Source organism: Pristiophorus japonicus, chromosome 5, assembly GCF_044704955.1.
Source record: "Pristiophorus japonicus isolate sPriJap1 chromosome 5, sPriJap1.hap1, whole genome shotgun sequence".
NCBI classification, from domain to species: Eukaryota; Metazoa; Chordata; class Chondrichthyes; family Pristiophoridae; genus Pristiophorus; species Pristiophorus japonicus.
The window spans coordinates 98,971,852-99,116,030 of record NC_091981.1 but is presented as its reverse complement, the minus strand read 5'-3'; the positions used below and the strand labels follow the sequence as shown (position 1 = coordinate 99,116,030).

General features: G+C 45.6%; 1 protein-coding gene across 1 annotated transcript; it reads left to right on the top strand.

The window, feature by feature from the left end:
• The first annotated feature begins 50,257 nt into the window (after nt 1-50,257).
• Nucleotides 50,258-141,894, top strand: LOC139263855 (sperm-associated microtubule inner protein 4). The gene is made up of 9 exons (XM_070879911.1): nt 50,258-50,403; nt 59,792-59,971; nt 63,751-63,822; nt 65,564-65,593; nt 82,966-83,156; nt 119,598-119,680; nt 125,621-125,795; nt 126,134-126,225; nt 140,944-141,894. Exons 1-9 carry the CDS (start codon nt 50,258-50,260, stop codon nt 141,892-141,894), a joined length of 1,920 nt encoding a protein of 639 aa, XP_070736012.1.
• The last annotated feature ends 2,285 nt before the right edge of the window (nt 141,895-144,179 follow it).

Genomic DNA, 144,179 nt, shown 5'->3' with positions numbered 1-144,179 from the left:
GATGGGGAAGAGAGCTGTGCCAAACATGGAGAGATCCTCTTCACCGTCTGTGGGGCACCAACATATGGCCTCATGAAGAATCTGCTCACTCCAGCGAAACCCACGGAGAAATGATACGAAGATTTGTGCACACTGGTCCGAGAGCATTTGATCCCGAAGAAAAGCGTTCTGATGGCGAGGTACCGCTTCTGCACCTACAAAAGGTCTGAAGGCCAGGAAGTGGCGAGTTATGTCGCCAAGCTAAGATGCCTTGCAGGACATTGCGAATTTGAAGGACATTTGGAGCACATGCTCAGCGACTTTTTCGTACTTGGCATTGGCCACGAAACCATACTTCGCAAACTTTTGATTGTAGAGACCACAACCTTGAGTAGGTCCATAGCGATAGCCCAGGCATTCATTGCCACCAGTGACAATACGAAGCAAATCTCTCAGCACACAAGTGCTGCTACAATTACTGTGAACAAAGTGATATTGTTTCCGAATTGTAACGTACAGGGCAGGTCACACATACCTGCAGCTATACGTCCGCAGATGTCTCAGAGTCCACCATCAAGGGTGATGAATGCTCGGCCATTAACACCTTGTTGGTGCTGCGGGGGTGATCATTGTTTCCATTCATGCCGATTCAAAGAGTACATTTGCAAGTGCTGTGGAACAATAGGACACCTCCAACGAGTATGCAGGCAAGCTGCTAAGCCTGTTAAACCTGCAAACCACCATGTTGCAGAGGAGGACAGATCCACAAAGGATCACAATGAACCAGAGACTCAGATCGAGGAGGCAGAGGTACATGGGGTGCACACATTCACGACGAATTGTCCCCCCATAATGCTGAATGTTGAACTAAATGGATTCCCGGTGTCAATGGAGCTGGGTACGGGCACGAGCCAGTCCATCATGGGCAAAAAGACTTTCAAAAGATTGTGGTGCAACAAGGCCTCAAGGGCAGTCTTAACTCCAGTTCGAAACGAAGAACTTACACTAAAAAACTGATTCCTGTAATCGGCAGTGCTACCGTAAAGGTCTCCTACGATAGAGCGGTGCACAAACTACCACTCTTGGTGGTACAGGGTGATGGTCCCACGCTGCTCGGCAGGAGCCGGCTGGGAAAGATATGCTGGAACTGGGACGACATCCGAGCGCTATCGCCCGCTGATGACACTTTGTGTGCCCAGGTCTTAAACAAATTTCCTTCGCTGTTCGAACCAGGAATCTGGAAATTCCAAGGAGCAAAAGTGCAGATCCACTTAATTCCGAAGGCGCGACCCATCCATCACAAGGCGAGAGCACTACCGTACATGATGAGAGAAAGAGTAGAGATCGAGCTAGACCGGCTGCAAAGAGAGGGCATCATTTCCCCGATCGAGTTCAACGAGCGGGCCAGTCCTATCATCCCAGTTCTCAAGGGAGGCTGCACCATCACAACCTGTGGCGATTACAAAGTAACTATCAATCATTTCTCCCTGCAGGACCAATACCCACTACCAAAAGCCGACGACCTCTTTGCCAAGCTGGCGGGAGGAAAGACGTTCACAAAGCTGGATCTGACTTCAGCCTACATCATGCAGCAACTGGAGGAATCATCGAAGGCCCTCACCTGCATCAACACACACAAAGGTCTTTTTGTTTATAACAGATACCCGTTTGGAATCCGATCGGCAGCGACGATATTCCAGAGAAACATGGAAAGCTTACTGAAGTCGGTCCCGCACACCGTGGCCTTCCAGGATGACATCTTGATCACAGATCGGAACACAGTTGAGCATCTGCAGAACCTGGAGAGGTTCGTGGTCGACTCAACCATGTGGGGCTCAGGTTAAAACACTCGAAGTGCGTTTTCCTGGCACCTGAAGTGGAGTTCCTGTGAAGGAGGATTGCGGCGGATGGCATCAGGCCCACCAACGCGAAGACGGAGGCAATTGAGAATGCACCGAGGCCACAGAACATGATGGAGCTGCGGTCGTTTCTGGGACACCTGAACTACTTTCGTAACTTCTTACCGGGTCTCAGCACACTATTAGAACCACTGCATGTCTTACTACAAAAAGGGGACGAATGGATTTGGAGCAAAAGCCAAAAAATTGCCTTTGTAAAAGCGAGAAGATTTGTTATGCTCAAACAAATTGCTTGTGTTGTATGATCCATGTAAGCGTTTGGTGCTAGCATGTGATGCGTCGTCATATGGCGTCAGGTGTATATTGCAACAAGCTAATGATTTTGGGAAACTGCAACCGGTTGCTTATGCATCCAGGAGTCTGTCTAAGGCTGAGAGAGCCTACAGCATGATTGAGAAAGAAGCATTAGCGTGTGTCTATGGAGTAAAGAAAATGCATCAATACCTGTTTGGGCTAAAATTCGAATTGGAAACTGACCATAAGCCACTTATATCCCTGTTCTCCGAGAGTAAAGGAATAAATAGCAACGCATCGGCCCACATCCAGAGTTGGGCGCTCACGTTGTCTGCATACAACTACACCATCCGCCACAGGCCAGGCACACAAATCTGCGCCGATGCTCTCAGTAGGCTGCCATTGCCCATCACGGGGTGGAAATGGCACAGCCCACAGATCTAGCCATGGTTATGGAAGCATTTGAGAGTGAGCAATCACCCATCACTGCCTGGCAGATTGAAACCTGGACAAGCCAGAACCCCTTATTATCTCAAGTCAAAAGCTGTGTGCTTCACGGGAGCTGGTCCAGTGTTCCAGTGGAAATGCAGGAAGAGATAAAGCCGTTCCAGTGGTGCAAAGATGAAATGTCTATACAGGCAGACTGCCTTCTGTGGGGCAATCGAGTAGTGGTCCCCAAGAAGGGCAGAGACACCTTCATCAATGACCTCCACAGTACCCACCCAGGCATCGTAATGATGAAAATGATAGCCAGATCCCATGTGTGGTGGCCTGGTATCAATGCGGACTTGGAGTCTTGCGTTCACAGATGTAATACATGCTCGCAGTTAATCAATGCACCCAGGGAGGCGCCGCTAAGTTTATGGTCTTGGCCCTCCAAACTGTGGTCTAGGGTACACGTCGACTATGCAGGCCTGTTCCTGGGTAAAATTTTCTTTGTGGTTGTAGACGCGTACTCTAAGTGGATTGAATGTGAGATAATGTCCGCTAGCACGTCCGCTGCCACAACTGAAAGCCTGCGGGCCATGTTTGCGACACACGGCCTACCCGATGTCCTGGTGAGTGACAACGGGCCATGTTTTACCAGTGCTGAGTTCAAAGAATTCATGACCTGTAACAGGATCAAACATGTCACATCTGCCCCGTTTAAACCAGCGTACAATGGTCAGGCAGAGAGAGCAGTGCAAACCATCAAGCAAGGATTGAAGAGGGTAACTGAAGTCTCACTGCAGACTCGCCTATCCCGAGTCCTGCTTAGCTACCGCAGGAGACCCCACTCACTCACTGGGATCCCCCCTGCTGAACTGCTCATGAAAAGAGCACTTAAGACAAGGCTCTCGTTAGTTCACCCTGATCTACATGAACAAGTAGAGAGCAGGCGGCTTCAACAAAGTACGTACCATGAAAGCGCAAATGTGTCATGTGAGATTGAAATCAATGATCTTGTATTTGTATTAAATTATGGACAAGGTCCCAAGTGGCTTCTCGGCACTGTCGTGGCCAAAGACGAGAGCAGGGTGTTTCGGGTCAAACTTTCAAATGCACTAATTCACCGGAAACACTTGTACCAAATCAAACTGAGATTCACAGACTATCCTGAGCAACCCACCTTGGACCCTACCTTTTTTGATCCCCCAACATACACACCAGTGGCAACCGGCACCACAGTTGACTACGAAGCAGAACCCATCATCCACAGCGGCCCAGCAAGGCCCAACACACCAGGCAGCCCAGCAAGGCCAGCTGCACAGCAGCCCAACGAGAGCCCAACAACTGATTCAACAACACCAGCTTTCACACTGAGACGATCATCCAGGGCAAGAAGGGCCCCAGATCGACTCACATCGTAAATAGTTACACTATTGTTGTTGTTATATATGTATACTTGTATTTACTCTGTATAGCCACCAGAGGGCTCATCCCCTGGAGTCCCAAGGGATCCCATAATCCCTTGGGAGCACAGATATTTAAGGAGGCTTCACAGGTTGGAGACACACTCTGGAGACCTGCAATAAAAGACTAAGGTCAACTTTACTTTGAACTCACAGTGTTCAGTCTGACTCTTTCTCCATACACAACATCCACCTTGTTCCTTGAGCTGGCCTTCCCCTGCCCGTCGGGTCTCGCTTAGGGCGGCGATGTCAATATCAAAGCGTCTAAGTTCCCGAGCAACTACGGTGGTATGGCGTTCCGGCCTGTCACTGTTGGGGCTGTCCATGAGGGTCCTGACGTTCCAGGTCCCGAACTTCATGTTAACGAGTGGAAAATGCCTGTGCGTGAGGTGGGTGGTCGTTGCACACCAGCTACCACACGGGCTTAGCTGAGCGAGGTCTTGATCCAGTGGCAAGGGGCTCCAAGATGACTGGCGACCAGGCACTGCTATATGGGCCTAGTTGCCTACGGCGAGATGTTGGCCGCAGGCTCGGCGCTGGGTAGCGCCCTTGGTGGTAGGTGATCCGAGGCCTGGTTAGGGGCAGGCATTGGGAGGGTCAGTGGTCCACTGGGGTTCAGGATGAAGGGTAGGGGTGTCACAGCCATGGAATTCACCACGTGTTGGAGGTGGAGAAGAGGCAAGATCGCCGATGGGGAAGTCGTCGCTGAAGGAGGGGAGGCCAGTCGCTGACGTGTGAGAGGGGGACCTGGTCGTCATTGAGGAGGAGGTCGTCTGTCGCCATGGGAGGTCCAGCCATCATCGAGGAGGCCCAGACTCTGTCGTGGAGGAGAGGCCTATCTGCCGCCACTGGAGGTGTTCCGATCACCGCTGGAGTCAGTGGGTGGGGGGGGGGGGGAGGGGCCGTTGGAGGCCCAATAGCCACGTCCAGGATGAGGGCAGCGCCTCCAGAGTTCATCGGGGGACGCCGGAGGTCATCGGAGGTCGCTGGAGGTCGTCGTGGGTCGCCGGGGGACGTCGCTGGTCGTTGGAGATTGCCGGAGGTCGTCGGGGGTTGGCTGCGAGTCCCACGATTTTCCAAAGCAGGCCACTGGTTTCTACAGCAAAAACTGAAGTTTCATTTTCATTTCTGTTTTCAATTTAGAGTAAAATGGCACATAATGCCAGAGAGCGTGCCATGATCGGCGGTGGTGTTGTCACTCCGATGGAATTATTGGAGCTTAAGGAAAGGGTCACGTACTTGCTTGGAATCAGTGGTGGCAGTTCAGTGTCTGGTGCCCAATCAGATATTGGTGTAAGGAAAGCTGAGTTGGTCTATCCAACTGTATGTTTAAAAGTGTAAGATGTGCATCAAATATCAGCTTCTGTGATGTGGCAGATCGTGCTTCACCTTTATGAATATTTACTGTTTCCTTCCCACAGGTTGACAGCTGTCTTCTCGCACACGGGATGAACAGTGCAGGGAGTCTGCAGCTACAGAGGGCATTGAGGAAGGGGTTACAGATGCAGTGCGTGCAATAAGTGAGGAGGAATTTGTGAAGTGTCAACTAGTAGAAGGGGAGGGGAGGGTATGGACCAAGGATGACTGCACACTATCTCACCATCTCCTGACCCATCTGGCCTCCCACCTCGTTTTGACTCTGAAAACCCTCTGACAAATTCACAGCATTTACTATTTTATATAATTTGAGCAGAAGGTTGGTTTAGAAAGGTCACGGGTTGCCCAGCGCCTGCTCAGTGATGTCATCGGGTGGCCTGGTACATGCTCAGTGATATTATTGGGTGACCCGGCGCATGTTCAGTGATGTCATCGGGTGACCTATCGCATGCTCAGTGATATCATCGGGTGACCCAGCCATGCTCAGTGATGCAATCGGGTGACCTGGTGCATGTGCAGAAGGATGACATCATGGGTCAATCGAAAACTGGAAGTACCCACACTGTCGCTAATCACTCCGTCAAACTAAACAACACTGGGATGCGGCATTGTGTGTGGGTTATAGATAGTTTTCAGGTTTAATGGGCAGAAAGTGGGAGTGGGGGGCACCTTTTACATTATGAAGTGAATAGTGATACTGTCATGACTTCCAGAATTCTTCTGGTCAAATGACATCACTTGCTGTGCATGCACCAGGCATGCCTTCCGAGAAATCAACTCATTGCAGTTTATGGTCAAGAACATGATCCCATGCTAACGGGGGGAGAAGAGAGAGAACGTGATCCCAGGCTAACGGGGAGGACGAGAGAGAACGTGATCCCAGGCTAACAGGGGGAGAAGAGAGTGAACGTGAGCCCAGTGTAAAGTGGGGTGAGATGGTAGAACGTGATCCAGTCTAAGGTGGTGAGGCATGGTAGAACGTGATCCAGTGGTAAAGGTGTGGCAGGAGGAAAAGGGAGACATAATCCAGGTCGAACAGAGATGGGAGATGAAGATCCCACTTTAGCCCTGGATCACGCTCTCCACTCCTCTCTGGGCTCTTGCCATCTCCTCCGCCACCCCCCTCCCCTCCAGCTCCTGCCTTCCCATCGCCCCAAGTTCCTATCTCCCACCACCCCCCTGAGCTCCAGCCTTCTCCTCCCCCCCCCACCCCGAGCTCCAGCCTTGACCTCCTCTCCCCCACCCCGAGCTCCAGCCTTGACCTCCTCCCCCCCACCCCGGGCTCCAGCCTTCTCCTCCCCCCCCACCCCGAGCTCCAGCCTTGACCTCCCCCCCCCCCACCCCGAGCTCCAGCCTTGACCTCCCCCCCCACCCCGAGCTCCAGCCTTGACCTCCTCCCCCCCCACTCCGAGCTCCAGTCTTCTCCTCCCTCCCCCACCCCGAGCTCCAGTCTTCCCCTCCCTCCCCCACCCCGAGCTCCAGCCTTCTCCTCCCCCCCCCACACCCCGAGCTCCAGCCTTCTCCTCCCCCCCCACCCCGAGCTCCAGCCTTCTCCTCCCCCCCCCACCCCGAGCTCCAGCCTTGACCTCCCCCCCCCACCCCGAGCTCCAGCCTTGACCTCCCCCCCCCACCCCGAGCTTCAGCCTTGACCTCCTCCCCCCCCCACCCCGAGCTCCAGTCTTCCCCTCCCTCCCCCACCCCGAGCTCCAGCCTTGACCTCCCCCTCCCACCCCGAGCTCCAGCCTTCTCCTCCCCCCCCCACCCCGAGCTCCAGCCTTCTCCTCCCTCCCCCACCCCGAGCTCCAGCCTTGACCTCCTCCCCCCCACCTCGAGCTCCAGCCTTCTCCTCCCCCCCCACCCAGAGCTCCAGCCTTCACCACCTCCCCCCCACCCCGAGCTCCAGTCTTCCCCTCCCTCCCCCACCCCGAGCTCCAGCCTTCTCCTCCCCCCCCCACCCCGAGCTCCAGCCTTCCCCTCCCTCCCCCACCCCGAGCTCCAGCCTTCTCCTCCCCCCCCCACCCCGAGCTCCAGCCTTCTCCTCCCCCCCCCACCCCGAGCTCCAGTCTTCCCCTCCCTCCCCCACCCCGAGCTCCAGCCTTCTCCTCCCCCCCCCACCCCGAGCTCCAGCCTTCTCCTCCCCCCCCCACCCCGAGCTCCAGTCTTCCCCTCCCTCCCCCACCCCGAGCTCCAGTCTTCCCCTCCCATCCTCCACCCCGAGCTCCAGTCTTCTCCTCCCTCCCCCACCCCGAGCTCCAGCCTTCTCCTCCCCCCCCCACCTCGAGCTCCAGCCTTCTCCTCCCCCCCCCACCCCGAGCTCCAGTCTTCCCCTCCCTCCCCCACCCCGAGCTCCAGTCTTCCCCTCCCTCCCCCACCCCGAGCTCCAGCCTTCTCCTCTCCCCCCCCCACCCCGAGCTCCAGCCTTGTCCTCACTCACCCCCCCACACCCCGAGCTCCACCAGCTTTCTTCTCTCCCCCCACTACCAGCCTTCTCCTCCCCCACCCCCCCGAGCTCCTGTCTTCTCCCCCCAGCACCCCACCCCGAGCTCCAGCCTTCTCTCCCCTCCCCGAGCTCCTGCCTTCTCCCTTCCGAACTCTTGCCTGTGCTCACCTCAGCTTCCATGCGTCTCCCTACGCGTAACCCAGATAGAAGCTGACCATCAATACAACATGTCGCACATTGCGACGCACAGCATCATTGAGAGGACCATTGGCATATTGAAACACTGTTTCTGATGCCTGGACCATTCCAGAGGCTACTTGCTTTACTCCCCTGAGATTGTCGGTCAGTTCACTGTTGTGTGCTGCATGCTGCATAACTTAGCCATCATGAGGCACCAGCACCCGATAGTGGAAGACCCACCTGCGGTGAGAGTGGCTGATGATAATGATGTGGAAGATGCAGGTGACAAGCAGGAGGAGGAGGAGGATGATGAGAATGAGGAAGCTATGCACGTGCCTGAGGCCAGAGCACAACAGAGGAGGGTGGGCCATCATAGCACTTTACTGATTGCTGAGGGCTCAGCGACAACTATTCCACATGGACATGTTTGTTGTTTGGAGCTGTTCTGTTGTGTTGTGTTAATGGAACATGATTCAGTTGAAATATAAAATATATTTTATTCAAAAGTTTACAATGTACTTAACTTTAATAAAATTATTCTTGTATCAAACTTTACTTTAATATCACTCTTTAAGATCACTTAAAAACTTTAAGATCACTTATACACTTGTAAATGTACATAACTTACAAAAACTTTTAATTTGAGAACAGTTGCAACAGTAACAATAATAACAACAATGCTCTCACACAGCACTTCTTCTTACACACAACTGGTACTATAAAAATGGCCGATTGCCAATTCCGAGCTGTACTGAGCATTGGAACAACGTCAAAAACGTAACTTTTTTTTACGCGCATGCGCAGAAGGTGCAGCTTCATTTTTCGCCGCAGACAGCAGGCTCCAGCCCCCAAGGCGACTGGACATACTGAGCGACGCCAAATTCAAATTATACATCGGGGAAAACTTTGGCAAAATATTTCTGCCGCATTTCTAGCCAAGAAAAATGGGCATAACTCTGACAATGTGCCAGAAAATGAGCTTGGAGAAAATTGAGCCCATAGTTCCACCTAGTGGACAACTGTGGTAATGCAACTAATGCTGTATATAATAAAGAAGTCAGGTCACCTGACAAGTTCCTGAGTTAACAGCCATCTTTGGAGTCTGTGTGTGTTGTGAGGTCATGAGGAATATATCACATTGGCGATGAAGGATAGGATTTCTGGGTTCCCTTGCTGAAATTTTTGTTGGTGGATGATTCCAGCCAAACAACAGAGAGACCAAAGAGGTCCTTTTTTTGGAGAATAGCTAACATTCCAAGGTAAATTACAAGCACACTTGGTTGAACTGCCAGAGTCCAGATGGCTGCGCCTATGGGAATAATAGGGCGCTTGGTGAATTCCATCGTGACCATGAGACTTTCGGAGCATATGTGGAGTGGCTAGAAATGTTTGTCACCATGAATAGTATCATCAAAGTCCCCAATGATGAAAACCGTAACCGGGTGGTGTTGGAAAGAAAATGGGCTATTTTCCTGGCTGAAGCAGGCCCCGAGGTGTATGAAACCCTGAAAAATGTGCTTGCTCTCATCAGCCAAAGGATACATCACTTACTGAGATTCTAAGGAAGTTAGAACAGCACTACAATCCTGAGCCCCTGGAAATTGCTGAAAGTTATCGTTTTGGAACACGAGATCAGTTAATTGACTGTGAGTACATTGTAGCATTAAAAAAACTATCTATTCACTGTCAATTCGGAAACTTTCAGGACCGAGCATTGCGTGACCGCTTTGTTTGTCGGATGAAAAATGAAGCGATCAGAAGAAAGTTGTTGACAACTCCTAACTTGACTTTGGATTTAGCTTGTCAGACAGTTATGTTGATGGACATGGCCAACCAATATTCCTGAGAATTTTGTACCATTTCCAGTCATCAGACACCCGAGGTGAATCGCCTGCAGGTTAACAGTAAAAGGCAGTTGGCCCCCAAGGTCTCAGCAACTAGCAATGGTAACAGAGCATTGAAGTCATGCTATCAGTGTCTGGGACGATACATTGTTCAAAGTTGTCCATACATGAAGGCAGAGTGTTTCTTGCACATGAAAACTGGGCATCTTGCGAAGGCATGCCAACTGAAGACTAAACCAACTTTCAAGGCTATAAGTAGAAATCCCCAGCGAGTACATAGCATGGAAGAAAAGCAACAGGATGAAGAGATATATGTCATCAGGAGCATAAGGGTATCTAACAGTGATTCAAAAAGTATCATCATTCAAGTAGATGTTGCAGGAACCAAGATACCCATGGAAATCGACACTGGTGCATCCGTGAACGTAGTACCGGAATCGCTATATTTCGACAGATTGTGTGATTTCCCATTGGAGAAATCCAAGATAGAGCTGCGAGGGTATTCAGGAGAGAACATTCCTGTGGTAGGTCGTATCTTCTCTTCTTCTTAGGTAGTCCCTCGGAGTCAAGGATGACTTGTTTCCACACTAAAAATGAGTCCTCAGGTGACTGAAGAATCCAATGTGGGATCTACAGTTTCTGTCACAGGTGGGGCAGATGGTGGTTGAAGGAACGGGTGGGTGGGGTGCCTGCGTTGCCGCATGCTCCTTCCGCTGTCTATGCTTTGTTTCTGTTTGCTCCGCACCTTCCCAGATGCTCTTCCTCCACTTTGGGTGGTCTTGGGCCAGGGATTCCCAGGTGTCAGTGGGGATGTTGTACTTTATCGAGGAAGCTTTGAGGGAGTCCTTGAAGCATTTCCTTTGCCCACCTGGGGCTTTCTTGCTGTGTCGAAGCTCCAAGTAGAGCATTTGCTTTGGGAGTTGGGTGAAATACAAGAATCAATTTCAGGGCTTGCCTCTCTTAGTAGTGGCAGGAGACAAGCCTGCCTTACTCGGAAGAAATTGGTTGGGATGGCTGTAGCTGGATTGGACTGAGATTTTTTGTGTTGAAATGAGATTTGCATCGAAGGATGATGTCATCATGAAGCCTCCGAAGGTGTTCTGTGAAACGGGCGGTCCGATCCAAGGTTTCAAGGTGAGAGTCAGGGTACAGAAGGACGCCAGACCAGTTTACTGCAAGCCACATCCCATACCATATGCACTCAAGGAGAAAGTTGAGCAAGAACTCAAAAGACTAGAGACTGAGAACATTATCTCTAAGATAGATCTATGTAATTGGGCTACACCCATTGTTGTTGTGCCTAAGTTAGATGGTAAGATAGGGTTTTGTGGTGATTATAAAATAACCGTAAACCAAGTTCTAGAGGGGAATCTCCCCAATACATTGCCAAATGTCGAAGATTTGTTCACAACACTGACAGGTGGTCAGATTTTTTCAAAGTTGGATCTTACAAATGCCTACTTACAACTTGAACTCGATAAGGAGTCCAAGTCATGCTTGACTATAAATACTCAACTCGGCCTATATCAATTTAATATGATACCATTTGGAGTGTCTTCCGCCTTCGCCATATTCCAAGAGGTGATGAACCAGATTTTGTAAGGCACTGAAGGGATAGTATGTTATTTAGATGACATACTAATTTCAGTACTAAACAGGCAAATCCATAATAACATATTGAATGAAGTGCTCAAACGGCTAGAGAAGCAGAGACTACGAGTGTCTGATCGCAAGTGTGAGTTATTTCAAAACTCAGTGGAGTACTGAGGGCACAGAGTAAACAAATATGGTATACATCCAACCAAGGGAAAGCTGGATGCAATTAGAAATACACCTTCTCCCAAGAATGTCACTGAACTTCGATCATTTTTGGGTCTTTTAACTATTATGGGAAGTTCCTACCAAATTTGGCCACAGTGTTACATCCACTGAATGAGCTGTTGAAAAAACAGGTCCATTGGAAGTGGTCAGAAGAATGCGACGCAGCATTCAAGGAGTGTAAAAGCCAATTCGTCGAGAGCACCGTGTTAGTTCACTATGAAGTATCTAAGGAGATCAAGCTAGCATGTGACGCCTCTCCATATGGAGTTAGGGCAGTAATCTCTCATGTATGACATAGTGGGGAGGAGAGACCAATTGCTTTTGCTTTACGCACTCTGTGCCAGTGAGTGTAATTATGCGCAAATCAAAAGGGAAGCTTCCGCATTAATTTTTGGGGTGAAGAAGTTCCACAAATATATGTATGGTCATAGGTTTACCATCGTTACAGATCATAAGCCCCTGACAGCAATCCTCCATCCAAAGTCCCCAGTTCCAACATTATTTGCAGCCCGAATGCCAGAGATGGGCTTTAATTTTGTCAGCATATGCTTATGACACTGAGTACAGATGATCAGCTGATCACAGTAATGCTGATGCTATTTCGAGATTGCTTTCCCCATCACAAGTTACACCCAATAGGGAAGACGTGTTCTATTTTTCATACAACTATTTTGTAGTAATCAGAATATCAAATGCCCCCTGATTAAAGGGGGAGGCACACTCCAAAACATTTTTCAAGTGCCCCCTTGTTTTTTTTTTGAGGGCACTAAAACACAAATTATACAAGTGCCCCCTGGCTAAAAGGGAGGGGCAGTAAAACCGACACAATAAACAAATTAAGTTTTAGACATAAAAATCATACATTGATGAACTGCTGAAGAGATTGGTCGAGCAACCAAATGTGACTCAGTTATGTCAAAGGTGTATGATTACATTGCAAATGGCTGGTCAAACCAGGTAAGAGAGAAAGATATTCATCCATACTTCTTTCGTAGGAATGATTTATCAGTGGATAAAGACTGTATCACGAGAGGTGCAAGAGTCGTTATACCAAATAAATTCAGGTCCAAATTATTCGGAGATCTTCATGACCAGCACCTGGGAATGTGCTTGACCAAGGGTTTTGCATGCAGTTACTTTTAGTGGCCAGGTCTAGATTAAGATATGGGGCTAGAACCTCCACTTTTTTTGTCTGCTTAACGCCCACCTAACACCCATTTAGCCGCTGAAATGACATACAACGCCCAGATATCACCCATTTTGGGAACTGACAGGCTTTTTAGGAGACTTGTCGCCCAGCGTTATTTTCCCAATGGGCTTAACGGCGAGAAAAATATTACCGCCCGCCCACTTTTTTTGGGTGGAATCCGCAGAATGGGCTATTTCAACGCCCATAATATCGGCCAGCGTTACTTTTCTCACGGACTTAACGCCGAGATTCAATAATAACGCTGGCGACTGTTTTTTGTCGTAAAGAACATATTTCCCCAAACTAGCGGCCATGGAGATCGCCCACCGTCAATTTCACCACCTCACACACATATCGCCCACAATATCGCCTGCTCAAAAAACCGCCCACAAAAAGTGGAACTAACCAGGATGTTCGCCAGCGGTGTGGCTGGTATTTGTTAAGTCCCACTCTTACGTGAAGAGCTGATATCGGAAAGATTTGTCTGAAACAGCGCTGATGTGAGTGACAACGCTGACACACTGCAGTGTGTGTGCAGCTCAGATATCAATGGTGCCCATCACCTTGGTGCCAGTTAAAGTTTACATTGATTGATGTTAATTTGTATTTAACCCTTTCACGGTATGGAATCAACGTGTGTAACGGTTCAGCTATCTGAGACAATGCGCAACAAGGTTATGTTCAATAACAAAAGTTTAATACCAACATTGGTCTGAAATCATAAGTAATACAGCCAATAACACCCAACCCCCTCCCACATCCCACTTTTTCCACCATTGACATAAATCACATGTTCAACAAGTCCAGCAACACAGGAAGAAAGGCAAAGGAGGAGCGTGGTCCCCAGCCCCCATACATTGCAACAAATTGCATAGACCCAGATGGAGATATAACACAGCCATAACCTGCGCACATGCACTTCACTTTCCTTTCCCCCTCTCTTTCTTCTCCCCACCTCTATCCCTTCCCCTCCTCGCTTCATGGCACCTGGCTGAGGAGCTCCTCAGGCGGTGCCTCGTTGGGGGGGATGAAGGCAGATGCATTGGTTGGACGGGTACAGGAGCAGGGGGTGCCGAGGGGGCAACATTCTCTGATGCAGAAGCAGGATCTTGGTCCTTGCTCGCATCTGTCGTTCGCAGTGGTGGTACCAAACCTAGGGGTGGAGTGCTGCGTTTGGATCCACTGGGAGGGCAGTGGCTGCAGTGTTCCTGGCTATCACATCCAGGGACACCGCCATGCGCGGAATGTACTCTGACATGGTGGCCAAGTGTCGGGATATGCACCCCAAAGCTTCGATGAGCTGGTCACCAATGTCTACAGTTCTCCTGGACAACTGAACCATCTCTCCGCTGTCATGCTGCGCTCGTGGAACAGACCTGCCATGTCCATGAGGCCTCCGCGGGGTCGGTGCCGTCTTGGAGCCAAATGGGGTGCCCTGTGGAGAAGTGCTTGGGGCCGGCAACTCCAGAGTGGAAGCGGAAATGACCGGAGGACCAATAGACGGCCTTGGGGTGGAATGGGTTCTGGAGCGTGGCGTTACAGGTTCTTTGAAGTCCGTGCTCTCATCCGTGGAGAACAGACCCAGCGGATTGACGGGCGACAATCGGATCTCCTCAGCACCAGATATAGTAGGATCGTCCGCCGACTCCTGCCCCGCGCCCCCACCTTCTGGCCTCTGTGGCCTTGCCTGGGGCCACGCTGCTGGCTGAGCTGTAAGACACAAATGAGGTTGTTAGAGGAGAGTGGGGTGCTAGGGTCACAAGGTGAGTCCAGCGCTACGCACAGCATATGCATGACAAAAGCACCACCGCTCTCAAAATCATCGCAGACATCACATTTCATGACCATCAACACATTGTGGATTGCAATGATTTTCATTCGGCAAGCATTATTTCTATGACACTTTTAGAAATCATCTATCATACATGATTGGTCGGGTATGAGCTGGTGTAGCATCTATTGACTTTACATCACGCAATGATGTAAGCTTTACTCACGTGGCATCACTTCAGGGTCTGCAGATGCATCTGTGGCTGTCCGGGGGTGCTTCCCACGAGTGCTAACACTCGCTCCTCCATGTCAGTGATGTCGCTGGGGACTGATGGCCCCCCACCCGTTCATCTCTGCAGGGACCTCATCGTCGATAGCTTCTTCTGTAAAAGGTGACAGGACGACATGGCATGATATCATTGCGTGATATCATTGCTAGGTACTGTCACAGTCACTGATACAACACATAACCGACAGATGTAATCATGATTATTATGATTATTATCATTCTTTACCTAAAGACGTACACAGTGACCGCAGGCTTTGAGTAAAACATTCCCGGTCAAAGTGCAAGACCTCACATCTGCTGATAGTCACTCATGACTGTTACAAATCAAATTATATAAATACATAAGTACATGTAAATCAATGTAATACTTACTCTTGCGGATCCCACAAGGTCGTTCCATTGTTTGCCCTCACGCACCTCATTGGTCGTTGACGAGACCACCTCGGCTATCAAGGTCCATATCCTCTGGTAGGCCTTTAGGGTGGGCTTCCCATGCCCTCTCTAAGTCAAACTCCAGCGTGACTCGACCTCCTGCAGGAGGGAGACATTTGCCTCGTCCGAGAACCTCCTGGCTCTTTTGCGGCCTCCAATGTGCTCCTCTCCCACCTCACTGCTCTCTCCAGCTTCAATCTCCACAGCGTGCTGTGATGCCTCCTCCTCTCCCTCCATTATAGGGCAAATTTGGTCAAATATGTGGTTGTTAACAGTTACTTTTCGTTTGCCTACTTGCTGTGAAGTTCTAAAGTCTCCCTCCTTCCTCCCAAAGCAGCCACACCATACCCAGCCATGCCTTCAGTCCCTCTGAGCCCCCTCTCTCTCTCTCTGTCTCCTCTTCTGCGCATGTCATGGTGACCCTTGACCTCCTGAATCGTGGGAATTGAGCATTGCCATGCCGTTGCTAAGGACGCCCACACTTTACGGCAGGAGGTCAAAAAAATTTTACGCTACCGCCCATTTGATATCGCTTACGGTAATGACCATTTTCAAAAATGTAAACGAGGTGTTTTGAGAATGGGCGAGAAGCCAGCGATCTGAAAATCCTTTCTTACCACCCACACCAGAAATAATGCCCATTTGTGGGCGATAAGCTCAAAAGTGGAGGTTCTAGCCCAAAGAATCATCATCATCATAGGCAGTCCCTCAGAATCGAGGAAGATTTGCTTCCACTCTCAACATGAGTTCTTAGGTGGCTGTACTGTCCAATATGAGAACCACAGTCTCTGTCACAGGTGGGACAAATAGTCGTTGAGGGAAGGGGTGTTTGCCACACGCTCTTTCCGCTTGATTTCTACATGCTCTCGGCGACGAAACTCGAGGAGCTCAGCGCCCTCCCCAGATGCACTTCCTCCATTTAGGGCAGTCTTTGGCCAGGGACTCCCAGGTGTCAGTGGGGATGTTGTACTTTATCAGGAAGGCTTTGAGGGTGTCCTTGCAATGTTTCCGCTGCCCACCTTTGGCTCATTTGCCATGAAGGAGTTCCGAGTAGAGTACATAGTTAGTCGGTGTATAATCTGTCAATCGGTAAAGAAACCACCATCAGTACCGTTACAGCCATGGAAATGGCCTCGCAGGGTGTGGCAAAGGTTACATATTGATTTTACTGAGTGAGAAGGACAACAATTGTTCATTGTGATTGATAGCCATTCAAAGTGGGTGGAGGTGTTTCCAATGTGGAAAATAACAATAAGACATTAGACATTTTGCAAAGATTATTTTCTTCATATGGCCTCCCAGAAGAAATTGTGTCTGATAATGGACCACAATTTTGTTCAGAAGAATTTGCACAGTTCACAAGCAAAAATGGTGTGAAATATACCAAGGTTCCAGCATACCACCCTGCTTCAAATGGTACAGCAGAGCACACAGTACAAATTGTAAAACATGTCCTCATCAAACAAATGTTGGATACAAATCCAAAGAAACAATAGTTGTCATTGGACCACAAATTGACTAATTTTCTAATTATGTATCACAATACTCCTTATACAACTACTGCTAGAAAACCAGCAGAGTTGTTTTTCAAATGACAGCCACAAACCAGATTCTCATTATTAAAACCAAATTTGGCACAATCGTCGAAGAGAAATAATTAAGATAAAAAGAGCATCATGATAGACGTAGCCTAAAAGAGAGAAGTGTCAAATTAAATCAGAAGGTGAAAGTGAAGAATCATCGCCATAAATGGTTAAAGTGGTTACCAGGAAGAGTGGTGAAAATATGTGGTCCTCACACATATTTGGTCAAGATGTTTGATCATGGAAAGGTTAGGTTTGTTCACATTGATGATATTTTGCCTTCAGATGTGGAAGTTGAAGGTTGGAATGATTCAATTATTTCTGACTCATCAGATAGTTTTATTACAAGTACCGTACCAGTAGCATATCCTACATCAAATGTATTAGAAACAAGACCAAGAGGAAGTCAGAATTTAAGTCTGAGTCCGAGTCAGGCAGACAAACAGTCTGATGTTGAAGAGAGTTCAAATATAGATCAAGGATATCCCTTGAATGAAAACTTTCCTCAGGATCAGCCTAGAATGAGTCTAAGTTCAACACCATGTTTGGAAGATTCTGTTTGAGAGCAAAGGTATCCTCTTCGAAACAGAAAACTAGTGGTTAAATTTCATTTGTAAATATGGCAAAATAAGTCCATATCTTTTGTTATGTATAACCATGCAAGTTATGTATAATGATTGTTTGTTATAATTTCTTCTTCATTAAGGAGCGAGAAGTGTAATATAGTGGACTACTGCTCCAGCTAATGGACTACTGTGGTAATGCAACTAATGCTGTATATAATAAAGAAGTACGGTCATCTGACAAGTAGTTCCTGAGTTAACAGCCATCTTTGGAGCCTGTGTGTGTTGTTAGGTCCTGGCGAATATATCACAGAAGGTCATGCTACTTTGTACATTAATCAAAGTTACTTTTAATGATTTAACATTTCACACAGAATTAAAACAGTTTACACAAACATAAAGATAGCCTCAAGCAATACATACGACCTTTAACTCCAATGATCTCAGCATCGAGGCAGAAGAATTATCAGCTCCCTCGTAACTCTTGAAGTTTCTTCTTCTTGTGCTTGAATGTCCTTCCACTAGTCAAAGTTTCTTGGGCTCCTCCACCTCCAGTGCCAGACCTGCACGTTGTCTTTTTACGTCGTTTCTGCCAGTTAAGTAAAAGTTAGAGGAAGATTCGTTTTTCCCCAATCACCCACCATTGCTAGGCATTAATGATGGATGGTTGACTGTTTGTTGTGTGTCACTCAACTTCCTTAAAAGATAATCCAGGTGCAGCCCTTTACCCGCAGCCTGTCCTTCTAGCTCACTTGTTCAAGACTATGGAATGTGCCGCTCTCATCAGTGTCTAAACTTTCTCAAAGTCTTGCTTCAGTCAGACATGTCCTGTGCTTCCCAACAATTTCTAATGGCAGTGACCTTTAAATCAGGGATTCTTTAAGTTTACTCACTTCATTGCTATCAGTTGTTTTGGGGTTTTTGCAGCGATTTCTGCACCATCTGTCTTTTTGATTTAAATTCATAATGACGCAGTAATTTTAATGTACAATGTCCGAGGGATAAATGTTCGAGTGGAGCATAAACACGGCATGGACTGGTTGGGCCGAATGGCCTGTTTCTGTGCTGTATATCCTATGCAATCTTATTTAATGTTAATCCTTTTTAACCCTTCAGTCTGATAAAGATTAAATATTCACAAAGTGAATCTGTCATTTACTTTTTGGAGCTCCAAATGGATGGGACATCAAACGATACCCACGCACCCAATCTACCTCCTGAAGAACCCAACATCGCAGTTGTCCTGTCATTGCATGATACAGTTCGCCAGTTTAAAAATAATAATTTTGTTTCATTATTCTATATTGTCAAATGTCAATATCTAAGTCAGATATCCAGGCCAAAGCTTGTGGTGTAACAATGTGGATGTCTTGTAAGCTGCCTGTGAATTTTCTCGGAGGGCAGAGCTCAATTATGTGCTCCATGGTCCAATTAGGAGCTCCACAGTCGCATGATGGGGATGCTTTAATCTTCCATCTATGGAGAAGGTGGCAGCATCTACCATGACCAGTTCTGAGATGGTTGATGGTTGTCCACTGTTTGCGAGGAAGGTTTGATCCTTCAGGTTGTACAGTTAGGTCCTCTATAAGGAAATCATTCCATATGTCACAGTTCTTCCAAGCATTTCGCCATCGGTCATCAAGGCTGAGGGGAGATCGCTGAAGAGCTTCAGCGACGGTCCAAAATGGCCTTCTATATTTGAGCCGGGTTGGTGGTAGGTTGGTCAAGTCGGCCTCGATTGGCATATCGTTGCTGGTGTAGCGGATGTATTCTCTGGGGACCAAGTATTCGCGGCATAGATGTGATGGTACAATGTTTGCAAGCACAGGCAGCCAAGGTGTTGCTGTGCTATGATATTATTTGTGTGCGTTTTTCCTATATGTTGTGTAAATTCCAGGGGTTTCAAAATATCGGAAATCGGAGCCTGGGAACAACTGTGGAGAATTATCTTCAAAGTATCAGGGCCCTCAAACAGCCAGATGTTGAGCTATGCCAACTTTTGCTAGGACACCAGCATTACCATGCAGTATGGGGGTTGACACTGCCTGTGACAGTACCTAGTCAGCTGCAGCCTTAAATCTGCCTCCAGCTCCTCTTAGACATGCTTTAATGCTGATTTAAGGGAATGGAACCATAGATTGGCAAGGAATATCATCTTCTTTGTAAACATCAATATCATAGGCAGTCCCTCGAAATCGAGGAAACATAGAAACATAGAAACATAGAAAATAGGTGCAGGAGTAGGCCATTCGGCCCTTCGAGCCTGCACCATCATTCAATATGATCATGGCTGATCATGCAACTTCAGTACCCCATTCCTGTTTTCTCTCCATATCCCTTGATCCCTTTAGCCGTAAGGGCGACATTTAACTCCCTTTTGAATATATCTAACGAATTGACCGCAACAATTTTCTGTGGTAGAGAATTCCACAGGTTCACAATTCTCTGAGTGAAGAAGTTTCTCCTCATCTCGGTCCTAAATGGCGTACCCCTTATCCTTAGACTGCGATCCCTGGTTCTGGACTTCTCCAACATCGGAAACATTCATCCTGCATCAAACTTGTCCAATTCCGTCAGAATTTTATATGTTTCTATGAGATCCCCTCTCATTTTTCTAAATTCCAGTGAATATAAGTCTAGTTGATCCAGTCTTTCTTCATATGTCAGTCCTGCCATCCCGGGAATCAGTCTGATGAACCTTTGCTGCATTCTTTCAATAGCAAGAATGTCCTTCCTCAGATTAGAAGACCAAAACTATACACAATATTCAAGGTGTGGCCTCACCAAGGCCCTGTACAATTGCAATAAGACCTCCCTGCTCCTATATTCAAATCCTCTTGCTATGAAGGCCAGCATACCATTTGCCTTCACCCCTGCTGTACCTGCATGCCAACTTTCAATGACTGATGTACCATGACACCCAGGTCTCGTTGCGTCTCTCCTTTTCCTAATCTGTCACCATTCATATAATATTCTACCTTCCTGTTTTTGCCACCAAAGTGGATAACCTCACATTTATCTACATTATACTGCATCTACCAAGCATTTGCCCACTCACCTAACCTGTCCAAGTCACCCTGCAGCCTCTTAGCATCCTCCTCAGAGCTCACACTGCCACCCAGCTTAGTGTCATCTGCAAACTTGGAGATATTACATTCAATTCCTTCATCTAAATCATTAATGTATATTGTAAATAGCTGGGGACCCAGCACTGAACCTTGCGGTACCTCACTAGTCACTGCCTGCCATTCTGAAAAGGACCTGTTTTTTCCTACACTTTGCTTCCTGTCTGCCAACCCGTTCTCTATCCATGTCAATACATTACCCCCAATATCATGTGCCTTAATTTTGCACACTAATCTCTTGTGTGGGACCTTGTCAAAAGACTTTTGAAAGTCTAAATACACCACATCCATTGGTTTTCCCTTGTCCACTCTACTAGTTACATCCTCAAAATATTCTAGAAGATTTGTCAAGCATGATTTCCCTTTCATAAATCCATGCTGACTTGGAACAATCCTGTCACTGCTTTCCAAATGCGCTGCTATTACATCTTTAATAATTGATTCAAACATTTTCCCCACTACCGATCTCAGGCTAAGCGATCTATAATTCCTTGTTTTCTCTCTCCCTCTCCTTTGTTAAAAAGTGGGGTTACATTAGCTATCCTCCAATCCATAGGAACTGGTCCAGAGTCTATAGAATGTTGGAAAATGACCACCAATGCATCTACTATTTTTAGGACCACTTCCTTAAGTACTCTGGGATGCAGACTATCAGGCCCTGGGGATTTATCGACCTTCAATCCCATCAATTTCCCGAACACAATTTCCTGACTAATAATAATTTCCTTCAGTTCCTCATCCTCGCTAGACCCTCGATCCCCTAGTATTTCCGGAAGGTTATTTGTTTCTTCCTTAGTGAAAACAGAACCAAAGTATTTGTTCAATTGGTCTGCCATTTCTTTGTTCCCCATTATATATTCACCTGATTCAGACTGCAAGGCACCTACATTAATCTTTTCTCTTCACCTATCTATAGACGCTTTTGCAGTCAGTTTTTATGTTCCCTGCAAGCTTACTCTCATACTCTATTTTCCCCTCCTAAATAAACCCTTTGTCCTCCTCTGCTGAATTCTAAGTTTCTCCCAGTCCTCAGGTTTGCTGCTTTTTCTGGCCAATGTATATGCCTCTTCCTTGGATTTAACACTATTCCTAATTTCTGTTCTTAGCCACGGTTGAGCCACCTTCCCCGTTTTATTTTTACGCCAGACAGGGATGTACAATTGTTGAAGTTCATATATGATATCTTTAAACGTCTGCCATTGCCTATCCACCGTCAACCCTTTAAGTATCATTTGTCCGTCTAGCCTAGCCAATTCACGTCTCATACCATCGAAGTTACCTTTCTTTAATTCAGGACCCTCGTCTCTGAATTAACTGTGTCACTTTCCATCTTAATCAAGAATTCTACCATATAATGGTCACTCTTTCCCAAGGGGCCTCTCACAACAAGATTGCTATTAATCCTCTCTCATTACACAACACCCAGTCTAGGATGGCCAGCTCTCTAGTTGGTTCCTCGTCATATTGGTCTAGAAAACCATCTCTTATACACTCCAGGAAATCCTCCTCCACCATATTGCTACCAGTTTGTTTAGCCCAATCTATATGTTGATTAAAGTCACCCATGATAACTGCTGTATTTTTATTGCATGCATCCCTAATTTCCTGTTTGATGCCAGCCCCAACCTCATTACTACTGTTTGGTGGTCTGTACTCAACTCCCAAAAGCGTTTTCTGCCCTTTGGTGTTCCGCAGCTCTACCCATACAGATTCCACTTCATCCAAGCTAATGTCCTTCCTTACTATTGCGTTAATCTCCTGTTTAACGAGCAATGCTACCCTTATTGCGAATGCTCCTTGCATTGAGACACAGAGCCTTCAGGCTTGTTTTTTTAACACTCTTTGTCCTTTTAGAATTATGTTGTAATGTGGCCCTTTTTGATTTTTCCTTTGATTTCTTTGCCCTCCACTTTTCCTTAGCTCCTTTCTACCTTTTGCTTCTGCCCCCCATTTTACTTCCCTCTGTCTCCCTGCATAGATTCCCATCACCCTGCCATATTAGTTTAAACCCTCCCCTACAGCACTAGCAAACACTCCCCCGAGGACATTGGTTCCGGTCCTGCCCAGGTGGTTCTGGTAGCAATCCTCAGATTACTACCTTTGAAGTCCTACTTTTTAATTTAACTGCTAGCTCCCTAAATTCAGCTTTTAGGACCTCATCCCATTTGTTTTAATCTATATCGTTGGTACCTATATGCACCACGACAACTGGCTGTTCACCCTCCCTGTCCAGAATGCTCTGTAGCTGCTCCGAGACATCCTTGACCCTTGCACCAGGGAGGCAACATACCATCCTGGAGTTTCAATTGCGGCCACAGAAACGCCTATCTATTCCCCTTACAATAGAGTCCCCTACCACTATAGCTCTCCTGCTCTTTTTCCTGCCCTCCTGTGCAGCAGAGCCACTCATGGTGCATGAACTTGGCTGCTGCTGCCTTCCCCTGATGAGCCATCTCCCCCAACAGTATCAAAAGCGGCATATCTGTTTTAGAGGGAAATGACTGCAGGGAACCCCTGCACGACCTTCCTACTCCTGCTCTGCCTGATGGTCACCCATTCCCTATCTGTCTTTGTAACCTTTACCTGCGGTGTGACCAACTCACTAAACATGCTATTCACGACATCCTCAGCATCGCGGATGCTCCAGAGTGAATCCATGCGTAGCTCCAGTGCCATCATGCGGTCTGACAGGAGCTGCAGCTCGATACACTTCCCGCACACAAATTAGTCAGGGACGCTTTGTCCCTGATTTCCCACATAGCACAAGCATTACATGGGTCTGGGCTCTCCTGCCATGACTTAACCCTTAAATTAACTTAATTTGGCAACAATGCCAAAGATTTCTCCCTGATAAGAAAAAGAAAAAAGATAAAGAAAAAAGCAAAACTGCTCACCACTCAACCAGCCAATCACTTACCTGCTTGGCTGTGACATCACACTTCGATTTCTTTTTACTTCTTTGTTTTACTTTCAGCCTCGATCTCCCGCCGTGTGTTGCTCCTCTGACGCCCCGCTCCCTTTTATCAGGGCCTTGATCTCCCGGCGTGTGTTGCTCCTCCAACTCCCTGCACCCTTTTATCAGGAAGACTTGCTTCCACTCTAAAAGTGAGTTCTCAGGTGACTGTACAGTCCAATATGGGAATTATAGTCTCTGTCACAGGTGGGACAGACAGTCATTGAAGGAAAGGGTGGGTGGATAGTCTGTTCTTTCCGCACACTCCTTCCGCTGTCTGCATTTGGTTTCTGCATGCTCTCAGCGATGAGACTCGAGGTGCTCAGCGCCCTCCCAGATGCTCAGCGCCCTCCCAGATGCTCTTCCTCCAATTAGGGCTGTCCTGGGCTAGGGATTTCCAGGTGTCAGTGGGATGTTGCATTTTATCAAGGAGCCTTTGAGGGTGTCCTTGAAATTTTTCCTCTGCCCACCTTTGGCTTGCTTGCCGTGTAGAGGAGTTCCAAGTAGAGTGCTTGCTTTGGGAGTCTCGTGTCGGGCATGCGGACGATGTGACCTGCCCAGCGGAGCTGGTCAAGTGTGGTCAGTGCTTCAATACTGGGGATGTTGACCTGATCGAGAACACTGACGTTGGTGGGTCTATCCTCCCGGTGGATTTGCAGGATCTTGCGGAGGGAGCACTATTGGTACTTCTTCAGCTCTTTGAGGTGCCTACTGTATATGGTTCACATCTCTGAGTCATATAGGAGGGCGGGTATCACGACTGCCCTGTAGACCATAAGCTTGGTGCCAAATTTGAGGTCCTGATCTTCAAACACTCTCTCCTCAGGTGACCGAAGGCTGCGCTGGCACCTCGTCATCGATGTCTGCCCTTGCTGATAGTAGGATCCCGAGGTATGGAAAATGGCCCACAAGGGAATGGAACCTTACATTGGCAAGGAGTAGCATCTTCTTTGCAAACACTTCAAGTAGCACCACCTCTATTTCAGCAGCCATCCATCAGGAGGGTTGAATGCTGGGCTTCACTGTCACTTGTCTGCAGTCTCATGCTTGCACTTTGGGTTTCCTTTCCCTTTATTTTTGCCTGTCACTTCTTAGTCTTTTTCCCTTCAGACTTGTCAATGAGTTGAACCTTCGTAACCTTTTCTAAATTGGGAAGACGTTTGTGCCCCTCATCTGACACTACGCTTTAATTGTTTATATCCTTTAAATTTCACCCATGTGTAATTTTTTATACCCACTATTAGTTTGTCCCTGAAGATGTCTAAATGTGTACCTCAAGCTGTAGATAATTATTACAATGAGCCGACCACGGAAAATTGCGTGTAAACAACACATTGGGCTGCGGGTCAGCCTGTTTCAAACTATTCTGGTCTAACTGGCAACCATAATGGAAAATATAGATGACAGTGGCTTCTGCCTCACTAGGCACTTTCTGCAATCTGCGGCAGCATATACCTTTATTCTGATTTAGTCCAACATTACTGTTCTGTTAATTTTGCTACTTTTGTTTAAAAAGCCAGTTTGTTTGTGCCACTCCTCCCTAGTTTTTAATGGTGTCATCCCATTCATGGAATGCACTCAATGGGCTAGACTTTCCACTTTGTTGCCTATCGTCAAAAAAATGGGCGATGTTCCAGCCTTGGTGATGTGTCAGCCTTCATGATCGCTGGCAAATCGGCCATTTTTTGGATCACGATTTTCGCCTTGGCGATAGGCCAGTGAAGTGAAATGGGTGAACCGATTGGCCAGCGATGTTACGATGGCCCAGCGATAGGCCAGCGATGTGGAAGGCAAAAGCTTCCCTAGCAATGGCCTTCTGCGCATGCAATTTTTTTTTGGTGGACAGCTTTTCTCACGTTTCGGGAGGTCAGAGGTCATCCACACATGCTCAGAAGGCCGTTGTGGAGAGGGCAGGAGGGAGGAGAGAGAGAATGTGGAGAGAGAAAGAGGAAAAAGAGTTAAAGGAAAGAGATTAGAAGAGATTTTTAGAGATTTAAAAAAGATAAATAAAACAGATAAAAAGAGGAGAGATTTAAAAGATAAATAAAAGCTATTTGAACATCATGTCCTCATTGGACAGTGTAGAGGGGATTCGGAAGAGGGCAAGGCCTTTTTCCGACGAGGCCAGTGAGGCACTCGTCCAGCAGGTGCACACGCGGTGGGCCGAATTAACCTGGGGTGGCAGTGGGAAACCTCCAGCCCAGACCTACAGAAAGATTTGGGCCCAAATATCGGACGTCGTCTCCTCAGCATCCCATGAGGCGAGGGGGCCTGACCAGTGCAGAAAATGCTGGAACAGCCTGCTGTTGTCAGCAAGAGTAAGTACAGATTTTATATTGTATTGATGAAGATTGAAATTATAATTATAATAGTAAATCTCCTGGATTTAATTCATTATTGTAAATTATTTACATACATACATACATAAATGCATATATTCCCTGCTAGTATCTGGACAGGGCTATGAACCTGTGCCCTTTTTAAGTCTCTCTGGCTGCTGCAGTATAGAGAGATGCATGTGTCAAGCTGTAGCTCCTAAACACACTGAGCTTTGTTACAACCGTGCATCAATTGTTGATCCTATTTGCATGTAACATTTCAAACTGTTGTGTTTCCGTGATACTACCTAGTCAATTAGCTTATGCCATGCTCTTTTCATGTTTGCAGAAGAAGATATCTATAATCGCAGCGAGCAGAGGTGCACCGGAGAGGTCACTGCTCAGCTGCAACCCCTCACTGACCTTGAGGAGCATGCAGCCATGCTTATAGGCCAGCAAAGTCGGTTGGCCACCACCCATGGTGTTGCGGAACCCCGTTATGCGTCTCGTGAGTAATGTATCAAACAGTTTTAAAGTAATGTAACGTCCTGTAATTATAATGCAATATACGAATGATGTCATGTCATGTCATGCATGCAGCCTTTGTGCTACTCTCAGGTTGACAACATAAGAAGCAATAAGAGCAGGGGATGATCAGCTGGCCATCTGTACCCTTCTCTGTTCACTCCCCATAAACCCTCACTCCCTTATTCTGTCCATCTTCGACTGATGCAGCCGCGACAGCTTTCTGTGATCGTGAAAACCACATGATGCATTAATATCTAACATCTCTCGGTAATGTGTACCCTTATGTTCTAATAAGCTCAATAAGCTCAAATGTGCTTTGAAGGTCAACCAGAGACACCAGTGGAGGTCGCACCTGAAGAACAGGAAGAGGACGAGGAGGCCACAGAACCAGAGGAGGAGGAGGAACATTTAGATCCCATAGAGGGGGATGAACCTGCAGCCAGCTTGGAGGTCTCTATTGAGACAGAAGAGGCACCGGGACCAAGCGGCGTGAAGCCGGCAATGCCAAGGCACATTATAGTGCGCATGCCGACCCCTCGGAGGTCGGGCCAGCGAGTTCAGCACTCGCCTCCTAAAGACGATCAGTTGGAGGGCTTGATCTCCCTGTGCGAGGAGACAGTCGCGATAAGTCGCGAGTATCTCCAGGCTTTTAACTAGTTCACGCGGGACTTTTCCCAGATATCTGCTGAGCATACAGAGGTAGCGAGGCAGACATTTGTAGAGTTGCGTGAACAGACCGCTGCCACCAATACATTGTGGCGTGTGCTGTTAGCTGCGCATGGCACTGCACCCCAAAGTGTCGTGCTCGGTCCAAGTACCAGCCCAAGCACTCAAACGAATCAGGAGGAAGAACTTCCTTCTTACTCAGAAGACGATCCCCCCACTTCGTCTTCCCCTCCAATACCTCCCCAACAACCGATCGTGCCACCATCACCCCCACCACGGCAGGAAGTCTTTCTGTTGCCCGCTGCACGTCGTCTCAGTATCCGGGGATTAAAATGGACGGATGGGCCTAAGATCGAGGGGGAAAAAGAATCTGGAGGGAAACATGGCTGCAGGTAGGGAGGGGGGGTGTTATTTTTATTGTTTTTTGTTATTACTGTTATTGTTATTTTTAATCTTATTGTTACTGTTGATTTATAGTTGGGAGTGGGTGGGGTGGTTGTTAAAAATTAAAAAGTGTTGTTACACTAATAAAATTTTTAATTGAATTTAGCAATTGTTGTGCATTGTCTTATAATAACGTAAGTTAAGTTAAGCTAAACATTAATGCAACTGTTGTACAATAATGGCCAGGCCAGAACAGGCAAGGCTAAAATGTAACTCAATGCAAATGCAACTGTTGTCTTACCATAACTGTAACTTTGACTGTCCTCAATGCAAGTTCATGCAAAGCATTCATTTATGAACTGCTGATGCAACAGCTTTGCAACCGCGTAACTCCCATGTGGTTTCTCCGGTCTTCTGGGGGAGGGGAGCAATGGTGGGACCATGGATTAATTGCCAGGCTGATTGTCCTCCCCAAGGTCCTCACCATCCTCCTCCTCCTCCTCCTCCTCCTCCTCGTCTGCCTCTTCTGCCTCCACTCCTTCTAGAGATGGAGCTGCAATCCCATCTGGCATTTGTTGTCCTCTCCTTATAGCTAGGTTATGCAACATGCAACACACCACAATAAACTCAGCGACCTGGTCAGGGTGGTACTGTAGGCTGCCACCAGAGTGGTGCAGGCATCTGAAGCGCTGCCTGAGCACTCCAATTGTCTTTTTGCCAATGTTGCATGTAGCTATATGGCTTTCATTGTAACGCTTCTCGGCTTCCGTTAGGGGATTACGCAGGGGCCAACTGGCAAGGCCATATCCTTTATCCCCCAGCATCCAACCATGACCTTCTGACTGATTGACAAACAGGTCAGGGATAGCACTCTCACACAGGATGTGCGCATCATGGATGGTGCCTGGAAATGTAGCATTTACTGCCATGATAATTTGGTTGTAGAAACATAGAAAATAGGTGCAGGAGTAGGCCATTAGGCCCTTCAAGCCTGCACCACCATTCAATGAGTTCATGGCTGAACATGCAACTTCAGTACCCCATTCCTCGCCATACCCTTGATCCCCCTAGTAGTAAGGACTACATCTAACTCCTTTTTGAATATTCAACTTTCTGTGGTAGAGAATTCCACAGGTTCACCACTCTCTGGGTGAAGAAATTTCTCCTTATCTCGGTCCTAAATGACTTACCCCTTATCCTTAGACTGTGGTCGACATTCAGGGAGTGAAATCCCTTTCGGTTATGAAATACCTCCGGGTTCTGTTAAGGGGCTTTCAGGGTGATGTGTGTGTAGTCTATTGTTTCCTGCACCTTGGGGAAGTTTGCTATTCTTGAGAAACCTAAAGCCCTCACGGTTTGTGTCTCTCTGGTCATAGGGAAGCTTATAAAGTCCATCCTTCGAGCATAAAGGGATTCAGTTACCTGTCAAATGAAGCAGTGTGTGACGTGCTGAGAGATACCACAGATGTCGCCAGCCGAAGCCTGAAAGGATTCAGATGCATAGAAGGATAGTTCCACAGTAACCTTTACCTCAATGGGCAGTGCGGTCCTGATGGTGCTGGTAGGCTGCAGATCCCTCTTGATGAGCTGGCATATCTCATCGATGACCTCCTTCTGGCAGCGCAGCCTCTTAAGACACATGTTTTCAGACAAGTTGAGGCAAGATTGCTTTTCCCTGTACGTTCGCCGGCCGTATGTTCACCTCCTCTGCCTCCGCATTACTCTGCCACCTCTTTGATTGGTCCTTTCAGATGCCAGCGTGTGAGCAGTTACAAGTAATGGCAGAGAAGCTATAGGCCCCATCACTAATATTATCACTTGATATAAATGCCCTTTCTAGTAATAAAATGCCAAATCTACTAAAATAAAAGCTATTGTTATAATTATTAAATATAAGTATTAATGCGATTGGATCTATCAGTAAAAGACCCTAATAACTCACAAATATAAGCCCCTTTGTTTAAGCAGCCTCCTCCCTTCCTCTGATATTCAAAATGGCGCCCGTAGGGCTGAGTTCTGTGAGGAAGACCCAGGAAAAGCAACTATTCTCCGACAATGTTTTCGGTGAGCAATCAGCCCAGCAATGTGCCGAAAGTTGCGCTGGGCGATCACCTTGGCGATGTGAGCCAAAGTTGAGGGGACAATTTTCTGGTGATGTTCCAGCCTAACTTTCCACTTTTCAGTCAAAATGGGTGATAGCAGGCCATTTTGGGCGATATATGGACACTAGACCAGCAATGTGAAGTGGAAAGTCTAGCCCAATGCATCATTGTAGGGTTGGAGTTTTTCAAATTCACTATATGAACATTCCATGGGGACAAAATTCGATAGCCCCAAAAACAGGCATGGGGATCATGATTAACCTGCACCAGTTGCTTCTGATGCAGGCAGCAAGCCAACTTCATGCTGCCTGCTAATGACCATGATTGCTGCGTGCAGTCAGCACCAATCATACTGTTAACTGGCTGCCGCCTAAGCAAGGAGCCCAAGATTGTACGAGGCCTGCACTATTTAAAGCTAGCCTTTGCAGCTTAAAGCCAACTAGCACCTTTTAAAGGGAAGGTGCATTCTGGCTGGAGCAGGTGCTGGAACTGCTTGTGGAAGAGAGTCTGAGCAGGAAGAAGAGGGAATTATGGACCAACAAAGGAGAAAGCTTGCTCCAAGATTCTCTGACGCTGCACTAGAGGCCTTGCTGGAGGAGGTGGAGAGGAGGAGAGAGGACCTCTATTTATAGGGGGCCAGGAGGCCGTCCAGTCAAGTGTTGTGAAGGCAGTGGGAGCAGATAGCCGTGGAGGTCAATGCCAGGAGTCAAGCTCCGAGGACCTGGATCCAGTGCCGCAAGAAGTTCAGTGACCTCACATGAGTGGTCAAGGTGAGTGAATACATCTTCAAATGCCATATCCCCATCAACTGCACCACAAGCTTCACACACTGGTCTATGTACCACACCCCCATCACTCACCTAACAAGACTGCTTATCAATCAAAACTCATGCTTCACATTCATAACTTCAGCTCACCCTCACACACATAGCACTGCTACAAGCCTCATACCCACATCTCACAACTTGCATACACTGCCAGCTATTCAACCATGACAGCCACATCACCCAAACACATTGCACCACACTCACTGCCATACTTCCCTTCTCTTACAGGTGCATAACCGGAGGCAGCAGGAGCCAACCAGTGGGAGATGTCCTTACCTCGATGGAGGAGACAGTGGTTGTCATCATTGGAGTGGCCATCGCTAAGGCCATGTCCAGTGGCGGGGCTGAAACCATCGAAGATAACAGTATTCTCATAACTAGTACTCCTTCTTACATCCCACTTCCCCCACATCATGAAAATCTCTTCCGATTTACAAGCTGCACATGGTATAAGCATGCATCTCTTGCTTTCCTCAATGCCCTTCACCTCTCTACAACCCTACCCTTGTACTTTTCTCCTTTCAGATATCCAAGAACTGCAACTTGGTTAGGCAGTGGTAGAAGAGCAACAGGTGGAAGAGCAGGGAGACGATGATGAAGAAGAAACATCGTCACTCGATTTCACACTTGCAGCCACCAGCTCAGATACTGACAGTGCACTTAATTTTGAAAACAGAACAGTATATAAATAGTATTAAATCAAACACCACGATTGTAAGATTAGGATCACAGGTCACACACAGATACCCAAAGGGTCTTAGGATTTGTAAGATATTTTATTGAAGAGCTATAGTTTTAAAGCATAATCAGATACTACATACGGATAAGATAGGTATAGACATACCACCCATGACAGTTGAGAGCGGTCTACATGGAGCGAAACGACCGACGGATGCACGGTGAGGCAGAGTGGTGGTCTTTGATTGGTGGATCCCTGCAGCCTGCAGCAGCGGTCACCTCTGTTAGGTTGTTCCTTGAACTGTAGGAGGTGTTAGGCTATTAGCTAACATTGATCCACCTCAGAGGTTAAGACTTAACCAAGGTGTTAGACTATTCATCCTGAGAAAGCCTCTACCCCTGACTGCCTGCTCTCTTCTCTCAGTCATTCATTTTTATATTTTATTTCGATGGGCTGGTGGATGCCTGGTGTCAATCATCTTTTACCCCTCCTATAATCCAATTACCAGGGAGAGAGTATCATTGACAGTCCCTTCCCATCTAGTTGACAGCGTTTTTTTTCTTATCTCTGTGCTGAATGTCTCGTTAATATTTCTTAAGGCCACTATTGCTTCACTGGCCCTATGCTGTCTGTCTTTGGGTCTCTCTAGGAGTACTTTGTTTATTCTACTGCTCTGTACTGCTCCTCCCTTACCAATTTAGTATCCAGGGAGGTTCATCCTTGTTTTAGCCATCCTTGTGTTAGCTGATTGCTCTCTATGCGGTGTCTAATGTGGCTGCATTCCTATAGCCATTTCCTAGATGCTGGGCTGTGAAACCTTTTTCTTTAGTTTTATTATCCCTTTTTGTAATTTGCAAATCCTTTGGATTTAAACCCTTACTTTTAGATTTAGCTTTTTCTTACACGATGTAAGTAGATGTCACATCAGGATGCAAAGAACTTCCAACACAGGCAGCTATGATCACAATAACTAACTACAGCAGCAACTCACAAACATCTGAAACAGCCTAACAACCTTACTGCAAAACCTTCCTGCCAATAATGTGGCTGTAGAGGGGAAAAAGCTATAATTTTATAGTTATCTTGCTAGCAAGATGTTCCAATCTAGCAATTTTGCTGAGTAAGGATGCTTGTCTAGCCTCAAATGTGTTGCTCTGCTTCTGGGTAAAGCAAACCTTCTGATCCCAGCATCACCTCCGGCATTTATATAATGCCTCCCCAAAGTGCCTCACATCCAATGAAGTACTTTTGAAGTGTAGTCACTGTTGTAATGTAGGGAAATGTCAATTTATACACAACATGATCCCATAATTAGCAATGCAATAAATGCTCAGATAATCAGTTTGTGGTGTTGATCAGGGAATAAATGTTGGCTAGCGCAGCATAAGAATTCCCCTGCTCTTCTTCAGTAGTGCCATGGGATATTTTACTTCCACCTAAGAGATCAGACCAGGCTTCAGTTTAACATCTCATCAAAAAGGCAGCACCTCCAACAATGCAGCAGTCCCTCAGTACTGCATTGAAGTGTCAGCCTGGATTATTGTCTGCAATAGTGGGTCCATTGTCTTATTTCAACTTAGTGTAAAATAATAGAATCTATTATTAGGAGTAAACGTGAGAATTATCTGTACAACAACAACCTAGTAAACACATGACGAAGATCCTGCCTAACCAAGCTCCTTGATTTCTTTGAGGAAGTGACAACCCACATCAACTACTGCTAAACCCTACATCATTCTGTGTTTGGATTTTCAAAAGGCATTTGATAAAGTTCCACATGCAAGGCTACTAATAGACTCAAAACTGTGGGGATTCAGGATAAAACTTCAGAATGGATAAAAAAAATGGCTGACAGATAGAAAACAATAGGTACTGGTTAGAGGAGTAATGTCAAGGTGAGGGTGGGGCACTCCAGGGCTCAGTGTTGGGACCACTACTGCTTCTAATTTACATTAACAACTTTGATTCTGAAACTCAATTCAATCACAAAGGTTCTGCTTATAATACCTTAAGCTCACTGGCTAATTCTATAAACGTTTTGGACCTCATTAAAGTGTGATTAACTACTGTTAATTATTTACCTGAGGAGCTGAGTACCTCTGAGCATTGTCCATCCCTCTTATCTGTTTTAATGCCGCAGGAACAGCTGAATGAAGCTGTCCGGAGTCTCCACTATCCGACTGCCATAGTTACATCAAATCTACAGCACAGAGACAGGCCATTTGGCTCAACATGCCGATATTTATGCTCAACATAAGCCTCCTCCCACCCCTCTCATCTCAGCCGATCGACATATCCTTCTATTGATTTCTCCCTCATGTGTTTATCTAGCTTCTCCTTACAGTTTGATACAGAATTAGTGATCAGTATGTATTAGTTTGATGGATTTGGAGGAAGTTCTAAACTCAAGAGAAAACTGAGCAGTTTATACTCCTCAACTGAACCCCAATACTAGATTAAGCTCATTTACAGGATCCATTATTACATAGGCACCTTGTCACCAAGGGATTCATTGTTAGACTGAAGATTCTGAAATGAGTTCATTCAAGTTCCCATTCATAATTATCAGCAGTCCAGCAGTAGATTCAAAGAGCCAAACTATGATAGAAATGATGTGTTAAGGAGGCTTTGTCCCAGCATTTCTTATAAATATGGCATTAATTGAATGTTCTATTCAGTGTCATCCAGTGGTAAACCATCAACACTACATTAAATTAGACTTTTTGCCCCAGAATTCGCAGTCAGCAGTGAAGTGAAGGCGTTGCTGCTGGCCCCAAATTACACTCCGCACAAGGATTTCACAATCTGTGTGTTGAGAACTACGGGCTAGATTTTCCACTTTTATGCAGATCGCCCAAAAGTGGGTGTTATTTCCGGAATGGACGGTAAATATGGGTTTTCAGATCGCCGGATTATTGCCCATTTTCAAACCCCATTTTTAAAAATGGGCGTTACCGCAAGCGATCTGAAATGGGCGTTAGCATTAAATCTCCCTGGCCTTCTGCCGTAAAGTGTCGCCATCCTTAGCAAGGCATGGCAATGCTCGTTTCCTGTGAATCAGGAGGTCAGGGGTCATCATTACATGCGCAGAAGAGGAGACAGAGAGAGGGAGCAGAGAGGGACTGAAAGCATGTGTGGGTGTGGTGTGTGCTTGTTTGGCTGTTGTGGGAGGCAGGAGGGAGATTCACCAGCAGCAAAAAGCCTACTAAGAACCAAGAACGTAGTTGGCACTGAGTTTTTGTTCAAAAAATAATATATAGCATGGAAGGGATGGAGGAGACCCTGGAGCTGTTAGCCAGGAACACTGGTGGCAGAGGACTCCCAATGATTCCGGAGCACGGCACTTCACCCCAAGGTGCCGCACCCCCATTGCCAATGACACATGAGAGCCAGGAGGAAGATCTTGCTTCTGGCTCGGAGCACGTTCCCACCTCGGGACTGCCCTCTCCCGTATCCGTCCAAGCAGCGGTTCTGCCGTCATCCCCCCCAATGAAGCATCGCCTGCGGAGCTCCTTGGCCAGGCAGCTTGAGTCAGAAGGGGAAGGGCTAGAGGTGGAGAGGAGAAGCAGGCGGGGGGGAGGGGGGAAGGAAAGTGAGGTGCATGGCCGCAGCTGTTGTCTGGGGCATATCTTTAGGTTGCTGATGCTATTTTGGTGGGAGGGTCGGGGCAAAGGGCGAGGGGGCTATCTTGTTGGTTTGCATTTGTGTTCTGTTTTATGGGAAATGGGGATCATTGCAATGATGTAAATATGATAAATTTGTTGTGGAGTGGGGAGGGGTGTTTTTTACAGATATACTTATTTCACACAAATGGTTGGATTAAATGTTTTTTATTTAACATAACCTTGTGTGTATTGTCTCAGATAGCTGCACCGTTACACACTGGTGATTCCTTAACATGAAAGGGTATAATTACACTTAACTTGAATCAACTTAAACTTTAACTGTCACCAAGGTGATGCACACCATTGATGTATGACCTGCACATCCAGCAGTGTTGCAGCTTTGTAAATACCACCAACGTTCTTCCAAGCAAAGCGCTCATTTATGAGCTGCTAACGCAAGAGTCTTGCAACGATGTAGCCACCACGGCTCTTTCCTGCGGTATGGAGGGGGGTGCGGGGGCGGGGGCATTGTTTCAGCGTCAGCCTGATTGTCTGGCCCGAGGTCAGCATCCACCTCCTCTTCCTCTCTCTGCTGAGGTGGACCGTCAGACCCTTCTGGCAATTCTTGTCCCCTCCTGATAGCCAAGTTGTGTAGCATGGAGCACACCACCACAAATTGAGCTACCTGCTCAGGGTGGTATTGGAGCTCGCCTCCCGAGTGGTCCAGGCATCTAAAGCACTGCTTAAGCACTCCAATGGTTTTCTCGACGATTTTGCGAGTGGATCTGTGGCTCTCATTGTATCGCTTATCGGCTTCGGTGTGGGTGTCACGCAGGGGTGTCATCAGCCAAGTGACAAGGCCACATCCATTGTCACCAAGGATCCAGCATTGATCTTGTGGCTGACTGGCAAACATGTCAGATACAGTGTTCTCATGCAGGATATGAGCATCATGGATGCTGCCCAGAAATTTAGCATTCACTGCCATAATAATTTGCTGATGGTCGACAACGAGTTGCACATCCAGGGAGTGGAATCCCTTGTGGTTCCTGAAAAGGTGCCCGCATTACGATGTGCATACAGTCCATTGCTCCCTGCACCTTGGGGAAGTTAGCAATTTGGTAGAATCCTAAAGCCCTCAGTCTGAGCCTCCCTGGTCATAGGGAAGCTGATAAAGTCCATCCTGCATGTGTAAAGGGCTTCAGTGACCTGTCTAATACAGCAATGTGTGGCATGCTGAGATATAGCACAAATGTCGCTAGCTGAGGCCTGAAAGGAACCCGATGCGTAGAACAAAAGTGCGACGGTGACCTTGACCTCAACAGACAGTGCAGTCCTGATGGTGCTGGCAGGCTGCAGATGTCTCCTGATGAGCTGGCATATCTCACTGATAACCTCCTTGTGGAAGCGCAGTCTTCTAAGACAGGTGGTGTCGGACAAGTTGAGGTAAGACTGCTTCTCCCTGCAAGTGCAGGGGGTGTAATATCTGGTCTTCCTCATCAGTTTTACATTGAGCACATAATGCTGTCGAATGTACCTTCTGCCATCTCGAGTCTGCAGCATGTGCATGGGCATCAATAGAGGCTGAGAAATGACAGGCCCCATTCCAATAGCTATCAGTATTAGACTGATTGTTCACAAGCAATAAATGTCCCCATTAAGACACCTAAAATAAATTCCAATCGTCCACAGTATGATAAGATGTTTGTTCAGATGTTCACATCACCTCCAAAGACTTCCAGAGTACATCCAAACTCCCCCGAAGTTGAAGCAGTGCAGCCTTTTAAATGATGCGACCTGCGATTTAGAAAACGGTGTCCATACCGCTGTGAGTAGTTCCGGTCAGTTCAACTTTTTCACAGCGTTTTTTTCGGCGCGCGATATGGTCAGCGAGATGTGTGCGAGGTGCCGAAAGTAACGCTGGGTGATTTTCTGGGTGTTAGTTTCGGCAAATGTGATCTTTACTACAAAAAACAGTGGCCGGGCGCTATTATTAAATCTCGGCGTTAATTACGTGCCGAAAGTAACGCTGGGCAATATTATGGGCGTTGGTGTCGCCCATTCTGATCTTTCCGCCCCAAAAAAGTGAGCGGGCGGTATTATTTTTTATCGGCGCTACGTACATGCCAAAAGTAACGCTTGCCGATAAGTGACCAAGAAATGGCCGTTACTTTCCATTTTGTGGCTAAATGGGTGATATATGGGCGTTAACATCAATTTTAAGGCTGAAATGAATTGTAAGTGGGTGGTATGCATGCAAAAATAATGGAAAATCTAGCCCAATTGGTTTTCCGACCTTGAATTCAATTCAACAGAACTTAATGGGGATCCCCTTGTTCGAACTGTTGTGATGTCAATCGGCCGTTTAAGCAGCCAATCAAAAGGCAGAATTTTCATAGACAGCAAACAAGGAAGTGAGTAAGCCATTAAAATTCTAATTTTTTAAAATAGAGAGAGCAAAAGAAAGATTGAGGTTCTCACATGGGGAAAAGGCAAACCTGAAATAAAGATGGACAAAGTTACTGGACGATGAGAGTGGGGGAAAGTGATTTGTTTTTCTCATCTCATTCACCAATGTAACCTTCTTGCATTTCTGCACTAATAAACACCTCAGACACACTCTACAATAAAACCAAAGTCAAAGCCCAATCAACGTGGTTATTCTTTGTTTCTGTCGATGAACAAAATGAACCGGATCTTATTGGAAAGATAACAGTGAGTTCATGGCACATGCCATTAATAATGTGAAAATCGGCTAGCAAGTTTAGCGGATGAAGAGCTATGCCATGAATTGTGAATCTTCAGAACTTACTGGTCAATTTACACCGCTCCATCATTTGCTTCGTACAAATTTTGAAGAACTTGCTGGATTTGCACATTAATTGCCCATTAAACTTTCAACAGAATGTTAAGTCTGGTAATTAAGAGCTTATGAGCTAGAATTTCGAGTTTTAGCGATTTCGCCCGTTTTTGGGCACTAATCGCAGCAGAATTTTTTTTTAGCACTAGGGTACCATTACCGCCAGAGCTCTCAAAATTCACCAAACGGTGAAGAGCAATAGCGATAAATTCGGCATTGCACAACTGAATTTGTGCACCGGAGCCGAAATTTGCGACTGAAAATAAAATCGGAACTTCTGCACATGCGCGATTTTTTTTGCCATTTTTTTCTTCTTCCTGCACTTCTGGTCAGCTGTCAGGGAGCGCCCGCAGCTCAATCAGCAATTTTTAGATTGCATTCACAATGGAAGGAGATGGGAGCAGGCAGCGAGCCAGAAGGTTTAGCAATGAGGCCACGGAGGCCCTTGTCATTGCTGTGAAAAGGAGATGGGCGGAATTAAACAGGAGGGGTGCAAGTAAATCCCACCCAGCGGTTTTCATCGCATTTGGACCAGCATCACTGAGGAGGTGTCTGATATCGGCGACATCCGAAGGACCCACACAGTGCCGCGAGAGGTTCAATGACCATTGCAGGGTCTTTAGAGTAAGTAATATTTTTACTGATGCACTCCTTCATTACTTAAATTATAAATCTGACACATGTTGGTATAGGTAGGCTTAGTGTTGCACCTTATTTGCCATGAATGATCTTTACACATTATTAAGATTGCTTTCTGAGATCTTAAAAGATGTTCTGCACTTTGATGTCATCCTCATGAACCACGTGCAACTTCCAGGAGCATTAAACAGAGGACTGTATTAAACGCACACAGTACAGTATAAGTGTTTTGGTGGCTATCTGTGTGTGCCACAAGAGCAGATGGGCCCTTTGGTAACCATTCCCATTGTCATCTTTGCAGGGAAAGATGTCCCACAACCACCAGGAGCAGCGACGGACAGCAGCGGTCCAGCCAGAACCATGCCTCTGACAGACCTGGAGGAAAGAGTAACTGGTCTGATCGGTGCCTCAGGGAGGACAACTGCCCGTGGGGGTGCTGAACCCCCCCCCCCCCATTCAAAAATGAGGATAAGTCTTGCAAAATCCCTGAGCTGGGTTGAGGCAATGTGATGCAGTGTCTCTGGACTAGGGTTACATAAGAAATAGGAGCAGGAGTAACCCGCTCCGCCATTTAATATGATCATGGCTGATCCGATCATGGACTCAGGTCCACTTTCCTGCCCGTTCCCCATAACCCCTTATCGGTTAAGAAACTGTCTATCTCTGTCTTAAATTTATTCAATGACCCAGCTTCCACAGCTCTCTGAGACAGCAAATTCCACAGATTTACAACCCTCAGAGAAGAAGTTCCTCCTTAACTCAGTTTTAAATGGGCTGCCCCTTATTCTAAGATTATGCCCCCTAGTTCTAGTCTCTCCCATCAGTGGAAACATTCTCTCTGCGTCCATCTTGTCAAGCCCTCTTATAATCTTATACGTTTTGATAAGATCATCTCTCATTTTTCTGAATTCCAATGAGTAGAGGCCCAACCTACTCAACCTTTCCTCATAAGTCAACCCTCTCATCTCTGGAATCAACCTCATGAACCTTCTCTGAACCGCCAATAAAGCAAGTATAACCTTTCTTAAATATGGAACCAAAACTGCACGCAGTATTCCAGGTGTGGCCTCACCAATACCCTGTATAACTGCAGCAAGACTTCCCTGCTCTTATACTCCATCCCTTTTGCAATAAAGGCCAAGATTCCATTGGCCTTCCTGATCACTTGCTGTACCTGCAAACTAACCTCTTGTGTTTCATGCACCAGGACCCCCAGGTCCCGCTGTACTGCAACACTTTGCAATTTTTCTTCATTTAAATAATAACTTGCTCTTCGATTTTTTTCTGCCAAAGTGCATAACCTCATACTTTGCAACATTATACTCCATCTGCCAAATGTTTGTGAACTCACTTAACCTGTCTATGTCCTTTTGCAGGTTTTTTGTGTCCTCCTCATACATTGCTTTTCCTCCCATCTTTGTATCATCAGCAAACTTGGCTACATTACACTCAGTCCCTTCTTCCAAGTCATTAATATAGATTGTAAATAGTTGGGGTCCCAGCACTGATCCCTGTGGCACCCCACTAGTTACTGATTACCAACCCGAGAATTAACCATTTAACCCGACTCTCTGTTTTTTGTTAGTTAGCCAATTCTCTATCCATGCTAATATATTACCCCCAACCCCGTGAACCTTTATCTTGTGCAGTAACATTTATGTGGCACCTTGTCAAATGCCTTCTGGAAGTCCAAATACACTACATCCACTGGTTCCCCTTATTCTACCCTGTTCTTTACATCCTCAAAGAAGGTTGGGGCAATGTGATTCAGTGTCTCTGGACTACATATAATGGAATAGCAGCAGTCTTTCAAATGAGCCTGTGCTATGTGACCTTACTCATGGCACCCTGCCCCCTCCCCTGCCACTAACCACTCGTCTGTTGTTTTCTATTTCCAGGTGAGGAGTTGTATGCGCCACATCCTCCAATGGAATCCCCCACCTCAGGTTATCAGGAGGAGGGGGATGAGGGCGAGGAACTTCAAGGAGAGGACCAGACCGAGCAGCCTATTGGGGGGGGGGGGGGGGTGGTGATGCACTTGACATCTCTTTTTCCTTTGGACAGCACTTCGTCAGAGGAAGAAATATTCTCGGACTTTGAGCCATCCGAGATCCCAAGTACAAGTGGCATGCAGCAATGCACTACCAGGGTTGAATCCCGTATGTCATCTGTCCGGAGGGTAAGTCGACAAAGCCGGTCTGCTGACAGACAGGCAGATGCACACCTGGACATGGTGGGACTGTCCAAGGAGAGCGTCCAGTTCACCCGACAACTCCTGGAGGTATTGGTTAGGATTCCCGCAAGCATCGCGGCACTATCTGTGAACGTGACGGAGGTGGGGGTCACAGATTGTCCGTGAGGGCAGCGAAACCTGCGAGGCTGTTAATGCCCATGCGCAACTGATGGCCTCCATCTTTGACACTGCAGTCCCCAGTGTCACACCCAGACCGACATCACCTGTGTGTGGCGAGGCCGAGCAAGAGGTTTGCCACTCAGAAGCCGGGCCTTACATACCTTGACCTTCTCAAGTGGATCCACACATTGCGTCTCCATTGTCACTCCCTCCAACAGAGCAGGACTCTGGCTGCCTTGCTGCACGAATTGTCGGTGCCAACTTGGGTATGGTCATGACACGAGGGAGGGGGATTGCAAGGGAGGGGGGGGGTTAGGGTGAGGGGGAGGGGGGAGGAGCCCGAGGTAAAAGACGTTTGGTACAGGGGTTGTTGTTTTCGTTATTGTTTTGTTGTTATTGCTATTTTATAAAAGTTGTAAAAGTTTCCCAATTCTGTTAAGTTATAAAAGTTCACAATAATGTTTAATAAATATTATTAAAGTTTCACAATTACGTTTAGAAAGTTTAAAAAGTTTAAATTCTTTTGGAACGAGAGAGGTATTCTGTGGGAATATCCGAATAACTAGGGAGGTAGACAGGGCTTTAAACTAAATGGGGTGGTGGGGGCGGGGGGGAGCACGGAGAGGATGGTTGCAGTGGAGAGAAATCTAGAATGCTAAAGAGAAAAGAAAAGGAAGCAATGCAGCAAAGTGATTGTGGTAAGGATAACCAGATTATATCAGGAAGGGACAGAGCATACAAACAAAAGAGTGCACTAACAAATAGGGTCCAGGTAAGAAAAAATAGCGCTAAGACAAATAGGGCTATAGTACAAAATAATGTTAAGATGTCTAATAATGTTAAAAGGACAAATCTAAAAGCATTGTATCTAAATGCACGAAGCATCTGTAATAAGGTAGACGAATTAACAGCGCAAATAGATGTAAACGGATACAATATAGTTACAATTACGGAGACATGGTTGCAGGGTGACCAGGGTTGGGAACTGAATATCCAAGGATATTCGATATTTAGGAAGAACAGGCAAAAAGGAAGAGGGGGTGGTGTGGCGTTGTTAGTAAAGGATGAAATCAGAGCAATAGTGAGAAAGGATATTGGCTCAGAAAATCAAGACGTAAATCAGTCTGGGTGGAGCTAAGGAGCACCAAGGGGCAGAAAACATTGGTGGGAGTTGTCTATAGACCTCAAACAGTAGTGGTAGTGTAGGGGATGGCATCAAGCAGGAAATTAGAGATGCATGTAACAAGGGTACTACAGTAATCGAAGGTGACTTTAATCTACATATAGACTGACCAAACCAAATTAGTAATAATACTGTGGAAGATGAATTTCTGGATGGTTTTTTCGACCAATATGTTGAGGAGCCTATTAGGGAACAGGCTATCCTAGATTGGGTATTGTGTAATGAGAAGGGGTTAATTAACAGTCTTGTTGTGCGGGGTCCTTTTGGAAAGGGTGACTATAACATGATTGAATTCTTGATTAAGATGGAAAGTGAAGTAGTCCAATCCGAAACTACGATGCTAAATCTAAACAAAGGAAACTAAGAAGGTATGAGGAATGAATTGGCTATGATTGGGAAGATTCATTAAAAGGCACGACAGTGGATAGGCAATGGCTAACATTTAAGGAACGAATGTATGAATTGCAACAGTTATACATTCCTTTCTGGCGTAAAGACACAAAAGGAAAAGTGGCCCAACCATGGCTAACAAGAGAAATTAAGGATAGTATTAGATCCAAAGAGGAGTTATACAAAGTTGCCAGAAAAAGTAACAAGCCTAAGGAATGGAAGCAGTTTAGAATCGAGCAAAAATGGACCAAGGGATTGATTAAGAGAGGGAAAATAGAGTATGAGAGTAAACTTTAAAGGAACATAAAAAGTTTCTACAAGTAAGTAAAAAGAAAAAGATTAGTGAAGACAAATGTAGGTCCTTTACAGACAGAAATAGGAGAATTTATAATGGGGAACAAGGAAATGGCAGAACAATTAAATAAATACAGAAATGCTAGGGAACCAAGGGTCTAGTGAGCAACAGGAATTAAAGGAAATGATTATTAGTAAGAAAATAGTGCTGGAGAAACTAATGGGACTGAAGGCCAATAAATCCCCAGGGCCTGATGATCTGCATCTCAGAGTTCTAAACGGGATAGCCATGGAAATAGTGGATGCATTGGTTGTCATCTTCCAAAATTCTATCGATGATGGAATAGTTCCTGCAGATTGGAGGGTGGCAAATGTAACCCAACTATTTAAAAAAGGAGGGGGAGAGAAAACAGGGAACTACAGACCAGTTAGCCTAACATCAGTAGTAGAGAAAATGCTAGAGTCTATTATAAAGGATGTGATAACGGAACACTTAAAAACTAAAAACTAAAACAGGATTAGACAATGTCAACATGGATTTATGAAAAGAAAATCATGTTTAACAAACCTACTGGAGTTTTTTGAGGATGTAACTGATAGAATAGATAAGGGAGAACCAATGGATGTAGTGTATTTGGATTTTCAGAAGGCCTTTGATAAAGTCCCACATAAGAGGTTAGTGTGTAAAATTAAAGCACATAGGATTGTGGGTAATGTACTGACATGAACTGACAGGTAACAGAGAATAGGAATAAACGGGTCTTTTTCGGAATGGCCGGCAGTGACTAGTGGGGTACCACAGGAATCAGTGCTTGGGCCCCAGCTATTCATGATGAGGGAACCAAATGTAATATTTCCAAGTTTGCTGATGACACAAAATTGGTGAGATTGTGAGTTGTGAGAAGGATGCAAAGACGCTGCAAGGCAATTTAGATAGGTTGAGTGAGAAGGCAAATACATGGCAGATGCAGTATAATGTGGATAAATTGAAATTGTCCACTTTGGTAGGAAAAACATAAAGACAAAGTATTATTTAAATGGTGCTAGCTTGGGAAATGTTGATGTACAAAAGGAACCTGGGTGTCCTTGTACACCAGCCATTGAAAGCAAACATGCAGGTGCAGCAAGCAGTTAGGAAGGCAAATGGTATGTTGGCCTTCATTGCAAGAGGATTTGAGTACAGTAACAAGGATGTCTTACTACAGTTATACAGGGCCTTAGTGAGACCACACCTGGAGTATTGTGTGCAATTTTGGTCTCCTTACCTAAGAAAGGATATACTTGCCATAGAGGGAGTGCAGCGAAGGTTCACTAGACTGATTCCTGGGATGGCAGGATTGTTGTATGAGGAGAGGTTGGGTCGACTAGGCCTGTATTCACTAGAGTTAAGAAGAATGAGAGAGGATCTCATTGAAATGTATCAAATTCTGATGGGGTTGGACAGACTGGATGCAGGGAGGATGTTTCCCCTGGCTGGGAAGTCTAGAACAAGGGGTCACAGTCTCAGGATACGGGTAGGAAATTTAGGACCGAGATGAGGAGAAATTTTTTCATTCAGAGGGTGGTGAACCTGTGGAATTCTCTACCACAGAGGCTGTGGAGGCCAAGTCACCGAATATATTTAAGAAGGCGATAGATTTCTAGACACAAAAGGCATCAAGTGGTATGGGGAAAAAGCGGAAATATAATGTTGAGATAGAGGATCAGCCATGATCATGTTGAATGGTGGTGCAGGCTCGAAGGGCCTACTACTGCTCCTATGTTCTATGTTTCTATATTTGTTCATCTTAACCATTCCTGTGTAGTGTCCCATTTGCAGAATAAGAGTCTGAATAGTCAACATGTTGGGATAGAGTGACCAGGCAACGGTCAAACGTGCCGTTCAAGCAAAATGTTGAATTATGAACTGCTGATGAAAGGCTTTTGCAGTGGTGAAAGCTCCACGAGGCCTCCCCTGTGGTGGTGGTGGCGGTGGCATGGGTTCCTCGCCAGGGTCCTCGTCCTCGTCCTCCCCTCTCTCCTGAGGTGGACATGCAGTGGAAGATCCTGTTCCCTCATGATGGCTATGTTGTGCATGCAGCACACCACAATGAACTCAGGGACCTGCTGAAGGGAGTATTGTAGACAGCCTCCAAAGTGGTCCAGGCATCGGAAACGCTGCTTGAGCACTCCAATTGTCTGTTCGACGATATGGCTCGCCTTGTAGCGATGCTTGGCTTGTCTGAGGGTTCCGAAGGAGGAACATAAGCCAGGTGGTGAGGCTGTAACCTTTGACCCCAGCATCCAGCTCTGACCTTGTGGTTGACGCTCGAACAAGCATGAGACACTGCTCTCACGCAAGATGAAAGCATCATGGATGCTCCCTGGATATTGAGCATTTACTGCCATGATGCGCTGGGTATGGTTGCAGACGATCAATACATTCCTGGAGTGGAATCCCTTTCGATTTCGGTAAACCTCTGGATTGTGTAAATGTGCTCACAAGATGATGCGTGCACAGTCAACGGCAGCCTGAACCTTGGGGAAGTCAGCAACAAACAAACTATAAACTCACATAAAACTTCAGTGTGTAAAACACAGCCTTCCTTCTCCAAATCCTCTTATGCAGTGAACTTCTGCTCCGTTTTCAAGAGGGCGCTGTTAGCGCCGGGTGCACCCTGGGTCCAACCTGGGTGCAACTGATTTTTTTCGGGCGGGTTTCCGGGCAGACGGTAAAAGAAGCGATATCGCCGAATTTTCCACCTGGGGCGATAGCTCAGCGTTACACACCGATTGACGTCATCCGAATGATGAAAACATCAGGCGGGCGCTAAATTTTAGCGCCGCCGCAAAACCACCGCCAAAATTTCTGCCAGGGCGCAAAATGTTGTGTGAATCGTTTAACACCAAAAAAAATTGTTTTGACATTTCGGCCAGACAGAAAACCGGTCGCAAACCTGTCAAAAATCTAGCCCTTAGTATCTTTTTTTGAACAACGTGATAATTGTTAATTCAATGTCAATCACCCTCTCTGGTACAGAATGGGAACAATTTAATTTGTGGAGTCTCATTCCTTCAGGTGGCAAATTGTTGTTAAGAGATTTAAAAAATGTCAAATTAAAAATGTTTACATTTTTTCTTACTTTTCCATTCTGTCTCTTTTTTCCTCTCTCACAGTCCAATTTCTCTTTCCCGCTCTTTATTTCTGTTTCTGTACCCAATTTGACTCGAATTCATCCTTTTTCCTTTTCTGTCATTCCACAGTTTCTTTCTCAATCCTTAAATCTCATTGGTTAAGGAGATATACTTTTGGCCCTGCCATTCACCAAGGTCTCAGATGCTGCATTACCCTCGCCACGCCATTATCAGCTTCCAGCAAGCTACGGCGCAAACATTTTTTGAGCTGATGGATGCAAGAAAAAATCTAACTAACGAGGCTTGCTCAGGTCCAGCAAGATCCAGCCCATTAAATCTGGCACAGTACCGACTGAAAGGTTGGCAGATTTCAAACACCAACTAGTCTAGGCAAATTGTTAACATAAGAAGTAGGAGCAGGAGTAGGCCATTTGACCCCTCGAGCCTGCTCCGCCATTCAATAAGATCAGGACTGATCTGATCATGGACTCAACTCCACTTCCCTGCCCACTCCTCATAACCTTTTACACCCTTATCACTCAAAAATCTGTCTATCTCCACCTTAAATATATTGAATGACCCAGCCTCCACAGTTCCCTGGGGCAGAGAATTCCACAGATTTACAACTCTCTGAGAAAAGAAATTCCTCCTCATCTCAGTTTAAATGGGTGGCCCCTTATCCTGAAACTATTCCCCCTAGTTCTAGATTTCCCCATGGGTGTAAACATCCTCACTGTATCTACCTTGCATCTACCTTGTAGCCCCCTCATTATCTTATATGTTTCAATAAGATCATCTGTCATTCTTCTAAACTCCAATGAGTATAAGCCCAAACTATTCAAACTTTCTTCAGAAGTCAAACCCTTCATCTCAGGAATCAACTGAGTGAACCTTCTTTGAACTACCTCCAATGCAAGTATATCCCTCCTTAAATAAGGAGACCAAAACTGTACACAGTACGCAGGTACACTGTACACAGTACACCTGTACACAGGTGTGGCCTCACCAATACCCTGTACAGTTGTAGCAGGACTTCTCTGATTTTATATCTTATCCCCCTTGCAATAAAGGCCAACATTCCATTTGCCTTCCTGATTACTTGCTGTACCTGCATCAACATCATAGGCAGTCCCTCGGAATCGAGGAAGACTTGCTTCCACTCTTTAAAAAGTCCTTAGGGTGGCTATGAGAACCACAGTCCCTGTCACAGGTGGGACAGATAGTCGTTGAGGGAAAGAATGGGTGTACCTGCATACTGTTTGTGTTTCATGCACAAGTACCTCCAGGTCCCTCCGTACTGCAGTATTTTGTAATTTTTCTCCATTTAAATGATAATTTGCTTTTTTATTTTTTCTGCCAAAGTGGATAACCTCACACTTTCCCACATTATACTCCATCTGCCAATTTTTTGCCCACTCACTTAGCCTGTCTATATCCCCTTGCAGATTTTTTGTGTCCTCCTCACAACTAGCTTTCCCACCCATCTTTGTATCATCAGCAAACTTGGCTACATTACACTTGGTCCCTTCATCCAAATCATCAATATAGATTGTAAATAGTTGAGTCCCAGCAACGATCCCTGCGGCACCCCACTAGTTACTGTTTGCCAACCGGAAAATGACCCATTTATCCCGACTCTCTGTTTTCTGTTAGTTAGCCAATCCTCTATCCCCCAACCCCATGAACTTTTATCTGTGCAGTAACCTTTTATGTGGCACCTTATCGAATGCCTTCTGGAAATCCAAATACACCACATCCACTGGTTCCCCCTTATCCACCCTGCTCATTACAGCTAATGGAAACGTCAAGCTGTTTGCTAAAAATGGATGGTTTCCAACAAATAAATCATTATTCAATTTTGGGTTGATTTAGTATCATACAATACAATTTCCACCACTTTTTAACTAGATTAGAGATCCTAGATTTTATTTCTTTAAAATCTTAAACATAGAGTTCAATGGATTTAGCATCCACCACATATAGCAGGAAATTCACGTTAGTGCCCCGACACACCCGCTATATGCGAGGGGGAATATAGTACCAAACTAGGAGTAGTGGAATCAAAGGAGGCAGCCTAGAAATTACAGAATGAGTTAAACAAAATATGGAGGTGGACTGGAAGATAACTTTTAATGATAGCAAGTCTAAAGTATTACGTTTTAGACAGGAAAATGGGTGATATTTATATTCCATGACTAATGTTGAAACAGCTAAAGATGAAGGTGAAAGACACCCAGGAGTCTTAGTAGACTTGATGGGGTAGAAATTCAACGCCACCCGAAACAGGTCGCATCTACCGCTGTTGATGTGTTTTCCCCACCGCTGTGGATGAGGTGGCCTCCTGCGCAAAATGCAGCTCTTCGTCATTTTTTTTGGAGCGGACCAGAAGTGGTCATAATGGGGGCGAAAGTGCGGCGGTGAGCACTCTAGAAGGGCAGAATTGGAGGCGGGACGGAGTCTCCGCTGATGTCAGTCATCAGCCTGGCGCTGATGATGTCATGCCGGGTGTGCGTCACCTCATCTCTCCCCTTCACTTAAAGGGGAGAGTTGCTGTGAATCGCTCTGCAATTCTTTTAGTTAGGTTCACTGGGTTCACAGGGAGGACTTTGGCCGAGTCAGCGGCTTGGCACCCAGGAAGGGGTGCCAGACTGCCTTTTAGCGGCCCAGCCGAACCAGGGGGCATAATTATTGGGCCGACCTGGCAGTCAGCCAATAAAAAAAATAAAATGGCGACCACAGCCGTGCACCCTCCCCTTGAATAACCGCCACACAGCCATTGTTGCACACACTTCAAATACAGTGCACTGACAGAAAAAGTTATCGGGGGCACCACTCGGCGGCCCGAAGATTTTTGTAGCTGAATTTCAATGGCGGTGCGGGAGATCAGCGTTGTGCTCTTTGATGACGCAATTAGGAAGGGTCAGCAGCAATGGGGTGGAAGTGGGGACCATTGGAAAACTCAACAAGGTGAATTTCGCTGGCAGCGGCCATTCGACCGCAAATCGGCAGCCACTTGACTCCGCCGCTTGGCTGGCACTTTCCAACGGTAAGAAGCCTTTTCAGGAGCCTGAGTTTCGGCCCCGATATGTCCAACTAATGCCAAACAGTAATCAACAAAACGTAAAGAATGTTGAACTATACACAGCGAAAGAGTAGAATTCAGGTCAGAGGAAGTCATTCTCAAACTGCACAGTGCCCTGGTCAGACCACACTTTTAGTACTGTATCCAGTTCTGATTGCCAAGAAACCTGGGAGATACTCAAACTTTGAAGTGCCGTGTGACTGATACTTTAATGTGAGAAGTCAGAGTTACCAGGAAACACTGAGGGACTTGTGGGCCACAGTGGGCCCCCCGCTCAAAACGGGTTTTCACCACCGCGGTGATTGAGATGGCCTCTTGAGCGAAATCCTGCTTTATTTTTTTCCAGTCGGATCTGGAAGTCACTCTTAATGGGGCGGACATTGGGGCAGTCGGTGAGTGCAGCGGAGTCCGGAAGTTGGGGGGGGGGAGGAATGTAGTGACCACTGCGATGAAGTCATCATGGCTGTCTCCTTCACTTAAAAGGGGAGAGCCTCCGGGATGTTTTAACTTTGGTCCACTGGACCACCAGGGAGGGTTTCGGCTGGGCCAGCGGCCTGGCACCCAAGAGGGGGTGTCAGGCTGCCTGTTGGCGGCCTGGCTGAACCCGGGGGCATAATTGTCGCGCTGACCTGGCAGTCGGCCAACAAAAAAAAAACAAGACGGCAGCGGCAGTAGGGGAGCCGCGCCACCACTGCAGAAGGCCTCAGCCTCACTGGACCATCGGGAAAAAGCTTGTTTGGGCACCGCCAGGCAGGCCAAAGATTTTCACGGCAGAATTTTGCCATCAGGGAGGTAGATCAGCGGTGCGCACTGCGATGACACATATAGCACAGATCGGCAGTGGCAGAGCGGGGGGGGGGGGGGGTGAGTGGGGCACCGCCGCGATAACACGGGAAAAGTCGGTGGCCATTGCGCTCCGCAGCGAGGCCGCCGCTGTCTGGTGCTAAGAGGCTTTCAGGAAAGGGGCAATTTCAGCCCCATGGTCTTTTCAGCCTGGACAGGAGGCATCTTATATATAAGATGGTAAATAGTATAGAAAAAGTCCATTCAGAATACTATAAATTAAACTGCGGGAACAAAACAGGTTCAAATTAATAGATGGTAATGTTAGGACTGATATCAGGAGGTTCTTCTTCACAAAGAATGATCACCACTTAGAATGGACTGGTGCAGGTACAGACCCAAGAAAGATTACCAAACCATTCGATGAGTGTAGGGTTGCTCTGGGCCGAATGGCTTCCCTCCTTATTAAGTATCTGGTGGTCTCCATTATGCCGTGTTTCATTCATCTCCGTGGAGACGATCCATCCGCATTTTATAGCCACGGTCACTGTATGCGATTGGGGCGGTACTGCACGGAGCGATTCGCCGTTGAAGCGACTTGCTTTCTTCGGCCAGCAGGTTTTTCCTGGGCGGTCACCTAAAGATGTGGTGATGCTGCTGATTATTGAGGATGTGATTCAGGCTTATTGTCATGGATTGCCGTCATACACGATTGACCAATGCGATCTGGCCGGGGTGTGTCCTGTTACCGTGGTACAGGTAGACAGCGGCCGCGGTGTTTCCCAACTTGTCTCTCCCCTCTTCGATTATATCGTTTTTATTTTTTTAAGAACTCCACAGAGTTGCCCTCCGGTCTCACCATGCAGACCGATCGCCTGTCGGCCGGCGACCCGTTTTATTTCTACAGAGAAACTGAAGGATTCAGCTCTCTGCACCCCGCCTATGAGTCCAATGAGCAGATCACCCCAATGCAGTTTCCCCAGCGGCCCACTGTATCTGCCAACAGGTGAGAGACGTATCTGCAGAGAGTCCACTTGAAACCAATGAGAGGAAAAAAACTTAGTACCACAAACTAATCACTAATTTTGCAATGATTATATTTGCAAATGGCATCTGTATAACAACTTGCATTTATATATAGCACCTTTCGCAGAGAACACATGCCCCAAGGTGCTTCATAGAGGGGGGGATAGAGAGCCCGTACTAAACCTATGCTGAAGAGTTAGAAGTGAACCAAAGCTTGGTGCAAGAAATGTGTTTTGAAAGGCTTTCAAAGGTGGAACGGAGGTCGAGAGTGGTTCCAAAGAGTAGAGCTGAGGTGGCTGAAGGCTGCATCACTGAAACTGGAGTGGAGGGCGATGGGATACACAGGAGGACAGAAACAACAACAACTTGTATTTATATAGCGCCTTTAACATAGTGCAACGTCCCAAGGCACTTCGTAGGAGGATTATGCAATAAAAATTTGACACTGAGCCACATAAGTAGAAGTTAGTGCGGGTGATTAAAAGCTTGGTCAAAGAGGTAAAGAGTGTCTTGAATGAGGAAAGAGAGATGGAGAGGCGGAAAGGTTTATGCAGGGAGTTCCAGGAGGACTGGAGGATGCGATGGGTAGGAGACATAAGGATGGAGATGATGGGATGAGGATTGTAGTTGAGAATATGGATTTTAAGTGTAATCCTTGGGGGGGGCTGGTGGTGAAAAATGAGCATGGTGTAGTGTGGGCAGCAGAGTTTTGGACGGTTTGAAGGTTGGGTGGCCCACAATGTGGATGTTAGAAAAATCGAGTCGTGAGATGACAAAGATGTGGATGAGTAGTTTGCCTGACAATTCATTCATTTGCTGTTTCTGGGACCTTGATGTGCACAATTGCCTACATAACAACAAGAACTGCACGTCAAAAGTAATCTATTGGATGTAAAGTACTTTGGGAACATCCCGACAATGCAATAAGACAGTATACAAAAGCAAGTTTGTTCTTTCTTTCAATCCCCAGATTCCACCATTTATTTAGAATCTGGCACTCACATCTTTAAAAATGAGTCTTTGGCTGAAAATCAGTTCCAAAGTCTACTTTTTGAGACAATTGAGAGCTAGAACAATGGCATTCCAGAACCCAGAACAAATTTCTGATGTTTTTGAGCCAACGTGGGGACTCTCAAGCATGAGGTAACAGGTGACTCTATCACTCTTATCACCAAGATGTTGTAAAGCTGCCACTGTTAAAAATTGATTTATATTTATGCAAAATTCCAGTACTGGTGCAATTGACTCCCAGATGGTGAGAAATGGCTTCAATGCAGACCCACAGTGAATTGTGCTATTTGGAAGTAACTATCTGTCATCAAATCACAGTTGTAATTATGCATAGCTCCAGGTGCCACTTTGATGTGCAAGAATGAGGAACTGACAGAAATTAGTATTAGTAAAAAAAATAGTACTGGAGGAATTAATGGGACCGAAACCCAATAAATCCCCTGGACCTGATGGCCTACATCCTAGGGTTTTGAAAAAGGTGGTTATAGAGATAGTGGATGCATTACTTGTCATCTTCCAAGATTCCATAGATTCTAGAATGGTTCCCGCAGATTGGAAGGTAGCTAACGTAACCCCACTATTTAAGAAAGGAGGGAGAGAGAAAATGGGAAACTACAGACCAGTTAGCCTGACATCCATCAGCAGTAGGGAAAATGCTAGAATCTATTATTAAGGACGGGGTAACCGGGCACTTAGAACATAATAATAGGATTGAGCAGTGTCAACACGGATTTATGAAAAGGAAATCATGTTTGACTGTTAGAGTTTTTTGAGGTTGTAACTAGCAGAATAGATAAGGGGGAACCAGTGGATGTGGTGTATTTGGATTTTCAGAAGGCATTTGAAAAGGTGCCACACAAGAGGTTATTAAATAAAAATTATGGTTCATGGGATTGGTGGTAATAAACTAGCATGGACTGAGGATTGAGTAACGGACAGAAAACAGAGCATAGGAATAAATAGGTCATTTTCGGGTTGGCAGGCTGTAACTAGTGGGGTACCACAAGAATCAATGCTTGGGCCTCAGCTATTCACAATCTATATCAATGATTTAGATGAGGGGATCAAATGTAATATACACAAGTTTGCTGATGATACAAAGCTAGGTGGAAATGTAAGTTGTGAGGAGGAGGAACAGAGGCTTCAAGGGAATATAGACAACAACAACAATAACTGGTATTTATATCGAGCCTTTAATGTAGTGAAACATCCCAAGGCGCTTCACAGGAGTATTATGAGATTTAAAAAATTGACACCGAGTCGCATAAGGGAAAATTAGGGCAGGTGACTAAAAGCTTGGTCATAGAAGTAGGTTTTAAGGAACGTCTTGAAGGAGGAGAGAGAGGTAGAGGCGGAGAGGTTTAGGCAGGGAATTCCAGAGCTTAGGGCCTAGGCAACAGAAGGCGCAGCCACCAATGGTTGAGCGATTATAATCAGGGATGCTCAAGAGGGCAGAATGAGAGGAGCACAGACATCTCGAGGGGATTGTTGGGCTGGAGGAGATTACAGAAATAGGGAGGGATTTGAAAACAAAGATGAAAATGTTGAAATCAAGGCATTGCTTAACTGGGAGCCAATATAGATCAGTGAGCACAGGGGTGATGGATGAGTGGGACTTGGTGCGAGTTAGGATACCGGCAGCCAAGTTTTGGATCACCCCTAGCTTATGTAGGGTAGAATGTGGGAGGCCAGCCAAGAGTGCATTGGAATAGTCAAATCTAGAGGTAACAAAGGCATGGATAAGAGCTTCAGCAGCGGATGAGCTGAAGCAATGGTGGAGACGGGCAATATTACTGAGGTGGAAATAGGCGGTCTTAGTTATGCTATGGATATGTGGTTGAAAGCTCATTTGAGAATCAAAACTGTGTGATTCAGCCTCAGACAGAAGTTTAGAGTTTAGAAGAATGAGAGGTGACTTCATTGAAGCACACAAAATTCTTACAGGGCTTGACAGGCTAGATAGAGGAAGGATGTTTTTCCTGGCTGGGAATCTAGAACCAGGGGTCACTGTCTTAGAATAAGGGGTCGGGTTAGGACTGAGATGAGGAGAAATTTCTTCACTCAGGGTGGTAAATCTTTGAAATTCTCTACCCCAGAGGGCTGTGGAGGCTTAATCGTTGAGTATATTCAAGACAGAGATCGATAGATTTTGGGATATTAATGGAATCAAGGGACATGGGGATAGTGCAGGAAAGTGGAGTTGAGGTAGAAGATCAGCCATGATCTTATTGAATGGCAGAGCAGGCTCGAGGGGCTGAATGGCCTACTCCTGCTCCTATTATGTTCTTATGTAAACTAGCGGTGGGAATGAAAAATTGAATATAGGTAACATTTAAAGCTAGGTGGACACAAATCCTTGTATCCTTAAGAAAGTCTCAAAAAGCATTTTGACCTTTTGCTAAGGCTGAATGGATAGAGAGTGATGGGCAAAATTGAAGGGAAAGGAAATCTAATGTGCAGGCACAAGTCGGGAGGCAAGTGATGGAGCAACCCAGTACTCTGTTAAAGTGAACGTGATGCTGTTAGAGCTGGTGGTGAGGAGGAGTGGCCTTATTGTCAACCTACAACACCATTCCCATGGGTCAGCATTGTAGCAAGTCTGCAAGGAGGTGGAGGCAGACTTAAGGCCTCAGCTGACTGGTACTGTCACTGACTGTGCCAGCTCTATGCTATATGTTAGCTGTTGGTATCCTTGCCTTTCTGCTGATCCAGAAACTAAGAAGGTAGTCCCACAACGTTGTTGCCAGGACTAGCAAAATGTTTGGCACCTAATTGGGTATGATCAGACTGCGCTGGTTGTTATTGACCCTGGCATGTAATACCACTTAAAACATAATCTACTATGATTTGGGTGCTTCTAAAGAACCATCCAGCATTAAGATTAGTCAGCCCTACATATATCTATTTCATGCCACCAGGTCTGCAGTCATGGTCTCTCTTGGGAATTGAAGCCTCTGCATGTCCTAATCCTGTATCAACGTGAGGTATATGCACCTCTGTCTGTGGATGAGGATGTGAGGGTACTGACAAGTGAGCATGGGAACATCTGGGGCATCCTGTCCTGCCTCCCATCCCTTTGTTGGTCCTCCTACAAAAAGTACAGATATAAGAAGATTCTCATTGGGAAACCCTTTGGTCACATTGATGCTGCTGTGTGGGACAAAAAGAAGTCTCAGAACAATTGCCACAAGAACCTAAACAGAAAGAACAAAAACTCAAACAATTGAAGAAAGATGAGACTGACCTTTCAATGAACGTAAGCGCACAGCTGACCCTGGGCATCAAGTAATCATGGCTGTAATCCGGATTGAGCATTCTGCATGCATTAGTGCCAGGAAATTGTGTGCCAGATGCTCCCTCTTGCCAATTTAAATAACTCAGGTGGCTATTTCCTGCCCACGATTTCCTTTCCTCCTGAAAATGCACACGATACACAAAGTGGAAAGCAAACTGGATTAGTGGATCTCGGCCTACTTTTACAATCAGATTTCCCCCATTTACACATCGAAGTCAGGTGAATCTGATTGGGATCTGAATTCTAAATTGATCTGAACTGATCAAATTTTAAAAATTCTGGATTAAAATATTCGGATTTGGAAGTGACTTTGCAGCTTATGCTTTAACGTCAGTTGGTGGATAGTCTATTTATTCAAAGATCATTTTGTACCTTTTACTTAAAATGGTTTTAGGAAAGTAAATAGATCATCATCATCATAGGCAGTTCCTCAGGGCCTTGTTTCCACACTAAAACTGAGTACAGGCCTTCCAGGCCCAGAACTGCTCGAGGTCGTCCTGCAAGGCCATCTGCAGTAATCCTCATAGAAATTCAGCAGCCTTCCACCAGCCATGCAGCAGCTACATGGGTAGCACTAGAGTAGGAACAGTGAAATATGCAAAGGAACACAAAACAAAAACACTAAGGGAAAGCACAAGGGTGACTAGTTGACTTTGTAATGTAATATTGCTATTAAACATTTAAAATTATGTTTGGAATGTTTGCTTTGTGGTGGCTTTCATTTCAGCTTTGTGCCCAAGAGGACGCTGTGGTGTTCCATAACAGAGGGATGGTAAGGTGGGGAAGTGATGAGCAATGGGGATCTGGGGTTTCATTCAGGGGAACCAGAGTCTGATGATGTGCTCATGGACAGCCTGTCTGAAACAGGTATTTGCAGGCTGCCTCCTCCCTTCCTCTTCCTGCTCTTTCTCATCATCCTCCTATTCCTCCTCCTCCTAAGATTGTCCATCTTTGCCACCATGGAACCCATGGTGGCAAAGACTGCACCCTCATGATGACCAAGTTGAGGATACCCACTCCAGTGAGTACCGTAGAGCTCCTTCCAAGCGGTCAAAGCAGCGGAACCATTACTTGAGCACCTGATAGTCTGCATGGCTGTTATATGATTGCTGGCCATGAGTGATGGGGTTGCAGAGGGGAGTCAACAGCCAGGTGTAGAGTAAATAGCCATTGTCTCCGAGCAGCCACTCTCAGGTTCGATGTGGTAGCTGAAAAAGCTGACACAGCAGACTGGTGCAATATGAAGGCATCATGACTGCTGACAAGATATCAGGCATGTGCCATCATGATGTGCTGGGCATGGTTGCACATAAACTGCACATTAAGAGAGCGGTAGCCTTTGCAGTACATCTCAGCATTGTTATGCCGACGCAGTGCACTAATAGAGTTGCCCATCACTTCCATGCTGGAAATCATGGGCTCCAATCTCCATGCAAATCCCCATGCAATGTTGGAGCCGGGCTCCTCCATGCTCCTTGACAAGAGGCTTTCTGGCAGGCCTGCCATTGCATGAAGCATTTCTGTGTGCATGCCCAACACCCTTCTTCTGAAACCCCCCCATTGAAGTCCTCATCTGAGTGCTCTGCAGCTGAACTTGTGTGCGACCTCGCCCTCCGGGAAGTTGGCACCTGCACTACTCTTTCCCCCTGCCCTGGCAGCAAACCACTCATGCCCAGTGACTTACCATGTTCAGATCCCTCCCCTACTCTACCCTCAAGTTAGTGCAGTGCCATTTTCTAAGCTAGTGCCTGGAAGTGTCAAATTGAGTGACAGTGTCTCTTCTTCATCATTCTCCTCCTGTACTGCCAGGCTGGGCTAGTACAGCCCATCACCCCATTAGCAGTTTACAGAAACTAAATGCTTGTAAAGACCAGTTTGCGAAATTACCCACTGGATGTGCATAGTTTAAAATCACAGGACCTGCTCCCAGGATTCTTCATCCATGGATAAACAATTGTGGGGAGAATGTCAATCTATATTTTGGGCAGTTTGCTCAATATATGAATAGTATATTGTTCTCTTCCCTTACCCCTCCATTTCTACTGAATGGCAGTCATTTCAATCCACATATCCACATCTCTGAGATGATTAAGTTGTTAAAAACACTTCAGCCTGCACCATATGTTTTTTTTATTTCCCCACTCATTGCATTTTTTTGTTGATTATTCTGTCCAAAATACAGAGCACACAGAACCTGTCCTGACAGGTCCTCTCCATCACAGAAACGATCCAGCAGCTGGATTCTGTTTAATAATTTGTGAACTCGGGGATAACGTTAATGAGTAATGGTTTAATAAACTTTATCTGCTACGGTGTTATTTGTTTTGGTTTTCTTTTCGCAGCCTGTTAACCCTGGAGGAATCAAAATACCTATGTGTGAATGATTCATGAAACAGTATTATTGACCATACCATCCAATGTGATTAGACTTCATAGGTATTGTACTATGCACAAATAAAGAAGGGGTCAACCAATAGAAGGCTGAATGGATACAAGTTTGCATAGTTGAAAGGTCTGTTGGTCGATTGGTTGCTTAAATCTGTATTAATCCTGAAGCTTTAATAATTGAAACCCAGCAAAAATTTATAAAACCTCTGACATTAACTAACTGAGCTTGAATCATTTATCTTGTGGTCCATATTTGTTTAAAAACACATGTACCAATTTTTATAGAACATTGGTGTTGCATTATGCCCAGCACTGTCATCATCATCATCATAATCAGTCCCACTTTTAAAATGAGTCCTTAGGTGGCTGAACAGTCCAATATGAGAGCCACAGTCCCTGTCACAGATGGGACAGATAGTCGTTGAGGGAAAGGATGGGTGGGACAGATTTGCCGCACGCTCTTTCCGATGCCTGCGCTTGATTTCTGCATGCTCCCGGCGATGAGACTCGAGGTGCTCAGCGCCCTCCCGGATGCACTTCCTCCACTTAGGGCAGTCTTTGGCCAGGGACTCCCAGGTAACAGTGGGGATGTTGCACTTTATCAGGGAGGCTTTGAGGGTGTCCTTGTAATGTTTCCTCTGTCCACCTTTTGCTCGTTTGCCATGTAGGAGTTCCGAGTAGAGCACTTGCTTTGGGAGTCTTGTGTCAGGCATGCGAACAATGTGGCCTGCCCAGCAGAGCTGATCAAGTGTGGTCAGTGCTTCAAAGCTGGGGATGTTGGCCTGGTCGAGGATGCTAACGTTGGTGCGCCTGTCCTCCCAGGGGATTTGTAGGATCTTGCGGAAACGTCGTTGGTGGTATTTCTCCAGCGACTTGAGGTGTCTACTGTACATGGTCCATGTCTCTGAGCCATACAGGAGGGTGGGTATACTACAGCCCTGTAGACCATGAGTTTGGTGGTAGATTTGAGTGCCTGGTCTTCGAACACTTCGTCAGGCGGCTGAAGGCTGCACTGGTGCACTGGAGACGGTGTTGAATCTCATCATCAATATCTGCTCTTATTGATAAGAGGCTCCCGAGGTATTGGAAATGGTCCATGTACAATAAAAAGCACAAGGGTAACTTTTCTGAATTTGCATTCATGATGAGGAGCTACAAAATACCCGCCAAATACTCAACCACCCCACCTACCCACAGAGCATACATCGAGATTAAGTGTGGAGGTCACCTGCAGGATTTTCCATTCATTAAGGTAAAGGTTGAGAAATCCTGTGGGGATGACTGATCTCTTTGCCTAAAATTCCGATATGTGCTCAAAGTGAGTGAAGCTCTACACTGGGATTATGAATTCATACGATTACGTCCACAGCTGTTTTCAATTTCTTTTAAAGATTTTAAATAGTCAAACCCGCTAATATTTCTGAAAAATTTTAACTTTTTTTTGCTCCCACTAAAAGAAAGTTGCGAATGAAAGGGGTGATGATGTGATCTTCCGCTCCCGGTGAGGAGCTTTACATGACAGAAGCACATGTAAGGACAAAGTCAGCATGACCAGTTAACAGCCCAAAAGATTTTCTGCCCAATAATTTCAATCTCTTATCACAGTGGTGCCAAAAGAGGAGAGCGAGAAAGAGTGGTGTAAATTTTATCATTATGTGCCAAGGGTGAGGAACGTGCTCAAACATATTGAGAAAATTAGTGGCTGTGTTTCCCACAACTTTCTAATATGTGCTGACGGTGGGCAAGGTTCCTTGTCATTGGTGTATCAAAAATGTAAGTCAATGTGTCAACATACAAAGCTTTTGTCTACAGTGTAACAAATACCTGACCAGGTGTATATCAGAATATTGTACCTGTAGCGTTCTGTTACTGGGCTTGCTTCATTCATCAGAATAGCTACTAATTCACTCGATCTTGCAGATTTGGAAAAGTACGAGCCTTTCACGCTGGAGGAAATAAATACAGTTTAAATTGGAGTTTATTTAAAATAAACAATGTATGCCTAGGTTCTATGTTTTTTGGTAGTTATCTGGTAACATTACTGTTTAGCGATGCCAATTTCCTGGCAAGAGCTGCTCCATGATGGTTGTAAAGCAATTATCCATTCATGCTACATTATGCAAAACTACATTGAAACAGTTAAGAGTTATACTCATCAGAACATGAGGAAAGTTGCCTATCCAACAGTACAAATTATTTAGTAGTGGAAGCTGATCCAGTGGAAATGAGTAAGGCAAAAATACTGAGTGTAAAGGAGTTTATTTATCCTGAAATGTTGTATCTTATAGCGCCCACTAGGTGGTGGTAATGCTTCATCAGGGGATGCACTGTAACTGTTTTAATAGCTAGAAATGCTCAGAGTGATTCTCTTTTCTTTCAGTTTGCTTATCAGTCCAACAAGAAAAATTTAAATCACTAGCCAAAAGACAGAGTACTGTACCCATTGATAAGAATGAAAAGCCAAATTGCAAAAAAGATCTTGCTTCGTTTCATTAAAATAAACTGTCAAAGTTGTGAGAAGATATAATGACATTTCAGAGGATAATGAACTGCACTTAAAACTAAGTTTAACACTGTCTGGTGATGGTTCTTTATTTATAAAGTGCATGTTTAATCTGGATCATTGATGGATCTAAGCATCAGCTCTGAACAGACTACTTTTTCTTTCTCACAGGTATAATCAGTATTTGGAAACTGCCCCAAAGATTCCCCGGACTCCTTGGGGCACTGAGAGAGAATATGGAGGTGTCGCAATAATGAATCTACCTGATACTCACAGACCAAAGGCTGAGTCTTCCATTTTAATGGAAAAGGGACACAGGCATTTTGGTTATGGTGGATATCCTCTTCCTAGGTTTGTGGCCTGTTTGAATTGTTATGCTTAATGAAATGTTTTAATGATTTTTCGGAAACTATTTTACTGCAGCTCTAATTCGGTGAAAACTATGATGGAGGTAAAAGACACTCCATAAATAGTAAAGGGGTAAATTGCCCCTTCTTTAAGGCCCGTTACTGCCTAAGAGGCCATAACGGGGCATTAGGCCTTTCCGTCCAGGGGCAGGCGCAATTGCCCCCGGGCCAGGGCGTGGGAACGGGTTTCCACCACACCCCGTGTTTCCGCCCCAGCTGGCACGCTGACCCCTTATCACCCAGCAGCGGCCCCTTTTCTGCCCCACAGGGGAAATTGACCGGCAGGAGCACGGCAGGAAGCTGCCAGTGGCTAGGTGATGCGGCCACCCTTAAAGGTGAGGGTGCATTGCTGCGGCCGCCATTTTGTTTTAATTGTCGACCGACTACTGAGACGGCTCGACAATGGTGGCTGCTACTTCGGCTAACAGGCAGCGGGATGCCGGGCTGTTGGCCTTCCCTGGTAGCCAAGTGGGCTCCACGTAGGCCTCGCAAGATCCCTCCCCTTTAAGTGAAGGGGAGGGATGTTGCAACGCGTCACCGCGACGTGGCATGTCCGCGTCATGCTGACGTCAACACTGCCCTGTTCCTGACCTGAACCTGCCCCAATACTGCCTCAAACAACGCCCCAAAGCACTGGGAGGCAGTGTCAGAGTTAAAGAGACAAATTTTTCTATTCTTCTCTCTGAATCCCGCCGGGCAGTAAATTTCCAGATAAATCAAAGTGCCCTCCCCAGTTTCCCACTGAGGGCAAGTTCGGCCCCTAAGTGTACAGATTGACATACCAGCGGAAAGCATGTGTCCATTCTTGGTTTAAACATGGACATTGGAAAAAAATTTCAACACCGATTGGGCACAGGCTGAATTGGTATGCTTTGTGATCTTTTTACAACTGGGAGCAACACATACTAATATCCACCCCATGCTTTTTCCTACTGTGACTCCTTATTTTCTAGTGATGACCAGCTGTGTAATTCTGTTTTATTCTTTTCTCCCACTTTTATGATTTATTTTTCTAATCTGTATATTTCTGGAGGACAAGAAACATGCCAAGCTGATCTGCAAACCCAACATGAGCCCAGTTAATTGTCCAGATTTGGTTCAATTCTGACCCCTTTTAATTGCACGTATCAAATGATTTTTTGAAGTCCCTGCTGTTGCTCAGAAGGATGACTCTGTGTACACCGAGTGTCCTTCAAACTCTACAAAGTCCACAATTTCCCAACCACAAATGCAGTCCTCAAACTGTGTGTAGCTGGAATAACAAACTAATTTTTATCAGTTATAATGTTAACCTTTATTCCTAGAATTAGAGAATATGCAATCATCTATCTGAAACTGGTGCTGAGAAGGTATGCTGCTTCATGGTTGGATGTGTCCAACTGATCCCCCTACCCAGATTATTGGAGCAATGTCACTCTACACTAACGAATGTGTAATTAGGTGGTCAAAATATAATTCATCCCACCAAATGTGCAAGCACATAGCCTGCTCCACAATCGCTGACAATGCCCCCTTTAACTGGCTGCTAAGAGGTGCCAGAGACCTCCAGGCATGACTTCCCCATCGGAACTTTCTGAACTTTCTCTTCCCCTTTCATGAATAAATGATCATTTAGTGATACCTGCATGTCTGTAATTTGTGTTACCTAGGCAAAGCCTTAGGGTCTTTTTATTGACTTGTATTCCATTACACTTATTGCCATTTTAGCAGCTGTGCATTTGCTGCAATTTTACAAACTTATCTGGAGGAGGGAGGGTTTGGGGGGGTGGGGCGGGGAGGGGGACATTGTTGGCACTTCTAAAGATGCTATATACAAGAGTGATGAATCATTGAATTTTATCTTTTTATCTTTTTATGGCCCCATTCTAAAGACTCTGCAACTGGCAGTATATAACCTGTTTGGGATATCCTATTAAACTGTTTTTATCCATAAGAGTATGGTGTAAATCATGATTAAATAACAGGACAGCTGCTGTACTGAAAAAATCTAATGTAAGTACCTTCAAGATTAGTTAGCAGAAGTAGACCATAATAAATATATATATATATAGATAGATATATATTTTGCACATTATAGTCTCCACTACAAAAGCATACATCAGTACTTCGGCTCAGCTATTCACAATATATATCAATGATTTGGATGAGGGGACCAAATGTATTTTATCCAAGTTTGCTGATGATACAAAGCTAGGTGGGAATGTAAGTTGTGAGGAGGAAGCAAAGAGGCTTCAAGGGGATATAGACAGGCTAAATGAATTGCCAAGAACATGGCAAATGGAATATAATGTGGAGAAATGTGAAGTTATCCACTTTGGCAGGAAAATGAAAAGCAGAGTATTCTTTAAATGGTGAGAGATTGGGAAATGTTGGTGATCAGTGGGACCTGGGTGTCCTTGTATACAAATCACTGAAAGTTAACGTGCATATGCTGCAAACAATTAATAAAGATAATAGTATGTTGGCCTTTATTACAAGAAGATTTGAGTATAAGAGTAAAGATGTCTTATTGCAATTATATAGGGCCCTGGTGAGACCACACCTGGAGTATTGTGTACCGTTTTGGTCTCCTTACGTAAGGAAGGATATACTTGCCATAGAGGGAATGCAACAAAGGTTCACCAGACTGATTCCTGGGATGGGGGGATTGTCCTATGAGGAGTGATTGAGAGACCAGGCCTCTATTTGCTAGAGTTTAGAAGAATAAGAGGTGATCTCATTGAAACATACAAAATTCTTAAAGGCAGGGAGGATATTTCCCCTGGCTGGGGAGTCCAGAACCAGGGGTCACAGTCTCAGAATAAGGGGTTGGCCATTTAGGACTGAGATGAGGAGAGATTGCTTCACTCAGAAGGTGGTGAATCTTTGGAATTCTCTATCCTAGAGAGCTGTGGAGGCTCAATCATTGAGTATATTCAAGTCAGAGATCGATAAATTTTTGCATATTAAGGGAATCAAGGGATATGGAGATAGAGCAGGAAAGTGGAGTTGAGGTAGAAGATCAGCCATGATCTTATTAAATGGTGGAGCAGGCTCAAGGAGCCGAATATGCTATTCCTGCTCCTATTTTTATGTTCTTATGTTTTAATGAATTGAAGCACAGACATCATGTGGACCCTACATGATTTTCTGTCTATACCTTCCTTGGTGGGAGACAGATTTGTAATATTCTATGCAGCGAAATGGAGGTGGATGTGGTGAGATCCCTCCAGTAGGCCTTAACCCTTACACAGTGTCTACTCAATTGAATTTACTAGGTTCATGTTATACAATACGATGTACAGACTAACATTGTGAGAAAGAGCTATATATTGATGGAGATGGTTAATTTAAAAATGATGTTCCATTGTTAGCTGCTAATTCCTGGCATTGACCTGTCACTTGCTGACATTTCCAGTGCTATCAGTTCAGATTTTAGAGGGTTTGAAACTTCAATCAATCTGTTAGCATATGGTTAGCTTAGTGGCAGCCTTATCCATACTGTCCAATTTTCATATAGGTATTATTTACTGGTGTAGAATTGGAGAAAATTCTATTTTAAATATTTGAATCTGTTTATCTATATATTTGGTAGTTACTAGGACAACATTACTGACAACCTAATGGTGTTATTCTCCCATGTTTTACAATGCGAAGGATGTACCACAGTAGTGACTAATGGGTTGTATAGAGTCCATGTAGAAGCATCTGTTAATTCTCTGCTTACCTGTGTTTTCTGTGTAGTGATGTTATCATCGATCAATATTATGATTTCACCCAACTGAAGAAGAGTCAACTTCGTTCCACTGATGAGTTGTAAGTTTCATTGTTTTACACTATGAAATACTGTTCCGTTGAGTATAAAATAGTTTTCTATGAAACAAATGGAGGGGCTATTGTGCTGAGGAATGAAGCAACTTTCCATTTTTACACACTTATATCAGCATGAAGTGCTCCTAGGTTATCTACATTTGAGGTATTTGGAAAGGCAAAGTTTCCCTGCTCTATTTCAAGAATATACTATTACTACAAAGAGAGGACCACTTACTGCACAGTGTGTGGTTTTCACAATTCAGAAAAGCCATTGTGGTAACATATTCATGTGATATTAACAATGAAGGGTGAATTTTCTATATTCACATTCCATTTTGTCAGCCGGAAGCACATGTTGAGAATTTGAGTGCATGCTCCCCACAATTTTCTATCCATGATAAATGAAAAGTTGTAGGGGGTTATGAGCCTGAATTCCCAATATGCTAAGAGTGGCCAACTAATAAAACATAATGGTTCCGAATTTCCTTAGGGATCCTCCCGATCTACTGCCACAACCTAGGTAGCAAACTCAGCAGTGCCCTGGAGAAACAGCAGGAGATTGTGACAACCACCATGGAACTTCAGGGCCAGTATTTTTGATGATGTCAATAGATTTCAATGGAAAAATATCAGTGAATATTTTCCCAGGTTGTAAATTCAATAAATAATGAATTTCATCTGATGAGCCCGAATCTAAGGCTGGGGTACTCCCAGTCTCTTGTTGTAAATGAGACAGGAGACTGGAGGAACCCTGAGAGAAATAGTGTGAATGACCATTTTATGCTGTTCCTCTGGTCTCTAGTGAAGTTGCAGTGCTAAACTGGTAGAACCACTGCAGAATTTCAGGTGGATATCTGATCCTGGTTCCTTGGAACTATAAAACAAAATACAAATATGTGCAGAGCTCCCTGCTCCTGACTGATTGATTGTTTTATCAAAATGGTCCTGTGTTGATAGAAATGTCTATCTGTATACTATCAAAACAACAAACAATAAAAACATTCAGTTGTGATGTTGTTTTGCTAAATAACTAACTACTGTTCTCTCTACTTGGACCAATTGGTGGATTTAGAGCTGCCAGGTACTGTAATGATCACCCCCTACGATCTGTGGAGCGAGTAGTTCTGTTCAGCCTGCACAGTAGTATTGTTTTTCAGAGTGCAAACAATGAGCAGTGTTGTACATTATGGCATGAAAGTGTCTTCGGACTACTGAATAGCATCCATTGGAAGTCAAACAAGAGGCTGCACTTGACACTGTTGGACATGGTGCTGTCTCTGTAGAACTACAAAATAAAGCAAGTGAAGATAAAAAAAAAATCTTTAATTTTGAAGAGAAATCACAATTGTCAGTTTAAAAATAAGAGTCCACTAGAACAAAGTATATTGACGTGGTCATGAGCTGATCGCTTGTTTTCGTGTTTAGTACCCTTACTAGCGTCGACTTGTGAGTTTTGATTTTTCTTGGTTTGTCACAAGATGATGTTACCCAAGATGAAAGTTTTCATTTTATTCTCAGGGTAGATTTTGACAAGTATCGGGAATCAGGGCATGAAGGACAGCAGGCCCTGCAAGATTTTCCATCCATTAAAATTCTGCTGGCCTCCAAACCTTAATTAATAATACAAGCTCTTAGCAGGCCAAGCATGGCATTGCTGCATTGATCCATGCATTTACATTGAACCTATATCCTTTTCTTGCAGACCTGACCTCTAAAACTGCATTCCCATATGTTTCTGTTTCAGGCTTCCAACTGCTGGAAAGGTTGCAATGGAGTAAGTAATCTTTATACATCCAACAGGCATTTCTATATGCATTGCTTTGAATTTAACTTTAAGAACTGTCTATCTGTGCATTTGATATGTAATTAACTACTAATTCATTTTTTGTATGAAAAGCATTTGAACTATCCAATAGTTTAAAGGATTGGATAATACAACAAAGTGGAAATTTAGTGCGAGAAGATTGATCAGATAATTTGAGTTAAGCAACTTAGAATTCCGAGACGTAGACCATACTGATAATGTGCTTTCATAGAATCAAAGAATGATAGAGCACAGAAGGAGACCATTCGGCCCATCGTGCCTGTGCTGGCTTTTTGAAAAAACTAGCCAGTTAGTCCCACTACCCAACTCTTTCCCCGTAGCTGTGCAAATTTTTCCCCCTCAAGTATTTATTCAATTCCCTTTTGTAAATTATTATTGAATCTGCTTCCACCACCCTAGTTTTGTTCCACCACCCTAGTTTTGTTTCAGGCAGTGAATTCCAGACCATAACAACTCATTGGTTCTTTTGCCAACTACCCTTAAATGTGTGCCCTCTGGTTACTAACCCTTCTGCCACTGGAAACAGTTTCTCTTTAGTTACTCTTTCAAAACCCTTGATGATTTTGAACCTCTATCAAATCTACCCTAAACTTCTCTGCTCTAAGGAGAACAATTTCAGTTTCTGAAGTCTCTCCACGTAACTCAAGTCTTGCATTTCTGGTACCAGTCTAGTAAATCTTCTCTACACTCCTTCTAATGCCTTGACATCCTTTCTCAAGTGTGCTGCCCAAAATTGGCTAAAGTATTCCAGCTGGAGTCTAACCAGTGTTTTAGAAAGGTTTAGCATAGCTTCCTTGCTTTTGTACTCTGTGCCTCTATTTATAAAGCCAAGGATCCCATATGCCTTTTTAACAGCCTTCTCAACTTGTCCTGCTACCTTCAAAATCTTGTGTATGTGCACCCCCAGGTCTCTCTGTTCTTGCATCTCCTTTAAAATTGTACCATTTAGTTTATATTGCCTCTCCTCATTATTCCCACCAAAATGAATCACTTCACACTTTTCTGCGTTAAACTTCATCTGCCATGTGCCTGCCCATTTTACCAGTCTGTCTATGTCCTCCTGAAGTCTGTTACTATCCTTCTCTTTATTTACAACATTTCCAAGTTTTGTGTCATGTGCAAACATTGAAATTACACCCTGTGTACCCTAATATATATCAAAAGAGCAGTGGGCCCAAAACCGACCCTTGGGGAACACCACTGCGTACTTCCCTCCAGTCTGAAAAACACCGCTCACCGCTATTCTCTACTTTCTTTCCCTTAGCCAATTTTGTATCTATACAGCCCCTTTAATCCCATGAGCTTCAATTTTGCTAACAAGTCTATTTCGTGGTATTTTATCAAACTCCTTTTGGAAAGTCCATATACACAACACCAAACACACTGCCCTCATCAACCCTATCCATTACTTCATCAAACAAGTTAATTCAGTTAATCAAACACGATTTGCTTTTAATAAATGCATTCTGGCTTTCATTTCTGAACGCATATTTTTCCAAGTGCCAATTAATTTTATCCCGGATTATTTCCGCTATAAGTTTTCCCACCGCTGATGTTAGGCTGACTGGCCTGCAGTTGCCGGGTAAATCCATCACCTCCTTGTTACAAACTTCCAGTCCTCTGGCAACCACTCCAGATTGGAGGACTGTGGCCAGAGTCTCTGCAAGTACCACCCTTAACAGCAATCTAGGATGTATCTCGTCCATCCCATCTAATTGCCACTCTTTTAAGTACCGCGTTATCAGTTTTTATCCTATCCAATTTCTCTGCTACCTCCTCCTTTACCATGACATTGGCAGCATCCTCTTCCTTAGTGAAGACAGATGCAAAGTACTCATTTAATACATCAACCATGCCCTCTGCCTCCACAAAAAGATTTACCTTTTGGTCCCGAATCAGCCCCAACCTTCCTTTGACTACCCAGTTACTATTTATATGTTTATAAAAGACTTTTGGATTCCTTTTTATGTTACTCGCTAATCTATTCTCATATTTCCTTTTTCAGTTCTCTCTCTACTTTTTTTAGCTTGGTTCTCCACTGAATTATGAATCTGACATTTATCATAAGCCTCCTTTTTCTGTTTCATTTTAATCTGTATATCGTTAGTCATGCAGGGAGCTTTAGCCTTTTCCTTTTTCCCCTCATGGGAATGTGTCTGTTATGTTGCACAACATTGATTTTTTTTTTTACATTTTATCAGATCACAAATTCCCAGATTACTTACCAACTCAATCTAGGAAGTCCTGGAAAGATATTGTAACATGTTTTCATCATACCTAATTTTTTAGGAAAATTGCAATTTTTACATATAACACCGTGGGGTCAATTTTAAATTTTGGCATACAATAGGTATTTGATGGGGAGAGTCCACCCACTACCCACTCATTGTAACTTCAGATGTGCAGCCAGTGAGGCGCATGTGCGAAACTGGCACTCCGAGGCCACTCGCCAGTTGGGGAGGGAAGGAAATTGGCAGAGTTTGTCAACAGTCAGAGCCTGGCACAGGAGGGGATTTGATGTAGGGCCAGGAGGACATCATGCTGCTCCTTGTAGCCCAACAAAAATAAAAGTTTCAAATTCCTGTAGGTCTCCATTTGTCTTTTTGAGGACTGCTGGTTATGCCACTCAATGCCAGTACAAATGAATGGATGATCAATGCACTCTGCCTTTTGTACCTACAAATTGCAATCAGGGTCTTGTATATGTCACAGGCTCCTAATTTGAACTTAAAGTGATCTCCTGCCTGAAACAGGTGGGGGCTCCAGCTTCCCTTCTCACAATCCAATCCAAGGTGGCAATGATTGGTGCAATCAGCAGAAACAGGTTAGTAAGTAATCAAACATCATTTTCAGGCTGCTACCATCCCCATTTATGACAAGCTACTCTGTGCTGTACCTGCCCTGGGAGTGTTTGATGAGACAGTGTAGAGGGAGCTTTACTCTGTATATAACCCCGTACTGTACCTGCCCTGGGAGTGTTTGATGAGACAGTGTAGAGGGAGCTTTACTCTGTATCTAACCCATGCCCCGGGAGCGCTCGATGCTGACAGTGGGTATAAAGTGGGGACACACTATCGGGGTAATGTAGAGAGAGCTTTACTCTGTATCTAACCCATGCTCCGGGAGCGCTCGATGCTGACACTGGGTATAAAGTGGGGACACATTGTCGGGGTAATGTAAAGAGAGCTTTACTCTGTATCTAAATCGTGCTGTACCTGCCCTAGGGGTGTTTGATGGGACAGTGTAGAGGGAGCTTTACTCTGTATCTAACCCATGCCCTGGGAGCGCTCGATGCTGACAGTGGGTATAAAGTGGGGACACACTGTCGGGGTAATGTAGAGAGAGTTTTACTCTCTATCTAACTCGTGCTGTACTTGCCCTAGGAGTGTTTGATGGGACAGTGTAGAGGGAGCTTTACTCTGTGCCTAATCCCGTGCTGTACCTGCCCTGGGACTGCTCAATGCTGACTCTGGGTATAAAGTGGGGGACACACTGTCAGTGTAATGTAGAGCAAGACCATCAGCAGGTCGGGGCCATTGGAGGGAGCAGCGAGCGGCGGCGGGGTCCCAGCCTGCAAGACCTTCAGCAGGCTGGAGCCATTGGAAGGAGCAGCGTGCAGCGGCAGACCACTGCAGGGAGCAGCGCGTGCTGCTGCAGGAGGGCGACGGCTGTGAAGCCAGGTCGCTGATTGCAGTGCGGGCAGGCACAGCAGGAGGGGCGAAGGAGCGGCAAGAGTCCGTAGAGGGAAGTGACTGGGGCCCAGGAGAGGCGTGAGTTTGGGGTTCAGAAGAGGCGAGGGCACAGGAGCAGTACGGGCCAGCCCACACTGCAATATGTGTGCGCACTAGGTCCATGCAGCAGAGCAGGTCTCCAGGTTAGTCTTGGGTAATCCTTGCCACTGGACCAAGACCTAGCTCTGTCAAGCCCGTGCGGTGGCTGATGTGCAACGGTCACCACACGTTAAAAAAATCCACGCACAGGCAGCTTCCACCTTTCGGGATCTGGAATATTAGGTCCTTCATTGAAACACCTGTGAACTTTTTGGCGTGGAAGCAAGTCATCCTCGTTTCGAGGGACTGCCTATGATGATGATGAGGATGATGATTATGACAAGGCAGTTAAAATCAGAATCTATTTAGGATCATTGAATCTTACAACACAGAAGGAGGCCATTCAGCTCATGCCAGATCTTGAAAGAGCTATCAAATTAGTCCCACTCCACTGCTCTTTCCCTGTATCCCTGCAATTTTCTCCCCTTCAAGTATTTATCCAATTCCCTTTTGAAAGTTATTATTGAATCTATTTCCACCACCCTAGTTTTGGTTCATTTTAACTGTATGATTTATAATATCCAACAACATTAGTACAGAAGTGGCAGAAATTCACTCCTTCTCACTAGAGACTTTTTTCTACACTGACTTTTTGGCCTGGCATTCACTGCTGTGGTAAAGCACCATTGCAGACGGAAGTTGCATTTCTCCAGAAGTTCTAAACTGGAGCTACACTTTCCTGAGCCCCCGCCCCTTCCCGAGAATGGATGTAAAGTTGTGGGCAGTACATCTGCAATTTCCCAATAAGCAGCATGCAAATCCCCAATAGTTCCACAGTCTCTCGAAAAATTTCACCCATAATCTTTATTGATACTTTTTCTTTGCTCTGTCAAGCATCTTATGGCCAATTAAGGACTGATTGCAGCATTATTAGTTCCTCCAACACTGCCCTCTTCCTTTCTACTTAAAGATTTCAGTCACTTCTACCCTTAGTCAGGACTGGAGTTAAAATAGCAGGAGTGCAGCAAATAGTTATACGGGTCCAGGAGTAGGCCTCTCAGCCCCTCGAGCCTGTTCCACCATTAAGTTCGATCATGGTTGATCTGTACCTCAACTGCATTTACCCGCTTTTGCTCCATATCCCTTGATACTCTTACCTAACAAAAATCTAGCGATCACAGTCTTGAAAATTTCAATTGATCCAACATCCACAGTCATTTGGGGAGAGAATTCTAGATTTTCTCGACCCTTTGTGTGGAAAAAGTGCTTCCTGATTTCACTGCTAGATGGCCTAGCTTTAATTTTAGGATGATGCCCCCATATTCTGGATTCTACTACCAGAGAAAATAGATTCTCTCTATCTGCCCTCTCTAATACCTTAATCATTTTAAATTCCTCGATTAGATCACCCTTCAACCTTCTAAACTCAAAGGAATACAAGCCAAGTTTATACAACCTATCCAAAGTATGTAACCCTTTATGCCCTGTTATAATTCTGCAGTTTACAGAATGAGAAGCACTGTCAGTTTTTGTATTTAGTGCACAGATGCAAATGGCAGAGGACTGAAAAGACTCACGGCCTGCATAGAATCTTCACAGTTTCTGGCATCAGCCATCCACATGAATACTTCAGGATCAACTAGCTGGACATAACTGCAAATCTGTACATGTAACATTTCTGGGCATCAAGGGAGGTGGTTACTGAGGTTTGGCATTACAGCTGGAGGGAGAATCGGCCAAAAGCACAGCTCTTTTGGTGACCACAATCCTGTCTTTTTAAGCTTCCAGGTCCTTTCAAGGTGCCATGGGAGATTTGATAGGAATGAGTCATTCCTCGGTGCAATGATATCAGATTGTCGTAAAAACCCACCTGGTTCACTATTGTCCTTTACAGAAGAAAATCTGCTGCTCTTACCTGGTCTGGCCTATATATGACTCCAGACCCTTAACTGCCCTCTGAAATGGCCTAAGCAAGCCACTCAATTGTAACAAACCGCTACAGAAAACAATAATAAGAATGAAATCGGACGGACCATCTGGCATCGACCTCGGTACCGACTTCAGACACGACAAGGGCACACCCAGCCAACCTTGCAAAGTCCTTCTCACAAACATCTGCGGACTTGTATCAAAATTGGGAGAGCTGTCCCATGGACTACTCAAGCTTCAGCCTGACATTGTCATACTCACAAAATCTTACCTTTCAGCCAATGTCCCAGACTCCTCCATCAGCTTCCCTGGGTATGTCCTGTCTCACTGGCAGTTCAGACCCACCAGGGGTATACGGTTGGGCGGGAGTGGCCCTGGGAGTCCTCAACATTGACTCCGGACCCCATGAAGTCTCATGGCTTCAGGTCAAGCATGGACAAAGAAACCTCCTGCTAATTACCACCTAACGCCCTCCCTCAGCTGATGAATCAGTACTCCTCCATGTTGAAAACCACTTGGAAGAAGCACTGAGGGTAGCAATGGCACAGAATGTACTCTGGGTGGGGGACTTCAGTGTCTATCACCAAGAGTGGCTCGGTAACACCACTACTTACTGAGCTGTCCTGAAGAATAAAGGTGCCAGACTGGGCAGGTGGTGAGAGAACCAACATGAGGGAGAAACCTACTTGACCTCATCCTCATCAATCTACCTGTCCCAGATGCATCTGTATATGGCAGCATTGGAAGCAGTGATCACCGCACTGTCCTTGCAAAGACAAAATCCCGTCTGCACACTGAAGACACCCTCCATCGTGTTGTGTGGCACTACCACTGTGCTAAGTGGAATAGATTCAGAACAGATCTAGCAGCTCAAAACTGGGCATCCATAAGGCGCTGTGGGCCATCAGCAGCAGCACAATCTGTAACATCATGGCCCAGCTAACACTCACTCTACCATTACCATCAAGCCAGAGGACCAATCCTGGTTCAATGAGGAGTGCAGAAAGGCATGCCAAGAGCAGCACCAGGCATACCTAAAAATGAGGTGCCAACCTGGAGAAGCTGCAAGACAGGACGACATGCACACTAAACAATGGAAGCAGCATGCTATAAACAGAGCTAAGTGATCCCACAATCAACGGATCAGATCAAAGCTTCAGCCAGAAGTGCCGAGTGCATGATACATATCTGCCTCGTTCTGACATCCCCACCATCACAGAACCCAGTCTTCAGCCTATTCAATTCACTCCACATGATATCAAGAAATGGTTGAGCGCACTGGATACAGCAAAGGATATGGGTCTCAACAACAACGCGGTTGTCGTGCTGAAGACTTGTGCTCCAGAACTAGTTGCACCTCTGGCCAAGCTGCTCCAGTACAGCTACAATACTGGCATCTACCCGATAATGTGGAAAGCTGCCCAGGTATGTCCTGTCCACAAAAATCTGGACAAATCCAATCCAGCCAATTACCACCCCATCAGTCTACTCTCAATCATCTGCAGAGTGATGAAAGGTGTCATCGTTAGTGCTATCAAGCGACACTTACTCACCAATAACCTTAACACCGATGCTCAGTTTGGGTTCTGCCAGGACCACTCTGCTCCAAATGTTATTACAGCCTTGGTCCAAACATGCACAAAAGAGCTGACTTCCAAAGGTGAGGTGAGCTTGACTGCCCTTGACATCAAAGCAGCATTTGACCGAGTTTGGTATCAAGGAGCCCGAGTAAAACTGAAGTCAATGGGTATCAGGGGGAAAACTCTCCACTGGCTAGAGTCATACCTAGCACAAAGGAAGATGGTTGTGGTTGTTGGAGGTCAATCATCTCAACCCCAGGACATCACTGCAGGAGTTCCTCAGGGCAGTGTCTTAGGCCCAACCATCTTCAGCTAATTCATCAATGACCTTCCTTCCATCATAAGGTCAACTACCCAGATAATGAAGCAGTCCATGTCCGCATGCAGCAAGACCTGGACAACACCGAAGCTTGGGCTGATAAATGCCGAGTAACCTTTGTGCCACATAAGTGCCAGGCAATGACCATCTCCAACAAGAGAGAGTCTAACTACTGCCCTTTGTCATTCAACAGCATTACCAACACCGAATCCCCCACCATCAATATCCTTACCAGAAACTTAACTGGACAAGCCACATAAATACTGTAGCTACAAGAGCAGGCTAGAGGCTGGGTATTCTGTGGTGAGTGTCTCACCTTCTGAATCCCCAAAGACTTTCCACCATCTACAAGGCACAAGTCAGAATTGTGATGGAATACACTTCACTTGCCTGGATGAGTGCAGCTCCAACAACACGCAAGGAGCTTGAAACCATCCAGGACAAAGCAGCCCGCTTGATCACCTTAAACATTCACTCCCTTCAACACCGGCACACCATGGCTGCAGTGTGTACCATCGACGAGATGCACTGCCGCAACTTGCCAAGACTTCTTCGACAGCGCCTTCCAAACGTGCGACCTCTACCACCTAGAAAGACAAGGGTAGCAGGCGAATAGAACACCATCACCTGCAAGTTCCACTCCAAGTTACACACCATCCTGACTTGGAAATATATCGCTGTTCCTTCATCGTCGCAGAGTCAAAATCCTGGAACTCCCTACCTGACACCTCTATGGGAGTACCTTCACCATACGGACTGCAGCGGTTCAAGAAGGAGGCTCACCACCACCTTCTCAAAGGCAATTAACGATAGGCAATAATTGCTGACCTTGCCAGTGCTGCCCATGTCCCATGAATGAATAATTTAAAAAATATCTAAGATGGCATCAAGGCACTGTTAAGGCATGCAGTGACCCACAGGAGCAGATATGCAGGCAGAAAAAATTCCCAATTGTGAAAGGCATCAATGATTGCACACATTCAATCTCCCTCGGGCCACGCTGTGCCATACCAAAATAGAAATGGATTTTACTCGATATGCAAATAATATGTGGGGCTAGATGTTCCAAAATCAGGAGCAATAGCAGCTGGTGCAGATGCAACATCAATTTTTTTTGCAATTATTAGGCTGTAGAAACATAGAAAACATAGAAACATAGAAAATAAGTGCAGGAGAAGACCATTCGGCCCTTCGAGCCTGCACCACCATTCAATAAGATCATGGCTGATCATTCACCTCAGTACCCCTTTCCTGCTTTCTCTCCATACCCCTTGATCCCCCTAGCCATAAGGGCCATATCTAACTCCCTCTTGAATATATCCAATGAACTGGCATCAACAACTATCTGCGGCAGGGAATTCCACAGGTTAACAATTCTCTGAGTGAAGAAGTTTCTCCTCATCTCAGTCCTAAATGGCCTACTCCTTATCCTAAGTCTATGTCCCCTGGTACTGGACTTCCTCAACATCGGGAACATTTTTCCCGCATCTAACTTGTCCAGTCCCGTCAGAATTTTATATGTTTCTATGAGACCTCCTCTCATCCTTCTAAACTCCAGTGTATAAAGGCCCACTTAATCCAGTCTTTCCTCATATATCAGTCCAGCAATCCCGGGAATCAGTCTGGTGAACCTTCACTGCACTCCCTCAATAGCAAGAACATCCTTCCTCAGATTAGGAGACCAAAACTGAACACAATATTCCAAGTGAGGCCTCACCAAGGCCCTGTACAACTGCAGTAAGACCTGCCTGTTCCTATACTCAAATCCCCTAGCTATAAAGGCCAACATACCATTTGCCGCCTTCACCGCCTGCTGTACCTGCATGCCAACTTTCAATGACTGATGGACCATGACACCCAGGTCGCGTTGCACCTCCCCTTTTCCTAATCTGCCACCATTCAAATAATATTCTGCCTTTGTGTTGTTGCCACCAAAGTGGATAACCTCACATTTATCCACATTATACTGCATCTGCTATGCATTTGCCCACTTACCTAACCTGTCCAAGTCACCCTGCAGCCTCTTAGCATCCTCCTCACAGCTCACACCACCACCCAGTTTAGTGTCATCTGCAAACTCGGAGATATTACACTCAATTCCTTTATCCAAATTATTAATGTATATTGTAAAGAGCTGGGGTCCCAGCACTGAGCCCATAGAAACATAGAAACATAGAAAATAGGTGCAGGAGTAGGCCATTCGGCCCTTCTAGCCTGCAACGCCATTCAATGAGTTCATGGCTGAACATGCAACTTCAGTACCCCATTCCTGCTTTCTCACCATACCCCTTGATTCCCCGAGTAGTAAGGACTTCATCTAACTCCTTTTTGAATATATTCAGTGAACTGGCCTCAACAACTTTCTGTGGTAGAGAATTCCACAGGTTCACCACTCTCTGGGTGAAGAAATTCCTCCTCATCTCGGTCCTAAATGGCTTACCCCTTATTCTTAAACTGTGTCCCCTGGTTCTGGACTTCCCCAACATTGGGAACATTCTTCCTGTATCTAACCTGTCTAACCCCATCAGAATTTTAAACGATTCTATGAGGTCCCCTCTCATTCTTCTGAACTCCAGTGAATACAAGCCCAGTTGATCCAGTCTTTCTTGATAGGTCAGTCCCGCCATCCCGGGAATCAGTCTGGTGAATCTTCGCTGCACTCCCTCAATAGCAAGAATGTCCTTCCTCAGGTTAGGAGACCAAAACTGTACACAATACTCCAGGTGTGGCCTCACCAAGGCCCTGTACAACTGTAGCAACACCTCCCTGCCCCTGTACTCAAATCCCCTCGCTATGAAGGCCAACATGCCATTTGCTTTCTTAACTGCCTGCTGTACCTGCATGCCAACCTTCAATGACTGATGTACCATGACACCTGCGGCACTCCACTAGTCACTGCCTGCCATTCTGAAAAGGACCCGTTTATCCCGACTCTCTGCTTCCTGTCTGCCAACCAGTTCTCTATCCACGTCAGTACATTACCCCCAATACCACGTGCTTTGATTTTGCACACCAATCTCTTGTGTGGGACCTTTTGAAAGTCCAAATACACCACATCTACTGGTTCTCCCTTGTCCACTCTACTAGTTACATCCTCAAAAAATTCCAGAAGATTTGTCTAGCATGATTTCCCTTTCATAAATCCATGCTGACTTGGACTGATCCTGTCACTGCTTTTCAAATGCGCTGCTATTTCATCCTTAATAATTGATACCAACATTTTCCCCACTAGTGATGTCAGGCTAACTGGTCTATAATTACCCGTTTTCTCTTTCCCTCCCTTTTTAAAAAGTGATGTTACATTAGCTACCCTCCAGTCCATAGGAACTGATCCAAAGTCGACAGACTGTTGGAAAATGATCACCAATGCATCCACTATGTCTAGGACCACTTCCTTAAGTACTCTGGGATGCAGACTATCAGGCCCCAGGGATTTATCGGCCTTCAATCCCATCAATTTCCCTAACACAATTTGCCCCCTAATAAGGATAACCTTCAGTTCCTCCTTCCCACTAGACCCTCGGTCCCCTAGTACTTCCGGAAGGTTATTTGTGTCTTCCTTTGTGAAGACAGAACCAAAGTATTTGTTGCCATTTCTTTGTTCCCCATTATAAATTCACCTGAATCCAACTGCAAGGGACATTTGTCTTCACTAATCTTTTTCTCTTCACATATCTATAAAAGCTTTTGCAGTCAGTTTTTATGTTCCCGGCAAGCTTCCTCTCATACTCTATTTTCCCCCTCCTAATTAAACCCTTTGTCCTCCTCTGCTGAATTCTAAATTTCTCCCAGTCTTCAGGTTTGCTGATTTTTCTGGCCAATTTATATGCCTCTTCCTTGGATTTAACACAATCTTGAATTCCTCTTGTTAGCCACGGTTGAGTCACCTTCCCCGTTTTATTTTTACACCAAACAGAGATGTACAATTCTTGAAGTTCATCCATGTGATCTTTAAATGTTTGCCATCGCCTATCCACCGTCAACCCTTTAAGTATCATTCGCCAGTCAATTCTCGCCAATTCACACCTCATAAGTTACCTTTCCTTAAGTTCAGGACCCTAGTTTCTGAATTAGCTGTGTCACTCTCCATCTTAATAAAGAATTCTACGATATTATGGTCATTCTTCTCCAAAGGGCCTCGCACAACAAGATTGCTAATTAGTCCTTTCGCATTACACATCACCCAGTCTAGGATGGCCAGATCTCTAGCTGTTTCCTTGACATATTGGTCTCGAAAACCATCCCTAATACACTCCAGGAAATCCTCCTCCACCACATTGCTACCAGTTTGGTTAGCCCAATCAATATGGAGATTAAAGTCACCCATGATAACTGCTGTACCCTTATTGCATGCATCCCTTATTTCTTGTTTGATGCTGTCCCCAACCTCACTACTACTGTTTGGTGGTCTGTGCACAACTCCCACTAGCGTTTCTGCCCTTTGGTATTCCGTAGCCCCACCCATACCAATTCCACATCATCTTAGCTAATGTCCATCCTTACTATTGCATTAATTTCCTCTTTAATCAGCAATGCCACCCGCCTCTTTTTCCTTTCTGTCTATCCTTCCTAAATGTTGAATACCCCTGGATGTTGAGTTCCCAGCATTGGTCACCCTGGAGCCATATCTCCATGATGCCAATTACATCATAACCGTTAACTGCTATCTGCAGTTAATTTGTCCATCTTATTCCGAATACTCCTCGCATTGAGGCACAGAGCCTTCAGGCTTGTATTTCGAACACACTTTGCCCCTTTAGAATTTTGCTGTAATGTGGCCCTTTTTGCTTTTTGCCTTAGGTTTCTCTGCCCTCCACTTTTACTTTTCTTCTTTCTATCTTTTGCTTCTGCCCCCATTCTTGTTCCCTCTGTCTCCCTGCATCGGTTTCCATCCCCCTGCCATATTAGTTTAACTCCTCCCCAACAGCACTAGCTAAACACTTCCCCTAGGACATTGGTTCTGGTCCTGCCCAGGTGCAGACCGTCTGGTTTGTACTGGTCCCACCTCCCCCAGAACCGGTTCCAATGTCCCAGGAATTTGAATCCCTCCCTACTGCACCACTCCTCAAGCCACGTATTCATCTGAGTTATCCTGCGATTACTACTTTTGAGGTCCTATTTTTTAATTTAACTCCTAACTCCCTAAATTCGTCTCATAGGACTTCATCCCGTTTTTTTGCCTATATCGTTGGTACCTATATGCACCACGACAACTGGCTTTCACCCTCCCTTTTCAAAATGTCCTGCACCCACTCCGAGACATCCTTGACCCTTGCACCAGGGAGGCAACATACCATCCTGGAGTCTCAATTGTGGCCGCAGAAACGCCTATCTATTCCCCTTACAATAGAATCCCCTACCACTATAGCTCTTCCACTCTTTTTCCTGCCCTCCCGTACAGCAGAGCCACCCACAGTGCCATGAACTTGGCTGCTGCTGCTCTACCCTGATGAGTCATCCTCCTCAACAGTACCCAAAGCAGTGTATCTGTTTTGCAGGGGGATGACCACAAGGGACCCCTGCACTACCTTCCTTGCACTGCTCTTCCTGTTGGTCACCCATTTCCTATCTGGCTGTGTACCCTTTACTTACAGTAAGACCAACTCACTAAACATGCTAATCACGTCATTCTCAGCATCGTGGATGCTCCAGAGTAAATCCACCTGCAGCTCCAGTGCCGGAATGCAGTCTGTCAGGAGCTGCAGGCGGATGCACTTCCCGCACATATAGTCATCAGGGACACTGGAAGCGTCCCTGACTTCCCACATATTACAGGAGGGGCATAACATGTGTCCGAGCTCTCCTGCCATGACTTAACCCTTAGATTAATTTAATTTGGCAACAACAATGCTAAAAGGTTACTGATTAAGAAAAGAAAAAGAAAACTACTCACCAATCACCAGCCAATCACTTACCCCCTTGGCTGTGACGTCACCTTTCGATTTCTTTCTATTTCTTTTTTGTCTTCTCTCCCTGCTGCCACTGCACCAGCTGGCCTTTATAGGCCGCTGGCTCCTCGAACTCCCGCCTCTCCAAACTCTCCGACACCCAACTGCTGGGCCTTTATAGGCCGCTGGCTCCTCAAACTCCCGCCTCTCCAAACTCCCTGGACACCCGACTGCTGGGCCTTTATAGGCCGCTGGCTCCTCGAACTCCCGCCTCTCCAAACTCCCCGGACCCCAAACTGCTGGGCCTTTATAGGCCACTGGCTCCTTGAACTCCCGCCTCTCCAAACTCCCCGGACACCCGACTGGTGGGCCTTTATAGGCCGCTGGCTCCTCGAACTCCCCCCTCTCCAAACTTCCCGGACACCCGACTGCTGGGCCTTTATAGGCTGCTGGCTCCTCGAACTCCCGCCTCTCCAAACTCCCCAGACACTCAACTGCTGGGCCTTTATAGGCTGCTGGCTCCTCAAACTCCCGCCTCTCCAAACTCCCCGGATACCCGACTGCTGGGCCTTTATAGGCCGCTGGCTCCTTGAACTCCTGCCTCTCGGAACTCCCCGGACACCCTACTGCTGGGCCTTTATAGGCCGCTGGCTCCTCAAACTCCTGCCTCTCTGAACTCCCCAGACACCCGACTGCTGGGCCTTTATAGGCTGCTGGCTCCTCGAACTCCTGTCACTCATAGGCGGACCCTAAAGCGAGGATGACTTGCTTCAACATGAGTTCACAGATGTTTCAATGAAGGACCCGATGTTCCAGTTCTGAACTCCAATTGAAATGGTGGAAGATGTCTGTGCGTGGATTTTTTAATGTGTGGTGACCATTACACATCAGCCACCACACGGGCTTGACAGAGCTAGGCCTTTTTCCAGTGGCAAGGGCTAACCAGGACGACTGGAGACCAGCTCTGCTGCACGGACCTAGTGGGCACACATATCGCAGTGTGGGCAGGCCCGTGCTGCCCCTGGGTCCTCGCCTCTTCTGGGTCCCGTACCCTCATCTGTTGCACCTCCGCCACGATCTCTCACCGCTCCTCCGTCACAAACCAATGCAGTGCAATACTGATAACACAGGATTACATGCATGCTAAAAAGCAGAAGGAGCATGCTCTAGACATAGCTAAGTGATTCCACAACCAACAGATCCAATCAAAGCTCTGCAGTCCTGCCACATCCAGTCATGAATGGTGGTGGACAATTGAACAACTAACAGAGGAGGCGTCTTCGTGAACATCCCCATCCTCAATGATGGAGGAGCCCAGCATGCAAGTGCTAAAGACAAGGCTGGAGCATTTGCAACCATCTTCAGCCAGAAGTGCTGAGTGGATGATCCATATCGGCCTCCTCCTGAGGTCCCCACCATCGCAGAAGCCAGTCTTCAGCCAATTCAATTCACTCCACGCAATCGCAAGAAATGAATGAGCGCACTGGATACAGCAAAGACTATGGGCCCCGACAACATCCTGGCAGTCATGCTGAAGACTTATGCCTCTAGTCAAGCTGTTCCAGTACAGCTATAACACTGGCATCTACCTCACAATGTGGAAAACTGCCCTGTTATGTCCTGTCCACTTAAAGCAGGACAAAGCCAATCCAGCCAATTACTGCCCCATCAATCTACTCTCAATCATCAAAGTGATGGAAGGCGTCATTGACACTGCTATCAAGTGCCACTCACCAATGCTCAGTTTGGGTTCCGCCAGGACCACTTGGCTCCAGACCTAACAGCCTTGGTCCAAATATTGACAAAGGAGCTAAATTCGAGGTGAGGGGAAAGTGACTGCCCTTGACATCAAGGCTGCATCAAGGAGTCTCAGTAAAATTGAAGTCAATGGGAATCAGGGGGAAAACTCGCCATTGGCTGGAGTCACACCGAGTACAAAGGAAGATGGTTGTGGTTGTTTGAGGCCAGGACATTGCTGCAGGAGTTCCTCAGGGCAGCGTCCTAGGCCCAACCATCTTCAGCTGCTTCATCAATGACCTTCCCTCCATCATAAGGTCAGACATGGGGATGTTCGTTGATGACTACACAGTGTTCAGTTCTATTCGCAATTCCTCAGTTAGAAGCAGTCCATGGATGCATGCAGAAAGACCTGGATGACATTCAGGCTTGGGCTGCTAAGTGGCAAGTAACGTCCATGCCACACAATTGTCAGGCAATTACTATCGCCAACAATTACTATCTCTAACCACCGCTCCTTGACATTCAACGGCATTACCATCGCCAAATCCACCACTATCAACATCTGGAACAGCCACATAAATACTATGGCTACAAGAGCAAGTCAGAGGCTGGGTATTCTGCAGTAATGTCTCACCTCCTGACTCCCCAAAGTCTTTCCACCATCTACAAGGCACAAATCAGGAGTGTGATGGAACACTCTCCACTTGCCTGGATGAGTGCAGCTAGGGGCTGCTAAGGCACTGAATAGATGCCTAACAGTCCTTGTATTGGTTGTTTTAAAAAAAAAAAATTGCTGGGTGATTAAATCACCAACCATAGAACTCAGGTTGCATTCAGATTGATCTAGCAGCTAATACATTTTCACCTTATTAGTGGCATTACCAACAACAACTCCAGTGGCAAAGGATATTGCCCCATGGACAGTGACACATTGCTAGGGGTACACTTCCACAGGCAGCAGCAAGTCACCACATTCCCTCCTAATTTGACCATAACTGAACCTGAACCAAGGTAACTTTTAGTAAGGTCACTTGATTGCAGCCAAGAGCAGGCACGTTGCAGTTTTCCTCTTTATACACAAATGGCACTGGGCCCTATTGTAGCCTCCTTACTACTATCTTAGCTCAGATCAACTAACTCAGCACATACCAGAGATTGAACCGGGAACCTTCCTAGTATCACATCCTTGACCCATTTGGGGATTCTTTTCTTATTTCTTGGTCTTCCTTTGTCACAAACCAATCACAACCAAGAGGATAGTAGGTAATCCGCATCCAGGTCTTCACCATTACTGCATTACACCAGTAAGTGTGCAGCACAGACTCTTGCTTTGATTTTTCACATCCGACGACTGAGACCAGTAACTCACCATCTGAGGAACCACAGTTGTAAATTCACAAAATACTGCTCTGTGTATTCACATTTCAAGATGATACATTGTTGTGCTGCTACATTATGTAATTTGTGTAAAAAAAATATTACTTCCAATAGCCCTGTGACCCTTCCTTAAATTAGAGTATCAATTCTAATTTGATTTCATGTTTTTCTCCTTCCTAATATAAAGTGTAAATTATTAATTCTGGAATGTCATTTTCAGTGGGCTACATCACCCATGCAGTAATTCAGGTATTGTGTATTTTTGTGTAAAATATTCGGTAATAGAGATTTTTTTATTAATATTTTAATATTCAGTGAGTAACCTTTGACAATAATGAATGTCTCTGGATCCAATATAGGTCCTATTTTGGAAAGTACGGTGCTTGGTTAGGAAGTAGAACAGAACAGTTTAATAGCTAAATATTACATGATCTTTCTTCAGCTATAGAATACTGTGTCAATCCAAGAAATATAATCCAAATTTAAGAGATCTGAAATGAAAGCAGAAAATACTAAAAGTCCACAGCAGGTTCATCAGCATCTGGAAGAGAAAGAGGTGCTAATGTTGAATGGGAACTTCATCAAACCCAACAGCCTCCTCTTTTTCTTTCAGAAGCTAATCGACCTGTGCATTTCCAGCATTTTTTGTTTGTTCAGACTTCCTGTATTTTTTTCTTTTTATTTCTTCATAGGATATGTTGTATCTTTATGTTTTTAGTCAGGAACAGATACGGCTGCCATTTCCTGCTCAACATCCCTACTATTCCCACATTTCCAAGTTTGCAGTATTCCCGAGCTTCCACTCATCACCTGATCCATACACCGGGGTACAAGCTGGAAAACTGCTGCCCATTAATCCTGATATGCCTGCAAAATGTGATGATTTGACTGTGGTTAAGAAAATTAAAGGTAACATATTTATTCATGAAAGTAGCTCATGGAATATACTAAAATAAGTTTTAACCTGCTTAAGATTATCTTCCTAATAAATATGCCGATGTAAGTTAACTATATTTTCTGACAACAGGCCGCAGAATCTATTTCGAGTCAGTCTCCCACCTTTCATTAACCATTGAGAGAGCCTCAGATCATCAGCTGCCAGAATTGTTTAGGCAACATTGTTTGAGATTTCTTTGGGGTGATGACATCATGATATGACCCTCCCTTCCTCCACTATGTAAAAGGCCTTGTCTAAAATCAGTCTCTTTTATTTCCATTATCAGATATTGCTCCTAAACTCAACGCATTGCTCAAAAAATTATCAAACGTATGCATTCTGATAGTTTATTGTTTTTCAAGGAAAATAGTGGTCTATAATTATAACATTTTCAGAAATTCATGATGTAACTTCTTCAAAAGGTCTGAAAGAATAATCTTTACGAGAGAAAAATGTTCCTAAAGGCTGTATGACTAGATCAGGAACTACCATTAGAGGCAGAATTCTGTTCAAGGATTAACATTTGAGACTTCCTATTAGCAGGAGTCACTTGAGATAGAGGCAAATTAATCTTACTATTTTTTGTTTTCAGATTTTCCATTACATGAAACCTTACAAATTTCAATCCAGGCACTTATGGTGATGCAGGGAATATTCCAAACAATAATATTGTTAGCAAATCCACATTTAATATGAGACCATATTTTTTTAGCCACCTGTATTCAACGTTGGCATACAATTGAAGCTCTAGCCTTAGGAGCAGGAGATGCAACCTGTAGTATTCTTTTGCAATACTTGGCTATGATTCCCTGATCTTCTTCAAAACATTCAAGCCAAAATATTTGAAATTCCTTTACAGATGTTTCAGGAAACTAGTAAAGTAAATGCTGGAGGCTTATGAAAAAAAACAAAAAAATCTCAAAGCCATTCCTGACGAGGTTCATTTGAGAAAACCAAACTCCAAATAGTATAAATCATTAAAATGTATCATAGTTATCACTACAATTCACACATCACAAAGCAGTTTTTTGTTGGTTATCTCAGCTGATCCTAGTGGTAGATGGAAGCTGTTCCATTTCAAAGAACGGGTAAAACATTCTTAAGTTAATAGTCTATCTTGCAGTGTCTGTCACTAACAAATTCCTTGAGACAGTTTAGGTTATTTCTGTTTGCTTCTTTCTGTTGATTTTATTTTAGTAACAATTTATATAGAACTTCGGTTAGACCACACTAAGAGTACTGTGCACTGTTCTCCTGAATTCTTTCTTGGATTTATTAGTGACTATCTTGTATTTATGGCCTCTAGTTTTGGATGCCTCGCTACTGGAAACATCTTCTCTATGTCTACCCTATCAAACCCCTTCATAATTTTAAAGACCTCTATTAGGTCACCCCTCAGCTTTCACTTTTCTAGAGAAAAGAGACCCATATTACAAAAAGGTTACAGAATCACTAGAGAATGTGCAAATAGATTTACAAGAATGTACCAGAACTGAAAGGTTATAACTATCAGGAAGTACTAAACAGGTTGGGGCTTGTTTCTCTAGAAAAGTGAAGGCTGAGGGCTGACCTAATAGAGGTCTTTAAAATTATGAAGGGGTTTTATAGGGTGGATGTAGAGCAGACGTATCCACTTGCAAGGAGTCCAAAACTATGGCCTATAAATGCAAGACCTTGGCGGGTCCGTGGCAGGCGATGTCAGGAGCTGGTCCCAGCCTCGTAGCTTGTTCCAGCCAGCTGTCAAAAATTATTTGCCCCTGATTGGCCACCCAGCGCGTTTACCAGACAATTGAAGGAAGTGGGTCTAATGACAGGTCATCAGCTGGTTTTCTTAAAGAGACCATATGCAAACTTATTTTGACAATTGTACTGTCAGTGTTCTACAGCACTGAGGTGCTGCAAACACTGGCAATCACTGCATAGAGGTGCACGGCCATACCCAGGTTCTCCCATGACTCCCTCCATATGCTTATGCAGGGAGTCACAGCATACAGGGAGATTCTCTTCCCTTCCAATTGGCAGCCTGGTTGCACAGGGGGACACAAGCAGGGAAGGTCATCAGAAGAACCAGGCTGCAGTGGCACAAACCTTTCAATGATCTCAGTAGATCACAAAACGTTACTGCAAAGCCACACTCAACCTCATCCTGCTGTGCCACTCATCACATCCCTATCACTCTGCCTTCCCTACCATACTCCTGCACATCCTTACTCACACCAACTTACCTTACACCTCCACCCATCCCTCTCTCTCTATCTACATTAACACTTCTCCATCTCATTAGCCACCCCTCACACTCACCCTCATCCTATCAACTAACAACACACAAGAGTAAGCACTTGGGTGTTTTATGCAATGTACATGTAAAGTTTCTGTTAATGTGGTGTCAAACATTGAAACCTTTATTTTCAACACTTTGCCATGCTTACAGCCATGGGTGACCTCGTAAAATGTAACAGTGAGCTCAAAATACTTCTTAATGGGCTGTTAACAAGGTCATAATGACCCACGCCGCTGCGTGTCAGTCTGTTCAGAGCTGACAGACCCAACATCTGGGAAAGGCACGTGATGGCAGGTTGACAGCGGGGTCCCAACCCGTCACTGCCACCCGGCGATCCTCTGAAAAATTCTCCCCTCTGTGTCTATTCTATCAAAACTTTTCATAATTCTATTAGGTCACCCCTCAGCCTTCTCTTTTCAAGAGGAAAGAGACCCAGGCTGTTCATCCATTCCTAATAGGTATAATCTCGCTATTCTAGTATCATCCTTGTAAATCTTTCTTGCATCCTCTCCATAGCTTCTATATCTTTTTTAAGGGCCCAAGTTTCCACGTGATTTGCGCCTGATTTTTAGGAGCAACTGGTGGAGAACGGACTATCTTAGAAATCGCAATTCTCCACATTTTTTTTTCTGCAGTTCTAGTCAGGTAGAACAGTTCTACTTTGGAACAGAATTTTTTCTTCAAAAGGGGGCGTGTCCGGCCACTGACGCCTGATTTCAAAGTTTCCACAGTGAAAACGTACTCCAAACTAACTTAGAATGGAGCAAGTGAAGATTTTTGTAGAACTGAAAAAACCTGTTCTACACATTAAAAAATCAGGTGCAGGTTACAAATTAGGCGTCCAGAACGGGGTGGGGGGGGAGGGGGGAAGGGAAGTCATTAAATTCTACAATAAATCCTTATTTATACTTCTACAAATATTATACATATAAATCCAACCTGAATAAACATTTATAAGCAAAGAAAAGATTAAATAAACCATCTTCCTACCTGTGTGAAAGTGCTTCAGGCACGGAGAATGCTGCAGTCAGCCTGAGGCGCCCGTTCTTCCCGCGGGGGGGGGGGGGGAGGAGGCGCCCGTTCTTCCCGCGGGGGGGGGGGGAGGCGCCCGTTCTACCCGCGGAGGGGGGGAGGAGGCGCCGGTTCTTCCCGCGGGGGGGGGAGGAGGCGCCCGTTCTTCCCGCGGGGGGGGGAGGAGGCGCCGGTTCTTCCCGTGGGGGGGGAGGGGGAGGAGGCGCCGGTTCTTCCCGCGGGGGGGGGAGGAGGCGGCCGTTCTTCCCGCGGGGGGGGGAGGAGGCGGCCGTTCTTCCCGCGGTGCGGGGAGGAGGCGCCCATTCTTCCCGCGGGGGGGGGGAGGAGGCGCCGTTTCTTCCCGCGGAGGGGGGGAGGAGGCGCCCATTCTTCCCGCGGGGGGGGGAGGAGGCGGCCGTTCTTCCCGCGGGGGGGGGGGAGGAGGCGGCCGTTCTTCCCGCGGGGGGGGGGGAGGAGGCGCCCATTCTTCCCGCGGGGGGGGGAGGAGGCGGCCGTTCTTCCCGCGGGGGGGGGGAGGAGGCGCCCATTCTTCCCGCGGGGGGGGGAGGAGGCGGCCGTTCTTCCCGCGGGGGGGGGGAGGAGGCGGCCGTTCTTCCCGCGGGGGGGGGGGAGGAGGCGGCCGTTCTTCCCGCGGGGGGGGGGGAGGAGGCGCCGGTTCTACCCGCGGGGGGGGGAGGAGGCGGCCGTTCTTCCCGCGGGGGGGGGGAGGAGGCGCCCGTTCTTCCCGCGGGGGGGGGGAGGAGGCGGCCGTTCTTCCCGCGGGGGGGGGAGGAGGCGCCGGTTCTTCCCGGGGAGGGGGGGAGGAGGCGCCCATTCTTCCCGTGGGTGGGGGAGGAGGCGCCCGTTCTTTCCCGCGGGGGGGGGGGAGGAGGCGCCCGTTCTTCCCGCGGGGGAGGGGGGAAGGAGACAGTGAGAAGGCTGCAAGAAGCCTCAGTGCTGATGGCAATGTGCTTTTATTAAAAAACGTTCAAAAGTTAAACAGGTACAAAGAACTACAAAATGGCCGAGTGCCAATGTTTCCTTCACACTGCGCGTGCGCGAACGCTCCAACGCGCACGCACAGCATTGCCGGCAGGAAAAAAATAATTTAAATAGTACCCGCCCCCTCCCACTTACAAAATCGGCGCGAGTGTAGGCTCCGCCCCCCTGGGCGCCGCGCCAAACAGACAAGGAGCTGCAGTGCGCTCCAGAATCGCGCGTTTTTTTTCCGGCGCCGTTTTAGGCACGAAAAACGGGCGCCCAGCTCGGAGGGGCACCCGTTTTTTATCGTGTGGAAACTTGGGCCCTATAATTTGGTGAACAGAACTTTACAAAGTTCATCACGTTCCCATTTGAAAGTTATTATTGAATCTGCTTCCAATATTCTTTCAGGCAGTACACTCCAGGTGCTGCATCAAAAAATATTTCCGCTGATAATTTTGCCAATCACTTTAAATCTGTGTCCTCTGGTTACCGACCCTTCTGCTACTGGAAATAGTTTCTCCTTATTTACTCTATCAAACCTCTTCATGATTTTGAACACCTCTATCAAATGTCCACTTAACTGTCTCTGCTGCAAGGAGAACAACCCAATTTCTCTAGTTTCTCCATGTAATTGAAGTCTTTCATCCCTGGGACTATCTGGCAAATCTCCTCTGTACACTCTCATATGCTTTGACATCCTTCCTAAAGTGTGGTGCTCAGAATTTGCCACAACCAGGTGGGGTCTAACCAGTGTTTTAGAAAGATTTAGCATAACTTCCTTGCTTTTATACTCTATGAGCCTGAAATTTGTCGACAAACCGCCTACTACCGCCCGCATACAGCCTAAAAATGCGATTTTGGTCAAAAAACACCTACATACCGCCGAATTACCGCTCGGCGGAATATTCATAATTGACACACCGCCGAGCGGTATGCACACCGTCTGCTGTGTAGGACCACCTGCATACCGCCCAAAAAGTCCGATTTTCATTGCATACCACCGGAGCTGCATACCATCCTGGAAAAGGTAGTTTTACGCGATGTTAAGTGGGCGGGAATGGGTGGAGTGCATGGAGCCGCCATTTTGGAAATCGGGAACTGTCAGCTAAAGCAGCAGCTCTGTATTTCAGAGGTGAACAGTGACTTTACAGTGCGATTTAGAATGGAAAAGGTATTTTTATTGGTACTGAGTAACTTAGTAAGATAGAAGGCATTTTAGTTATTGTGGAGATTTAAAAAGAATGGAGCCTGTACTATCTCAGCCTGTATTGCTGACTACCTGTCTACTGGAGGAACCAGATGTGAGAAGGTTTATAAATGAACGTTTTGCTTGAATGTGCTGTATTTTGGGACCCTAATAACTGTTACCCCAAAAGTTTGACACTGTGCAAGAGTGCTTAAATTCAATTCAAACGTTGTGCAAAAATGTCAAAAATATACAACAATTTTAAAACTTTGTAAAACTTATAACTATAAAACAACTTTAACAACTTTAATAACAATGTTAACAAAACTTTAACAACTTTAATAACAACTTTAACAAAACTTCTATAACTTTAGTAAACTTTTACAAATCAAACCAATTATTCAATGAACAAGTACAACAAAAGACCCTTTCCTGTCCTGGACCTCGACCCCGTCCTCGACCACATGCTACACCACCCTTGTGGCTATTCCCCCCCCTTTCTTACTCCCACCCTTCCCCTTGCCACTGCCCCTGAGCCTGGACCTGCCCGTGGTGGTACTAAGGCAGCATGTAGCACCACACCCCGAGTGCTGTTGCTGTCGTTGGGGGTCAGACATTGCAGGCGCAATAAATGGGGCCTCAGGAGAAGCTTATGATGTGGAAGGCATGGCTTCAGGGCTGGAAGATGCTGTCAGCTCCCCACGCTCAGGTGCTGTCGACCTGACTACTATGGCATTGGGGGGTTCCACGCCATGTCCCGATCCCGTCGATTGCTGCATGGCTTCGACGGCATCGGCGGTCCGCTCCATCGCGGTGATCACACGCGACATATCCTCCAACTGCCTCTCTGATAGAGCCGTTATGTTTGCAGCTATCGTAGTCATGGCCTTGAGCAGCTCTTGATCTATGTTGGCGCTGACCTGTGACAGACACACCATATCCAGGTACACCCCTACAGCAACCGACCTTGTCTGCACCAACCTCCATCACTGCGGCAAAAGCTCTGCAACACTGGGAGTGCCTTGCTGCTCACCACTTGGTCCCACAGAATCAGAAGAGCCATGGGAGAATCCCCTGTATACAGACTCAGTGGTGGAGGCTGTTCCAGCTGGCCCAGATGGAGCTGGTGTATCCTCCGCCATCTCCGTCCCCACCCCCACCTCCACTGACTCCAAAATCAGTGGCTCTTCCTCTTCATCTTCCTCATCTCTGCCAGTGATGAAGTTGGGAGAGGGCTGGATGACGCCAGAGATGGAGGCAGTGGGTCTGTCATTTGGTTTCTCTGTGTCGGTGTGGTCTGAATCGTCCAAGTCTGGAAGTACAAAACAACATTTAAAAATGCTTGACACCAGGGGAGGGGGTCAGGGTTACATGAGTACATAGTATAGTGACTTATCGTAGTCTTACTTAAATGTCCACCACTCCTGCAGTACTGCATTACATATCGCAGATAGACAATACATAAATGCATTGCGTTACATGCCCACAACATTACAATTCATCACATGATGCCAACATTACAGTGCAATAAACTTACATTACATAACATCAGACCAACATTACAGTTACATGACATGGGAGGACCGGACTGGATTGTATTCAACTTACCATCCTGTGTGAGTGGGTCAGCTCCAATGCCGGTGGTGGCACGGTTGCTAACCCTAACCAGGCCAGGACACGGATCGCGATTTCAATCAGAGACTCTTGGGTTGTGGGTCCTCCCGCTGTAAGCCACTAATTGGCTGCTATTGCAGATGTCGTCTTCTGCAGAAAGTAAAGTAAATGAAAGTAAAAATCTTCAATCCATTTAACATCGCACAGACACACACATAAAATACACTGCTTTGATTCTCTTGTCATTGCCTGAAAGCACGAATACATCACCATAACCTTAAGATAAATAAAATCATCTGTGTGACACTGAACCTACAGTTACATGCTACATGGTACATGGGAGATGCATAAATAAAATCATTACCAGGTTGTTCCACCTCTTACGGCACCTTTCCCTAATGCGTACCATGGTACTTGTGGAGGACACAGCCTCCCCGATCTCGTCCCATATCCTGTTGTACTCCTTTGGAGAGGGTTTTCCACGAACACCCTTCGTTAGCTCGGAGTACCTCTCTGTAATATTCTCGGGAAGGGCAGGTAACTCCGTCTCAACCTCCCGTCCTTTTCGATGATCCTGCGCTTGTATTTTGTTTTTAACATTTCCATAATATTTCTGTTGTTAGGATTTTTGCTTTGTAAATTATGTCGTCTTATTCTTCAAACTGTAGAATTATTAATTGTTGTGAATATTTTTTAACTCTGCAATGTGTTTTTAAAGTAACTGCTCATCGACTAGCTTGCTGTTCCTTCTCACTCTTGTGCCCTCCTCTTCAACTCACTACACATGCGCGGGTGAACCCTGACCCCCGAAATCACAGGTAAAACACTTCTGTTGAAAAAAAAATGGAAAAAAAAATCACGCATGCGCAGTTCAGTGCCGCACCATCCATCGAAGAGAAAGTCGATCTGAATCGACTATTAGGTTACATATCGCCCACTGCAGACCGCTGACATACCGCCGACATAACGGCAAAAAAAATCGACCAATTCTGTCCTCGGCGGTATGCTGGCGATTTGAAACGATGCACCACCGGCATACTGCCGAGAAATGGGCGGACCTTATGCATTGACCAATTTTGGGCCCTCTGCCTCTATTTATAAAGCCATGGGTCCCTTATGCCTTTTAAACAGCCTTCTCAACTTTGTCTTGCCACCCTAAAAGATTTGTGTACGTACAGCTCTTTCTATTCCTGCACCCTCTTTAAAATTGTACCATTTAGTTTATATTGCCTCTCCTCATTATTCCTACCAAAATGTATCACTTCACACTTCTCTGCATTAAATTTCACCTGTCATGTGCCTGCCCATTTTACCAATCTGTCTATGTCCTCCTGAAATCTGTTACTATTTTACTCTGTTTACAACATTTGCAAGTTTTGTGTCATGTGCAAACTTTTAAATTACGCCTTGTATACCCAAGCCCAGGTCATTAATATATATCAAAGAGCAGTGAGCCCAAAACCGACTCCTGAGGAACACCATTGCAAACTTCCCTCCAGTCTGAAAAACACCACTCACCGCTACTCTCTGCTTTCTTTCCCTTTACCAAAAGAACCAGATGGACGATGAGACCTGTTTTTACAGAATGAGTTGTTATGATCTGGAATGGGCGGTGGAGGCAGTTTTGTATCTACACGGCCCCTTTAATCCCATGGGCTGCAAACTCCGTTTGAAAGCCCATATACATAACAACCGCACTACCCTCATCTATCCTTAGTTAATCAAAGAAATCAATCAAGTTAGTCAAACACAATTTGCCTTTAACCCATATTTTTCCAAGTGCCAATTAATTTTGTCTCGGATCATTGCCTCTAAAACTTTCCCCACCACCGACGTTAGGCTGATTGCTGGATTCTCGCTCTCCTCTTTCACATAGAAACATAGAAAATAGGTGCAGGTGTAGGCCATTCGGCCCTTCAAGCCTGCACCACCATTCAATAAGATCGTGGCTGATCATTCCCTCGGTACCCCTTTCCCGCTTTCTCTCCATACCCCTTGATCTCTTTAGCCGTAAAGGCCATATCCAACTCCCTCTTGAATATATCTAACGAATTGGCATCAACAACTCTCTGCGGAAGAGAACTCCACAGGTTAACAACTCTCTGGGTGAAGAAGTTTCTCCTCATCTCGTTCCTAAATGGCTTACCCCTTATCCTTAGAATGTGACCCCTGGTTCTGGACTCCCCCAACATCGGGAACATTCTTCTTGCATCTAACCTGTCCAGTCCCGTCAGAATTTTATATGATTCTATGAGATCACCTCTCATTCTTCTAAACTCCAGTGAATACAGGCCCAGTTGATCCAGTCTCTCCTCATATGTCAGTCCTGCCATCCCGGGCATCAGTCTGGTGAACCTTCGCTGCACTCCCTCAATAGCAAGAATGTCCTTCCTCAGATTAGGAGATCAAAACTGAACACAATATTCCAGGTGAGGCCTCACCAAGGTCCTGTACAGCTGCAGCAAGACCTCCCTGCTCCTATACTCAAATCCCCTAGCTATGAAGGCCAACATGCCATTTGCCTTCTTCACCACCTGCTGTACCTGCATGCCAACTTTCAATGACTGATGAACCATGACACCCAGGTCTCGTTGCACCTCCCCTTTTCCTAATCTACCGCCATTCAGATAATATTATGCCTTCATATTTTTGCCACCAAAGTGGATAATCTCACATTTATCCACATTACACTGCATCTGCCATGCATTTGCCCACTCACCTAACCTGTCCAAGTCACCCTGTAGTCTATCAGCATCTTCCTCACAGCTCACACCGCCACCCAGCTTAGTGTCATCTGCAAACTTGGAGATATTACATTCAATTCCTTCATCTAAATCATTGATGTATATTGTAAAGAGCTGGGGTCCCAGCACTGAACCCTGCGGCACTCCACTAGTCACTGCCTGCCATTCTGAAAAGGACCCGTTTATCCTGACTCTTTGCTTCCTGTCTGCCAACCAGTTCTCTACCACATCAATACATTACCCCCAATACCATATGCTTTAATTTTGCACATCAATCTCTGTGTGGGACCTTGTCAAAAGCCTTTTGAAAGTCCAAATACACCACATCCACTGGTTATCCCTTGTCCACTCTACTAGTTACATCCTCAAAAAATTCTCGAAGATTTGTCAAGCATGATTTCCCTTTCATAAATCCATGCTGACTTGGACCAACCCTATCCCTGCTTTCCAAATGCGCTGCTATTTCATCTTTAATAATTGATTCCAATATTTTCCCCACTACTGATGTCAGGCTAACCGGTCTCTAATTTCCCGTTTTCTCTCCCTCCTTTTTTAAAAAGTGGTGTTACATTAGCTACCCTCCAGTCCATAGGAACTGATTCAGAGTCGATCGAGGTTGGAAAATGATCACCAATGCATCCACTATTTCTAGGGCCACTTCCTTAATTACTCTGGGATGCAGATTATCAGGCCCTGGGGATTTATCGGCCTTCAATCCCATCAATTTCCCTAACACAATTTCCTGGCTAATAAGGATTTCCTTCAGTTCCTCCTTCTCGCTAGACCCTCTGTCCCCTAGGATTTCCGGAACGTTATTTGTGTCTTCCTTAGTGAAGACAGAACCAAAGTATTTGTTCAATTGGTTTGCCATTTCTTTGTTCCCCATTATAAATTCACCTGAATCTAACTGCAAGGGACCTACGTTTGTCTTCACTAATCTTTTCCTCTTCACATATCTATAGAAGCTTTTGCAGTCAGTTTTTATGTTCCCAGCAAGCTTCCTCTCATACTTTATTTTCCCCCTCCTAATTAAACCCTTTGTCCTCCTGCTGAATTATACATTTCTCCCAGTCCTCAGGTTTGCTGCTTTTTCTGGCCAATTTATATGCCTCTTCCTTGGATTTAACACTATCCTTGGATTTAACACTATCCCTAATTTCCCTTGTTAGCCACGGTTGAGCCACCTTCCCCGTTTTATTTTTACTCCAGACAGGGATGTACAATTGTTGAAGTTCATCCATGTGATCTTTAAATGTTTGCCATTGCCTATCCACAGTCAACCCTTTAAGTATCTTTCGCCAGTCTATTCTAGCTAGGGTTCTGAACTTAAAAAAAGGTAACTTCAACAGTATGAGACATGATTTGGCTAGGATAGACTGGCGAATGATACTCAAAGGGTTGACGGTGGATAGGCAATGGCAGACATTCAAAGATCACCTGGATGAACTTCAACAATTGTACATCCCTGTCTGGCGTAAAAATAAAACAAGAAAGGTGGTTCAACCGTGGCTAACAAGGGAAATTAGGGACAGTGTTAAATCCAAGGAAGAGGCATATAAGTCAGGAAATTGTGTTAGGGAAATTGATGGGATTGAAGGCCGATAAATCCCCAGGGCCTGATAGTCTGCATCCCAGAGTACTTAAGGAAGTGGCCCTAGAAATAGTGGATGCATTGGTAATCATTTTCCAACAGTCTATCGACTATGGATTGGAGGGTAGCTAATGTAACCCCACTTTTTAAAAATGGAAGGAGAGAGAAAACAGGGAATTACAGACCGGCTTGCCTGACATCGGTAGTGGGGAAAATGTTGGAATCAAATATTAAAGATGTAATAGCAGCGCATTTGGAAAGCAGTGACAGGATCGGTCCAAGTCAACGTGGATTTATGAAAGGGAAATCATGCTTGACAAATCTTCTAGAATATTTTGAGGATGTAACTAGTAGAGTGGATAAGGGGGAGCCAGTGGATGTGGTGTATTTGGACTTTCAAAAGGCTTTTTACAAGGTCCCATACAAAGATTATTGTGCAAAATTAAAGCACATGGTATTGGGGATAATGTATTGATGTGGATAGAGAACTGGTTGGCAGACAGGAAGCAAAGAATAGGAATAAACGGGTCCATTTCAGAATGGCAGGCAGTGACTAGTGGGGTACTGCAAGGTTCAGTGCTGGGACCCCAGCTCTTTACAATATACATCAATGATTTAGATGAAGGAATTGAGTGTAATATCTCCAAGTTTGCAGATGACACTAAGCTGGGTGGCAGTGTAAGCTGTGAGGAGGATGCTAAGAGGCTGCAGGGTGACTTGGACAGGTTAGGTGAGTGGGCAAATGCATGACAGGTGCAGTATAATGTAGATAAATGTGAGGTATCCGCTTTAGTGGCAAAAACACGAAGACATAGAAACATAGATAGAAACATAGAAAATAGGTGCAGGAGTAGGCCATTCGGCCCTTCTAGCCTGCACCGCCATTCAATGAGTTCATGGCTGAATATTATCTGAATGTTGACAGATTAGGAAAAGGGGAGATGCAACGAGACCTGGGTGTCATGGTACATTGGTCATTGAAAGTTGGCGTGCAGGTAGAGCAGGGGTGAAGAAGGCAAATGGCATGTTGGCCTTCATAGCAAGAGGATTTTAGTATAAAACAGGGAGGTCTTACTGCAGTTGTACAATGTCTTGGTGAGGCCACATCTTGAATATTGTGTACAGTTTTGGTCTCCTAATCTGAGGAAGGACATTCTTGCTATTGAGGGACTGCAGCGAAGGTTCACCAGACTGATTCCCGGGATGGCAGGACTGACATATGAGGAAAGACTGGATCGACTAGGCATACATTCTCTGGAATTTAGAAGAATGAGAGGAGATCTCATAGAAACGTATCAAATTATTACGGGATTGGACAGGTTAGATGCAGGAAGAATGTTAGCGATGTTGGGGAAGTCCAGAACCAGGGGTCACAGTCTAAGGATAAGGGGTAAGCCATTTATGACCAAGATGAGGAGAAACTTCTTCACTCAGAGAATTGTGAACCTATGGAATTCCCTACCACAGAAAGTTGTTGAGGCCAGCTCGTTAGATATATTCAAAGGGGGGTTAAGATGTGGCCCTTACGGCTAAAGTGATCAAGGGGTATGGAAAGAAAGCAGGAATGGGGTACTGAAGTTATATGATCAGCCATGATCATATTGAATGGTGGTGCAGGCTCGAAGGGCCGAATGGCCTATTCCTGAACCTATTTTCTATGTTTCTATGTTTATCATAGAACATCTTCGATTGTTGTAATGGAGTTTACCCATTGATTGATTGGTAAAAATACATGGTCGATTAACATTGTATAATTCATGAAGGCTCAATAATTAAATGAAATTATTCTTAGAAAATATATATCTTGCAACATTTAGGGCCCAAGTTTCCACATGATTTGCGCCTGATTTTTAGGAGCAACTGGTGGAGAACGGACTATCTTAGAAATCGCAATTCTCCACATTTTTCTTTCTGCAGTTCTACTTTGGAACAGAATTTTTTCTTCAAAAGGGGGCATGTCCGGCCACTGACGCCTGATTTCAAAGTTTCCACAGTGAAAACGTACTCCAAACTAAGTTAGAATGGAGCAAGTGAAGATTTTTGTAGAACTGAAAAAACCTGTTCTATACATTAAAAAATCAGGCGCAGGTTACAAATTAGGCGTCCAGAACGAGATGGGGGGGGGGAAGGGAAGTCATTAAATTCGACAATAAATCCTTATTTATACTTCTACAAATAAATTATACAAATAAATCCAACCTGAATAAACATTTATAAGCAAAGAAAAGATGAAATAAATCATCTTCCTACCTGTGTGAAAGTGCTTCAGGCACAGAGAATGCTGCAGTCAGCCTGAGGCGCCCGTTCTTCCCGCGGGGGGGGTGGGGGAGGAGGCGCCCGTTTTTTCCCGCGGGGAGAGGAGGCGCCCGTTCTTTCCCGCAAGGGGTGGGGGAGGGGCCCGTTCTTCCCGCGGGGGGGGGGATGCGCCCGTTCTTCCCGCGGTGGGGGGGGGGAAGGGAGAGGAGGCGCCCATTCTTTCCCATGGGGGGGGGGGGGGAGAGGAGGCGCCCGTTCTTTCCCGCGGGGGGGGGGAGGAGGCGCCCGTTCTTCCCGCGGGGGGGGCGGGGGGGAAGGAGACAGTGAGAAGGCTGCAAGTGCTGACGTGCTGATGGCAATGTGCTTTTATTAAAAAAATGTTCAAAAATTAAACAGCTACAAAGAACTACAAAAATGGCCGTGTGCCAATGTTTTTTTCACACTGAGCATGCGCGAATGCTCCAACACGCACGCGCAGCGTTGCCGGCAGGAAAAAAACTAATTTAAATAGTACCCGCCCCCTCCCACTTACAAAATCGGCGCGAGTGTAGGCTCCGCCCCCCTGGGCGCCACGCCAGGCAGACAAGGAGCTGCAGAACGCTCCAGAATCGCGATTTTTTTTTTTAGGCGCGAAAAACGGGTGCCCAGCTCGGAGGGGCATCCGTTTTTTATCGTGTGGAAACTTGGGCCCAAAATGTTGGCTCATTACATATATTTCTCCATATAATAAATGAGTAACTGAAATGTCTGTATTCCCTGCTGCGTTGCAAAGACTGAGAAGCGCATGACTGCAAATGTAGTTCCCAACAGTGAATCTTGTGGTGTTCGTTCATTTATTAAAGGGTTTATGAAAAATACTTGTCTAAGTATTTAATCTGGGAACATATCCGGTAGAGTCTCATCATTAGGTTCAGTTATTCTTCGGTGTCTAACGGGACCCCTCTATCTGAAATCCAATTGTGAGGCTTGTCATATAATAGTTGAATCCATCACCACAGGTGAATGTATTGCGATCATGTTTGGTTTTCAGTTTAGGTGGATGGAATTGTACTATTGATCAATAAATGGAATAACATTTAATTACCAAGAGCTGCATCAATGGAAGTGGATGTGAATTTCATTGCGAGTGTTACGTTTTTTGCAGACGTTGAAGAACTACTGTTGTTGAGTTGAGTATTGATAGGAAATGAGTGTGTTTTTGTTGAGCAGTGAAATTATTTACTGACCCACAAACACTAGGCCTCCCGCAAAGCTACCAGAAAATGCAATTCTACCCCCTCCACCACCTTCCAAATGAAAGTTTCGAAGAAGAAACTTAGTTGAGGCATTTCAAGTTCAGATGTCCATCCTCATAAGGCCTGCCAGACTCCTCATGGCCATTAACGCTGCTGAAAGACCTTTTTATCACTGGCGTAATTTAACGCGGGCAACAATGCGAGCGGAGAACTCCAAAATGGATGAGCTGGCATCAACTCAGCATTGCACGCCAATTGACGTCACGCTCCATCTCATTAAAATGCACTCACCGATAGCTGGTTATGGCAGCGCTGCTGACTTGCCGAAAATGGTGGCCACCATGGCCCCACTACCAGCTGCCGGAAGAGCGATGGCCGCGGTTTTGTCACCATTTCATGGCGCTAATGGGTGGCACAACCACCCAAATTTCTAAACCTATATCTTTAGTCATCCAGTGCGTTCTAGCTTTAGATGGCCTTCCTTTCCCCCTCGTGGTAATGTGCCTAGCCTGTACCCAAACTGGCTCATCTTTGAAGGCCTCCCATTGCTCATTTACCGTTTTACCTGCTAATCTTTAATTCCACCTGGGCCAGATCCCATCTCAACTCACTGAAATTAACCCTCCTGCTGTTGAATATTTTCACGTTTTGTTTTTTCCTTGTACTTTCCCATAACTACTCTAAATCTAATGACACTGTGGTCACTGTCTCCCAAATGCTCTCCCACTGAAACATGCTCCACTTATTCCACTTCATTCCTCAGAATTAGATCCAGCACTGCTTCCTTCCTCATTAGCCTGAGCAAGGAAGTTCTCTGGCTGTTCTCCTTCCCCTCATAGAATGTCCTGCACCAGTTTTGTTATGTCTTGAATAAAGAGTCAGACTAGATAATGCAAGCTCAAAGTAAGGTGTGATCGTAATCCTTTATTACAGATCTCAGAGTGCCTCTCCAGCCTGTGAGGCCTCCTTATATACAGGTGCTACCCAAGGGATTGTGGGATTCCTTGGGACTCCAGGGGATAAACTGTCTGGTGGTTAGACATGGTATTTACTGGTTTACATACATAACAACACTGCCCCCTCCCAAAGTAAATAGTGTAACTCTTTACAATGTGAGTCAATCTGGGGCCTTCCTTTCCCTGGTTGATCGTCTCGGTGCTAATGCTGGTGTTGGTGATTCGTTTGTTGGGCCTTCGCTGGGCTGCTGCACAGCTGACCTTGCTGGGCTGCTGCGGGTGATGGATTCTGCTTTGTGGTCAACTGCTGGGTCGGTTGCCACTTGTGTGTGTGTGTGTTGGAGGGTCAAAAAAGGTAGAGGGCATTGTGGGTTGTTCTGGATAGTCCGTAAATCTGAGTTTGGTTTGGTCCAAGTGTTTCCTGCAGGTGAGTCCATTTGCGAGTTTGACCACAAACACCCTACTCCCTTCTTTGTCCAAAACAGTGCCAGCAAGCCACTTGGGACCTTGTCCATAGTTCAACACAAATACAGGATCATTTATTTCTATTTCGCGTGACACATTTGCACGATCATGATATGTATTCTGTTGAAGCGGCCTGCTCTCTACCTGTTCGTGTAGATCAGGGTGGACGAATGAGAGCCTTGTCTTAAGTGCCCTTTTCATGAGCAGTTCAGCGGGAGGAACCCCAGTGAGCGAGTGGGGTCTTGTGTGGTAACTGAGCAGGACTCGGGATAGGCGAGTCTGCAGTGAACCTTCAGTTACCCTTCTCAAGCTCTGCTTAATTGTTTGAACTGCTCGTTCTGCCTGACCGTTGACGCTGGTTTAAACGAGGCAGACAGTCATGAACTCTTTGAATTCGGCACTGGTAAAGCACGGCCCATTGTCACTTACAAGGACATCAGGCAGGTCGTGCGTGGCAAACATGGCCCACAGGCTTTCAATGGTGGCAGCGGACGTGCTTGCCGACATTATCACACCTTCAATCCATTTGGAGTATGCATCTTCAACCACGAACAACATTTTTCCCAAAAATGAGCCTGCATAGTCGACATGGACCCTAGACCACGGTTTGGAGGGCCAGGACCATAAACTTAGTGGTGCCTCCCTGGGTGCATTTTCTATGTTTCTATAGGAAAGGAGTACTGAGGGAATGATCAGCCATGATCTTATTGAATGGTGGTGCAGGCTCGAATTGCCGAATGGCCTACTCCTGCAGCTATTTCTATGTTTCTATGTTTAACTGGGAACATGTATTACATTTGTGCAAGCAGGACTCTTAAGTCTGCATCGATACCTGGCCACCACACGTGGGATCCGGCTATTGCTTTCATCATTACGATGCCTGGGTAGATGCTGTGGAGGTCACTAATTAAGGTGTCGCTGCCCTTTTTTGGCACCACTACCCGATTACCCCATAGGAGGCAATCTGCCTGTATAGACATTTCATCTTTGCACCGCTGGTACGGCTTTATTTCTTCCTACATCTCTAACGGGACACGAGATCAACTCCTGTGGAGCACACAGTTTTTTTACTAAGGACGGTAAGGGGTCCTGGCTCGTCGGGTTCTAATCTGTCGGGCGGTAACAGGTAATTGCTCACTCTCGAATGCTTGCATTACCATGACTAAATCTGCGGGCTGTGCCATCTCCACCTCTGTGGTGGGCAATGGCAGCCTACTGAGAGCATCGGCACAGTTTTCTGTGCCTGGCCTGTGGTGGATGGCTTAGTTGTATGTGGACAACGTAAGCGCCCATCTCTGGATGCGGGCAGATGCATTCGTATTTATCCCCTTGCTTTCAGAAAAGAGGGATATGAGTGGCTTATGGTCGGTTTCCAATTCAAATTTGAGCCCGAACAGATATTGATGCATTTTCTTTACCCCGTAAACACATGCTAACGCTTCTTTTTCGATCATACTGTAGGCCCTCTCAGCCTTAGACAGACGTCTGGATGCATAAGCAACCGGTTGCAGTTTCCCAAATTCATTAGCTTGTTGCAATACACACCCGACCCCGTATGAAGATGCATCACATGTTAGTACCAATCGCTTTAATGGATCATACAACACAAGCAATTTGTTTGAACATAACAGATTCCTAGCTTTCTCAAAGGCATTTTCTTGGATTTTACCCCATACCCATTCATCTCCTTTATGCAGTAAAGAGTGCAGGGGTTCTAACGATGTGCTAAAACCCAGTAAGAAGTTACCAAAATAGTTCAGGAGTCCGAGAAACGACCGTAGCTCCATCACGTTCTGTGTTCTCGGTCCGTTCTTGATTGCCTCAGTCTTCAAATCGGTGGGCCTGATGCCATCCGCCGCGATTCTTCGTCCCAGGAACTCTGTCGTGTATGTAGGCACCTTTAGAAATGACTCCACGAGGCAGGGAATGATACTTAAACTGTGTAGATCTGTAGTCCTTTATTTGCAGCTCCTGAGTGAGGACAACAAACTGCGAGTTCCTTTTTATACTGGTTAGGTCTCCAGCAGCAGCACCCTCTGGTGTACAGGTAAGGTGTGTACAGTGTAAGGGTACATTCAATGTTGCATAACAGTGTTACAGACATCACACTGTAAACAGGCGTGCATACACCACAGCATTCCCCCCGAAGTATTTTTCATATCCTTAATTGTCATGCCCAGGGGAGGTGATCAGTGGTGGGCTATGGGAGGTTGTGGTGAGGGTTATGTGGTTGCCAGGTGTGACCCCTGTGCTTGAGGCTGGCCTCGTACGTTTCCCCTCCCTCACACACAGACTATGTGGGTGTCACCGCGACAACTGGCTGTTCACCCTCTCGCTCCAAAATGTCCTGCAGCCGCTCCGAGACATCCTTTACCCTTGCACCAGGGAGGCAACATACCATTCTGGAGTCTCGATTGCGGCCGCAGAAATGTTTATCTATTCCCCATACAATAGAATCCCCCATCACTGCAGCTCTCCCACTCTTCTTCCTACCCTCCTGTGCAGCAGAGCCACCCACGGTGCCATGAACTTGGCTGCTGCTGCCCTCCCCAATGAGTCATCCCACCCAACAGTACCCAAAGCGGTTTATCTGTTTTGGAGGGGAATGACAACAGGGAATCCCTGCACTACCTTCCTTCTACTGCTCTTCCTGTTGCTTTCCCATTCCCTATCTGTATGTGTAACCTTTACCTGCGGTAAGACCAATTCACTAATCGTGCTATTCACGGTATCCCCAGCAACAAAGATGCTCCAGAGTGAATCCACCCGCAGCTCCAGTGCCGCAATGCAGTCTGCCAGGTGCTGCAGCAGGATACAATTCCTGCACATGTAGTCGCCAGGGACACTGGAAGCGTCCCTGAGTTCCCACATAGCACAGGAGGAGCATGACACGACCTGGGCTCTCCTGCCATGACTTAACCCTTAGATTACTTAATTTGGCAACAATATCAAAGGTTATCTACTGATAACGAAATAAAAAGAAGAAAAAATATTAAATACTCACCAATCCACCAGCCAATCACTTACCCGCTTGGCTGTGACGTCACACTTCAATTTATTTCTACTTCTTTGTTTGCCTTCTGCCTCTGCCCCTGCCCCTGCACCAGCTGGGCTCCTCCGGCTCTCGGGCCTTTATAGGCCACTCGACTGCCCAAACTCCCACTCCTGTGGCCGTCTCCTCTGACTCTCGGGCCTTTATAGGCCGCTCGACTCCCCGAACTACCGCTCCTGTGGCCGCCTCCTCCGACTCTCGGGCCTTTATAGGCTGCTCGACTACCTGAACTCCCGCTCCTGTGGCCACCTCCTCCGACTCTCGGGCCTTTATAGGCCGCTCGACTACCTGAACTCCCGTTCCCCTCTCAAGCCAAAAGAGGGGATCATCATCTCACGTTACCGCTTCTACACACATGTTCGTGCTCTGTCAGGATGTGTCGGGATTCGCCACCAACCTAAGACATCTGGCTGAGCCGTCTAAGTTCAGAAACGCATTGGAAGACACGCTGTGAGATTTCTTCGTGATAGGCATCAACCATGATGTGATCCTTCGGAAATTATTGGCTGCAGAAACACTGGATTTGAGCAAGGCCATCGCGACTGCCCAGGCATGCATGGCGACTGATGATAATTTAAGGCAGATATCATCGAAGAGTCGGAGCTCCACTGCAAGTACTGTAAACAAGATTGTGTCATTGTCTGACAGACCTGCTTATGCCAGGGCCTACTCGACTGCTTATGTGAAACCTGTAGCTGCTCAAAGTCCGCCAACTGGTACGAATCCGATTTCACCCTGTTGGCGTTGTGGAGGCTATCATCGGCCTCATCAGTGTCGGTTTAAACAGAACATCTGTAAAGACTGTTCGAAAGTGGGGCATCTTCAGCGAATGTGCCCCACAACTGAGCAAGTGTGCTGTTGCTTATCACATTGATGATGATGATCAGTCCAGTGCTGGCCCGGATGTGCAACCCAAGATACCCGAGGGGAAAGTGTACAGCCTGTATTCGTTCCTGACAAAGAGCCAACCGATAATGATTAATGTGAAGCTGAATGGTGTGCCTGTATCAATGGAGCTGGACACGGATGCGAGTCAATCGATAATGAGCCAAAGGACATTCTACAAGCTGTGGGACACTGAGGCTGTGAAGCCTAAGCTAAGTCCAGTCAATGCCAAGTTGCGTACTTACACTAAGGAACTCATACCGGTGATTGGCAGTGCAGTAGTCAAGGTGTCGTATGATGGTGTGGTTAACGATTTAACATTATGAATCATCCCAGACAATGGACCAATGCTGTTTGGCAGGAATTGGCTCGAGAAAATCAAGTGGAACTGGAATGATATCAAAGCATTGTCCTCGGAGGATGACACATCGTGTGCTCAAGAAGTTTCCTTCTTTGTTTGAACTGGGCATTGGCAATTTTACTGGAGCCAAGGTGCAGATTCACCTGGATTCTGATGCAAGACCTGTCTATCATAAAGCTCTATCTGTTCCATACCTGATGAGGTAGGTCGAAATTGAGCTTGACAGACTCCAACGTAAAGGGTCGAATTTAACGAATGGGCCAGTCCTATCATTTCTGTGTTAAAGAGTGATGGCAGTGTCAGGATCTGTGGAGACTACAAGGTTACAATTAAGCAATTTTTGAAACGGGATCAGTATCCGCTACCGAAGGCTGATGACCTGTTTGCCATGCTAGCTGGTGGAAAGTCATTCACTAAACTGGATCTGACGTTGGCCTATATGACACAGGAGCTCATCGGCACTTCACCTGCATCAACAAAGTTTGTCTACAACAGGTATCCTTTTGGAATCCGTTCGGCTGCAGCTATATTTCAGAGAAACATGGAGAGTCTACTGAAGTCCGTTCCTAGCACCATCGTGTTTCATCGTGCTGAACATCTGAACAATCTTGAAGAAGTCCTACATCGTCTGGACAAAGTGGGACTCGGGCTGATACATTCGAAGTGTGTCTTCATGGCATGTGAAGTTGAATTCCTGGGGAGGAAGATTGCTGCTGATGGCATCAGGCCTACTGATTCGAAAACCAAGGCCATCAAAAATGCACCCAGACCTCAGAATGTGATGGAGCTGCGTTCATTCCTTGGGCTACCCAACTACTTTGGTAATTTCTTACCCAGATTGAGCACTTTATTAGAGCCACTGCACATGCTGGTCAGAAAAGGCGACAACTGGGTCTGGGGTGTTTCTCAAGATAAAGCTTTTGAGAAAGCCAAGAATCTACTCTGTTTGAACAAGCTGCTTGCTCACTATGATCCATGTAAGGTTCTTGTATTGGCCTCTGATGCTTCATCATATGGAGTTAGCTGTGTACTCCAACAAGCAAATGAGTCGGGTAAGATGCAACCTGTTGCGTATGCTTCGAACAGTTTGTCAAAGGCGGAAAGACCTTACAGCATGGTAGAAAAAGAAGCTTTGGTCTGTTTGTATGGGGTCAAAAAGATGCATCAGTATCTGTTTGGTCTTCGTTTTGAACTCGAAACGGATCACAAGTCACTCATTTCATTGTTTTCGGAAAACAAAGATATTAATACCAATGCATCGTCCCATATCCAGAGGTGGGCGTTGACATTGCCTAGGATTATGATATTCGTCATAGACCTGGTAATGAGAACTGTGCCGATGCACTGAGTCGTCTGCCGTTGCCCACCTGATGTGGAGATGCCTCAACCTGCAGAACTACTGTTAGTAATGGATGCTTTTGAGAGTGAAGGAACTCCTGTCACTGCTCAACAAGTGAGGATCTGGACCAGCCATGATCCTATTTTATTGGTTGTGAAACATTGTGTCCTCAGTGGTGATTGGTCTGCAATACCTATGGAAATGTGTGATGAGACCAAACCTTACAACCGTCGCGAAGATGAACTACCCATTCAGTCAGATTGTCTACTGTGGAGCAATCATGTTGTTATACCTCAGAAAATTTGTACGTGAACTACATAGCACTCATCCTGGTATCGTCATGATGAAAGCCATTGCCAGGGCTCATGTTTCGTGGCCTGGAATTGACTCTGATCTGGAATCATGTGTGCATCAGTGCAATACTTGCATGCAACTAAGTAAAGTACCAGCGGAATCTCTGCTGAGTCTTTGGTCATAGCCATCTAAACCATGGAGGAGGATACACATCAATTTTGTGGGCCTTTTGTGGTGAATGCATATTCAAAGTGGATAGAGTATTATTATGTCATCCAGTACGTCCACAGCTACTATTGAGAGCCTTTGTGTCATGTTTGCTACTCATGGTTTGCCTGACATTGTTGTGAGCGATAACGGATCTTGCTTCACAAGTCTTGAGTTTCAAGAGTTCATGAAACTCAATGGCATCAGGCATGTAAGGACTGCTCCATTCAAACCTGTGTCTAATGGTCAAGCAGAGCGTGCGGTTCCAACGATCAAGCAAAGCATGAAACGTGTGACTCGGTTCACTGCAGACTCATTTGTCATGTATATTGCTTAGTTACAGGACAAGACCTCACACTTACCGGGGTCTCCCCTGCTGAACTACTGATGAAGAGAAGTCTCAAGACCAAGCTTTCTCTTGTTCATCCTGATTTGAATGATCATGTTGAAAACAGACGTCAAAATCAACAAGAGTATCATCATCGTGCTGCTGTGTCATGTGACATATCTGTCAAGAATCCAGTTTATATGCTGAATTATGGTCAAGATCCAAAGTGGATCGCCGGTACTGTTACGGCCAAGGAGGGTAACGGAGTGTTTATTGTCGTGCTCAAGAATAGCAAACATGCAGGAAACATGCTGATCACACGGCACACGGATGAACCGGAACCGGTTGAGGAAGATGCAGTCAGTGACCAACCAAACAATGTTCATTCGTAAGAGACTCTGCTGTCATTACAGAATCTGGATTTTCAGTCTCTGACCACTCCCATCAGATCGGTTACTCAGCCTCCAGTCATAACTGACTCAGAACACTCGCCCAGAACTGGAGTTGAACTGAGACGATCAACTCGTGAGCGAAAAGCCCCAGACCATCTTAATTTGTAAAGAGATTGATACTAAGATCTTGCAGGGGGATGTTGTTATGTATTGATGCTTGGGGTCACTAGACACCAGGGGGGTGCCACTGTTGGAGGTCATCGGGCTGTACGCGCGTGTGTGCGGGCCCTGGTATATAAGAGCGAGTACCATGTCATGTGCGCACTTTGGGCGTGAATAAAGATGAACCAGGTTTGCACCTGAGTGAGTTTACAGCAACAAGTCTTTCGAGTCATTATATATATCACAGTAGGCAACCTGCATGCTTCAGGCAGAAATAAACAAAAAGCACAAAACTGCAAATGCTGGAAACCTGAAGCATAACAGAAACTGCTGGAAACATTCAGCAGATCATAGAATGATACATCACAAAAGGTCGTCATTGTGCCTGTCCCACTCCCTGATCTTTCCACATAACCCTGCAAATTTTTCCTTTTCAAATATATATATACAATTCCCTTTTGAAAATTACCATTGAAACATTGGTGAGAACAGACAAGTTGAAATTTCAGGCGTAGACCCTTCATCTGACGAAAAGTCCACCCCTGAAATGTCCACAGATGCTGACTGAGCTGCTGAGTTAGTCCAGCATTTTCTGTTTTTGTTTAGGGCAGCAGTCCTGTCCAGCATTAGTTGCACTCACTCACCCAGGAGGTTAAAAGGTAAACTGTAGGCAGAATGAAGTTCCAAAAGAGACAGAGATTTTCGTCTTTTCTGTTTGTTCCTTCGCTTGTGTAATGTCCTTACTACTATAAATTCACATGAGGCACATTCTGCAGACAAGGTCACTCTGTGACCTGAACCTTTATTCACAGGACCAAGAAGTCTTGACCCTGCGTGGGACCTCCCTTTATATACCTGGATGACCAGGTGAGGAGTGTCTCCCACAAGTTCACCCCCTGTAGTCAAGGTGTGCATTTCTTAGGTGTATACAGTATGCAGTATTGTTATGAAGGTTATAGTTACATGAAGGTTACATACATGACATCACCTCCTTCCCCGCCCCACAACGCCTTATGGGGTCAAAGATTAAGTCTTTCAGGCGGTCGACGCTCTCTCGTGGAGTGCCGCAGTTGGGGCTCTGGTTGTTGAGCCTTGGCATGCGTCTCTGTCACCTGTGGTGATTCCAGCTTGTCCGGACTGGCCGCAGGGACTGTGCATGCTGCTGAATGTTCTTGTTGCTCGTTCACTGGCGGTGGTATGGGCAACATCTCATGATCTTCCTCGGGTTCCTCAGTGTCCATGCTGAACCTTTTTTTTTTTACTCGGTCCAGATGCTTGCGGCATATCTGTCCATTGTTAAGTCTGACCACTATGACCCTATTTCCTTCTTTGCCAATTACAGTACCCTCAAGCCACTTGGGCCCCAAAGCGTGATTAAGAACAAATACAGGGTCATCGATTTCTATACATCTCCCCTTTGAGCTACGGTCATTTTGGGACTGGCGCTTGCCCTCAACAGTGTTTGAGAGGACAGGATGAATGAGGGACAGCCGAGTTTTAAGTGTACGTTTCATGAGTAGTTCCGCGGGCGGGACTCCCATGAGCGAATGCGGTCGGGACCTATAGGCCAGCAGGAGGCGCAATAGGCGGCATTGAAGGGAGGGTCCTTGAATCCGGAGCATGCCCTGTTTTATGACTTGGACCGCACGTTCCGCCTGGCCATTGGAAGCCGGCTTGAACGGTGCCGTCCTGACATGTTTGATGCCATTACCCGACATGAACTCCCGGAATTCATAGCTAGTGAAACACGGGCCGTTGTCGCTAACCAGGATGTCCAGCAAGCCGTGGGTCACAAAGACCGCATGCAGACTCTCCACAGTGGTGGATGTCGTGCACAAATTCACTATGATGTACTCTATCCATTTCGAGTACGCATCAACAATGAGGAACATTTTTCTCATGAACGGGCCCGCGTAGTCTACATGAATACATGACCATGACCTGGTGGGCCAGGGCCACGGGCTGAGTGGAGCCTCCCTGGGGGCATTGCCCAGCTGGGAACACGTCGTGCACCTGCAAACACAGTGTTCCAGGTCTGAGTCAATTCCCGGCCACCATACATGTGATGGGGCAGTGGCCTTCATTGGCACGATGCCTGGGTGCTCGCTGTGGTGTTCCCTGATGAATGCTTCCCTTCCATTCTGGGGCATAACTACCCGGTTGCCCCATAGTAGGCAGTCGGCTTGGATTGAGAGCTCATCCATCCATCTGTGAAACGATCTGACCTCCTCGGGGCATGCTTCATGTGAGAACGCCCAATCCCCAGTCAGGACACATTTCTTAATCAAGGATAGGAGGGGATCTCTGTTGGTCCAGATTTTGATCTGGCAGGCTGTGATGGGGGAGCATGCGCTGTCAAAGGCTTCAACGGCCATGACCATCTCGGCGCTTTGCCCCGCTGCCCCCTCAGTGGTGGCCAGTGGAAGCCTGCTGAGCGCGTCAGTGCAATTTTCGGTGCCTGGCCGGTGCCATATGGTGTAGTCATACACAGCCAGCGTGAGAGCCCATTGCTGTATGCGAGCTGACGCGTTGGCATTGACAGCTTTACTGTCTGACAACAGGGATGTTAACGGCTTGTGGTCCGTTTCAAACTCGAACCTTCTGCCAAAAAAGTACTGGTGCATCTTTTTCACCCCGTAGACACATGCGAGTGCTTTCTTTTCAACCATCCCATATCCCCGTTTTGCTTGGGAGAGCGACCTGGAGGCATAAGCCACAGGTTGGAGTTGGCCCTCATCATTACTCTGCTGCAACACGCACCCAACCCCATAGGATGATGCATCTCATGTCAAAACCAATTTCTTACAGGGGTTGTACAGAGTCAACAGCTTATTAGAACAAAGCAGGTTCCGCGCCCGAATGAAAGCCCGTTCCTGACAGTCCCCCCAAAACCAATCGCAACCCTTATGCAGGAGCACGTGTAGTGGCTGCAACAATGTGCTTAAGTTCGGCAGAAAGTTCCCGAAATAGTTCAAAAGTCCCAGAAATGAACGCAACTCAGACGTGTTACTGGCGCACAACGAATCGCCTCCGTTTTGGATTCGGTAGGCCGGATCCCGTCTGCGGCAACCCTCCTGCCCAAAAACTCAACCTCTGGGGCCAAAAACACACACTTGGATTTCTTTAGTCGCAGGCCTACCCGGTCCAGTCGGCGTAGCACCTCCTCCAGATTGTGGAAGTGTTCCTCGGTGGCGCGACCCGTGATAAGGATGTCGTCCTGAAATACGAATGTGCCAGGGATGGATTTGAGCAGGCTTTCCATGTTCCTTTGAAAGATAGCGGCGCTGGTTGAATGCCAAACGGACACCTGTTGTAGACAAACCGCCCCTTGTACGTAGTGGTGGTCAGTCACTTGGATTCTTCTGCCAGTTCCTGGGTCATGTAGGTTGAAGTAAGGTCCAACTTGGTGAACAGCTTGCTGCCTGCCAGCGTGGCAAAAAGATCCTCCACTCTCGGAAGCGGGTATTGGACTTGTAGTGACACTTGGTTGATAGTGGTCTTGTAGTCGCCACAGATCCTGACCGAGCCATCCATTTTTAGGACAGGGACGATGGGATTTGCCCAGTCGCTGAATTCAATGGGCGAAATTATGCCCTCTCTTCGCAACCTATCCAACTCACTCTCAATTTTCTCCCGCATCACATACGGCACAGCTCTGGCTTTGTGGTGCACCGGTCTGGCGTCCAGGGTGATGCGCATCACTACTTTGGTACCTTTGAAAGTCCCGACACCAGGTTGAAATAGTGACTCAAATTTCTGTAGGACCTGTGAGCATGAACTTCGCTCCACAGATGAAATGGCGTGCACATCCCCCCATTTCCAGTTCATCTTGGCTTGCCAGCTCCTCCCCAAATGCACGGGACCATTTCCCGGGACAATCCAGAGTGGCAGCCGGTTCTCTGATCCATTATGTGTGACCACCAACATTGCACTACCTAGCACTGGGATGATCTCTTTGGTGTACGTCCGTAATTGCGTGTCAATGCGTTCTAGTTTGGGTCTGCTAGCTCTGAGTGCCCATAGTTTCTCGAATTGTTGGACACTCATAAGTGACTGGCTGGCCCCTGTGTCCAGTTCCATGCGTACCGGGATGCCGTTTAATAGGACTTTCATCATCATAGTGTCATTTGGTATATGAGCTGTGGATGTTTGCCACATGAACCCGCTGAACTTCAGCGTCCATTGCTTTGTCCCAAGCATCAACCTGCCTTGCAGACCCCTCTTCTGGTTCGTAAATTAGCCTCGCTGCGGGCTTCCTGCACATTCTGGCTAAATGTCCACTGAAGTTACAATTTCTACAGATAAATTGTTGAAACCTACAGGTTTTTGCAGCATGTCTGCCCCCACACCTCCAGCATGAGCTGAGATTGTTGTGAACAAAAGGGCTGTTACCAGGCATTCCTCTCTGATTGTCTCTTTGATTACTTCTGAGCACTCTGTTAATGGGTGTCAATGGCCCCATCCCAGGACACATTGTCCACCGTGATGGCATAAATGTCCGTTCAACCTGCCATTGTCTCTGTTGAGGACCCACTCTAGAGTCTGTTGCTGCCTGGGTGGTGTCGAATTGCCCTTGCCTGCCTGCGGGGTTCTGAGTCGCGTGGACAATGGCAACTCCCTGATCCATCGCCATGTTGGAAGCAGAGTTGCGCGTGGATATTATCTTGGTTTCCTCCTCCCTCGCCATGAAGGTCTGAGCCATCAACGCCGCCGCTTCCAAGTCCTTGGTCTCAATTAGCTTTCTGAAAATCCTGGCATGACCAATGCCCTCAATAAAGAAATCTCTTAACATCTCCCCCCTGCAGGCATCTGTGAACTTACAGAGGCTGGCCAAGCGCCGAAGGTCCGCAACGAAGTCCGGTATGCTCTGTCCTTCCCGACGTCGGTGTGTATAGAATCGGTGTTGGGCCATGTGCATACTGCTCGCCGGTTTGAGGTGCTCACCGATCAGTTTGCTGAGCTCTTCAAAGGTTTTGTCCACCGGTTTCTCGGATGCGAGCAGGTCTTTCATCAGCGCGTACATCTTTGGTCCACAGCTGGTCAGTAGATGCGACCTTCGCTTGTCAGCCGCTGCGGCTCCCCGCCAGTCCTTCGTCACAAAGCTCTGCTGGAGCCTCTCAATGAAATCGTCCCAGTCCTCACCAACACAGTACTGTTCCTCTGTGCTACTGGTGGCCATTCTCCTGAGTCATTGATTCCCGTTTCTCGTCGCCAAATGTAATGTCCTTACACACCACTATAAATTCACATGAGGCACATTCTGCAGACAAGGTCACTCTGTGACCTGAACCTTTATTCACAGGACCAAGAAGCGATGACCCTGCGTGGGACCTCCCTTTATATACCTGGATGACCAGGTGAGGAGTGTCTCCCACAAGTTCACCCCTGTTGTCAAGGTGTGCATTTCTTAGGTGTATACAGTATGCAGTGTTGTTATGAAGGTGACATACATGACAGCTTGGAAGGTTGGTATTATTATTGTGTCTGTTTATTAAAATATTATAGCACAAATAAAATGTTATAGAAATGTAGCCAAATCATTAGCCAAGATTTTCATCTGGGGAGCTACGGAAAATGGTTCAGGTGTTGCTCTGTCGGCTCGCTGCTGGCTCGCGTTACTTTTGGGATTCTCCACCAGAAATGTGTGCAGAATATGTCCACCCAAATATGGACAGGAGTAGTCTAATACTATATATCATCCTTTATGCCCTAGCAAAATGGCAGACCAATTGAACGAGTACTTTGATTCGGTATTCACTAAGGAGGACACAAACAACCTTCCGGATATAAAAGGGGTCAAAGGATCTAGTAAGGAGGAGGAACTGAGGGAAATCTTTATTAGTCGGGAAATTGTGTTGGGGAAATTGATGGGATTGAAGGCCGATAAATCCCCAGGGCCTGATGGTCTGCATCCCAGAGTACTTAAGGAGGTGGCTTTGGAAATAGCGGATGAATTGACAGTCATTTTCCAACATTCCATAGACTCTGGATCAGTTCCTATGGAGTGGAGGGTAGCCAATGTAACCCCACTTTTTAAAAAAAAAAGGAGGGAGAGAGCAAACAGGGAATTATAGACCGGTCAGCCTGACATCGGTAGTGGGTAAAATGATGGAATCAATTATTAAGGATGTCATAGCAGCGCATTTGGAAAGAGGTGACATGATAGGTCCAAGTCAGCATTTGTGAGAGGGAAATCATACTTGACAAATCTTCTGGAATTTTTTGAGGATGTTTCCAGTCGAGTGGACAAGGGAGAACCAGGTGATGTGGTGTATTTGGACTTTCAGAAGGCTTTCGACAAGGTCCCACACAAGAGATTAATGTGCAAAGTTAAAGCACATGGGATTGTGCTGACATGGATTGAGAACTGGTTGGCAGACAGGAAGCAAAGAGTAGGAGTAAATGGGTACCTTTCAGAATGGCAGGCAGTGACTAGTGGGGTAACGCAAGTTCTGTGCTGGGGCCCCAGCTGTTTACATTGTACATTAATGATTTAGACGAGGGGATTAAATGTAGTATTTCCAAGTTTGCGGATGACACTAAGTTGGGTGGCGGTGTGAGCTGTGAGGAGGATGCTATGAGGCTGCAGAGTGACTTGGATAGGTTAGGTGAGTGGGCAAATGCATGGCAGATGAAGTATAATGTGGATAAATCCACTTTGGTTGTAAAAACAGAGAGACAGACTATTATCTGAATGGTGACAGATTAGGAAAAGGGAAGGTGCAACGAGACCTGGGTGTCATGGTACATCAGTCACTGAAGGTTGGCATGCAGGTACAGCAGGCGGTTAAGAAAGCAAATGGCATGTTGGCCTTCATAGCGAGGGGATTTGAGTACAGGGGCAGGGAGGTGTTACTACAGTTGTACAGGGCCTTGGTGAGGCCACACCTGGAGTATTGTGTACAGTTTTGGTCTCCTAACTTGAGGAAGGACATCCTTGCTACTGAGGGAGTGCAGCAATGGTTCACCAGACTGATTCCCGGGATGGCGGGACTGACATATCAAGAAAGACTGGATCAACTGGGCTTGTATTCACTGGAGTTCAGAAGAATGAGAGGGGATCTCATAGACACGTTTAAAATTCTGCTGGGTTTAGACAGGTTAGGTGCAGGAAGAATGTTCCCAATGTTGGGGAAGTCCATAGAAACATAGAAAAAGGAGTAGGCCATCCGGCCCTTCAAGCCTGCACCACCATTCAATAAGATCATGGCTGATCATTCCTTCAGTACCCCATTCCTGCTTTCTCTCCATACCCCTTGATCCCTTTAGCCGCAAGGGCCATATCTAACTCCCTCTTGAATATATCCAATGAACCAGGGGTCACAGTCTAAGGATAAGGGGTAAGCCATTTAGGACCGAGATGAGGAGAAACTTCTTCACCCAGAGAGTGGTGAACCTGTGGAATTCTCTACCACAGAAAGTTGTTGAGGCCAATTCACTAAATATATTCAAAAAGGAGTTAAGGAGTCCTTACTACTAGGGGGATCAAGGGGTATAGCGAGAAAGCAGGAATGGGGTACTGAACTTGCATGTTCAGCCATGAACTCATTTGAATGGTGGTGCAGGTTCTATGTAACACTGGACATAAAGAATGTTTGTGATTGAATGCATGGGTTAGGGTGCTTTAATTAAAGAAACATAAACCATTTTTTTCAGTTTTTGCCAGCCCAGAAGACTACTGGCCATGCTGTGATGCTGAAAAGCTAGGCTACGGTCTCCAACATCTCCAATATCACCAGAAAGTCAACTGTAAATAAACCATTTACAAGAGTTCAGCAAAATAGGAAATCCTTAAAGAGGAGACCTGTAAAGTGATTCCGAGCGGTCGAAAGTCAGGCATGCCAGAAAGCTAGCGCACCTATGATTTCTTACCTGGTTTTTCCACCAGGAGCGATGAGGCGGCCGTCCGATTTCAGGACTTAGAAGATTTCTTAACATTGGACTGGAAGTCAGTCATAATGGGGGCAGAAGTGCGGCGGTAAATCATGTTGACTGGCGGAGGTTTTGGCGGGATCGAATCTCCGTTGCTGTCACTCAGTGACATAGAAGTCGGCCAGCAAAAAAAAATAAGATGGCGGCCGCGGCCTTCGGCCCCCGCCATTAATGGCCGCCGCACCGCCAGGGCAGAGAGAGAGCAGACAAGGTGCACTGACAGAAAAAGCTGTCGAGGGCACCATCCAGCGACTTGTGGATTTTTTCAACTAAATTTGGGGCCGATTAAAATGTAGGCATGGGATAGCGGCGGTGTGCACTTTGATGGCGCGCTTGCGTCAGTCGGCAGCAGCGGGGCGGAAGTGGGGACGGGCAGAAAAATCCCCGAGCTGAATTTGGGTTGGGACGGCCAATGGACTGCAACGTGGCAGCCACTCGATGTCGCCGCAAAACGGCAGAAACGGGCCTCATATGGACCCTGAATTTCGGCCTCCTAGAGTGCAAGTTTTCACTGCAATTCAGGGATTACCAGGGCATCTAACTGCAAGTTCCAAGTCATTTGGCCAACATACTGATTCTTCAAGCTGCACTCTCATCCAGCAAGGCTCCATATTGTGAGTGGGGTCTTGCAATTTTGGGGTGGTTGTTGTGTTCGTATCTTCATACTCTTACCAACTGTTAGTCCTATATGTTGGAGGGTTTTATGGGCTCCCACAACCAATATCCATACCCATTGAATGCTAGTATCCTGCTGGTTGTCAACTCAGTATTCAGAGCTGGAGCTCTGTTAGCTACACACTACCTAATATGCAGCACTGCCAGCGGCAGTCAAGGTCATCTTCTTCTGCAACCTTTTTTTCTCTGCCTCCTCCCACAATTTAATTGCACTGTTTGATTTCCCAAACGACAGGGTCATACATGTGGCCATCTACCTCTTGCTCCATCTAACCATGTGACTCACTCAAAACAACCTCCGCAGGCTTACTATCTCCATGCTGCAGGATTTGAGTGGTTACGTTGATGCTTGCAAACATTGGTGAGAAGGCTGAAGGGTTGAGATGCTGTCTTTTTCAGGATCATTGACAGTACTTGCAGCTGCTTTTCTAAGACTACAGTAACAAGAGGATGGTTAAACCCCAAGGACGTTTACTGAACTCTGAGCTGTCAGCTCATTCAAAGAGGCCATTATGATGTGCAAACATTCATAGTAGTTCACAAGGGAATGCTCTTCTGAAATTGGGTGAAAGCACTTATTATTAAGACAAAATAGAAGGGACTTCTCTATGCACCTTGTCCTTTTATAGCTGACCTGCTAATGCTTGGTATTCACACTCCATGCCGAAAGTGAGAGAAAAAAAATATTGCTCATCTAAGCATCTTATGCATACTATAGAAGTTAAGCCAAGCTTAATTGAATTGTTTGAAACCATTGTTTAAAATTGTTTTATTCTCATTATAAAGTCTTTCGCGTATATGAAATCATTCAGAATTTGTAGACTTAGTGCACATATAAAAATTTCATCCTGATCAGTACTGCATGTAGATCCCTACTCTATGCAGGCTCAATGGCTGAATGGCCTCATTCTGTTCTGTACTATTCTATGATGATGGATCCAAGAGACATCACAAGGCATTGTGTATGATATTTTTATAGTTGCCTGTATTCATTCCTATGTTTGAGGAATGAGAAGGGGGGCAGTACATAACAAGAGCAGGGTGGTATTAGTCTAGAGGTTGGGGGAGGCTTTTGGTATCATATATCACTGTATCCTTAATGCTCTTGTAGACAAGGCTGTCCAGGATGGCCTCCTTAAAGGAAATCAAGAGCTTACAGTTTGTGGACCTCCTTCAATTCAGATCTGTTCCCTTCAATTATTTGGCATCTTGTCATGCAATCAGAAAAATAGTCTCGAGATATTAAAATTTAAAAAGCACAATCATTGACTGCCTAACTTGTAGTCCATCGAAGAGTTACATTTGTAACTTTCAGCTTAAATACTGCATATGGGCATGTATAAAGAGCTATAAAGTTGTTTGAGAGTTTTGCATTGGTCAATAGTAAATGTGTAATAGTTTACAGGCACTGCTTTTTGACATGTACTTGGGTCATTTACCTGGTATATGGCACTGTAAGGTATCCTTATCTGGGCAACTCCCCCAAGGTACGTTATCTATTCTGCATCTTCTCCCGGGCTCTGTGGCCACCATGCACACCATTTCCTACCAGGCATGTTGCACTGCTGTACTCTGGGGAGGGTGTCGATTGTGAGTGAGAGCAGTGTCCATTGTGCATCAGTTTTGCCACTCATTGAGACTGGAAAATCCACCCCACTATCCAGAGTTTTGAGGAACAATTCACAATTCTGATTCAGGAAAGTCATTGTTAGAATTGGTGCTGCAGGTTGATATTGGTACTGGACATTGGTATTAATGCTGCACTGTATGTTGCATTTCAGTACGTTCGGTACGTTGTATCGTTGCATTTCAGCTGTATGCATCAGGTTATAACACTGCTGCAAAAGAACGGGAATTTAATCGGTGTTTGGTTTCTATTCTGCACCTTTTGTTGCTCAACAATTCTCTCTTAGTCTGATGTTCTGCTTTATCTGCCACTCCCAGTCTGCATCCTCCTGTTTGTCCCACCCAGTCAGACCTCCGCAGTGCTCAGTCTGCAGCTTTATTCATGCAGGTGTAGTCCCTCCCCACAAAGTGCTCTGGAGCACCAAAACAGTGGAATGTGGAAGACTGAGCAGACCCAAAACTGGAGGGAAAGGCTGAGTGTTCTGGAGGCTGAATATTCTGGAGGCTGGAGTAAGGACTGAGCAGGCCCAAGGCACTGTGAGAGAGATTGCTGGAGAGCAACTAATTGTTATTATATATGCTAACACACTTAATATACTTGATCTACATATTTTCTAAGTACTTGCATGCAATGAGGTACTTTGCCGTGTTTGAGAATCCAGAAAACCTACCCATATACTCTTTAGCCTAGAAATTGGCCTCCTTAGCACCTCCCATTATTGCCTCCGGGGTCGATAACAGTGTGCTCATGACTTATCGACCGGGCGCGGCGAGATGAATGAATCCTGCTAACTTCCGCAGGAGGTTTGCGGCAGCGGTAGGACATTGCGCCCCAATCTCCTTCACCTGGAGATTGTGACATCATCGCTGTGCGCATCGCCCCGATAGCGCCCGGACCTGAACTTCGGTTCGACCCCTGTAGCATCGCTGGCCGAAAACACCGGCAGCTGCAGGAGGCATTGATTGAGAGGCCGGGTGCTTTGGGGAGTAAGTTAAAGGGGAGGTGGCCGAGGTAAGTACAATATTTCAAATATGCTGTTTTTCAAATTTTTTGATTCCTCTCGGCCACAATCGATCAGCCTAGCACTCTGCTGCAGTGCATGGAGCTGATCGGGCCGGATTGTGGCTGCTGTTGGGGATGAGCTCATTGGCCCCAATGCAGAGCCTGCAATGATGGCCCTTCCCTTTAAGGGAGGAAAGAAGCCTCGGAACGTGGCACGCTGCACGACTACCGCCCCGTCTGCAACCTGTAGCGTTCCAGGAAGGAAGTGGAGTGCCTGATTTAGTGTTCCACTTCCTTCCTGAGCATAAACAACACATTTTTTTAAAGCTGAAAAACATTAGCATCTGCCGCAAATTTTTTCAACTTTCAAAAGTTAACGCCCCAAATGGGTTGCTCCCGAATTTCTCCCTCTTTTTCTTTTTAAAAAAAAAAGTCAGTCTTGGCTCAGTGGTAACACTCTGACCTCTGAGTCCCATTCCAGAGTCTTGAATCTAGGTTGATACTTCAATGTCTTTCAAATGAAATGTTAAACCAAGGCCCTGTCTTCCCTCTTGGATTGACATAAAAGATTCCATAGCCCTTTCAAAGAAGGGCAGGTGCATTCTCCAGGTATCCTGGCCATCATTTAACCCTCAAACAACACTACTAAAAACAGATTATCTGATCACTTATCTCTCTGCTGTTAACGCATTTCCTTGCATTACAACAGTACATTTCAAAAGTACTTAATTGGCTATAAAGCACTTTGGGACATTGAGGTTGTGAAGGACGCTATACGTATGCAAGTTATTTCTTTCTTTTCTACTCCTTACTATATAATAATGTGATACTACAGGCACGATTGTTCTCTTCTTTAGCAGGTGCTTCCAGAGGCTGCTGTCACCTCTGTTGGTGTCCAGAAGCACACACCCAAACGTGTGAGGGTGAATTCAAATTATAATGATGGAGTGACATCATACATTACGTTTTCCATTATTATTGCTCTGGCAACACCGGATACTAACAAAGCTTGTATACAACAACATCACTAGGCTCAGAGGAGACCATTCAAAAATTAAATGGCTCACCACAATGAGTGTAATCAATTGTAAGGTGATTGATACACACTTCCCCCAACTGGCAGATTTTGCCCAGATGCTTACAGGCCACAAATTGTCTTCTGCCAGGGTGACTTCTAGCCTCTTTAAGCTGCTGCAGGATACCTGGAGAACACACCTGCTCCAACAGCATCAATTTTCAGCTTAATCCCACCATCTGCTCGGAATCCTGCCTTTCTGCAGGCAGTAAACTTTCCCGGGAGTCTGCCAAAAACATTTCAATTTGGCTGATGCAAGGAACTTTACTGCAGTCAGCAGTGAAATAGTCAACCAGGTGCAAAGCCTACTCTTAGCCAAATTAATGCTAGTTCTTCTGGCTACAGGGAAAATCGAGGCTTATAACCGTCTCAATCAGAGAGGCCACAAGCATGGTTGGTGCCTGTTTAGGAAAGTGAATGAATATTATTTCAGTATAGGGTGCTCTTAAAAGGCTGATGTTAAGTCAAATTGTTGGCCAGAGTAGTACATGGCAGATGGCTGTGCTTTGCCTAAAACTGATAACTGTTCTATTCCCAGCTCTTGCATCCTTTTCCTTAATGAGCACAAAAATGTTATTAAAAGAGTTATTTAAAAAAAAAACAAGTTGAGTCATGAAAACATCATTGGGTTGGATAATTTACTGATCCCAATTGATTGTCAAAGTAAGTCCTGATAACGAGACTACCTTTTTAATTATATCGTTTGGTTTTATAAATAGCCACAGAATTAATTCCAAATTCTTTGCTACTAAAATTCAGGATCTCCCTATAGACTTGAAATCCAGGAAGTATCCACTCAGCCAAAAGGTTTACATTGGCCAGGACAAGAAGGATATTTTCAAGTAAGTGCACCTGCTCTAAGAAGACTTAGAGTATATATTTTTTATAAATGCCTTTCAATTGCTCCCAGTTATTGGTGGCCTATTTTAATATTAGTTAAACCACAATGTACTTAAATTCATATTTCTTGGTTTTACTTTGAGCTAAATTTATTCCCACCAAGTTATCCCAATTAATAAGCCTCAACTATAATTATTCTCCAGCTCCAAGCTTATTGATCCAACCAGTATCCCTGAAATCTTCAAGGAACTTCCAAGGGAAGATTTCAACTCTCCTCATGCTTTGACGAGATCACGGGATAGAAATGAATGAGGAAGGCCACTTAAGCCCATCCTAGATCATCCATCCAGACAAATATATAGTTATACTGTCATAAAATCCAGGTGTTTCTTAAATAATCATAGAGTTTTCTCCTCCATCATTCAATTCTAAAGTCCAGTCAATAGGTTGATAACTTTGAAGAGGAACTTCCTGATATAAGTCCTAACCTACACTGCCAGTGACCCCCCTCTGCCTGGCCTGGTTTAATGATATGTTTGGTCAAGTTTTTTTTGGTGATTAGTTCGGCATTCTGCTTTACTTTCTGATTGCTGCTCTGCAGTGCCTGTACATGTAAGCACCAAGTCTACTAACATCCTGTTCCTTTTTCAACTTCACACTTAGCTGTTTCAACTCACTTTCTCTTCTAGTCTATAATACTTTACATTTATCTGTAAGTACCTTGTCACAGTTTTAAATTTGAATGTTGTGTTGTGACTGTAAAGTCCTGTCCCCTCAGTACAGATTCACACGAGGCATGTAGTGAAGTCAAGGTCACTCTGGACCTGCACCTTTATTTCACAGCTCTGGAATGCTGCACTTGCCTGAGACCTGTCCTTATATATCTGTCTCTTGCAAGTGTACCCCTGGTGGTAAGGTATGCTGGTGGTTACAGGTCATATCTTATTAGAGTCATATATAGCATGTTAGGATACAGTTATATATAATAATGTAAGATACATGACATCACCCTCCCCCAAGGTCTTATTGTCTTTATAGGTTCAGTCTCTCAGGTGGTCTACGCTCTCGCGTGGAGCGTCTGAGTTGTGGTTCAGTTGTTTGCCTTGGTGTCTGTTTTTCTTTGGGTGTGGTTGCTGGTATCTCGCCTGGGCTGTCTGTTTCAATTGGTGTGATTGTTGTTGACTCGCCTGGGCTGTCTGTTGGGATTGCCCTTTCCTCAGGTTGTTCCCTCTGTCTGTCCACCAGGTGTGGTTCGAGTTCCACATTGTAGTCTGCCTCTGGTTCCGCAGTGCTGTTGGAAAATCTGCTTTTGACTTGGTCTCCATGCCTCCGGCAGGTTTTGCCATTGTCCATTTGTACTTCCAGTAGCCTGTTTCCTTCCTTGCCTGTTACTGTCCCTGCAAGCCATTTGGGACTCCTGCCATAGTTTAGTACAAACACTTTAGTACAAACACTTTGTCTCCTATCTCATTCCATCTCCCCCCGAATTTCTGTCATGGTACTCAGTCAGCTTACGGCGCTTTGCCTCAACGATTTCGTGCATGTCTGGGAGGATTAATGAGAGCCTTGTTTTTAAAGTCCTTTTCATCAACAGTTGCGTGGGGGGGATCCCAGTCAATGAGTGCGGACGAGATCTGTATGCCAGCAGCAGTCACGACAGGCGACCCTGCAGCGTGGGACCTTGGATTTTAAGCATGCCTTGTTTAATAATTTGTACTACTCTCTCCGCCTGGCCGTTGGAGGCCGGCTTGAACGGTGCCGTCTTGACGTGATTTATGCCGTGGTCAATTATAAAGTCTTGGAATTCTGCGCTGGTGAAGCATGGACCATTGTCACTGACCAATATGTCAGGGATTCCGTGCGTTGCAAACATGGTTGAGAGGCTCTCCACAGTGGTGGAGGTTGTGCTCGAGTTTAAAATGGTGCATTCGATCCACTTTGAAAATGCATCTACAACTATGAGGAACATTTTGCCCATGAATGGGCCCGCATAGTCTACGTGCACCCCCGACCACGGTTTGGTAGGCCAGGGCCAGGGGCTCAGTGGAGCCTCCCTGGGGGCATTGCTGAGTTGGGCACAAATGGTGCACCTTCAGACGCAGAGCTCCAAGTCCGCGTCAATACCAGACCACCAAACGTGGGATCTGGCTATGGCCTTCATGAGAACGATCCCCGGGTGCTCGCGGTGGAGCTTCCGGACAAATGCCTCTCTGCCTTGCAGAGGCATGACTACTCGGCTGCCCCACATCAGGCAGTCTGCTTGTAGTGATAGCTCATGCATGCGCCTGTGAAAGGGTTTTAATTCCTCGGGGCAGGCATTGCGAGCCTCTGCCCAGTCACCGGTTAGGACACAACTTTTTACTAAGGATAATATGGGGTCGCTGGCCGTCCAGGCTCTGATTTGGCGAGCCATCATGGGCGAACCTGTGGACTCAAAGGCATTGATTGCCATGACTATCTCACAGTCCTGTTTGTCAGACCCTTCCGTGGTCGCCAGGTGTCTGTGCCTGGTCTGTGCCTTATGGTATAGTCGTAGGACGCCAGCATGAGTGCCCACCGTTTAATTCGCGCCGAGGCGTTGGCGTTTATTGCCTTGCTCTCGGATAGGAGGGACGTGAGGGGCTTGTGGTCGGTTTCTAATGCGAACTTGGCCCCGAAAAGGTATTGGTGCATCTTTTTGATACCATACACACACGCGAGCGCCTCCTTCTCTACCATTCCGTACCCGCGCTCCGCCCACGAAAGTGACCTGGAGGCATAAGCTATGGGTTGTAATTTGCCCGCACTATTGACATGTTGCAAAACGCATCCGAACCCATACGCTGACGCATCGCATGTGAGAACTAGCTTTTTACCTGGATCAAAGAAAGTCAAAACACTGTTGGAACACAGAAGGTTGCGTGCCTTATTGAAGGCGCGGTCCTGGGCGTCCCCCCAAAACCAATCGTTCCCCTTCCTGAGTAGCACGGGGAGAGGCTCCAGCAGCGTGCTTAAGTTCTGCATCAAGTTCCAAAAGTAATTGAGTAGCCCAAGAAAGGCGCGCAGTTCTGAGACATTCCGGGGCCTGGGTGCCAGGTGAATTGCTTCTGTTTTGGACTCTGTTGGGCGGATTCCATCAGCGGCAATCTTTCTGCCCAAAAATTCAACCTCGGGTGAGAGAAACAGGCACTTGGATTTCTTGACTCGTAGGCCGACCCGATCCAACCGCTTTAGTACTTCCTCCAAATTACGGAGGTGGGAGTTGGTGTCCCTGCCCGTGATAAGTATGTTGTCTTGAAATACAACCGTCCCCGGGATGGACTTGAGCAGACTCTCCATGTTGCGCTGGAATATGGCAGCTGCCGACCTGATGCCGAATGGGCATCGATTGTACATGAAAAGGCCTCGATGTGTGTTGATGGTGGTGAGTAGCTTGGATTCCTCGGTCAATCCTTGCGTCATATACGCAGATGTGAGGTCTAATTTTGAGAAAAGTTTACCTCCAGCCAATGTGACAAATAAGTCCTCCGCTCTGGGCAGCGGGTACTGGTCCTGTAGAGAGACTCTGTTTATGGTAGATTTGTAGTCCCCACAGATTCGTACGGATCCATCAGGCTTCATGACTGAGACGATGGGACTTGCCCAGTCGCTAAATTACATAGGTGATATAATGCCTTCCCGCAGAAGCCGGTCTCGTTCATGTTCAATCTTTTCCCTCATCACATAGGGTACAGCTCTGGCCTTGTGATGGACCAGTCTGGCATCCTGTGTGATGTAGATTTTGACTTTGGCCCCTTTGAAAGTGCCCACACCTGGCTGAAAGTGATGTTCAAATCGCTTTATAATTGTTGAGCAGGAGGTCCGTTCCTCTAATGACATGGCATGGACATCATCCCATTTCCAGTTCAGTTTTGCCAGCCAGCTTCTCTCCAGCAGTGCTGGGGGATTTCCGGGGACAATCCACAGGGGAAGTCGGTTCACTGTCCCTTTGTGTGTGACAGAGAGCATGGCGCTACCGAGGACTGGTACGATTTCTTTGGTATAGGTCCTTAGTTTGGTGTCGACCCTTGTGAGTTTTGGTCTGTCTCTTTTATGCGGCCACAGCTGTTCAAATTGTTGAGAGCCCATGAGAGATTGACTCGCTCCCGTATCCAGCTCCATGTTGACAGATATCCCGTTGAGTAGGACCCTCATCATTATAGGAGGAGTCCTGTTGTAGGAGCAGCGGCCATTGATCGTGTTGATCCGCTGTACATCAGTGTCCCGGGTACTGTTCCCACCATCTTCTGGTCCGCTTTCCGACCCCATCCGATTCATATACCAGCCAAGCTGCCGTTTTTTTGCACATGCGGGCCAAATGCCCTGTATTTTCACAATTTCTGCAAACAGCCTGCTGAAATCGACATCCCCTTGACGAGTGCCCACCCCCACACCTCCAGCACAGACCTGTTCCATTGTTCAAAGTGTTCCCAAAGAATGAGCTGCGTCTGGCTGATTTCTCTTGAGCTTCTCTCAGTTTGTAGTTGATTGCTCGCATTGTGGGTTGATGAGGTGTGAACGGTCGTTCCTGTGGCCCTTGATGGCTTCTGCCTGCTGTCGAGAGCCTATTCTCCCGCTTTTGTCTGTGTGTGGGGGTAGCAGCTTGTTTAGTGCTGTGAACTTCTTCTTCCGATATTTCGTTAGTTGTCGTACCTGCATTGTAAACCAACATCGTTTCTTCTTCCCCTACCGAGAATGTCTGTGCAACCAGTGCTGCTGCCTCTAAGGTCAGGTTCTTGGTCTCTATGAGCTTTCGGAATATGCCTGCGTGGCCTATTCCTTCAATGAAAAAGTCTCTCAGCATTTCTCTCCTCAGTTCATCGGAGAACTCACATAAACTAGCCAACCTCCGAAGTTCCGCCACGAAGTCGGGTATGCTCTGGCCCACACAGCGTCTGTAGTTGTAGAACCTGTGTCTGGCCATGTGTAGGCTGCTCGCTGGCTTCAGGTGGTCTCTTACCAGTGTGCTCAATTCTTCAAACGACTTGCTTGCTGGTTTCTCGGGTGCCAACAGATCCTTCATTAAAGCGTATGTTTTAGAGCCACAGCTGGTCAAGAGATGGGCTCTTCTCTTGTCTGCCTTATCATCGCCTAACCAGTCTTTGGTTACAAAGCTTTGCTGGAGCCTTTCTATGAAGGCCTCCCAATTGTCTCCCGCATTGTACTTTTCATCTGATCCGTTGTTCGTCATTCTGTGGATTCTGTAATCCCGTAACTCGTCGCCACTGTAAAGTCCTGTCCCCTCAGTGCAGATTCACACGAGGCATGTAGTGAAGTCAAGGTCACTCTGGACCTGCACCTTTATTTCACAGCTCTGGAATGCTGCACTTGCCTGAGACCTGTCCTTATATACCTGTCTCTTGCAAGTGCACCCCTGATGGTAAGGTATGCTGGTGGTTACAGGTCATATCTTATTACAGTCATGTATAGCATTTTAGGATACAGTTATATATAATAATGTAAGATACATGACAGTGACTAAACATAACTTTCAGCCATATACATCTGAGAAAGCAACAGCAATGAGAATTTTTAAACAAGTCTTTTTCAATCTCAAATGCTCTGAACCCACATAGAATGGAAGAATACCAAAATTATCAAAGTCGGCTGATTGGGAAATCATTTTAAAATGATCAAGTCCTAATTTTTAAAGAAAATACACGTTCAAAAGAACAGAACCTGTACTAAATTAAATTAAACTTTTAGTTGTGAAAACTGTGACATTCATCTTTATGGAAACAGATGAATGCAGTGGGTATTCTGAACAAAACCAGTGTAGTGTACGCTTGTAAATGGAACATGTAAAAATACCAAGCCCTTCTACGGGAAGTACAGAGTCAATGTAACACTTCATTTTACTGTTTATTTCTGATACTGGATCTCTTTTAATACAGCTTGGCGGCCTCTCTATTCTTTCATTGCAGTATCCTAAATCAGCTACAGAACAAAATCAAATATTGTATCCCATACCACCGAAGGCTGTCGCCCCCAACAGATCAGAGCGATGCATAGAAAATGCCCTTTCTGAGACAACCACTAATATACTGAAAAACATAGAGAAATCACATTGGCTAAACACATACAAGAGGGACTTCACAGGTAGGTTAAAATCCCAAGTGAAAGATTATTTCACTTGAAAGTAACTGCAACAAATGGAGTTTAATTATTACTATATTTGACAACCAACGTCATGCATTTTCTACACAAACGAGGGACCTTAAAATATCAACGAATGATTCTGAAGAAACACACATGTATGAAATGTTATAATTTTCCCTTTTCTTTTTAAAGTTGCTGGCTAAGCATTTAATTTCCCACATTGCCACTATTTTATCTTTATTTTAATCAACTAATTATTTATAAGCTACAAACTTCGAGATTTCTATGGACTAGGCATTCGCTCTTTCACTGACTCTTTAATTTGTATTTATAATTAGGCAGTGGACCAATGAATCCCATTCAGTTAGATGATTACTTTGACAAAGAGATGGCAAAACTGATAGGAAAATACAGCTACTTCTCCGAGCTGGTGAGTAAATTGGTAAATTCAGTGAATGGTTATTAAGATACAGGAGCGTTATCTAACAAAAATTGGCACCAAGCAAAGAAACATAGAAAATAGATGCAGGAGTAAGCCATTCGGCCCTTCGAGCCTGCACCACCATTCAATATGATCATGCACTTCAGTACCCCATTCCTGCTTTCTCTCCGTACTCCTTGATCCCTTTAGCCATAAGGGCCACATCTAACTCCCTTTTGAATATATCTAATGAACTGGCCTCAACAACTTTCTGTGGTAAAGAATTCCACATGCTCACAACTCTCTGAGTGAAGACGTTTCTCCTTATCTCGATCCTAAATGAATTACCCCTTATCCTTAGACTGTGACACCTGGTTCTGGACTTCCCCAACATTGGGAACATTCTTCCTGCATCTAACCTATTCAATCCCGTCAGAATTTTATATGTTTCTATGAGATCCCCTCTCATTCTTCTAAATTCCATTGAATATAAGCCTAGTCGATCCAGTCTTTCTTCATATGTCAGTCCTACCATCCCGGGAATCAGTCTGGCGAACCTTCGCTGCACTCCCTCAATAGCAAGAATGTCCTTCCTCAGATGAGGAGACCAAAACTGTACACAATATTCAAGGTGTGTCCTCACCAAGGCCCTGTACAACTGCAGTAAGACCTCCCTGCTCCTATACTCAAATCCTCTCGCTATGAAGGCCATTTGCCTTCTTCACCGCCTGCTGTACCTGCATGCCAACTTTCAATGACTGATGTACCATGACACCCAGGTCTCATTGCACCTCCCCTTTTCCTAATCTGTCACCATTCAAATAATATTCTGCCTTCCTGCTTTTACCACCAAAGTAGATAACCTCACATTTATCTACATTATACCGCATCTGCCATGTATGTGCCCACTCACCTAACCTGTCCAAGTCATCCTGCAGGCTCTGAGCATCCTCCTCACAGCTCACACTGCCACCCAACTTAATGTCATCTGCAAACTTGGAAATACTACATTCAATTCCTTTGTTTAAATCATTAATGTATATTGTAAATAGCTGGGGTCCCAGCACTGAACCTTGCAGTACCCCACTAGTCACTGCCTGTCATTCTGAATAGGAACCATTTATTCCTCCTCTTTGCTTCCTGTCTGCCAACCAGTTCTCTATCCACATCAGTACATTACCCCCGATACCATGTGCTTTAATTTTGCACACTAATCTCTTGTGTGGGACCTTATCAAAAGCCTTTTGAAAGTCCAAATACACCACATCCACTGGCTCCCCCTTGTCCACTCTACTAGTTACATCCTCAAAAAATTCTAGAAGATTTGTCAAGCATGATTTCTCTTTCATAAATCCATGCTGACTTGGATTGATCCTGTCACTGCTTTCCAAATGCACTGCTATTACATCTTTAATAATTGATTCCAATATTTTCCCCACTATCGATGCCAGGCTGACCGGTCTATAATTCTATGTTTTCTCTCTCCTTCCTTCTTTAAAAAGTGGGGTTACATTAGCTACCCTCCAGTCCATAGGAACTGATCCAGAGTCTATAGAATGTTGGAAAATGACCACCAATGCATCCACTATTTCATGGGCCACTTCCTTAAGTACTCTGGGATGCAGATGATCAGGCCCTGGGGATTTATCGGCCTTCAATCCCATCAATTTTCCAAACACAATTTGCTGACTAATAAAGATTTCCTTTTTTTCCTCCTTCTCGCTAGACCCCAATAATAATTTCCTTCAGTTCCTCCTCCTCACTAGACCCTCGGTCCCCGAGTATTTCCGGAAGGTTATTTGTGTCTTCCTTAGTGAAGACAGAACCAAAGTATTTGTTCAATTGGTCTGCCATTTCTTTGTTCCCCATTATAAATTCGCGTGATTCTGACCACAAGGGACCCACATTTGTCTTCACTAATCTTTTTCTCTTCATGTATCTGTAGAAGCTTTTGCAGTCAGTTTTTATGTTCCGTGCAAGCTTATTCTCATATTCTAATTTCCCCCTCCTAATTAAACCCTTTGGCTTCCTCTGCTGAATTCTAAATTTCTCCCAGTCCTCCGGTTTGTTGCTTTTTTTGGCAGTTTATGTGCCTTTTCTTGGATTTAACACTATGCCTAATTTCCCTTGTAAGCCACGGTTGAGCCATCTTTCCCATTTTATTTTTACGCCAGACAGGGATGTAGAATTGTTGAAGTTCATCCATGTGATCTTTAAATGTCTGCTATTGCCTATCCACCGTCAACTCTTTAAGTATCATTTGCCAGTCTATCCTAGCCAATTCACGTCTCATACCATCGAAGTTACCTTTCTTTAAGTTCAGGACTCTAGTCTCTGAATTAACTGTGTCACTCTCCATCTTAATGAAGAATTCTACCATATTATGTTCACTCTTCCCCAAGGGGCCTCGCACAACAAGATTGCTAATTAGTCCTTTCTCATTACACATCACCCAATCAAGGATGGCCAGCCCTCTAGTTGTTTCCTCAACATATTGGTCTAGAAAACCATTCCTAATACATTCCGGGAAATCCTCCTCCACCGCATTGCTACCAGTTTGGTTAGCTCAAGCTATATGTAGATTAAAGTCGCCCATGATAACTGCTGTACCTTTATTGCACGCGTCCCTAATTTCTTGTTTGATGCTGTCCCCAACCTCACTACTGTTTGGTGGTCTGTACAGAACTCCCACTAGCGTTTTCTGCCCTTTGGTATTCCGTAGCTCCACCCATATCGATTCCATATCATCCAAGCTGATGTCCTTCCTTACTATTGAGTTAATTTCCTCTTTTAACCAGCAATGCCACCCCACCTCCTTTTCCTTTCTGTCTATCCTTCCTGAATGTTGAATACCCCTGAATGTTGAGTTCCCAGCCTTGGTCACGCTGGAGCCATGTCTTTTGATTTTTGCCTTTGATTTTTCTGCCCTCCACTTCTACTTTTCTTCTTTATACCTTTTGCTTCTGATCCCATTTTACTTCCATCTGTCTCCCTGCATAGGTTCCCATCCCCCTGCCCCAAGAAGGAAACATTAGGACAGGTGACCAAAAAGCTTGGTCAAAGAGCTAGGTTTAAAGAGAGTCTTAAAGGAGGAGAGAGACGTGAAGGGGCAGAGAGATTTAGGGAGGGAATTCCAGAGGATAGGGCCTAGATAGCTGAAGGCATGGCTGCCAGTAGTGGAGTGAAGGAAGTGGGGGATAGACAACAGGCCAAAGTTGCAAGAACCCAGACTTTGCAGAGGGTTGTATGGCTGGAAGAGGTTACAGAGATAAGGAGGGGCAAGGCCATCGAGGGATTTGCAGATGAGAATGAGAATTTCAAAATTGAGGATTTCATAGACCGGGAGCCAATGTAGGACAGTGAACACAGGGATGATAGTTGAACAGGATTTGCTGCAAGTCAGGATAGTAGAGTATTGGATAAGCTCAAGTTTATGGATGGCCGGTCACAAGGGCATTAAAATAGTCGTGTCTGGAGTTAACAAAATCATGGAGTGTCATGGTGAGTCGGGGAGGCGGAGCGGGACGTCAGAGAGGCCTACAAAGGCCCATCAGTCAGAGAGAGCAGCGTGGTGAGTCGGTGAGGTGGAGCGGGACGTCGGAGTGGCCAACAAAAGGCCCATCAGTCGGAGGGAGCAGCGTGGTGAGTCGGGGAGGCCAGCTAGTGCAGCTGCAGGGAGAGAAAGCAAAAAAGAAGAAGAAAGAAATCGAAGGGTGATGTCACAGCCAAGGGGGTAAGTGATTGGCTGGTGATTGGTGAGAAGTTTTTCTTTTTCTTTTCCTTCATCAGTCGGTAACCTTTATCATTGTTGTTGCCAAATTAAGTTAATCTAGGGGTTAAGTCATGATAGGAGAGCACGGACATGTGTCATGCTCCTCCTGTGCTATGTGGGAAGCCAGGGACGCTCCCAGTATCCATGACAACTAGATGTGCAGGAAGTGTATCTGGCTCCAGCTCCTGACAGACCACATTGAGGCACTGGAGCTGTGGGTGGATTTACTCTGGAGCATCCATGATGCTGAGGATGTCGTGAATAGCACGTTTAGTGAGTTGGCCACACCACAGGTAAAGATTACACAGCCAGATAGGGGATGGGTGACCAACAGGAAGAGCAGTGGAAGGAAGGTAGTGCAGGGGGTCCCCTGCGGTCATCCCCCTGCAAAACAGATACACCGCTTTGGGTACTGTTGGGGGGGGGGATGACTCAATCAGGGGAGAGCAGCAGCAGCCAAGTTCATGGCACCGTGCTGCACAGGAGGGCAGGAAAAAGAGTGGGAGAGCTATTGTGGTAGGGAATTTTATTGGAAGGGAAATAGACAGACGTTTCTGCGGCCACAATCGAGACTCCAGGATGGTATGTTGCCTCCCTGGTGCAAGGGTCAAGGATGTCTCGAAGCAGTTGCAGGACATTTTGAAAGGGTAGGGTGAACAGCCAGTTGTCGTGGTGCATATAGGTACCAACGATATAGGTAAAAAATGGGATGAGGTCCTACAACATGAATTTAGGGAGCTAGGAGCTAAATTAAAAAGTAGGACCTCAAAGGTAGTAATCTCAGGATTGCTACCAGTGCCACGTGCTAGTTAGAGTAGGAATAGCAGGATAGCTCAGATGAATACGTGGCTTGAGGAGTGGTGCAGTAGGGAGAGATTCAAATTCCTGGGACATTGAACCGGTTCTGGGGGAGGTGGGACCAGTACAAACTGGATGGTCTGCACCTGGGCAGGACCGGAACCAATGTCCTTGGGGGAGTGTTTGCTAGTGCTGTTGGGGAGGGGTTAAACTAATATGGCAGGGGGAGAGAGGGAAGTAGAATGGGGGCAGAAGCAAAAGATAGAAAGAAGAAAGGTAAAAGTCGAGGGCAGAGAAACCCAAAGCAAAAAGCAAAAAGGACCACATTACAGCAAAATTCTAAAGGGGCAAAGTGTGTTAAAAAGATAAGTCTGAAGGCCCTGTGCCTCAATGCGAGGAGTATTTGTAATAAGGTGGATAAATTAACTGCGCAGACAGCAAGTAACGAATATGATATAATTGGCATTACGGAGACATGGCTCCAGGGTGACCAAGGCTGGGAACTCAACATCCAGGGGTATTCAACATTCAGGAAGGATAGACAGAAAGGAAAAGGAGGTGGGGTGGCATTGCTGGTTAGAAGAGGAAATTAACTCAATAGTAAGGAAGGACATCAGCTTGGATGATGTGGAATCGATATGGGTGGAGCTATGGAATACCAAAGGGCAGAAAACGCTAGTGGGAGTTCTGAACAGACCACCAAACAGTAGTAGTGAGGTTGGGGACAGCATCAAACAAGAAATTAGGGACGCGTGCAATAAAGGTACAGCAGTTATCATGGGCGACTTTAATCTACATATAGATTGAGCTAACCAAACTGGTAGCAATGCGGTGGAGGAGGATTTCCCGGAATGTATTAGGGATGGTTTTCCAGACCAATATGTTGAGGAAACAACTAGAGGGCTAGCCATCCTTGATTGGGTGATGTGTAATGAGAAAGGACTAATTAGAGATCTTGTTGTGCGAGGCCTCTTGGAGAAGAGTGACCATAATATGGTAGAATTCTTTATTAAGATGGAGAGTGGCACAGTTAATTCAGAGACTAAGGCCCTGAACTTAGGAAAGGTAACTTCGATGGTAGTGGCCTTGAATTGGCTAGAATAGACTGGTGAATGATACTTAAAGGATTGACGGTGGATAGGCAATGGCAAACATTTACAGGTCACATGGATGAACTTCAACAATTATACATCCCTGTCTGGAGTAAATATAAAACGGGGAAGGTGGCTCAACCGTGGCTAACAAGGGAAATTAAGGATAGTGTTAAATCCAAGGAAGAGGCATATAAATTGGCCAGAAAAAGCAGCAAACCTGAGGACTGGGAGAATTTTATAATTCAGCAGAGGAGGACAAAGGGTTTAATTAGGAGGGGGGAAACAGAGTATGAGAGGAAGCTTGCTGGGAACATAAAAACTAACTGCAAAAGTTTCTATAGATATATGAAGAGAAAAAGATTAGTGAAGGCAAACGTAGGTCCCTTGCAGTCAGATTCAGGTGAATTTATAATGGGGAACAAAGAAATGGCAGACCAGTTGAACAAATACTTTGGTTCTGTCTTCACGAAGGAAGACACAAATAACCTTCCGGAAATACGAGGGGACCGAGGGTCTAGTGAGGAGGAGGAACAGAAGGATATCCTTATTAGGCGGGAAATTGTGTTAGGGAAATTGATGGGATTGAAGGCCGATAAATCCCCAGGGCCTGATAGTCTGCATACCAGAGTACTTAAGGAAGTGGCCCTAGAAATAGTGGGTGCATTGGTGATCATTTTCCAACAGTCTATCGACTCTGGATCAGTTCCTATGGACTGGAAGGTAGCTAATGTAACACCACTTTTTAAAAAAGGAAGGAGAGAGAAAACGGGAAATTATAGACCGGTTAGCCTGACATCAGTAGTGGGGAAAATGTTGGAATCAATTATTAAAAATGAAAAGCAGCGCATTTGGAAAACAGTGACAGGATCAGTCCAAGTCAGCATGGATTTATGAAAGGGAAATCATGCTTGACAAATCTTGTAGAATTTTTTGAGGATGTAACTGGTAGAGTGGACAAGGGAGAAACAGTGGATGTGGTGTGTTTGGACTTTCAAAAGGCTTTTGACAAGGTTCCACACAAGAGATTGGTGTGCAAAATTAAAGCATATGGTATTAGGGGTAATGTACCGACGTGGATAGAGAACTCGTTGGCAGACAGGAAGCAGAGAGTCGGGATAAACGGGTCCTTTTCAGAATGGCAGGCAGTGACTCGTGGGGTGCCGCAGGGCTCAGTGCTGGGACCCCAGCTATTTACAATATACATTAATGATTTAGATGAATGAATTGAGTGTAATATCTCCAAGTTTGCAGATGACACTAAGCTGGGTGGCGGTGTGAGCTGTGAGGAGGATGCTAAGAGGCTGCAGGGTGACTTGGCCAGGTTAGGTGAGTGGGCAAATGCATGGCAGGTGCAGTATAATGTAGATAAATGTGAGGTGATCCACTTTGGTGACAAAAACATGAAGGCAGAATATTATCTGAATGGCGGCAGATTAGGAAAAGGGGAGGTGCAACGAGACCTGGGTGTCATGGTACATCAGTCATTGAAAGCTGGCATGCAGGTACAGCAGGCGGTGAAGAAGGCAAATGGTATGTTGGCCTTCATAGCTAGGGGATTTGAGTATCGGAGCAGGGAGGTCTTACTGTAGTTGTACAGGGCCTTGGTGAGGCCTCACCTGGAATATTGCATTGAGTTTTGGTCTTCTAATCTGAGGAAGGACGTTTTTGCTTGAGGGAGTGCAGCGAAGGTTCGCCAGACTGATTCCCGGGATGGCAGGATTGACATATGAGGAGAGGCTGGATCGACTGGGCCTATATTCACTCGAGTTTAGAAGGATGAGAGGGGATCTCATAGAAACATATAAAATTCTGACGGGACTGGACAGGTTAGATGCAGGAAGAATGTTCCCGATGTTGGGGAAGTCCAGAACCAGGGGACATAGTCTAAAGATAAGTGGTAAGCCATTTAGGACTGAGATGAGGAGAAACTTCTTTACTCAGAGTTGTTAACCTGTGGATTTTCCCTAACGGAGAGAGTTGTTGATGCCAGTTCATTGGATATATTCAAGAGAGAGTTAGATATGGCCCTTACGGCTTAAGGGATCAAGGGGTATGGAGAGAAAGCATGAAAGGGGTACTGAGCTGAACGATCAGCCATGATCTTATTGAATGGTGGTGCAGGCTCCAAGGGCCGAATGGCCTACTCCTGCACTTATTTTTTATGTTTCTATGGATGAGCATTTCAGCAGCAGATGGACTGAGGCAGAGGCGGAGACAAGCAATTGTGTACATACAAATACAGCTGGGCATTACACCTAGTATGCAGTGGCAAGTTACTCATAAAAAAAGTCTGCTGACCAAACCAACAACATCACAGGCCAGGAAAGATCATTGAAGTGGTCATTATGAGTGGATTTAAAACTCAATTAAATGTATTTCTGGTGAGCGAAGGGATTGAAGAATATGATGAGAAGGTACATATGGAAAGATAAGCGCCTAGAAATTTCTGGTGGGCTGCTCTGCCACCTGGAGCACCGCAGAGCAGAATCCACCCAACAACCAACCACAACACTGACACAGTCATAAATCTAAGTGTCGGCAAATTTAACTAGCCATTATGCAAAAGTCCCAGTGGGAGTGGAGTAATTTCACTCAAGCACATTGCGAAGCCAACTAAATCAGACAAAGTGACAAGAAGAATCGCCGCAGGAGAATCAACTTTTAAAGAGCTGCTGTGCCCACTTCCACCAGGATTTAATCCTGACACATACTGTTCTTTGTTTCATGCAGACATACGATGGCAACTCTAGCAGGATTCAGGCCGCCCATCATCCCACCAGATCATTCTCTTCTGTTGTCATCACAAGAAGCACCAGCCCCCACTTCCTGTGGAGATCTAGCAGAACCTAGACCCACCCTAAATTCTCCTCATCCTTGCCCCACCACCCTGACTGCACAAAAATCACACTGCCAAATCTGAAGAATTTCAGGGTGAAGATCTGTAAAAAAAAAAAATGACCAGCTTCATGGGCCTAATGTCCGTATCCTGTTCTGAAACTTTTTTATGTTCTTATCTGTGCTTTCAATAAATTATATGGTCACATTTTTCTGCTTAAACTTTTTTGTTTGCCTTCCAGTAAGAATAAATGAATTGCATGAACAACTATAACAATTAATATTTATATAGCACCTTCAAAGTCGCAAACTTCCCAATGTGCTTCACAGTTCAGAGTTCAGGAGACCAGTGAGCACAGCACTGGTATAGTCTAAAGAGGGCAAAGAGGTAAATAAGGGGTTTGGGGCAGAAGGAGTAAGATTGAGTTGGAGATCGGTGATATTTTGGAGGTGGAGATAGGCATCTCATACGAAGATAATACCTCTGACTGTGCAGCACTCCCCCAGTATGGGACAGAAATGTCAGCCTACATTTTTGTGCTTAAGTCTCTGGAATTGAACTCAGTATCTTCTGACTCAGAGACAAGAGTGCTACTCCATCTTTCACCCTCCATAAACTTAAGCTCATCCAAAACTCTGCTGTCCATATCCTAACTCGCACCAAGTCCCATTGACCCATCACCCCTGTGTTCGCTGACCTATATTGGCTCCAGGTCCGGCAACACTTCGATTTCAAAATTCTCATCCTTGTGTTCAAATCCATCCATGGCTTTGCCCCTCCCTACCTCTCTATAAGCCCTACAACCATCCACGATCTCTGCACACCTCCAATTGTGACATCTTGCACATCCCCAATTTCCATCACTCCACCATTGGCAGCCGTGCCTTCAGCTGCCTAGACCCTACGCTCTGGAATTGCCTCCTGAAACCTTTCCGCCTCTCTACCTCCCTCTCCTTCTTTAAGTCACTCCTTAAAACCTACCTCTTTGACCAAGTTTTTTGTTCACCTATCCTAATATCTCTAAGTGGCTCTGTATCAAATTTTGTCTGAAAATACTCCTGTGAAGCTCTTTGGAATGTTTTTATTATGTTAGAGGTGCCATATAAATGCACGTTGTTATTGTTGTTGGATGCAGGGTTTGAAGCTAAACTCAGGGTCAAGCAGTACCATGCATACTTCAATTGTGTACCCAAATCAAAATGGTTAAAACCAAAATCATTTTTCTAAGTTATAGTTACCTGCACTAGTTTAATGGAGGATGACTCCTGGCTGAATCTTAAGCTTCCATTTCATAAGTGACATAACAATCTGCGCCCCAAGCTTGGTTTTACTCTCCATTTATCTCAAGATTGAGTAAGGCTTGAATTTGTGCCCAGTTGTTTTATGCTGTATCCTGGCTTTTAAAAAATCTTGGGGGAGAAATCTGGGGCATTTGTGCCTCCCGTTAGCACCCCCCGGGGGCGCAAACGATTTTTCGCCCGGTGCGGCAGCGCTACCAACTCCCACAAAATTCCGCGGGAGTTAATGGCGGCGGTAACCGGTAGTGACCCGCTCAGCTGCGTCGTCATCACCGTGCGCAGCGACCCGTTTTTGCCCCGGAGCGAAAATTCGGTAGTGATCCTTGAAACTGCAGCAGGCGATGTCGGCGACAGCTGCAGGGAGCACGTACTGGGCTGTAGGCCTCACGCGGGGCAAACATTAAAGGGGAGGTGAAGAATTTTTTTTTAAATGGCAGGGTCTTTGTGGCAATCTTGCAGCCTAGCACACCGCTTGTGTGCAGGGCTGCTGCCACAGCACCCCATTCCCTGGTGGTCCAGGGATGGCCCCGTTTCCCGCCCGCAGAGTCAGCAGCTTGGCCCTCCTCTTTAATGAAAGTGATGGCCCTGTCTGCACAGCAGCGCTACGCGTCCCACCGCATAGCACTGCGCCTTTCATGGAGTCCTTCCGCCCCGCTTGCGACCTGCAGAGCAAGTGGAGCGTGATATTTTACGATCCACTTGTTCTCGGGGGGGCGATAAGCCAAATTTTGGTCAAGGGGCGGAACTTCTGCACCTGGCGCAGGAACTCCCACCCCAAACAGCGGTTCACAATTTCGGCCCTCATCTTTTATAAACTAAGAAATACCGTATTTACTAGTAACAGACATATTCGCTGACTACTGACTAGCAATGCAGCACCTAGAATGAGCAGCCTGCCAGAGGCAATATCTCTGCACTGCAGAATTTTTGCAACAACAAAACTTGTATTTATATAGTGCCTTTAACATAGTAAAACATCCCAAAGCGCTTCACAGAAGTGTTTTAAGACAAAACAAAACATAAGAAGAAATTACAGCAGATGACCAAAAGCTTGGTCAAAGAGGTAGGTTTTAAGGAGCGTCTTAAAGGAAGAAAGAGAGGTAGAGAGGTGGAAAAAATGAAGAGGGAAACAGAATTTGACATTTAATATGTGTCACAATAATCCACTTGCACCGTGAAACAGGTAGCACCTATTAAATGTGCTGAGCAGTGTCATTTTTTAGTATTGCCATAAGGTGGCAGACTTAACTGCAACCTTGAGAAGATTCCTACTTGAATTTGTCTCCCAATGAAAATAGTGGGGTAGGATTTCTTCTTTAGTATCTAGGTCTTGCGTCTTGCCTGGATGGAATAGAGAGTATCGGCTCCCTACTCAATTTTCCTTCCTGCAATCCACTTAGACGATCCTTAACACTTAGGATGTAAAGATGAAAATTTACTCCTGCATCTTTTTTTTCCTCTAACAAAATGCGGACCTTGGCTTCGAATTTTAAAAAAAGAACTGAATCACTGAGGGTGGTTGGGGGGTGGATTCAAAAATGTGGACAAGTTAGAATAAGGGAAATTAATCCTTAAAGAGTAAAAGGGTGGTCAAAGGGTTAGGGACCAAAAATGAAATCTTTTTGTGGAGGCAGAGGGCACGGCTCAGGTACTAAATGAGCACTTTGCATCTGTCTACAAAAAAGAAGAGGATGCTGTCAATATCATAGTTAAAGGAAGAGGAGGTGGAGAAATTAGATGGGATTAAAAATTGATAAAAAAGCAGGTTCTTAAAAAGGTCGTAGTGCTCAAAGTATAAAAGTCACCCAGTATGGATGGGGTACATCTTAGGTTTCTGAGGGAAGTATGGGTGGAAATAGTGGAGACGCTGGCAAAAATCTTTCAATCCTCCTTAGATATGGGAGTGGTGCCAGAGAACTGGAGGATTACAAATGTTATACTCCAGTTCAAAAAAGGAGAGAGAGATAAACCCAGTAACTATAGGCCAGTCAGCCTAACATCAGTGATGGGGAAACATCTACAGACTATAATCTGGGCCAAAATGAATTGTCACTGGAAAAACATGGGTTCATAAATGAAAGCCAGCACAAGTTTGTTAAAGATAAACCATTATTGACTAATGCTTGAGTTCTTTGATGAAAGGCTTGATGATGCCTTTATAGACTTTTAGAATGCGTTTGATAAAATACCACATAATAGACGTTAGCAAAATTAAAGCCTATGGGATTAAAGGGCAGTAACAGCATGGATACAAAATTGGCTAATAGACAGTAAGCGGAGAGTAGCGATAAATGGTAGTTTTTCAGAGTGGAGGGAAGTATACGGTGGTGTCCCCCAAGGGTCGGTATTGGGACCACTGCTCTTTTTGATATATATTAGTGACCTGGACATTGATATAAAGGATAGCAATTCAAAGTTTGCAGATGACACAATACACAAATGTAATAAACAATCAAGAGGATAGTAACAGAATTCAGAAGGACATAGATTGGTGAAATGGGCAGACACATGACAGATGAAATTTAATGCAGAGAAGTGTGAAATGATGCATTTTGGAAGGAAAAACAAAAAAGAGGCATTTCATAAATTAATAATCGATATAAATTAAATTGTACAATTTTAATGGAGTGCAGGAACAAAGAGATCTGGGATTCACATACACACATCTTTGAAGGTGGCAGGTTGAAAAGTTGAGAAGGTTGTAAAAAACGTATGTGGGATACTGGGTTTTATAAATAGAGGCATAGAGTACAAAAGTAAAGACGTTATGCTAAACCTTTACAAAACACTGGTTAGGCCCCAGCTAGAGTATTGTTTCCAATTCTGGGCACCACACTTCAGGAAGGATGTCAAGACCTTGGAGAGGTTGTCGAGGAGATTTACTCTAATGATACCAGAAATGAGAGACTTGGAGAGACTCGAGAAGCAGGGATTGTTCTCCTTAGAGCAGAGAAGGTTAAGGGGAGATTTAATTAGGTGTTCAAATTTATAAAGGGATTTGATAGAGTAAATAAGGAGAAACAGTTTCTACTGGCAGGAAGGTCGGTAACTAGAGGACACTGATGTGGGAACCAGAGGAGGATGAATGAAAGATACAATGCAGATTTGGCCCATCGTGCCTGTGCCAGCTCTTTGAGAGAGCTATCCAATTAGTCTCACTCCTGTGCTTTTTCCCCATAGCCCTGAAATTTTTTGCCCTTCATGTATTTATCCAATTCCCTTTTGAAAGTTACTATTGAATCTGCTTCCACCACGCTTTCAAGCAGTGCATTCCAGATCACAAACAACTCACTGCATGAAAAAATGTTTCCTATTGTCACCTCTCTTTTTTTGCAAATCACCTTAAATCTGTGTCCTCTGGTTACCGACCCTTCTGTCACTGGAAACAGTTTTGCCTTATTTAGTTTATCAAAACCCTTCAAGATACCCCCAGGGCTCTCTGTTCCTGCACCCCCTTTAAAGTTGTACCCTTCAGTTTATATTGCCTCAGCTCATTCTTCCTACCAAAATGCATCACTTCACACTTCTCTGCATTAAATTTCATCTGCCACATGTCTGCTCATTTCACCAGTCTGTCTGTCTTTCCGAACTCCGTTACTATACTCTTTAGTATTTACTACATTTCTGAGTTTCGTGTCATCTGCAAACTTTTAATTATGCCCTATATACTCAAGTCTAGGTGATAAACATATATCAGGAAGAGCAGTAGTCCTCATAACGACTCCTGCAGAACACCATGGTGTACATCCCTCCAGTGTGAAAAACTGTTCACCACTACCCTAACCACTACTCTGTGCTTTCCGTCCCTTAGCCACTTTCATATCCACGCTGCTACTTTAATCCATGAGCTTCAATTTTTCTAACAAGTCTATTATGTGGAACTTTGTCAAACAGCTTTTGAAAGTCCATATAGACAACATCAACCACATTACTCTCATCAACCCTCTCCATTACTTCATCAAAGAACTCAATCAAGTTAGTCAAACACAATTTGCCTTTAACAAATCCGTGCAGAAGATACATTTTTTAAGTAGCGAGTTGTGATGACCTGGAACTCACTACCTGAGAATATGGTGGACACAGATTCAACAGTAATTTTCAAAAGGGAATTGGATATATTCTTGAAAAGGAAAATTTGCAGGGGAGTGGGACTAACTGGATAGCTCGTTCAAAGAGCTGACACTGCCACGATGAGCTGAATGGCCTCCTTCTGTGCTGTATGATTCTATGATTCCAATCCTTATCTTTGTGATGTTTATTCAGAATGCTGTAAATACAGAGTTTCTACCTATGTAAAGATAGGAGAACGCCACGGGTAAATAGCATGACATTCACCGGACCATTTCCCTTCCATGATTTTGTTGCTGTCTCTTGCAATCTTCTAATATTATTAATGGAATATACTGTCAGTTGTTAAGAATTGATCGCTTGATAGGAGTGTGTATCAAGAACTCATGCGGGAGGCTAGCTTTTTCCAGTATATTCTCAGCTGGAGGAGGAATTCAGCTTCACAACATTTTTGTAGTGATTTGATTGGTTTGATTTGATTTCCTGCTACTTGCCAGTTTGGGATTTGAATTTCCGCCGATTACCAGTTTGGGATTAGTAGTTTTCCAATTTTTAAAAAGTTGAGATTTAATTGTACTGCTTTCTGCAGTTTACTTGTTCCTCATTGATACCTATTGACTAAATTAAAGAGTTTTAGATTTGTCCACATATACTTCTTTAAAAATTTGGTTGATTTAACAAGTATGTCCTCATTTTAGCCAACCACTATTTTTTTGCCATCCAGACACATAACACCCTAAAGTTCAATGCCTTTGAAATTAGCTGGAATAGATAGATATGGATGTTAGCAGATAGTTTATAGCAGCCTAAGTGTTGGGTATTTAGTTTTGCTGACTTACTCGGTTTCAAATTTTCCAACAGAAAGAACAGTCTCATCCATCCTTTCTGCCTAATCCACCCTTGCGGCCTTTGAAGAAAAAAGTGAAGATTAATGGAATTTCCACAGATGATGACTTCAATTATCAATATGTTGATGCCCCTCCCACTTCATCAAGTACACCAGCACATGAGTCATTTGATGTAAAGCCACAGTCACCCATTTGTGAAGCTGACTCATTACCACCAACTGTTGAGATGAATACGTGTACATATGAAGCGAAACAGATCAATTGGAAAAATATGCGTTGCCGAACAGCCACCCCATCAAGCGTTTGCTGCCATTCTTCTGACATCCAAATGTTACGATACAAAGTTCAACAAATGAGGAATTTCAATAAACCATCTGCATTTTATCAACATCAGGAAGAAAGGATGATGGATTGTTGGGCAACTCCAGTTATAAATAGGATCCCAGCTTACAGAATAAAATATTTTGAGCATGCTCAGCCTCTTTCAAAGCTGCAGCTGCCACCAAGACCAGAAACGGTGCAAGGTGACATCAACTATATAGATTTACCACAGAGTAAGTTGTTAGGTTATATAACAAAAGAGAATCACATGGCTTTGAGCAAACCACCTTCATCAAATAGTGTTGAATACAATGGAGAAGATGCAGAATGTTTTAATAAAGTCAACTATGCATCTGGTGATATACAGCCCATATCTAGATCTTATGCTTCAGAAAATGAGGATTTGTTTGGATCAATCCAACAGCCACGAGTGAAAAGGGGTGATATGCTGGTTTGTGATGAACCTAAGCTTCAGATTTCAAAACTAAAATTCCCTCATGCATTCAATAAAACAGAAGTACAAAAGCGATTACATGAGCTGTCTCCAGAAAAAACAATGGATTATCGAGACAACATCACCCAAGGGAAGAGGCATTCTTTCTTTGGTTTAAATTCTTCTTATTTCCACAACGGAACTTTTTAAATCACCCATAGCTTTTCTAAACCTTTGATAACATTAAAAGTAACAATGACTTGCCTTTTGACTTATTGCACTTTATATATGAATAATTATTAGAATTTCAGAATACAAACTGCATTCTATCAATACAGAGAATCAATCTTCACTTTATCATTCTGCACTAACTGACTCCTCATTCTCAATGATTTCAATCTTCATCTCATTCGCTCTTTGCTCTCGTTGCTCTAAATTCACTGACCTCATTTGTTCCCTAAACTTGTCCCTCCATTTTTGCTCTCTTGACTATATTCACATCAATGCCCTTGCACTTGCCATCTTTCCTCCCATGGTCTCTATCACAGACAAGGCCATCTCCAACCAATGTCCTTGTATCCCTTGACACTCACATCCTTGTCCTATCACAAACCCATTTCCTTCTGTGGCCATATGTGGAAAAAACTGTTCCTCCAAATCACTTATAACTACACTTTCTAAAACCCAACTAGTTAAACCTTAGCTCTCCACTTGCCACAATTTGTTTGTGGCTGGCTATCTGCTTAACCATTCCTTCATTTCCACCTTTGATGCTCTTGTCCCTCGCAAAAATTTTACGCTCCTCCATCTTCATTCCTTCAACTCCAAGAGGTGCAGATTTGAGTGGATCAGACACACAACTGGTTTTCTGCATGGTTTAGACATGCATCACCAGATCTAGCTGGACCACAGCAAGCACTATAAGGTCTCACTCTCCTGTGGCAAAACCACCCACTACTCCAGAATCATCCTGGAAAGCAAAGACAACCGCTGGCTTCTTTTTTTCACTACCAATTATCTTCTAATACCTATATTTCCTGCCCCCTCCACCTTCATAACTAACAATAACTGAGGAACTCATAGACTACTTTAGTGAAGATTGAGACCACCTGTTCAGCTGTCTCTGCTGTTTTCACCCTCCCCCTTGCCCTCAAGATAATATCTCCTCGTAGGCTCCTTCTCTGAACCCACATTGTTCTCCAGTTTCTCTCGTAACTCCCTTTATGTCCTCCAAGCTTATCTTGTTAATGAGTCTCATCTCCTGCTCCCTTGGCCTCCATGAACAAGTTGTCCTCTTCCAAATCTGTGCCCATCTTTCCTGCAACTCCATGTTTGAACCATGGTGCATTATCCCTCCTCATCCTCCTTGACCTCTATACAGCCTTTGGCATGGTTGACTGCACTATTCTCCTCCAATGCCTCTCTGTTCAGTTCAATGAGATTGCCATTGCTTGGTTACATTTTTACCTGTTTGTTCATAGCCAGAGCATCTCCACCATTGGCTTCTCTTCCTGCCCCTGCACCGTTACCTCCAGAGTCCCAAAAGAATTTGACTCTTTCTCATTTATATGCTTCCGCTTGGCAACATCTTCCGGAGCCATGGGAAGCAATTTTAATCTAACCCGCCCATCAGAAAATTGACGAGATTGAGAGCAATGCTGGACTTACACTTCGCCCGATTTTACTCTCCATTAATAGTAGGCGGGGTGTAAAACTAGCATTCCATCTGCTCCGTCAGTTTCCCATCTGACTAGTTAAGTTAAAAGTACACCCATGGGGTTGGTTTCCACATATACATGGACAACACACAGCTCTACCTCTCCATCACCGTGCTTAACCCCTCCACTGCCTCTGTGTTGTCAGACTGTTTGTCTGATATCGAGCCCTGGAAGATCTGCAATTTTCTCCAGTTAAACATTGGGAAGACTGAAGCCATCATCTTCGGCCCATGCTACAAACTCCATACCCCCATCCCCCTCCTCAGCCATTGCCTCAGGCTGAACCAAATTTTCTGAATCCTCAGCATCCTTTTTGACCCTGAGCAGAGCTTCCGACCCTGTATACTCTCCATCATAAAGACTACTGACTTCCAGCTCTGTAACATTGCCTGCTTTCATCCCTACCTCAGCACATCTTTGCCTTTATCACTCGACTATTCCAATGCTCCGAACTCTCTGTAAACTTCAGCTCATCCAAAACTCTGCTGCCTGTATGCTATCCTGCATCAAGTCCCACTCACCCATCATTGACTCCCGGTGCCCCGAATTACTTCAATTTAAAATTCTCATCCTCACATTTAAATCCCTTCATAGCCTTGCACTTCCCTATCTTTGTAAACTTCTCCAGTTCCCACCCCCCGCCAAACACTCCATTGCTCTGACTATGGCCTTCAAGCCCACCATTAACATTGTTGTCTTCAGCCATCTGGGCCCCACCCCCACCCTCTGCAGTTCCCTCCCTAAACCCTTCCACCTCTCCATCTACCCCTCATTTTT

Bases quoted from the DNA above. Each gene is read 5' to 3' on its own strand.
- LOC139263855 (XM_070879911.1), top strand. From the start codon at position 50,258: ATGCAGACCGATCGCCTGTCGGCCGGCGACCCGTTTTATTTCTACAGA. The intron at 83,157-119,597 runs GTAACATATTTA...ACTAAAATTCAG, and splicing joins TGTGGTTAAGAAAATTAAAG to GATCTCCCTATAGACTTGAA. The intron at 119,681-125,620 runs GTAAGTGCACCT...CTTTCATTGCAG, and splicing joins GACAAGAAGGATATTTTCAA to TATCCTAAATCAGCTACAGA.